At 52.2% G+C, this 130,081-nt stretch overlaps 4 protein-coding genes and 1 long non-coding RNA gene across 11 annotated transcripts; 4 read left to right on the forward strand and 1 right to left on the reverse strand.

The window, feature by feature from the left end:
* The first annotated feature begins 11,411 nt into the window (after window positions 1–11,411).
* Window positions 11,412–27,689, forward strand: LOC115383682 (sodium/hydrogen exchanger 2-like). Its single transcript, XM_030085848.1, has 13 exons — window positions 11,412–11,859; window positions 13,475–13,800; window positions 21,682–21,819; window positions 23,554–23,804; window positions 24,267–24,484; window positions 24,562–24,761; window positions 25,348–25,437; window positions 25,529–25,599; window positions 25,701–25,868; window positions 26,656–26,761; window positions 26,857–26,973; window positions 27,050–27,143; window positions 27,210–27,689. The coding sequence occupies exons 1-13, from the start codon at window positions 11,598–11,600 to the stop codon at window positions 27,530–27,532; spliced, it is 2,364 nt and encodes a 787-aa protein (XP_029941708.1). The 5' UTR covers window positions 11,412–11,597; the 3' UTR covers window positions 27,533–27,689.
* On the reverse strand, window positions 17,947–20,214 carry LOC115383735 (uncharacterized). The gene is made up of 3 exons (XR_003930729.1): window positions 19,867–20,214; window positions 18,461–18,539; window positions 17,947–18,073 (listed from the first exon to the last, which is right to left on the reverse strand). It is a non-coding gene; the product is annotated as an uncharacterized LOC115383735 (long non-coding RNA).
* Window positions 27,690–55,848: 28,159 nt separating the features above from the next.
* On the forward strand, window positions 55,849–58,483 carry LOC115383970 (four and a half LIM domains protein 2-like). The gene is made up of 5 exons (XM_030086205.1): window positions 55,849–56,004; window positions 56,079–56,253; window positions 56,356–56,525; window positions 56,878–57,064; window positions 58,207–58,483. Exons 1-5 carry the CDS (start codon window positions 55,849–55,851, stop codon window positions 58,356–58,358), a joined length of 840 nt encoding a protein of 279 aa, XP_029942065.1. The 3' UTR covers window positions 58,359–58,483.
* A 3,404-nt stretch (window positions 58,484–61,887) lies between these two features.
* On the forward strand, window positions 61,888–75,945 carry LOC115383980 (uncharacterized protein C7orf57-like). Of its 7 annotated transcripts, none has more exons than XR_003930780.1 (8): window positions 61,888–61,959; window positions 65,947–66,004; window positions 66,122–66,187; window positions 66,254–66,424; window positions 67,505–67,592; window positions 67,959–68,277; window positions 68,499–68,563; window positions 68,646–68,721. XR_003930780.1 is itself a non-coding variant. In XM_030086221.1 (8 exons), the coding sequence occupies exons 1-8, from the start codon at window positions 65,941–65,943 to the stop codon at window positions 74,265–74,267; spliced, it is 759 nt and encodes a 252-aa protein (XP_029942081.1). In that variant the 5' UTR covers window positions 65,807–65,940; the 3' UTR covers window positions 74,268–75,945. The 7 variants fall into 7 exon arrangements, 1 of the variants encoding a protein (XP_029942081.1); XR_003930779.1 differs by having other exon boundaries at window positions 61,901–61,959; window positions 66,104–66,187; XR_003930782.1 differs by lacking the exon at window positions 61,888–61,959 and having other exon boundaries at window positions 65,791–66,004; window positions 66,104–66,187; window positions 67,959–68,085; window positions 68,192–68,277.
* Window positions 75,946–78,533: 2,588 nt separating this feature from the next.
* On the forward strand, window positions 78,534–114,124 carry LOC115383982 (plakophilin-4-like). Its single transcript, XM_030086222.1, has 21 exons — window positions 78,534–78,641; window positions 84,759–84,871; window positions 86,022–86,056; window positions 86,117–86,230; window positions 86,507–86,658; window positions 88,605–88,995; window positions 90,087–90,257; window positions 90,491–90,686; window positions 92,249–92,381; window positions 92,480–92,693; window positions 96,189–96,372; window positions 101,355–101,472; window positions 102,698–102,895; window positions 103,452–103,625; window positions 105,253–105,403; window positions 106,115–106,307; window positions 106,381–106,465; window positions 111,805–111,919; window positions 112,442–112,581; window positions 112,792–112,857; window positions 113,019–114,124. Exons 1-21 carry the CDS (start codon window positions 78,534–78,536, stop codon window positions 113,295–113,297), a joined length of 3,330 nt encoding a protein of 1,109 aa, XP_029942082.1. The 3' UTR covers window positions 113,298–114,124.
* Window positions 114,125–130,081: the final 15,957 nt, after the last annotated feature.

Consider the following 130,081-nt stretch of genomic DNA (forward strand, 5'->3'; position numbering starts at 1 on the left):
AACTCCACGAAGTTTGGATTCATTCTTTAAATTTTAATTTACAGAGAAATGCAAAAACGACCTGAAGAAAATGTGTCATTATTAGGAGAAACTGAAGAATTCCTGTAACACTGGGAGGTAAAACTCGTGATATTTCTGTCCTGCTCTTGGCTTGAGGCCAGTTTCAGGACTGATTTCAGGCTGGTTTCAGGCTGGACTTTAAACTAGTCTCAGTCTTGGTTTCAGGTGGATTCACAGTCCGATCAGTGGAGATTCACACACAAATCTCAGAATTCGTCTCTCTGAAGTGAAAATCAGAGAGAAAGTGGTTCAGTGACTGGAGCTCAAAAGAACAGACATATTTGGTGGCGGCCAGGTGTCTTTAACAGTGTTTATTGTGGAGGACAACAAGAAAACACTGTGAAACACTTTTTCTCAGGAGTTTCATGCTTGGCTGTCATTGGGATTCCCTCTGCTGACAGTGCAGAGACTGACCTCCCCTCAGGCCTCTGAACGAATCCAAGTCGTCGTCACTGAGGAGGAGGGGCAGAAGAGTCACTTTAATGGATCACTTATTTTTAATGATCTGTCGGCTGTGGAATCTACCTCCAGGGTTCAAAACCGCTTCACTGAGAAAAACAGACATCATAACAGTGAAGGGAAAATAATTCACATATTTTCATAGAGCATAAAAACTAGAAATATATTTAAGTCCTTTTCAGAAAGCTCTGTCACTCGGAAACCTGAAAAATGCATCATAAGATCCAGTTTGTGTTTTTTTAGGTGCAAGAAAAACTGTTTATGAGACTTGATGAGCAGCATGAGCCTCATTTTAAAGGTCTGACATGCTCTGTGGCTCCAGACCAACTTCATCTGGCAGAAAGTCACTTCCATGTCCCGGACAGGAGTGAAGAGTGAAGACACAAAGTGTCCACGTCAGACTCCGAGAAAACAGTTCAGCCCTGTTACAACCTGAGGGAAAGCTTCCTGACCGACCAGAGTCTCTCCTGTCCTGTCCTCTCCACGCTGCTCTCATTCAACATGTGGTTCAGGGTCCTCCTTCAGGGTCCTCCGTCCGTCCTCACTGTCCATGTCTGAGTCCACTGCCGTCTCTCGGCTCCCTGGACAAGCTGCCAGCCTCCGTCTGTCCTCCAACCCTGAGAACAGAGAGAATACGACCAGCATCTGGCCGAAACAGCAGATCCACAAAACATCCAACTGACTCCAAGTTCCACGTTTCAGTCTCCGACCACACCGAGTCCTGAACCCAGTCCTGAACCCAGTCCTGAACCCAGTCCTGAACCCAGCCCTGAACCCAGTCCTGAACCCAGTCCTGACCCAGAACACCCTCCAAGACCAACCAGAGGAAACCAGACCAGCAGAGAACTCTGATCTTCCAGAACATTCCTCACTGCTTCTTCAGTCCTACAGAGAGACATCTGGACCTGGTCTGGTCTGCAGGACTCACAGCTCCACCCAGTCCAGACAGCCTCCACCCGGTCCAGACAGCCTCCACCCAGTCCAGTCAGCCTCCACCTGGTCCAGTCAGCCTCCAGCCAGTCCAGACAGCCTCCACCCAGTCCAGTCAGCCTCCACCCGGTCCAGACAGCCTCCACCCAGTCCAGTCCAGACAGCCTCCACCCAGTCCAGACAGCCTCCACCCGGTCCAGACAGCCTCCACCCAGTCCAGACAGCCTCCACCCGGTCCAGACAGCCTCCACCAGGTCCAGACAGCCTCCAGCCAGTCCAGACAGCCTCCACCCGGTCCAGACAGCCTCCAGCCAGTCCAGACAGCCTCCACCCGGTCCAGACAGCCTCCACCCGGTCCAGACAGCCTCCACCCGGTCCAGACAGCCTCCACCCGGTCCAGACAGCCTCCACCCGGTCCAGACAGCTTCACTCAGAACGTTGGAAACTTCTGTTCATAATGTTTCTCTGCATCGTATCAAGCAGTTTTATTTCTTTTGTCAATGAATAAATGAAAGAATGAATGAGGCAACTGAATATCACCTTCTGATTCCTGCTCATCCTTTCACCACAAACTCCACCATGTGACTCCAGACCGGACGCCACCTCCGTCAGAGACTCCGGCTGGACGTCCAGGTTTTCAGCTCCGTCGCCTGCTGGAGCCTCTGCTCAGTGTTTCATGACCGTCTGACCAATCAGTGAGCTGGAGGCTGCTGACCTTTCACCTCCACCACCAGCTCCCCCTACTGTCCACCGCCTGCCACAACACACTGCACCAACAGCTCCCACAGTTCTGATCAACTTGACGCTGAAAACTCCCGAGCACATCCAGCAGCTTCCACTCTGGCTGCACCGTTGATGAAAAGTCACCAGACTGAAGAGTCGAGCAGAGAAAAGGCTCAAACTGTACGAGGAGATGTTTTTCACACTGAAGAGGGAAAACTGTCCCGTCTGACGCCGCTGATCAGAACATCCTGATGGTTCTGTTGGTTTTCCTCTGGAGAAATGACTCTGCTGTGTTTGATACTACAGAAATCAAACTACAATATGTCGACAGTAATCTGATTACCAGCCCGGCAGAGAAGACCACAGCCGAGCCAGAGCGACCTTCCTGGGCAGAGCGGGGAGCCAGAAGACCGATCAGGAACCAGAACCCACAAGGACACCATGCTATCAACACAGCCAGCCAGAGAGGAGGATGAGGAGCTTCCTGGGCTGAAGCAGCTGCAGCAAACATGTCGTCAGTAAACACACTGAAATCCTCCGTCCTCTCCACCAAAGCATCACAACCGCAGGAAGCAGAAAGGACTCGTCACTGGAGTGGACTGAGGAGCCAGAAAACGCCTTCAGGACGGGCCAAAGCAGACGGTGAAGTCTTCCTCCTCAGAGGGTTCGTCAGTGCTGTCCTCCACCAGGAGGGGGTCCACAGTGCAGAGTGAGACACAATGGACGTCAGACATCCAAGCTGGTGAGGGGGCCGAGCGCCATTTCTAATTCTATTGAAGGAAAACAAACTGAGGGACATGAAAGCGACATTCACACCAACCAACCAGTCACAGGTTTGATTCAAGTCCAGGATTTTCACTCACTGCTGAAGACAGAAGCTGCAAAACTTCCTCCATCAGACCAACACTCACTTGGAGCCAATCAGCAACACGGCCTGCTGATGAACCACGGCGACCCAGAATATCAAACACACACTTTGACCACAGAAGAAACCACCTGACTTGAGCCCACATGACTGCTGGACCGTCGCTACTGGCTGCTGAACGCCAGCCAACAAAACGCTTCAAGACTTGGATCCACTCAGGATTACCCATCACCAGAGAGGATTTAGGCAGCGCTCTGAATACATTTAAAACCAGAGAGCAGGAAGTGACGCTCAGCAGCAGACTGGAGGACGACTCTGGAAGAGAACTTCCCTCAAACTCCTCTGAATTTAACTGGACACTGTAGAAAACATCAGCATGACCCTGAGGCCAGAATGACGGGATTATTTAGATCATTGATGAAGGAATTTGCTGCAATTATTGCTTAAAATTCATATTATTTTGAATATTTTTAGGGTGTTTTGGATTTTAAATCATTTCAATTCCTTTGGGTTTTGGTTTGAGAGTCAGACAAACTTACAGAGGTGATGTATTTGTTCACTGAACTGAGAAAAGAAAACAGATGAAGTGAATCCACTAATATGGAAGAACTGGAAAAATACAGCGAATGGAGCATTGATTGATGAATTCCAAGCATTTAGATTCAACTGCTGAAGAAACAGCTGAAACATAAGTAGACCTTGATCCCTAACAAGATAAAATAAAGCAGTGAAAACCTCCAAAGAGCAGCAGCACGACCAGAGGAAGACGGCTGGACCAGGACCAGAGCAGCACTCAGATCAGCTTCTCCGTCTCCACATTCGGCCCAAACAGAGAAACCAGCAGCTCTCATTAGGACATATGGACGAGGACAAGGACAGACGCTTCTACTGAGATTTAATGTGTTTCAGGTTCCACTCATTTTGGAGCGATGTAGAAAAACAGAGGAACGTCCACGTCTCCGGGGAACAATGTCAGATTTACAGATGTGATTAGAAATGCTTCCTGGCCGGCTGTCGCAGCTCATACGACCAGAGCAGACTGCAGAAACAGGGACTGTCCAGACTGCCTGACTGAAAAACCATCCGACAAGATCTGCAACAAAACTCCCCAAATTCAGAGCAACGGTTTCAGTTAAATAAAGTTAGTTCTTTATTTTCATGACTTCAATGCAACACTGCAGCAGAAGGAGCCAATGAGAGCACAGAGGGCAGCAGACTCCACATCTGGACTTGACAGAGAAGAACAGATCCATGGAGAAAATGAAGCACAATGTGACGACGATGAGATGGAATCAACCAGAGCTCAGTTTAAAATAACACCAGAAGACCAGGCTGAAGAGATCAGGTAGAGACTCTGACAGCGATTCAACAACACAGTTCAGCAGACAAAAACCCTGAATGTCACTGCTGAAGCTCAGATGTACCTTGGCGAACCAAACAGAAACATTCTGCAGAGCCCTCTGGATCACTGGAACAGACAACAGAAGACCGATCCCAGTTTGTTCACACTTGCTACAGAAACCCTCTGGACCCCGGCCTCATCTGTTCCTTGTGAAAGGGTCTTTTCAAAAGCTGCAGAAATACTGTCCAAAAAAAGAAACCGCCTGAGTCCCAGCACAGTGGAGAAATTGATTTTTTTGAATAGAAATGAATAAAATGTCCCTACTTTGTTTTTCATGTTGCCACTAGTAACACAAGCACATAAAGTTTTATTTATCAAGCCCGTTTTATAATTAACAAAATACTGAAGCACTTTACTGAAAACCAGAACCTGACCCCGATCAAGCAGTCAGCTCCACATGTCAAATCTCTCCTCAGCTTGTTTCCACTTCATTACAGTATTTTACTTGTTTATTGGCAGGATCATTGAAACACAAGATGCCGAGATTTGTCGATCAAGGAGGGGGTGGCTGAGACGAGGAGGGCGTGCCATCTGGTGGCCAAAGTATGTCATTGCAACTGAATGTGTGCAGTAAAACACACATTTTTTTCTTTTTGAAAAATTAATTGGGGGGATGTACGGAGAGAGGGTGTGGGCCGTATGCTGCCCGCGGGCCGCCAGTTGCCCATCCCTGGTTTAGATTCTGTGTGTGTGTGTCTTTCATGCAATGTAGCAACTGTATAAAGTTGACTTGAGCACCACGGACAGCGACATGACTACTGTATGTCATTGTTTGTGTGTGTGTGTGTGTGTGTGTGTGTGTGTGTGTGTCTGTGTGTGTGTGTGTGTGTGTCTGTTTCACGCAATGTGTCAAAAAGACCTCGTCATTTTATTAAAAGACTTTTCATGAGCATTTCACCACAGTCGGCAGCACTATGACTAATCTATGTATTTGTGTTTGAGAGTGAAAAGAGTGTCTGGACCGTCTCCTGTCTCCACTCCTCCTCCTCTTCCACCTGCTGCTCTGGAGGAAAGAAAAGAAACGATCAGAACATTTTGACCATCAGGATGTTTTTGTCTTCACTGATGATTTGTTTGTTGCTTTATTTCCACTTCGACTGATCAAGATGTCAAAGCGGTGGTACAGATTACTGTTGTTTCTCATCAAATAGTTTGTTTACCATTTACATATTTTTCTGACATTCAAACAGAAGTTGGATTTGAAAGGTGAAGAATAACTTTGCCACTGAAAACATTGATCTCAGTGAATAAATCCATCTGGAAATGTGGACTGAAACGTTTCAGTTCAAAATTCCTTCAAAAGAGAAGAAAGAAATCTGGATCAGGGTCAATAAGTGCAGTGACACAACTCTGCCACAAGATGGAGACAGAGTCCACTGTCTTTCAGTCAGAGAGGCTTAAAAACAGGATTAAAACACTTTTTTTTCCAAAGTTTAACTCCACCTACAGACACACAAAACGCTCCCAAGTGGTTCTGGAACAAAGATCTATGTGAAGAATGATGAGGTTGAGGTCAGAATCCTGTGAAATTTAAGATTTTTTTCATTGTTGGTTTTGGATGCTCACATTATTTGACTTTGCACACAGAAACCAGATGATTTCACAAAGTCCTGCTTGAAGTGTGGAACCTCCCAGCTGGTAGAAAACCAGAGTGAGCGTTCCGGACTGGCTGGGTGAGCCGGGTCTGGTGCTGTGCCGGACTGCAGCTTCTCCTGGAGGCTTCCCTCTCAGGGGCCAAGAAACGTCTCTCAACCTGATTCCAAGTTCCTTCTTTGGTCTCGCTCAGAGAAATAACTCCACTCCACCAGAGATTTGAAATGTTCACCAGATTTTTATTCACTCAAAGGATTACAGGTTATAATTCAAAACTGATTAAAAAAAAGTAAAATACCAAAAAATGAAGAAATCAAAGAGAACTGATTTTGCGTTGGTTCTGTTACGTCTCAAATTTCAGGCATGTATTATTTTAATATGGTCACTTTAGGTGAGCAGTTTTTAGATTCTGCTGCTCATAATAATCTGTTTTTAGTCTAAATTTGGTATCTGGGTAACATCAACCTCGGAGGTCACCTCTCTCCAGATTTCAGGTCAGGGTTCCATCTTTTCTCTGATAATTCAGAAAAGGAAAACTGACAGCGTATCATCCAAAGAGCTCTGAGTGAGAGTGAGAGCGCCACCCACTGGGAAACAGGGTCTACTTATACAGTGACATGGACCTGTCCTCTGATGCTGCTTCGTTACCAAGGAAACCAGCTGCAGCCTCAGTTCTAAAAAAAAAAAAAATTATCATAATAATAATAAGGAAGAGAGGAGAAAAACAAGACATGCAGGCAGTGAGATCCACACGAGTTCTTCAGGCCCAGATGGAACCACTCAGGACCAAATACAAACCGGTCCGGTTCCATACGGTTCCACACCTGCTGCAAACCACATCCTGCCTCACCTCGGTGCAGAACAAGCTGATCAGTTGGATTACAGTCACAAAAATATCTCCTCAGTTAAACACAGTCAGCCTGAGGGAGCAGATGATAATATATGATGAAATGAGCATCCATGATACGACTGAAATCGTATCAATGAAAAAGGAGTAAAAAGGAGATAAAAAAGGAGATCCACCGTGGTCCAGAATACGACTAAACAAGGCTCTTTTTCCACCAGGGTCCACAAAAGGAAAAGGAACCTTGTTCCACTGTCTGTGGGAACCTGATGAGATTCATCATTGCTGTAAGAAGCTCATATAAACCATCTGGTCTTCACAGCAGGAAGGTTCAGAGGACCGACTTCATCCCTCCACTGCACTCCGCTCAGCGTCCGCCCGGTCTGCCGGTCTGCCCCCTGCTGGCCTGCAGAGACATGACGACACACAGGAGTGAGGAGAGTCTGGCTCCACCCAGAGCTCCAGAGCATCAGCAGAGAGGAGAACAGTACCTTAAAGTACAGCCACAGCGCCCCCTGCAGCAGCAGCAGAGAGGAGAACAGTACCTTAAAGTACAGCCACAGCGCCCCCTGCAGCATCAGCAGAGAGGAGAACAGTACCTTAAAGTACAGCCACAGCGCCCCCTGCAGCAGCAGCAGAGAGGTGAACAGTACCTTACAGTACAGCCACAGCGCCCCCTGCAGCATCAGCAGAGAGGTGAACAGTACCTTACAGTACAGCCACAGCGCCCCCTGCAGCATCAGCAGAGAGGTGAACAGTACCTTACAGTACAGCCACAGCGCCCCCTGCAGCAGCAGCAGAGAGGAGAACAGTACCTTCCAGTGCCTTACCCTCACGACGGCACATTGACATTTAACATATGTAAAAATAAAGACAATACAGGTTAAATTCAATTACACAAAAGTGAAAAATATTCAGTTTTCTGTGCATAAAATAGTTGCATCAAGTAAAATAAGTAAAAAAGTAAAAAGTGAAATAGCAGCAATTTTCAAAAGTGCAAAATGTGAGTGAAGTGTTTAATCTTGTATTAGAGCGTCAAAGACACTCGTGCAGCCGCTGCCGGGTGTTCCCACCAGGGGAGCACCCGGCAGCTGCATACCCAAGTGGTGCAGATGTACATGTGGCGGTGTTATTACACCGATCCTCTGACCATCTGATGGCTGTCAGCTGCTACCCACCAGGTATCACCTGATGGCCGAACACCCGTCCGGTGCTCCAGTGTGCCCAGGACTGCTGCTCCTAGAGCCAGTCTGTGACGGCCCTCCAAAGACGGTGAAAGTCCGCCGTGTTGCTGAGATGGTTTGGCAGCCCATTCCGCTCTGATGGCTTTATGGGAAAAGGCCGCCTGGGCAGAAGCAGACTTTGTTTTAGGAACATTACAGTCAGCCCTCGAAACAGAGCTCAGCGCTCTGCGGTTAGCCGAGGCCGTGGAGAGGGGGTGGGGCGGCGTCATGCAGGGTTTTATGCACCAGGCGGACGTCAGAGTATCTGATCAGATTGTCAAAGCTCAGGATTTTGTTCTTGTCTAATATATTGCAGTGGTGGTAGCGCCAAGATTTTCTGTGGAGAATTTTCGGTGCCTGATTCTGCAATGATGTGATCGGGTTCTGCTGCTCTGGCTTGAGACCAGGACGACACGCAGCTCAGGACATGAGAAATGATCACTGCACTGAAACACGGCTTGCTGCTTCCAACCATAGTGAGCTCCTCATCTGGCGAAAGTTAGCAACATATTTTAAAACCTGACAGAGCTTTTTAACGTGCTTCTTAAACGGTAATGCGGGGTCCAAAGTAACTCCAGACACTTTACTTCATCAACATGTTTGATCAAATGATTGTCCTCATAAATACTTGGGAGAGCGCTGAGATTTTGTGTGTTAGCGTGTGTGTGTGTGTGTGTGTGTGTGTGTGTGTGTTGTATCCTAATTGATGGTGCGGTTTTTATTCTTATGTTTTTATTACTGTTTTTACTGTTCAGCACTTCACAGTGCTTCACAAAGTCTGATTTGATTTGATTTTCACTGGGACTGCAGCTGCAGTACTGGTACTGGTAGTGGTACTGCAGCTTTCTACTGGTACTGCAGCTTTCTACTGGTACTGCAGCTTTCTACTGGTACTGGTACTGCAGCTTCCTACTGGTACTGGTACTGCAGCTTCCTACTGGTACTGCAGCTTCCTACTGGTACTGCAGCTTTCTACTGGTACTGGTACTGCAGCTTCCTACTGGTACTGGTACTGCAGCTTCCTACTGGTACTGGTACTGCAGCTTTCTACTGGTACTGGTACTGCAGCTTCCTACTGGTACTGGTACTGCAGCTTTCTACTGGTACTAGTACTGCAGCTTCCTACTGGTACTGGTACTGCAGCTTCCTACTGGTACTGGTACTGCAGCTTTCTACTGGTACTGGTACTGCAGCTTCCTACTGGTACTGGTACTGCAGCTTCCTACTGGTACTGCAGCTTCCTACTGGTACTGCAGCTTTCTACTGGTACTGGTACTGCAGCTTCCTACTGGTACTGCAGCTTTCTACTGGTACTGGTACTGCAGCTTTCTACTGGTACTGGTACTGGTACTGCAGCTTTCTACTGATACTGCAGCTTTCTCCTGGTACTGGTACTGCAGCTTCCTACTGGTACTGCAGCTTTCTACTGATACTGCAGCTTTCTCCTGGTACTGGTACTGCAGCTTCCTACTGGTACTGCAGCTTTCTACTGGTACTGGTACTGCAGCTTCCTACTGGTACTGCAGCTTTCTACTGGTACTGGTACTGGTACTGCAGCTTTCTACTGATACTGCAGCTTTCTCCTGGTACTGGTACTGCAGCTTCCTACTGGTACTGCAGCTTTCTACTGGTACTGGTACTGCAGCTTCCTACTGGTACTGCAGCTTTCTACTGGTACTGGTAGGCCTGTCACGATAGTCAATAAATCAATTAATGGCACGATAAGAAAAAATGAGGTCGGTAAGTTTGCCAGGGGCAATAAATTTACATTTTCCAAAGACACTAGAAACGTCTCGTACTGACTCCTGTCGGCTCTGCAGCGTGATGACGAGTGATGCACCGAAAATTCGGCCACCTAAATTTTTCGGCCGAAAATGGCTTCAAAGTGTATTTTCAGCTTTCGGCCGAAAGAAAAAAAGTCACCGAAACAACACGTCTGAAAATACTTGGTGATGACGTGGCGGCAATGCTAAAGCAAACCTTTTAATGCCTCATGTCTGCTGTATTAATGCCCCAAATCAGGTTTGAAAATTTAACTTTTTACAGTGCACATTTGCGCAGCGTCACCTCTCACACTCCGCACACTCATTTCCCTGATAAACACACACACACACACACACGCCAACACACACAATAGTTGTATTATTAACCGTCAATAATAATCAAGAACATATTAAAATGAGTAAAATAAGTCTCCCCGGCTGCACCAGGATGGACCCCCCCCCCCCCCACGGTCCGTCCTCACCCTGCTCATGTGATTCTGGGACTGCAGGCTCCACAGGACAAAGGGATTTATTCAGAAAATATGTTTGTTCTAAAATAAATTTGTGGAAACAAGGAACACCTGGTTTGCTGTGCTTTGATGGAGGAAATAATATTTGACCTGAACCTAACTGGCCCCTCTGGAGACGCTGCAGCTCCTGCTGTCCTGCCGACCCCCCCTCACTGACCTCCTAGCTAAAGCTTCTTCCACCTGATATCTCTTCATTATGCCTCTTTTCATGGTCTTTCTTTTGGATCTGGTTGATATTTTCGGCCGTCTGTCTGACTGTCTGCTGTCAGAGCTGCTCCCTGTTCAGATGCTGCATATGAACCAAAACAAATCAATAGCAGGAAAAGAAGCCCTGCCAAGTGCGTCTTTCTGGCCTTTGGAGGTACAAGTGCTTTGTAACATCATGTGTCTCATTGTTAGGATCTTATTAGCTTCAGAAAAACAGTTTCCTCATTTTTCATTTCGGCTTCAGCCAAGAATTTTCATTTCGTGTGTCCCTGATTGTTACAATAATTAAAAAATTGCAAAAAAAAAAAACAAACAAAAACAAAAACAAAAAATGGCAATATCGTTTATCGCAGTAAATTAAAAAACTAAAATAAAATAAAAATAAAAATAAAAACTGCAGCTTTCTTCTGGTACTGGTACTGCAGCTTTCTCCTGGTACTGGTAGTGTAGTGGTACTGCAGCTTTCTACTGATACTGCAGCTTTCTACTGGTACTGCAGCTTTCTCCTGGTACTGGTAGCGATACTGCAGCTTTCTACTGGTACTGCAGCTTTCTACTGGTACTGCAGCTTTCTCCTGGTACTGGTAGCGATACTGCAGCTTTCTACTGGTACTGCAGCTTTCTCCTGGTACTGGTAGCGATACTGCAGCTTTCTACTGGTACTGCAGCTTTCTCCTGATACTGGTCGCGATACTGCAGCTCGTCTGACTTCTCTCTAAACCTGTCCTTCAGCTTTGCTCTGACTCACCCTGCAGTCAGTCTCACTGAGCTCCACCCAGAGCTCCACCCAGAGCTCCACCCAGCAGGTTCAGCAGCTCTTCACCTGGACTTCCTCAGACTCCACTCCCGTCTTGACTTTCCTCTCAAACTAAGACTTCTGACTGCTCTCGCTGTGGACGAGTCAGTCCAAGCAAACATCCAGCTTCTGGACCTGAACTGGATTTCTTTCTGAAGTTAGACCAACGATCTGATCTTTTCAGGTGTGTGTGAAGGTGGAAATGCGGATGTGTGTTTTCTGGCAGAATGGAGGCTCCCGGATGCTTTTCCTCCTCCTCCTCTGCTGCTCTGGAGGAAACGGTGAGCGGCAGGAGCCCAGACCTTCAGCGGCGCCTCAGCCTTTCCACGAGGGAATCCATGAACCTCAGGCGTACCCCGAAGAGGACCGGGCCCCTCTGCCCGTCTTCACCATGGACTACCCCAGAATCCAGGTCCCGTTTGAGTTCACACTCTGGGTGCTGCTGGCCTCGTTCGCCAAAATGGGTGAGACTGGCTGAGAAGGACCGCAGATCCTCCAGGACAGGGTCCTCCAGCCTGTTTTCTCTTCTCTGCACAAACTCACAAACTGGATGGACTGGACTGGACTGGACTGGGACAGGGACTGGACTGGGACTGGACTGGACTGGGACTGGACTGGGACTGAACTGGGACTGGGACAGGGACTGGACTGGGACTGGACTGGGACTGGGACAGGGACTGGACTGGGACTGGACTGGACTGGGACTGAACTGGGACTGGACTGGACTGGACTGGACTGGGACTGGACTGGACTGGGACTGGGACTGGACTGGGACTGGACTGCGACTGGACTGGACTGGGACTGGACTGGGACTGGACTGGGACTGGGACAGGGACTGGACTGGGACTGGACTGGACTGGGACTGAACTGGGACTGGACTGGGACTGGACTGGACTGGACTGGACTGGACTGGGACTGGACTGGACTGGGACTGGGACTGGACTGGGACTGGACTGCGACTGGACTGGACTGGGACTGGACTGGGACTGGACTGGGACTGGGACAGGGACTGGACTGGGACTGGACTGGACTGGGACTGAACTGGGACTGGACTGGACTGGGACTGGACTGGGATTGGACTGGGACTGGGACAGGGACTGGACTGGGACTGAACTGGGACTGGGACTGGGACTGGACTGGACTGGGACTGGACTGGGATTGGACTGGGACTGGGACAGGGACTGGACTGGGACTGAACTGGGACTGGGACTGGGACTGGACTGGACTGGGACTGGACTGGGATTGGACTGGGACTGGGACAGGGACTGGACTGGGACTGAACTGGGACTGGGACTGGGACTGGACTGGACTGGACTGGGACTGGACTGGGATTGGACTGGGACTGGGACAGGGACTGGACTGGGACTGAACTGGGACTGGGACTGGACTGGACTGGGACTGGACTGGGATTGGACTGGGACTGGGACAGGGACTGGACTGGGACTGAACTGGGACTGGGACTGGGACTGGACTGGACTGGGACTGGACTGGGATTGGACTGGGACTGGGACAGGGACTGGACTGGGACTGAACTGGGACTGGGACTGGGACTGGACTGGGACTGGGACTGGACTGGGACTGAACTGGGACTAGGACTGGGACTGGACTGGACTGGACTGGGACTGAACTGGGACTGGGACAGGGACTGGACTGGGACTGGGACTGGACTGGGACTGAACTGGGACTGAACTGGGACTAGGACTGGGACTGGACTGGACTGGACTGGGACTGGGACTGGACTGGGACTGAACTGGGACTAGGACTGGGACTGGACTGGACTGGACTGGGACTGGGACTGGACTGGGACTGAACTGGGACTAGGACTGGGACTGGACTGGACTGGACTGGGACTGAACTGGGACTGGGACTGGGACTGGGACTGGACTGGGACAGGGACTGTAGTGGACTGGGTCCTCCTGTCCGTCCCGTCGGTGGTCTTCACTCGTCACTGATGGTTTCTGCTCTGAATGTCTTCAATCGTCTTCAGACTGAAAGTAACCAGAAGCTGAAGCCTCAGTGTCTGTAACAGTCATGTCCCCGTCCCCCCGTCCCCCTGTCCCCGGCCCTCTGTCCCTCCAGGCTTCCACGTCTACCATAAGATCACCATCTGGATCCCGGAGTCCTGCCTCCTCATCGCCGTCGGGCTCGTCGTGGGCGCCATCATGCACTCGGTGAAGGAGACGCCCCCCGCCGTGCTGGACTCGGACGTCTTCTTCCTCTACATGCTGCCCCCCATCGTCCTGGACAACGGCTACTTCATGCCCACGCGGCCGTTCTTCGAGAACGTGGGCACGGTGCTGTGGTACGCCGTGGTGGGAACCCTGTGGAACAGCGTGGGAATCGGACTCTCGCTCTTCGCCGTGTGCCAGTTTGAGGTGTTTGGAGTTCAGGACATCAACCTGCAGGTGAGGGGGGCTCGGGGGGGCTGAGCTGGGTTCACCTGAGGCTGCAAAGTCTTTACTTTGATCTTCTGTCAATCTGAGGAGGTGGGGAAGTTTTAGTTAATATTTACTCTTCAGCTGAATTTAAAAAAATGTTGAAGATGTTCCAGTAACATGAAAACAATAATGAAACTAAGTTTCACGACTCAAACTTGAGACAGAATTAATTTTGTGACTCGTTCAACTTCACTCTCCGGCCCTCATCCATCAACCCAACGCTCAGCAGAAAACTCAACGTTTCCACATCGGATCGGCATTCATCAAACTGGACATGAGCGGATGGTACGACCAAACCTCGCGACAGGTCCGACATCCTGTTCAGTGTGGATTTGCAGCTCAGCAGAACCTCAGACGTTAGCCTGGTGAACCAGCCCACCTGCTCCTCATCCACACTGGGATCTTGGAGCTGGGAGGGTCTGGGGACAAGGCGACAGAAAGACGATGCGGCAGAGCCAATCAGCGTTGCCGCTTTTTGTTTTCACATTTTTTGGGTGAATTCCGGCGGCTAAACCGAAACGACGCCATCACTGCGCGTAGCGGAGATTACAGAGATAAACTTTAACCGTCGTCTGAAAGCTGCAATCAGTAAAGTTACAGCCGAAATACCAAGAATTACAACAATCAAGCAAGAGTCTGCGCCTGGCGAGGTTCTGACAGGAAAAGACGTTTTCACGTGTCGAGAAGCTAGCGCTAAAGCTAACACTGAGAGAAGCTGGAGCTAAAGAGCTAAAGCTAACCCTGAGAGAAGCTGGAGCTAAAGAGCTAAAGCTAACCCTGAGAGAAGCTACAGCTAAAGAGCTAAAGCTAACCCTGAGAGAAGCTGGAGCTAAAGAGCTAAAGCTAGCCCTGAGAGAAGCTACAGCTAAAGAGCTAAAGCTAACCCTGAGAGAAGCTAGAGCTAAAGAGCTAAAGCTAGCCCTGAGAGAAGCTACAGCTAAAGAGCTAAAGCTAACCCCGAGAGAAGCTAGAGCTAAAGAGCTAAAGCTAACCCTGAGAGAAGCTACAGCTTAACCCTGAGAGAAGCTAATGCATTTTGATGACGTCTGTTTTGAAGCTGATTGGCTGAAGTGTGCTGTCAGTCACAGGAGTAACCGACGCCCCCTGCCGGAGTTTGTATTGCCTTGTCCCCCCTCAGGCTCAGTCCCAGGTCCGGCTCAGTCCCAGGTCAGGCTGTCCCAGGTCTGGTTCAGTCCCAGGTCCGGTTCAGTCCCAGGCGTTGCTCAGTCCCAGGTCCAGCTCAGTCCCAGGTCCGGTTCAGTCCCAGGCGTTGCTCAGTCCCAGGTCCAGCTCAGTCCCAGGTCTGGTTCAGTCTCAGGTGTTGCTCAGTCCCAGGTCCAGCTCAGTCCCAGGTCTGGTTCAGTCCCAGGTCCAGCTCAGTCTCAGGTCCGGCTCAGTCCCAGGTCTGGTTCAGTCCCAGGTCCGGCTCAGTCCCAGGTGTTGCTCAGTCCCAGGTCTGGTTCAGTCCCAGGTCCGGTTCAGTCCCAGGCGTTGCTCAGTCCCAGGTCCAGCTCAGTCCCAGGTCCGGTTCAGTCCCAGGCGTTGCTCAGTCCCAGGTCCAGCTCAGTCCCAGGTCTGGTTCAGTCTCAGGTGTTGCTCAGTCCCAGGTCCAGCTCAGTCCCAGGTCTGGTTCAGTCCCAGGTCCAGCTCAGTCTCAGGTCCGGCTCAGTCCCAGGTCTGGTTCAGTCCCAGGTCCGGCTCAGTCCCAGGTGTTGCTCAGTCCCAGGTCCAGCTCAGTCCCAGGTCCGGTTCAGTCCCAGGCGTTGCTCAGTCCCAGGTCCGGTTCAGTCCCAGGTGAGGCTCAGTGCCAGGTCCAGCTCAGTGCCAGGTCCAGCTCAGTCCCAGGTCTGGTTCAGTCCCAGGCGTTGCTCAGTCCCAGGTCTGGTTCAGTCCCAGGTCTGGCTCAGTCCCAGGTGTTTCTCAGTCATAGGTCTGGTTCAGTCCCAGGTGTTGCTCAGTCCCAGGTCAGGCTCAGTCCCAGGTCTGGTTCAGTCCCAGGTCCAGCTCAGTCCCAGGTCCGGTTCAGTCCCAGGCGTTGCTCAGTCCCAGGTCTGGTTCAGTCTCAGGTCTGGCTCAGTCCCAGGTGAGGCTCAGTGCCAGGTCCGGCTCAGTCCCAGGTCCAGCTCAGTCCCAGGTCTGGTTCAGTCCCAGGTGTTGCTCAGTCCTAGTTGAGGCTCAGTGCCAGGTCTGGTTCAGTCTCAGGTCTGGTTCAGTCCCAGGTCTGGCTCAGTCCCAGGTGTTGCTCAGTCCTAGTTGAGGCTCAGTGCCAGGTCTGGTTCAGTCTCAGGTCTGGTTCAGTCCCAGGTCTGGCTCAGTCCCAGGCGTTGCTCAGTCCTAGTTGAGGCTCAGTGCCAGGTCCGGCTCAGTGCCAGGTCCGGCTCAGTCCCAGGTCCGGCTCAGTGCCAGGTCCGGCTCAGTGCCAGGTCCGGCTCTAGACATCATCAAACCCTGACCTGCAACATGTCTTATTTCCATGTATTTGTAATAATCAGTACTCTCGGGGTAAAGTAATGGACCTGGGATCTATTCAGACCTCAGCCGGTGTTCAGGACTTTCCAGAATCTGACGTGGATCTTGTCGCACGGTGAGATCAGAGCACAAATCTGCTCTGGTTCCACGCCAGCCTGATCAACGAGGCCCTGGTGTTTTCAGAACGAGAACAATGACGCTGACTGAAACAGTCGTCACAGTAAAAGGTCCACGTCCAAACAAGGACATTTATAATCAGATTACTTTAATAAAATGACCGATACAGTACTTCTACGAGGGAGAACCGGAAAATAACCGAACACTGGTCATAACTTTTCATTTGATTTTAACAATGATTCAAAGCTGTCTCCTTCACAGTAATCCCCGCTGGTCTGAATCCACCGCTGCATCCGTGTTTTCCAGCTTCCACACTGTATTAAAAAAAAAATTGGTTGAATTGATTATTCATAGGGTGAAGCGTTTCACGAAATGTTTTGAGTTGACTCAGTTACTATTTAAAAACATTGACTGAACGAAAAACTCTTTGTTGGCTATTAATTCAGCCAGTTGCTTAATAATCGTTGACAGAACGAATGACTGTTGGCTTATTAATTGAGCCAATTGAAACAAATGAGTTGACACCATGTCATATTCCACATCATGTGCTCACTCAACTAGGACTTATTAGTCATTACAACTATAAAGTAATAATTGAGTGAATAACATAATAATGACTGCATGAATTAATATTTAAATGATATATACTCAACATAAAATATAGCCTATTTAAAGACTAATAAAGACAAATTTACTTTAAATTTTTATTTTTCTGTGTACAAAACAAAACATTTAAATTAAAAAAAATTACACAACATTTGAAAAGAGTGCAAAACAGAGCAAATCCAATAGCTGACAGTATAAGCTGTAAAGGAAAGTCTGGGGTTCAAGGCTCGTAAGGAGGTAGCAATGGCGCAGCTTCCAGGCCTCCCGGAGGCCCCACAATCTCCAGGATACCCATTGGCACGGGGCTTGAGGCTTCGTACACACCGTCTGGCTATAGAAAAGCTCGGTTTTCTCCCCCAGGTAATACTGCAGCCCTTTGACAGTCACCACCCTCCGATGTTTAACGATCTCTGTGGTCTGGATACACAGGACAAGTCAAGTCACATGCATATTGTTCATACATGTACATTATACAGCATATTTCATACAAGACGTGTAAACTCAAAGTGCTTAAACATGAAAACAAAGTAAACAGTTCTAAATTAAAACAAAAAACAACAATGTAATGCTGTCACTGTACAATTTTTTACAATGTCGACTCTTTCAGTCATAGTGTGGGAATGGAGTGGGCAGGCAGCTCATTTCACATCTAGAATCTAAAGGCTGATTCATTGTAACTGCATACATACATCTACTGTATGTACAGTGTACTGAAAACAGCTTCTACTGAAAATAGAAGACTGACAAGCTCACGATGTGACATTGTGAGCTTGTCGATCAGCTATTCTCAGCAGAAGCTTTACCCACAATAACAGAAAACACTATTTTCAATCGTGAGGGACTCCGGACACCCAGTAGGGTTTAAGTGGTGAAGACACATTTGTCTGTTCCATCTTACCTGCTCGTCTCGGTACTCCAACAGACTCCTTAGTGTCACTTGAGTGGGGTGGTGAGCTACGGTGCGGTGTGCTCTGGTGTGCTCATCCAAGGAGGGGAAGAACGTTTCCATCAATTCTTTTCCTGTTACTCTTCTGAATTCTGCATGTACCTGCAAAACGATTAGATAATGAAGAGACAACTTGTGAATGTACAACCTGTAGACAGATCATAGCAAAAACCACAGATGTAGCATCACGTCACTTGCTCAGGACAGATCAGAGTGACCATCTTCAATACCAGGCTTAAAGGGCCATTCCACCTTTGAGGCATCAGACCCTTTATTTATTGTTAGGGTATAAGAAACATGGCCCTGGTGTTGTTTTTGTGTTTATTCTGTGTTTCTAGAAATATTAGTCTAACTTCCTCTTGACAAAATCATTACATCTGATTTCTCTTCCCACCTACAGTTAGTTCCACCCCTCTCCAGTGCATATGGTTGTCTCAGTTGTGTGACATTTTATGTGGAAGGAACAAAGTAAAACATACACAAACTTACCTGACCCAACAGGAATAGGGCTGGCCATCTCTGGCTGATTGTGGAGACATGCACATCTTCAGCAACGACCTCCTTTCGTCTGAGGGAGAAGATACATAACTATAGATATGTGACAGATATTTACAGGGTAGTGCAAGTCGATGAGAAGAAACTGTGTCAAGCAGAAGAAACTGCCCTGAGTAGAGAGATGCCAAAATAAAAAGTTAAGATGGAAGCCAAAGAACGGCACAGCCAATTTATTTCATGATGTGTAGTGGGCTTGTAGATCTGTTGTTTTCACTAGTTTGGGTCCTGGCAAATATCATAATTCCCCTTTGGGTCACAGGCAAAAAGGTTTGGGAGCCACTGCTTTAGGAAGACTGTGAAATGACCCTTACAAGTTAGGAAAAAGTGTTTTCCTTAAAGGTATAATGGAGGATTTTCTCAATAAAGTCGAAGCCAAACGTCTGTTACTCGCTTATTGAAAAACGCGCATGCGCCAGACCGTCCTACCTGCTCTGCTGCTCCGACGAGCGCGCTTGACGGCGTGACGCAAGCATTTCTTCAGCGTGATTGACATGTCAGAGGACCAATAGTTGACGCTCGCATCACGCCATTCATTGGCTAAAACATTGTCCATTATACCATTATATATTCAAACAACTTTAATGGGACTGAGGTCCATTTAGTTCAATTTGTACTTTGTCAGAGTTAAGGGAACCCAGTGGTTTGAGAATGACAGGATTACAGCTACTTCCAGAGCAAGTATTGATATAAATACAAATGCTAGAAAAGCTGACCTTATTAAAGCCTTCAAAGCTAGCTTTCCCGCCGAGACGTTTGCTTCCAGACTGATGGTTTGCTTGCTAGGCTGTTTACCAGGCAAAACCATATTATAAATCTATGCTAGAGCGAGCTGGCCAACGAGCTGACGGCGTTCGTCCGCCAACAGCTGTCGCACAGAGGCGCTGCTATGCCCACGCCGGGGCGAGTGTCAGCTAGCCGGCTAACGGGCGAACGTGCCGCTCGCGGGACAGGAGCTAGGCGTCAGCTAGCAGGCGGACGTGCCGCTCGCGGGACCGGAGCAAGCGTCAGCTAGCAGGCTTACGGGCGGACGTGCCGCTCGCGGGACCGGAGCTAGCTTTAGCTAAACCCTGCCCCGCGGGTTTGGCTAACGTGCGGACGTGCTGCTCGTGGGGCCTCGGGCGCTGTTAGACGGCTAATGCTGTTAGCTGGCTAAACATTGACCTTATGAATTAGAGGGGTAATATGTAAGTTAGCTGCCCGGCTACCCAAGCTAACTGGCTAGCTAGCAAGCAAAAAATGTTACAGTCCCCCAAGAACAGATTCCACAGAAAAACAAATTTCTTTTGACTCTGGTTTCAGAGATTGACAATGTTAATAAGCAAACGCACAGTGTTGCTTACCTGTCACTCCTCGTCCCTCCGTGAGGCCGTGTCGACAAACTTTGTGGCTTTGCCGTACTTCCTTTGCTCGAAGTTCATTACCGCAAATGACGCCGCCCACATTTGTTCAGTCAACAAATGCAAAACTTGTCCAATCCATTCACTCAATTACTGTATGTTAGTTGAGTCAATATCAGCCATTGTTGGCGTTCACCCAACAACAATTTATCACCTGACTCAATATTTTTTATGAATAATTGTACAAACATTTATTAACTGGCTTTCCCAATAACAACACTTGAGCCAATGGTCTATTTCAACTTGCCTTAGCAATCTTCTAATTGAGTCAATGTTTTGGTAATTGGGTTTTTTACGGTGCAAAGAAGTTTGAAAACTCGTGCGTATTGATCCCGTTCAGTGCGTTGTCGATTTTTGTTTAACCTCCTCGACGTCCTCAAATCTCTGCCCCTTCAGCTCGTTCTTCATTCTTGAGAAGAGAAAAAAGTCACCCGGTGTGAAGTCTGGCGAATAGGACGGATGAGGCAGCAGGTCGTCCCGTTTTTCTCCAGGACCTGCATTACAGGACCCGGTGCGCCGGCGGGTTATCGTGGTGCAGCCTCCACTCGCCATCCCGCCGAAGCTCCGGAGCTTCTGCCTCCCTGCTCCTCGGAGCCCCTCAGGACCTGGTGTAGTGGTCCTGGTGAACAGACTGCCAGGCGGCTCAGACTCGCTGTGGACGACCCCTTTCACGTCCAAACAGCAGATCAGCATGGCTTTTACCGCCGACCGGGACTTTTTCCGGCCGAGGGGAGTCCGGGTGTCGCCGCTGGCTCGACCGCTGCTTCGTCTCGGGATCGTAGGCGTGACGCCAGGTCTCATCCGCCGTGAGGACTCTGCCCAGCAGCAGGATCCTCTTCAGAGTGCTGGAGGATTTCCCGGCACACATCCACGCCGGCCGCCTCCTGCTCTGGAGCGAGGACGCCCGGAACCATCTTCGCCGCGACTCGCCGCAAGCCCAAAACCTGGGACAGGATCTCCTGACAGGAACTCCACGGAACCCCCGTCAAGGTGGACACCTCCCCGACCGTCAGCCAGGACCACGGCTTTCGCCTCGAGGATCTGTTCCTGCGTGCATGAGGATGCGGGTCGTCCGGAGCGGGCTGGTCTTCAGTGGACACTTGGCCCCTTTCAAAGCGTCCATCCCATTCAGAAACCTGCGTCCTCCCAGGACACCGTCTCCATACGCCTCCTGGACCATGCTGAGTGTTTCTGACGCTGTTTTCCCAGCAGAGAACAGAATCGGATGCTTGCGCGCTGATCGGATTTAGTGATGTTCCGCCATTTTGTGCTTTTCCGAAGGGGGTCCTGCTGTGCCGACGTCGGCGCTGTGTGTGTTTCCCTGTGTGACTTTGTGAGACGATACTTTGCAGAGATCTGCACAAGAACCTGCTGTAGCGAGATCCAACAACCAAAACTCTGGAATCACTGTTTTAATTTTATAAACACAGTCCGGTTTCTTTTCGGTGCCCCTCGTACCCTATCCTACAGTCCCCTGAGCCGTCCATTCTACAGTTGATCATGAAGAAGAAATGATTTAACATCAGTGAAATGTTGACGTCCAGTCCGAGTTTGAATCCCCTCCCCTGCTCAGCGGCCTTCCTTCACTTCAATTTACCTTCCGGTTCTTCCCGCCTGTCGACTTTCTGGATCTTTCCTGAACTTCTTCTGATTTTTCAATCCAGACATCAGCGGCTCAGATTACTGGAGGAGCAGACAGACAACAACCGTCTCTGTCCTCCTGGATGAAGACTGAAGGACTGTCCTGTGTCCCTTCAGGAGAACCTGCTCTTCGCGTCCATCATCTCGGCCGTGGACCCCGTGGCGGCTCTCAACGTCTTCGAGGACATCGGAGTCAACGAGCAGCTCTACATCGTCATATTTGGAGAAGGACTCTTCAACGACGCCGTCACCGTGGTGAGAGCCGGTCCCGCTGGTCCAGGGCCGTCCCAGCCCTGGACTGCTGTCCACAGGGGGGACAACTTATAAAAACTGTCCAAACCCTGGACAGCTGTCCACAGGGAGGACCACTTACAAAAACTGTCCAAACCCTGGACAGCTGTCCACAGGGAGGACCACTTACAAAAACTGTCCAAACCCTGGACCGCTGTCCACAGGGAGGACCACTTACAAAACCAACCAGCAGAATTCTGTTTTACTTCCTTGGTAAAATCACGTCAGTCTTGTGTTCCTCGTAATGAGAACCCTGCAGAACCAGGCTCAGAGGAGGAGAACCCTGCAGAACCAGGCTCAGAGGAGGAGAACCCTGCAGAACCAGGCTCAGAGCAGGAGAACCCTGCAGAACCAGGCTCAGAGGAGGAGAACCCTGCAGAACCAGGCTCAGAGGAGGAGAACCCTGCAGAACCAGGCTGAGAGGAGGAGAACCCTGCAGAACCAGGCTCAGAGCAGGAGAACCCTGCAGAACCAGGCTCAGAGGAGGAGAACCCTGCAGAACCAGGCTCAGAGGAGGAGAACCCTGCAGAACCAGGCTGAGAGGAGGAGAACCCTGCAGAACCAGGCTCAGAGGAGGAGAACCCTGCAGAACCAGGCTCAGAGGAGGAGAACCCTGCAGAACCAGGCTGAGAGGAGGAGAACCCTGCAGAACCAGGCTCAGAGCAGGAGAACCCTGCAGAACCAGGCTCAGAGGAGGAGAACCCTGCAGAACCAGGCTCAGAGGAGGAGAACCCTGCAGAACCAGGCTGAGAGGAGGAGAACCCTGCAGAACCAGGCTCAGAGCAGGAGAACCCTGCAGAACCAGGCTCAGAGGAGGAGAACCCTGCAGAACCAGGCTCAGAGGAGGAGAACCCTGCAGAACCAAGCTGAGAGGAGGAGAACCCTGCAGAACCAGGCTCAGAGGAGGAGAACCCTGCAGAACCAGGCTCAGAGGAGGAGAACCCTGCAGAACCAGGCTCAGAGGAGGAGAACCCTGCAGAACCAGGCTTCAGCTTTCAGCTCTTCCAGTTGGGATGAAGGGATGAAAGAGAGACGAGGAGGACAGACTGATTCTCTGAATCAGCTCAGCCAGATGCAGGATCAGTACAGGAGGCCTCAGACCAAGAACCTCAGGGATCCTGAGGGGTGAGAGAGAGAGAGAGACAGAGAGAGAGAGAGAGAGAGAGAGAGAGAGAGACAGGGACAGGGAGAGAGAGAGAGAGAGAGAGAGAGAGACAGACAGAGAGAGAGAGAGAGAGAGAGAGAGAGAGAGAGGGGTCCCGGCCGGTCCAGTTGGTCCTGCAGCAGCTCCAGCTGAAGCTTTAGAGACCTGGAGGCTCTGAAGACGGAGACGGAGACGGAGACGGAGACGGAGTCCTCCTCCCTCCCTGGCTCCACATGGCAGGAAGCTCCGCCTCCTGTTCTGCTGGAGAACCCGACACAAACATCAACAATGCAAACTAGCATTTGTAGGATGAGTGCTGGAGTCCAGCAGGGTCGTCTGACACAGCTGCTGCCTCTTGGAGCTGTTCAGAGTGAAAGCCTTCAGAACCTTTCAGTTTCACCGTTTTGCTCTGAAAGTCCTGTTTTTTGTGAAAGAAAGTAAAAACAAGCAGAAAAGTCTTCAGGATGAAACTCCTGTAAATCCAGCTGAAGAGGCTGCAGTGAAGTTGAACGTTGTCCAGTCGTGGATGTTCTGTGTTGCTGTTCTGCCTCCAGGTTCTTTACACCATGCTCAGCTTCCTGGCCGACTTGCCCGCGGTGGAATCGTCGGACGTCTTCCTGGGCGTGGCCCGGTTCTTTGTGGTGGGAGTGGGCGGGATCCTGTTCGGCGCCCTGTTTGGATTCGTGGCCGCCTTCACGACTCGTTTTACCCACAACACCCGCGCCATCGAGCCGCTCTTCGTCTTCATGTTCAGCTACCTGGCCTACCTGGTGGCCGAGCTCTTCGCCATCTCCAGCGTCTTGGCGTAAGCGGCGTCTGTCTGAGAGTTCCGAACAGAAACAGGAAGTATGGAAAGAGAACCTTTCAGAAAACACTCTAAAGTAAAAGTTACTCCAGAGGACAGTAGATAAGAGGTCGTCTCCAAACCCAGCCAGAGTTCATACTGCAGACACCGCTTTACCCTTTAACCCTACTTTACCCTTTAACTCAAACCCTTTAACTCTACTTTACCCTTTAACTCTACTTTACCCTTTAACCCTACTTTACCCTTTAACTCAAACCCTTTAACCCTACTTTACCCTTTAACCCTACTCTACCCTTTAACTCAAACCCTCTACCCTGCTTTAGTTTATCTGCTTGACCAGCAGGTGCCTGAATGTTTGCCACGTGTCTGAACTCGCTTCTCCAGCGTTTCCAGCTGCTCTGCAGGACTTCATGGTTCCAGTCCTCAGTTCCACCTTCAACATGTGTTCCTTTCTGCTTGCAGCATCATCACCTGCGCCATCACCATGAAGTACTACGTGGAGGAGAACGTGTCCCAGAGGTCCTGCACCACCATCCGCCACGTGGTCAAGATGCTGGCCACCATCTCTGAAACCCTCATCTTCTTCTTCCTGGGGGTCGTCACCATCACGACGGAGCACGAGTGGAACTGGGCCTACATCCTCTTCACGCTGCTGTTTGCCTTCGTGTGGAGGGGAATCGGTGAGAGCCCAGGTCCAGGTCTGGGTCCGCCCAGCTGTTTCCGGATGGATGTTCAGCTCGCGTCTCCTCTCCGGCAGGCGTCTTGGTGCTGACCCAGATCGTCAATCCCTTTCGCACCATCACCTTCAACTTCAAGGACCAGCTGGGCCTGGCTTACGGGGGCCTGCGGGGGGCCGTGTGCTTCGCTCTGGTCTTCACTCTGCCGGACAGCATCAACAGGAAGGACCTGTTTGTCTCGGCCTCCATCGCCATCATCATCTTCACGGTCTTCATACAGGTGAGCGGACCGGAACTCCTGAGACGGACCATGTTTACCGGGAGCCAGTGGCCACATGACGCTTTCCAACACCGAGTCTCTGATTAGTGAGTCTTAACTTAGTTCCAGATCAAGCGAGTCCAGTGGTTCCTCCTGGACCACTTCACGGATCTGAGAGCTAATCCAGGTACAGGAGAGCTGAGCCGAGCCAGATCCTCAGAGCTGATTTTTAGAGCCAGACGTCCTTTATGAGTCGAGTTCAGCAGAGCCAAGAGCGTTTTCCAGGTCTGGATGGGGTCCAGGTCTGGGTCCGGGTCCGTGAGCCGGTCTTCAGATTGGAAGTGCAGAAGAGACAAGAAGCAGGAGTCAGACTGACTGTAGTGAGGCCTGAGTCCAGATCTGATGAGTCCAGATCTGATGAGTCCAGATCTGATGAACTGACCAGACATAGTCAAGACTGGACAAAGGCTCAAAATCACCCTGGAGTTTCTCACTTGAGGGACCAATCAGGCTTCATGGGACCACGTGACTGAAGGTAGCACCAGCTGGTTTCGTTTCTGTCAGATGAAGTGAGATAATCTGGATCTGAAACGCTTGGTCTCCTCAGGGCATCAGCATCCGTCCCATCGTGGAGTACGTCAACATCCGGAGGACCAACAAAGACCTGAACACCATCAATGAGGAGATCCACACCCGGGTGAGAGCAGAGCCAGCTGGGTTTCCAAGACCTGAAACCTGAGACCTGAGGCCTGGTGTGTCTGTGTGTGTGTGTGTGTGTGTGTGTGCAGACCATGGAGCATGTGGTCAGTGGAATCGAGGACCTGTGTGGACAGTGGAGTCACTACTACTGGAAAGACAAGTCAGGCTTTCTTCCGTCTGTCCCCGTCCCGGGCCGAGGGTTCAGGGTTTTGATCAGCTGGAATCTTGAACTCTTCTTGATCTTTAACTGTGTTTCTGCAGGTTCAAGAAGTTTAATGACCGCATTTTGAGACGCATCCTGCTGCGAGACAACAGAGCCGAGTCCAGCATCGTGTCCCTGTACAAGAAGCTGGAGCTGCAGGACGCCATGGAGCTGCTGGACACGCCGCTGGGGGACCTGAGTGCAGCGCCGTCCATCGTCTCTCTGCAGTGAGTGGCGCCGGTCTTCTGTCCAAACGTGCCTCCATGACGTCGTCCTCGTCGAGACGTCCAGACTGAGCGTGTCCACAAGAAGGACTGCCGAGTTAAATCTCCCAGCCGTCGATCTGTGGCTCCCCGCCTCACTGAGAACCTTTCCCACTAAATCCAGCTGGATGTGGTGTTTTATGTTGGTTATTGTCAGTATTTGATACGGTTATACTGCTAATAAAGCTTCATCATTTCAGTAGATTTCTAGCATTTCTCTCAAGAACATTGAACACCGTGATGTTGAATCAGTCTTCATTAGCAGTAAAACGGCTGGGAGATTTATATTAATACGTCAATATTTTATACCGTTTTACTGCTAATGAAGACTGATTAAACAAATATTATCACAATAACGTTCTTGAAAGAAATGCTAGAAATCTACTGATATCATTAAGAAGCTTGACACTGCGTTGGTCTAGTGCTGCTCCGTGACGTTAAGCTAGCGTTAGCGCCGTGCCATCGGAGGACGTAATGGAGGCACATTTGGACGGGCGGGAACATTTGGACAGAACACCGGGACACGAGACGAGGGGAGCTCAACCAACAGGGACGAACGCCTGGTTTAATGTAGCGATAAGTTAATGATCAGCTGGACAAACAGCGAGGAAGACCAAGGAACTCCGAGTGAAACGTGATTCCAGCTGCTCCTGATCGGTGCTGGACGAGGAACGGTGAATGTTCCATCTCATTCATTCATCTCTGGACTGAGCCTGAACGCCACGTCTCTTCTGTCTCACTCGTTCATCAGCGACGAGCGGAAGGACGCCTCCCGGCCCAAGAAGACGTTTCTGGCTGCAGATGTGAAGAAAATGCACGACATCCTGTCGAAGAACATGTACAGGATCCGACAGAAGGTACCAGCCGTCCCACATCAGGGATCACAAGCCTCGGCTGGGTTCCAGACCGATCGGTCCTTCCTCACCAAAATCTATTCATCACTGTCTGCCAGACCGCGGCCTACACCAACAAGTACAACCTGCCCGACAACAGCCGGGCTCGGGAGATCCTGATGCGCCGCCACGCCAGCGTCAGGCGGAGCCTTCGAGCCGGGAGCTTCCGGGAGTCGGTGGGTTCTCGTCAGCAGAACATCCTTGGTTCTGGTTCTTCTCTCTCTCTTAAGGCACGTGGATCTCCTCTTTCAGCCGACACACAGCATCCCCAGACCTCTCAGGTACTACTCCCTGCAGCCCGGAAGCCACCTGGAGTCTGCGTTGACCCTCAGAAGACGAAGTCACGGTGAGTTTGCTCGGTTCTCAGCGCAGAACATGAGAACCGGCGTTGAACCGTCTGGTCTCGTTTCAGCCGGCAGTGATGTGGACCGTCTGTCAGCTCATCTCCAGGCCTCCGGTGTGTCTCCTCGCTCGTCCTCCCGCTCTCTGGTCCCCATGAGGACGCTGGAAGTCATTAAAGAGCAGGGCGGAGCCGACCTGAGGGCGCCCGGCGGTCTCCAATCAGCTCCTGGTCCTGGATCCAGTAGACCAGGCTCACATCAGGAGGATGAGAGCCTGGTCCATCATCCAGGAGGAGAAGGAAGCCGGGTACCAGACAGGAGGGACCCAGGAGAAGACGAGGGAAGTCCTCTGCTCAGACTCTGGTCTCAGAGGTCTTCAGGTTCCAGAAGATGAGGACCAAGACTCTGAAACCCCTCAAAGGGACTATATGAGCACCCTGAGCTGGAAGAGTAACTGATGGTGTTAAAACCAGAAATGTTTAACCACTTGTTCCATGGAACATGGAATCTCAAGAGGTATTCCGTTCTGAGGCGGGTCTGAGGTGGGTCTGAGGTGGGTCTGAGGTGAGTCTGAGGTGAGTCTGAGGCGGGTCTGAGGTGGGTCTGAGGTGGGTCTGAGGTGAGTCTGAGGCGGGTCTGAGGTGGGTCTGAGGTGGGTCTGAGGTGGGTCTGAGGTGAGTCTGAGGCGGGTCTGAGGTGGGTCTGAGGCGGGTCTGAGGCGGGTCTGAGGCGGGTCTGAAGTGGGTCTGAAGTGGGTCTGAGGCTCCTGTGTGAACAGCAAGCAGAGGCAGCAGGAGGAGGAATGTTCGGCCGCTTTTATTTTGAACAATAAAGTGTGAAAATGAGTCTTGAGCTGGTCTCTGGAATGACTGTGATGGGAGGGGGGACAGGGGCACGGCTGGAGGTGGGATGCACAAGATCCTCACCAAGACCAGGATGAGCCTGAACCAGGACCTGAGCCTGAACCACCACCAGGACCAGATGTCCCTCCAAGTCCTTTCAGTCCATAAGCACCAGCATCAGGACTAGACCTCCTTCCAGGTCCTTCTAGTCAACCTGCACCAGGACCAGGACCAGGAATGACTGATCAGTGGAAGATTCATTCAGGAGACGACCCCAGCAGGTTCACTGTCCCCCCAGCAGGGTCTCTGTCCCTCAGCAGGGTCTCTGTCCCCCAGCAGGGTCTCTGTCCCCCCAGCAGGGTCTCTGTCCCCCCAGCAGGGTCTCTGTCCCCCCCAGCAGGGTCGCTGTCCCTCCAGCAGGGTCTCTGTCCCCCCAGCAGGGTCGCTGTGCCCCCCAGCAGGGTCTCTGTCCCCTCAGCAGGGTCTCTGTCCCCTCAGCAGGGTCTCTGTCCCCCCAGCAGGGTCTCTGTCCCCTCAGCAGGGTCTCTGTCCCCCCCAGCAGGGTCGCTGTCCCCCCAGCAGGGTCGCTGTCCCCCCAGCAGGGTCTCTGTCCCCCCCAGCAGGGTCGCTGTCCCCCCAGCAGGGTCGCTGTCCCCCCCAGCAGGGTCTCTGTCCCCCCCAGCAGGTTCACTGTCCCCCCCAGCAGGGTCTCTGTCCCCCCAGCAGGGTCGCTGTCCCCCCCAGCAGGGTCGCTGTCCCCCCAGCAGGGTCTCTGTCCCCCCAGCAGGGTCTCTGTCCCCCCAGCAGGGTCACTGTCCCCCCAGCAGGGTCTCTGTCCCCCCAGCAGGGTCTCTGTCCCCCCAGCAGGGTCTCTGTCCCCCCAGCAGGGTCTCTGTCCCCCAGCAGGGTCTCTGTCCCTCAGCAGGGTCTCTGTCCCCCCCAGCAGGGTCGCTGTCCCCCCAGCAGGGTCTCTGTCCCCCCAGCAGGGTCTCTGTCCCCCCCAGCAGGGTCTCTGTCCCCCCAGCAGGGTCGCTGTCCCCCCAGCAGGGTCTCTGTCCCCCCAGCAGGGTCGCTGTCCCCCCAGCAGGGTCTCTGTCCCCCCACTGCTGTGTTTCCAGATGTTGACGTCCCACTGAGACTAGTGGTGCATCAGATCATCATTGATCCGTTCGGTTCGTCCTCGGGTCGGCACATACGTGACCCGCGGATCGATTTCTAAAAACACAGCCTGTGGCGAGCGGAGGAAGGAGGAGCTTGAACGCCCCGCGACCCTTAAATCCCTGCATTTTGGTTTCCTGTCAAATATCACAACGAAGGAAAGAGGTCAGCGGGTCAAACCACGCCGGCGTGTGTCGGCGCCGTGGCAGAAAACAGCCGTGAAGTGGAAACACATCCAGCAGGTCGCACGTTTGAAGCGACACGGCAGCATTTAGCAGTCCGACCGGATAAAGCTGTACGCTATCGGTGTGTTCAGGTCAGGCTCTTTCATTCTCCTTGTTTCAAGGAAGATGTTTTCTTATGTTCACCTTTGAGTTTTATTTAATTAATGGTCTTTTGAACCAGCCTTTTTATGTCGCTGTTGCACTTTAAATTGATCTTCAGTTCATTATTATATTTTAAATGAAGGAGATATTCGTATAAATTGCACTTTAAGTTGTTTTTCAATTATAATTATGTTAAAAGAAGCTGTATGCCTGGTGCACTACTTTTAAATTTAATCACTTAAGTTTCTAATAAACAGACAAAACAGATTTTTAAAAATGTTTTTTTGCTTTTTGCGGATCTGAAAAATGATCCGACCCATGAGTTAAGTGATCCGTTGCACCACCTCTGAGACTGCAGTCGGTGTTTCCAGATGTTAAGATAAGATAAGATAATCCTGTATTGATCCCCAGAGGGGAAATTCAGGTATTGCAGCAGCACAGGGCAAAGAGCAACAAGGGTACTGACATGCATTAGGTTAAAAAAATAAGATAAAATAATAAAATAAATAAAAAATGACACATATATATCAGGACACAGCGAGGGTGACGTATAATAAACAAAACAAAATGAGAGACAATGACCATCCAGAGGGAAAAGTGACACTCAGTACCAGGGGGGTCAGGGCAGTGCTGGACTGTGGCCTCCACTGCTGTTTAACAGTCTGATGGCGGCGGGCACAACGGAGCGCCTGAAGCGCTCAGCTCTGCCTCTGGGGGGGAGGATGCGCTGGCTGGACGAGCTGCTCGTGTCCCACAGCTCGTCCTGCAGACGGTGGGAGGGGTGGTCCATGATCTCTCTGATTTTGTCCCTAATCCTCCTCCCTGCCACGGGCTCCAGAGGGTCCAGTTGAAGGCCCACAACAGAACAGGCCTTCTTCACCAGTTGTTCAGCCTGTTGACCTCACCGGTCTCGATGCCCCCCACCAGCACACCCCAGCAAAGAAGAGTGCGCCGGCCCCCACAGACTGGTAGAAGGTCTTCAGGAGCCTGACGCCAAACCACCCGAGTCTCCTCAGGAAGAACAGCCTGCCCCGTCCCTTCCTGAAGAGGCCATCTGTGTTGTGGGACCAGTCCAGTTTATTGTTAATGTGGACCCCAAGGTATCGATAGGAGTCCACCCTCCCCACTTCCTCCCCCTGGATGAAGACGGGGACAGGAGACCTCCTGCTCCTGCTGTAGTCCACAACCACCTCCTTGGTTTTGCTGATGTTGAGCTTCAGGCTGTGGTTGTCACACCATGTGACAAAGCTCTCGGTCAGCCCTCTGTACCCCCCCTCGTCATCATCAGTAATGCATCCAGCAACGGAGGAGTCATCGGAAAACTTCTGGAGGCGACAGGAACCAGAGTTGAACCGGAAATCTGAGGTGAAGAGGATGAAGAGGAAGGGTGCCAGAACGGTTCCCTGGGGTACTCCTGCGCTGCTTCTCACCCCCTCAGAGATGCAGCCGTCCACCCTGACACACTGCGGCCGGTCTGTGAGGTCGTCCAGGATCCAGGCTGTGGTGTCGGGGTGCAGTCGCATCTCCAGCAGCTTCTCCCCCTGGAGGCAGGGTTGATGGTACTGAAGGCACTGGAAAAGTCAAAGAACATGACCCTCACGATGGCCCCGGCTCCTCCAGATGTGACAGGGCCCTGTGGGAGAGAAAGATGACAGCATCTTCCACGCCGATGTGCTGCTGGTATGCAAACTGCAGGGGGTCAGAGACAGCAGAGAGCAGCTCCCTCTGTACCGGGCTGGACGAGAGCGTGAGGCAGGGAGAGAGGGAGGGGGAGGTTGCTGGGTGAGTTCAGTGAGTTCAGTGTCCAAGGTGAGGGGTGGGAGGGGGTGAACTGTCTCTTGGAGCAGCTTGACAGCTGAGAGAGGGGGGTGGGGTGGAGTGCAAAGACCCAGATCCACTCTGAGCTCACAGAGGTGTGGTTGGTATCAAATCTACTGAAGAACAGATCCAGCTCAGAAGCAAACTCTGGTTTGTTAACGCCTGTCATCTGCTTCATGCCACTCCACAGCTCTCTGGAGTTCTCCTCCCCATCTTGGCTTCGATCTTCTCCCTGTAGATGCTCTTGGCCTCTCTCAGTTTCCGTTTGAGCTCGTTCTGAACAGGCCTCAGTCCATCCCAGGCCTTAGCCGTGAAGACCCTCTTCTTCCTGTTAAGGAGGCCTTTCATGTCCTCATCGTTCTCTGAGAATTCAGAGAGCGATGGGCGGTTCTGCTGAGCACTGTGTTCAACTTGATGCCGTTCAAATTGTTTTAACAGCAGACGGAGCTTCCTCTGCTCCGTGGAGCGCCAGCTCTGCAGGAAACAGGTGTTTCAGGTGAAATGGTTTCCCTGTTAACTGGTGACCCACTTCCTCTGGTGTCCGTCACTGCTGCCGACGGCAGATGTGGAAAAACCTCGATGAAGGTCTGTAAGCTGACCCGGTGAACGATGTTCTACCTGCACTTATAATGAAGTTTTGAGCGTCTTTCATTCTGATGAGTGAGATTCTGACGTCTGCCGTCACCAGTCAGTTCATCCAAACAGGACGGGATCGGCAGGAACTCAGCAGACCAAGGTTACAGCTGATATCTGAAAATCATCTGAATTAGTGTGTGACAGTTGATGGCAGAAGGGTTTCAGCTGGAAGCGCTGTGTCGTCGTGGTTTGAATGAAACCGGAAGAGCCAGACCCGGCCCGGTGTTTGAGCAGCGGACTGGCCGTCCTGCGTTTCCTGACTGTGGCCATCACTGACAGTTCCTTCCACCAAAATCACTCTGCACGAAACATTTACCCGCCGAATTCAAGTAAGAAAAACCTACTTTATGAGGGGCTACACCCTCGGGGGGAGGGGTCTCCCCCCCGAACATCACCGAGGGCACCAGGTTGTTTCCACGGGCGCCCCCGACACCAGAGAGTGCAGTTTTGGAGGAGGCAGAAGCCTCACTCTGTCCTCCATCCACCGAGACCGGCCCGTCCCAGTGCCAGGACTACAGAGGACTCTGGAGGGACAGGTTCAGGAGGAAGCATTTCCTCCTCTGGCAGCCTCCACCCCACACAGGACACCAAACAGAGACTTCCCATGCTCCTCCTCTCACCCTTCAGATCCTGGTGCAATCAGGAGTTCTTTGCTGCACCACAGAAGAATTCCTACACAGACAAGCGATTCTCTGGAAGTCCAGCTCCAGCCTAAAATCAGCTGATTTCTTCCTGTTCGAGGGACATGTTGCCGTTTAAAACACTGTTCATACTGTTCTTCAGGATCTCTTCTCGTTTGTGGTTGTTTGTGAAATTTCTAAAAATGGAAATAGAATCTTGATATGAACCCAAAACAAAGAACGTGATTGAGGACGTGGTCATAAAACTCTGACATCCGTTCAGCTCATCCTCCAGAAGAACGAGCCGAAGCGTTGGGCCTGCCTGCTTCCTCCTCCTTGTTGGACGTGCTGCTGGACCTCCAGCTCAGACCCAGGCTGCTGGAGGCGAAACCCTCCCCGAGTTCCTCCACCAGATCTCAGGTGGAGCAGGAGGTGCAGGATCCACCGCAGGCTGGCGAGCTGGTCCTCATTAATGAGGCGCCTGCAACCGTCGGAACATCGCTAAACGGGGAATGAGCAAGAGGTGAAGAGGTGCCGGTGCAGAATCCAATATGGCGGCATTACGGGGGCGACATCTTGAAATGGGGCATTTACGTGTTTCTACACCTGCTTCTGCTCTGTCTCTGCGCTTTGATCTGCCCCAAGAAGCATCTTTAGTGTCTAAAAGCAGCGACAGCACGGAGCTCAGAGGAGGACCACGTTCAGCAGAGCCCTGAGCTGCTTCATGTGGTCTTCAGGTCAGCTCCAGAACAGAGCAGAGAGCTTCATGGGGGTTTCATGGCTGAGCAGCTGCATCAAGCCTCACTCTGAAGATGTGGACCTGCTCTCTGCTGGAGACCAACAACCGGAGACAGAGACCACCCCCCCCCCCCCCCCCCCCCCCCCCCCCCCGCCAGGCTGAGCGTCGCTGGTTTATTTATGGTAAAAGTGTTTTTTCATGCACCAAAACAGCGACACCACAGACGGTCTCTGGAGCTTTTAATGGCGTCTGGTGATACGGCTGCAATGGCGACACCTTCTGGTCGATACCTGAACACACAGGGGGTCAGAGGTCACGTGTATTTTCATCAGAAAGCCGCAGCTCGCTGTTAGCATGGATGTTAGCATGGATGCTGGCACGTCGTCAGAGCAGCCTTCTGCGAGCCGCGATGGGAAACATGGAACCAGCGGACTTGATCCAGAACGGCTGGTGTTCTGTCCTCAGAACGAGTCCCGGTCCAGACGGTGGAGCTGCTTCTGTTTAATGAACAACCTGCTTCATCAGTCTGGAGGATCCAGCAGCACGTCAGCGATGAACCAACACCTGAAGCGACGTCGCCCAGGTGCGCTGCTGGAGGATGAGAGACAGCAAAAAGCTGGAGGATCGTAAGTCCGTCTAACTAACTAACTAACATGTTAACGTGCATCGTTAAGTTCATTTCTAGAAGCAGCGCATATTATTTTCATGTTTTTACCTTGTAAGTATCATAAAACCAGGACACACGCAGGCTCCAGTACACGTCAGACGGTACTTCTGACAGAGACACATTATAATTCATTTCCACAGATGACATGGACACTGAAACTGGAGCCATACAGTCAGAATGGTCTCATCATTGTTGTTATACAGTGTTGTACAGCATGGGTTTATTTATTGTTGGCATGTTTTTAATCACGTAAACATTCAATAAATCAATAAATTCTCTGTTTTCTCTCACTCCTTTGGAGTTGCCACCTTCTCTACCATCTCATTGTACACTGTATAACAACGATAAGACCATTCTGACTGTAATACACAGTGTACAATGAGATTGTAGAGAAGGAGTTAAACTCCTATAAATAATATAACAATAATCTGGATAGCTCCAGTGTTTCTCCACTGATCACTGATGAAGAGGCTACAGTCCAGTGAGGCTGGATCAATTAGAAATAACTGAATGAGATGTTTTTATTTTTCAGCACATCAACGAATCTGTTGATTATTTCAGACATGAAGTGTGTAAACTCGGAGTGATGAGGAGAGCGACACAGGGCGACCCCTGCTGGTCATTTTTTTAACAACTTTCATTCAGTCGGGAGTCGAAAAAATGCAGTTTAGCGTCTGACGGTGAGAACCAAAGAGCAGCAAAGCACAGAGTGAGCTTCTTCGTGTGACACTAATACAACTTTTATGAGTTCTTTACAGTCCTGACAGGAGGCGGAGCAGCAGGCAGACATCTGCCGCTGTGTTAGGAGCCCCGCCCCCCTGTCAAACAGGAAATAATGAGTGCAAAGTCTGTTTTGTCAGTCAGGACGGGAAAACGAGTGGAATTCTCTTTTTCCTTTTGGCCCAAAAACGAAAAAGCGAGAAAATGGCCCGTTTATTGGAATCTGATGATGTTAATTTACCAGAAAATCAAAGTGACAAAAGGCACCTCGTCCCTCCAGGATGGTGACATTGTTTTCTCCACCAGCACACCTCACAGAGCAGTGTTCGATGGGCTGTTATTATACAATACAGCCATTGTAACGAGAAGCTTGGACGCTGCTGTGTGTATTGAATGATATTTTATTCCAACAGTGGTTAAAAAATAAAAGAAATCACATTTATTCCAGCCCTGGAGGGAGGAAGTGGATAAAACCCGTTGAAAGAGTGTCCGCCCGTATGCGACGCTCCTCAGAAACAGCGAACGCACCCGTATACAAACAGGGATCATCTGATTGGTCAGAGCGAGCCGGCTTTCTATTGGCTGACAGCGCTGACAACCTGATAATGAGCCCCTCAATGGAATTCGCTTTGTGAAGCACCTGGGACAGGTCGGCGGGCCTGGTCTGGGTCCTCCCGCTGCCCGCTGTCTGTCCTTGTGTTTCCTCCTCCTGGTGTGTTGGACTCCTGCTCCAGGGTCCTGCTCCAGGGTCCTGCTCCAGGGTCCTGCTCCAGGGTCCTGCTCCAGGGTCCTGCTCCAGGGTCCTGTTCCAGGGTCCTGTTCCAGGGTCCTGCTCCAGGGTCCTGCTCCAGGGTCCTGCTCCAGGGTCCTGTTCCAGGGTCCTGCTCCAGGGTCCTGTTCCAGGGTCCTGCTCCAGGGTCCTGTTCCAGGGTCCTGCTCCAGGGTCCTGTTCCAGGGTCCTGCTCCAGGGTCCTGTTCCAGGGTCCTGCTCCAGGGTCCTGCTCCAGGGTCCTGCTCCAGGGTCCTGCTCCAGGGTCCTGCTCCAGGGTCCTGCTCCAGGGTCCTGCTCCAGGGTCCTGTTCCAGGGTCCTGCTCCAGGGTCCTGCTCCAGGGTCCTGCTCCAGGGTCCTGCTCCAGGGTCCTGTTCCAGGGTCCTGCTCCAGGGTCCTGTTCCAGGGTCCTGCTCCAGGGTCCTGTTCCAGGGTCCTGTTCCAGGGTCCTGCTCCAGGGTCCTGCTCCAGGGTCCTGTTCCAGGGTCCTGCTCCAGGGTCCTGTTCCTGGCTCGTGCTGCACTGTGGGGCTCCTGGGGGACGGGGGCGCACACTGCCACCAGCTGCTCGCCCTCCAGAGGAAAGTTCTCGTCCCCCTAGATGTCATCCCTGCACCCCGTTCTCCCCCTGTTCTGGGGTAGGGGGGTTGTAAGATAGGTTTAAATGTGCACACTTTAGTGCAGACTTTTTTTTTTATTTATGTAGAGAGGCCTGCCCCGGGGTTCCCGGCTCGCTGGACATTTCACAGTGGACAGAGGAAACAGCTGAACAGACTCACACTGTCTTTTCATCCCCAACAGGACTGCAGCTGTGAGGACTGGAGGTCCTACAGGCCCAGATATGTAGGCTACAACGTAACATCTGCATTTTTAAAAGAGCCCAAAAACATTGTCCTGCTGTTCTGAAGTGCTAATGAAGACATGACATCTGTCCCCCTGGTCCTCCTCCCAGCTGGTCTCTGTGGACGTGGCAGACAGTCCCACTGCTGAGCCTCTCCTGGGACATCCTGGAGCAGAGCCTGAGGCGCCTCTCTGCTTCTCTGGACGACACTGGACCACCAGCTAGAGCAGACATGGGCAAACTACGGCCCGCGGGCCACATACGGCCCGTTAGGCTTTTCAATCCGGCCTGCTGAACTCGTCCAAATTATAGTAAAAACTTCATTCATTTCCCCTTTCCTGCAATGCCCACGTTTCCCCAATAGATGGCGCGCTCAAAAAACATTGACTAGTGTTGGAGTGGCGCGCTCTTTGTTTCACCTTGTCACCCGTCGAGCCCTTCTGGAAACATGAGCGAAGAGAAGGACAGCGGACAGCGGCTGCCGAGTGTTGAACAGCAGCACTGTTCACTCTGAAATCAGGAGTTTTTCTGCTGTTCTGGAAGAATCCACAGGGACAGTTTGGAGCAGCGTCTCACAGGGACAGTTTGGAGCAGCGTCTCACAGGGACAGTTTGGAGGAGCGTCTCACAGGGACCGTTTGGAGCAGCGTCTTTGAGCGTTTGGACAGCGGCGTTTGGACAGCGGCGTTTGGACAGCGGCGTTTGGACAGCGGCGCTCAGCAGCTTCACCAACACGCCGCACATCGGGCTGAGTTTCAGTCTCTGGCTCCTGCTCCAGGTGGACGTTGAATCCAGCCCGTCTGGCTGCTCCACGTCTTCAGTTTGCTGTTCTTCAGCTTGAAAATATGTCTTGAATGTTGAAAGTGATTCCATTTACTTTTTCCCAGTAAATGTTGATTTCTTGAACTTTGTGCTTTGAAACGTATTAAAACAGACAGAATCTCCAGGTTTTAGGAATCACAGAGCGAATTCTATTTCAGTCTTTTACATTTCTCCTCCCAGTATTGTGCATCACAGAGTAGAAACGCCGTGTCGTTCACGTTCCTGGAGACAAAGTCCTGAACTGATCAGGGCTGCTCTGTATGTTTGAAAGTGTCTTCTGAAGAAGGACTGAAGCTTCAACCTGATAAACAGAAGAGCATCAGGGCTGGAAATGGAACTGATCGTCCTCACCAGCTGTTCTCACATCTCTCCAAAACGTAACGAACCACAGCTGTAGAAAAGACACATTTCTAATTCAAAGTTCTGTAGAAGACAGAAACGATTCTCATCAGTCGCTGTACTCAAACTGTTTTGATGCGGAGCTTCAGGACATCCGGCCCGAACGCTCCAACGCTCCTGGCCCCGCCCCTCCGTCAAATGTTAGAACTCATTGTGGCCACGAGTCAAAAAGTTTGCCCACCACTGAGCTAGAGCCAGACCAGGGTCTGACCAGGGTCTCCTCTGGGACCTCCAGCACCAGGGTCTGACCAGGGTCTCCTCTGGGACCTCCAGCAAGAACCAGGGTCTGACCAGGGTCTCCTCTGGGACCTCCAGCACCAGGGTCTGACCAGGGTCTCCTCTGGGACCTCCAGCACCAGGGTCTGACCAGGGTCTCCTCTGGGACCTCCAGCACCAGGGTCTGACCAGGGTCTCCTCTGGGACCTCCAACAAGAACCAGGGTCTCCTGATTATTTGAGTTGATCTCTGCTCCTGGACAAATAAAATAATGAAAACCCTCCTGAGACTGATGGTTCTCTGTCTGACACACCCTGGATGTTCAGTAGTGTTTGTTCTTGTGTCGATGGTTCAGTTAGTGTTTTAAAATATTTCTTTAATGGTCCTGGAGCATCTTTACCAGAGCAGAGACATGTCAGTGTGTAGATCTGGTTCATTAGCTTGATCAGCCTGAAGTTATCTGAGGGTCTGATGGAGACTCTGTGGATTAACAGACTGTCTCCTCTGATGCTGCTTTTCTTTCTGACATGTTGATTTGTGATCAGATCTTTCCTCAGATCTTATTACTGAGAGAAGGAAGCAGAGTGACTGGCCGTACGCAGGTTGTACAGGAGGCAGTGAACGCAGCACAGCAGAGTCAAACCTTCCATGAAACATCAGAGAGCAGAAGAGTAAGAGGTCACGTCAGAGTTTTGCTCCAATCATTAAAGCTAATAATGATCGTAATAAATGTTTCCAGCCTAAAGACAACAAGGCTTCATGTTGTTCTGCTGCTGATTCACCAGGTTTTTGTGGCAAAGTTGAGAAAGAGTCATCAGACTGATCACTGTGGTGTTTCTGCTGCGGCTGCCTGACTGTGTTTTTGTCATTTTTCCATTTACTCCTGGAGTTGCTTCGTGTTAAAATGTTCTACTTGAGTGGGGATGGATGGTGAGCTGGAAGTCAGGATTCTTCCAGTCAGATATAACATGTTCTGGTAACAGCCTGTGGTCTGATGTAGCTCCAGCTGTCCTCCAGTGAGCCGAGGTTCATTCTTTTATTCTGGAAATGCTTTAACCTCCTTCCTATTAGTGATGAACAGAGTCCAGTGGTTTGTTTCTGTGTTCTCTCTGAGCTGTAAATCCAGCTGACAGGGAGCTGATGTATCTGACATGGAGCTGATTTCACCATGAAGTCAACATAGTTGGGTTTGTTTCTCAGATCAAAGTTTCAGGACAGAGGATTTTATTCTAAACCTGCCAAATGTCTACAATAGGAAATAATTCTCAGCATCTTTAGGCAGCCGTCCCAAAAGTAAAATCAGTTCTAGTCATCATCTCAAGCAGTGCTCAAAAAGCAGTGGTGACTGGTCACGAGGGGCAGGTGGAGCACAGCGCCACCAGGAGGCGCCATCAAGGACTGCAGGCAAACTTATAAATTATTTAAGATGATCTGAAATATCTGCTGCTTCAAAGACACCGAGCGTTTTTTTGACAAGTGGGGCTCAGACTGCAGCGTCTCCACACTGAGAGCTGATTGGCTGCCGCCGATGTAGGCGGGTCCTGATTAGTGACTGACGGGGAGCGTGACAGTTTTGCACTGCTAAAGCTAAAGCTAAAGCTAAAGCTAGCGGTCAGAAATCAGAATGAATGAAAGTCATTGAAAAGTTTATCCAGAAGAACCGCGGCGGCCTTTCTTTTAAAGCGAGTCCTCAGCTTTGGTGAGTGGACGCATATGTTGTCAGTCTTTTATATGTGTGCGCACACACACACGCTCACACACACACACACGCGCGCACACAGCTCCAAAGTCACTTTTTGCCAGTAGCTAGTTGCCCCCCCCCCCCCCCCCCCCCCCCCCACTTTTCAAAACAAACTGACGCCCTTGAAAATAAGGATGTGTAGGTCGCGGAAAGAGGAGACGGACGAGGGAGTGGAGTTGAGTGAGGTTCATGAGCAGCACGGGAGCGACAGCTGTCAGTACAGAAGACCTCGTTACGAGCTCACTTCCGCCTATTAACCCTCACCGTCAGCATGCCACACCACCCCACGCCGCCAAGCCCCGCCCCTTCTCATGTGAGGAATTCTCTCAGTAGACACCACGAAGCATTTATTGAACTGTATTGTATTTGTGTTCGTTCTTTAAAGGGCAACTTCGGTTTTTTGACGTCTCGGCGGCCGGCACGGAGCGGAGATCCGGAGCGCTCCCGCCAGCCTCCGTGGGGCAAGCCGCGGCGCGGCGGCTCCGGATCTCCGCTCCGGCCGCGGAGCGCGAGGGCACCCGCCGCACAACCACGGAGGCGGAGAGGAGCTCCACGACGCTCCCATCCAGCTAACGGTGGCTAAGCTAGCACGGTGTCAGAGCAGATCCCGTCAGAGCAGATCCCGTCAGAGCAGATCCCGTCAGAGCAGATCCCGTCAGAGCAGATCCCGTCAGAGCAGAGCGACTCGGAGTGCCTCTCTGCTGGGGAGAGGAGCTCCAGCTAACGGTGGCTAAGTTAGCGAAAACTGTCAGCTGACCCACCTGAAGACGGTGGACGAGCTGACTTTATGACAACGCTGGCGATGGATGAAGAAATACAGCCGAAACGAGCGATTCTGCAGAGACGACGTCCCGCTGAAGCCCCCCTGCCGTGGCCCCGCTAAGTGCGGCTAAAACGGTTGGATCTAAATAACTTCTGGACTCCGAGCTGCACCACGTCTGTCTGAGTGAGTTTATGAGCATGACACACCTAGAAATAAGGTCCAGGTGTCAACAAACCGAAGTTGCCCTTTAAAATTGTAGTTCTAAATTGGAAGATTATTGTGATCTTGAAATTTTAAAATAAAATTATGTTTTGTTATTTTTCGTTGCTTAAAATATGCGTCACACTCAGAAGCCACCAAAACGCTGTGCATGGATCAAGAGTTCTTTCAACCCCAGGTAGGCCAGGTATGGAGAAATGTAAGAAAAGAAAAATATCTGAAGAAAACAGAACATTTAACGATGCCTGGGCAAATTCATTCACATTTCCGTCTGATGAGAGACGCCTACCGGTATGCCTGATTTGTGGAGAGAGACTGGCTAACAATAAAAGGTCAAATGTCACAAGACATTTCCAAAATAAACACACAGCCTCTAATGAAAAATATCCGGAGGGAGAAGAGAGAACCAAAGCTGTTTCAGAACTGATGCGGAATGCTGATCTGTGGAAAATCAACTCAAGAAGTGGATGAAGTCTGCAAATTTAACTACATGCGCAAGTTTTGTGGCCACTGATGAAACAGTCAGGCGTGGAAAGCCTTTCACCGACGGAGAATATATGAACGAGCCACTCATTAAAGCTGCTGTCCGGAGTTTCCCTTCGTTTCCAACGTATGAATCATTTTTCAGCAGAGCTTCAGTGTGTCAGTCTGGTTCTACTACAATATAATATCAGCATAAAGCAACATAAAACTGTATTTATGAGCCCCGCCTTCGTCTCATAGACCCCCATGTTATCCGAAAAAGCGCCGGTCAGCGTCAGCCAATAGGCTTCGAGCTTCCGCCTTGTCCTGCTGTCAGTCAGCTGGAGCAGCCAGAGAGCACGTCGCTCGCCCAGCAGAGGAGAGTTAGCTCTGCAGCAGATATATCCACTGTCTGCTGAACATCCAGGAAACAGCTCCACCTGGAGGATGCTGCAGGACTGGAGGCTCTCATTTTCACCCCACAGATAATAGCGTGCACAATTAAAGGGGCGTGGCTTGGTCGCAGAGGGAGGGCGGAGCCTGGAGAAGTTGGATTAAAAAAAAACCTCTCTTTCAAAACTCCGGACACGAGCTTTAAGATTTCAGAACAGCTGTTCGCGGACTTTAAAAACAAGAGTGAAATTGCGCAGAAAATCAAAGAGATGCGTCTCTCTGCAGAGAGCGTCGAAGGAAGAGCCCTGAAAATGGCAGAAAATATCACAAGACAACAGATTAAAGACATCAGTTCCGCTCCAGCATACTCAATCGCCTGTGATGAGTCCGAAGACAAAGGTGACACTGAACAAACAGCGCTGTTCTGCCGATACGTGACCTCTGCTGGACCACAGCAAGAAATGCTTGAGCTGATCCCACGAAAATGCCAGACACGGGGCGAGGACGTCTGTGAGGCTGTGCTGGATTGTTTAAGAGCCAAAGAAACAAAACAACCCAGCTCGCGTCAGCGTCTGCTGATGGAGCACCGGGTGTGACTGGAGCGCGGCGAGGCTTCGTGGCCTTGCTGCAGAAGTCACTGGATAGAAAGCTGCTGACGTTTCACTGCATCCTGCACCAGGAGGCGCTGTGTGCGCAAACGGTTCCTCCAGAATGCACAGAGGTCACGAATGTTGTCATTCAGATTATCAATAAAATAATGGCAAAAGGATTAAATCACCGTCGGTTCCGTCAGTTCCTGGATGCGGTGGAGAGCACTTCCTCCGACCTCCTGCGGCTGTCCAGAGGAGAGGCGCTGAAACGCTTTGCTGCGTGTCTCGGAGAGGTGAAAACGTTCCTGAGCAGCAAAGGGCTCAGCTTCCCTGAGCTGGAAGAGCCAGAGCGGCTGGAAAAGCTGCACTTCATGGTGGACATGACAGCGAAGCTCAACACGCTGAATGCGGCTCGTCGGGGGAGAGGAGGCACAGCGCCACCTGCTGGAGGAGCTGTTCGCGTTTGAGCCAGAGACGTCCAGAGAGGCACACTGTCTCACTTCCCTGCTTTAAGGAGTTCAAAAAAGCTCACAAAAGAAGGTGATAAATTCAGAGTATTTGCACTCTGCATTCACCACAATGCAGGCATCGATTGTCAAACCATTCTGCGATTTCAGAGAGGAAAAAAACAGCTTGTCCTTCCCCGTCACTCCCCTCACCACCGATCCATCCCTGTTAAATGTGACTGCATTTGCCGGTGTAAGTCATCCTGATCTGGAGCTCCAGCTGGCTGACAAAGATATGTGGGTGTCCAAATCCCAGCGCTTGACAGAGGATCTTGGAGGTGTTGCCCATCAGAAGGCCGCTCTTGTTCAGAATCACAAATGGAGTGAGACTGAGAACCTTCCAAGACCGGACAAACTAGTGTTTGAAGCATGGAATCCATCCCCGACACCTACGGAAATATGAAGAAATATGCATTTGGAGTCCCGTCGATCTTCGGATCCACGTTCGTGTGCGAGCAGCTGTTCTCCACCGTGAACTATGTTAGAAACAAACGGCGCTCGCACCTCACAGAGGACAGCTGACGGTCCTGCATTAAGATGAAAGTGTCTTCATGCAGCCCCGATCTGCAGACGCTGTGCGCAGAAGTCCCATTAACCAGGTAAAAGAAATATTCATGCACATATTTTGAACATTTTTTTTTTTTTTTATTGTTCAGTGACATTTATTGTTCAGCTTTTTCCCCAATTTGTTTGTTTTTTTTAAAATTCAGGTCACGGCTCCGCCAAGCCCGAAAGCCCAAAGGCGATAAAGGATGATGGCTCACGGCATTTTTTGTTTGATACATGGATAATTTAATCTAAGTTCATTTGAAACAGACTTTCAACTTGATGTATTTGTTATTTTTTTAAGAGTTCAAAATGTTAGAAATGTGTTCATTGCATAAATAAATTACACGTTCTTCGTCCATTTCATGAGCAACACACCATAGTTGTTTATACAAAGCGTAAAGTAAAAAGAAAAAACAGTATGAGCAGCGTTGTCTTCATTTTAGGAATCGAAACAGATTTGCGGCTCCCAGTGTTTTCTTTCCCGTGGAAACCAAGTCCAAATGGCTCTCTGGGTTTTCAAGGTTGCCGACCCCTGGGTTAGACTAATGGCTGTCTGGATCAGGTCTCTCCTGATGCTGTGGTGTAATTTGATACCTGGATCCTCAGTTTGCACATCCCGGGTCACTGCCAGCTGTGTTCTCCAGCAAAGGCCTGCAGGATGCTCTCTGTCGTATCGTTATGCAGGTGCAGCAGCTGCTGGTCTGGAGTGTTCATACCAATCGAAGGATCTTCTCCATCTCTTCCTTCTCTCCACTCTTTTGTTAATTCCTTCACTCTCTGTCTCTCTATTCCAGTCTTTCTGTCCCTGTCAGGTTCAGCAAGATCATGTATCAGTACTTAAAATAAGCATAAAGTAGGACACCACCTCATCAAGAGGAGCGTTTCTACCTATAAGCTCCTCTTGGAAGAGAAACTCTGTCTGGAAGCTTCCAGCAGCCAGACCTCACTCTGCAGCTTTCATGCTGGACAGAACAGGTTTAATACAAAAAGGTTAAAGGTTTTGGGTGACCATGTTAGCATAATCAGTAGCACACAATGCTTCAGCGTACATGTGACTGACGACCGCCATTTCAGTGAATCTGTGGTCTCATCTTGGCTTTGCTTTGTGCAACCAATTCAGCCTGAACCCTCCGGTTCTGGATCACATGAGCCTGGATCAGTCATCCTGGATCAATGAATCCTTCTTTTGTGCCACAGACCCCAGAAAAGGTAGAAATACTCAGAGCACGTTCATCGCTTCTCTTGTTTCGGCCTCATGCTTGCTGTGTTCATCTTTGTCTTGGTGTTGGTCAGGATACTCACGCCATGGTGCTGATGAGATGCAGCGACGCCTCAGTTCAGTCAGATCGCTGTAAACAAACGTGAAGAAGAAAGATGTGATCAGCCGTGTTAGAACCAACCAATCACAGCTCAGAGCTGCACACCTGTTAGAGGGCTGTTCTACAATCTAAATGTTCTCGGTTTCTGCCTGAAGCCTGGTAACCCTTTCCTGAAAGCCCCCCGTGTCAGAGCCATTGCAATATGTTCAGTTGTATCATCTAGGTAGTGGATGATGTTATAGATTAAATGATTATTTAAGTGCGGAGGCAATGTTTTATGTTAATCTGGTGTAACCAGCTTGATCCTGCACAGGTTGCTGCTGTCTGGCAGGCCGGCAGAGGGCGGGCTGAACGCTGGTTTGTAGAGGTTCTGGAATGGGGGAGGATGGGGGAGGATGGGGGAGGTCGTCAGTCGAAAACGTTTTTGACCGTGCAACACGAGCGTGGACAGGCTGCGAGATTCTGGTAGTGGGCCAGAAACATTTTTGATTTTTGTAAAGCCCATGTTGCTCATTTTTGATCTGAATAAATCTTCTGTCAAGCTCATCTCATCTGGATTTTTGGAAGCACGCGTCTGAAAACACGACCCGCCCTCTATGTGGCTTTAAACAAGATTTTGAAAAACGCTGGAGAAAGGCCACAACACCCTGTATAACACACTGCAGTACATATAGCACTGTATAACTATAGTTATAGACACTCATAAATGATCACAATGCTTTATAACATCAGGGCCTAACCCTGACCCTGACCCTGACCCTGACCCTGACCCTGACCCTGACCCTGTGCTGTACAGCGGGTTATAAAGCATTATGATCATTTCAGACTGTTTATAACTACTTGTGATGTGTTCTGCCGGGTGCTTCAGGTAAAGTGTTACCGAAGCCCTGTTCACATGGGATTGGTGTCACCTCAGGACCAGTGGTGAGTTGTGATCATGGAGGATTTCTGTGATCTTAGTCATGTGCAAATGCACCACATTGGTCATTTTTAAAATGAAAATTCCAGCAGAAGTTTCCTCCCATATTCCACCAAACACCAACATCCTGTGACAATACGAGTCCCGTTCCAATCTGCACCTCAGTGACTGAGGGTGATTAAGGTGATTAAATAATTGAGGCATTTTTAAGGTGCAAATGCAGAGAAGGCTCACACACACCAGGAGATCGTTCACAAAAGCTGCACAACGAGACCAAGAAGAAGAGGGAGGTTTCAGAGTGTTTTGAGGTCGATGACATGCTGAACAGCATGTGGTAAGAAAGACTTTAAACTCATTTCACTCACATGTCCTGACAGCTGGCTCTCCTGACAAAAATGCTCACTGATCTCCAGTCACGTTACTGCTTTGACATGCGCATGCAATTCTACTGCCGCACATGCACACATCATACTCAGGCTGCAAAAGTCAGTAAATTTTAACTTTAAATTTAAACTTTGCGTATCCTGAGTGAATGCACTGCGAGAAACAGATGTTGGGAGTGAATCACAGATTACCAGAGAACCAGCGCTAACACTAATCCCATGTGAATAGTTCATAAGCCAACCTCGGTAATGGACAGACACATATTAGAGCTGAGGTTCAGGGCCAATCCCAATTCTACCCCTTACCCCTACCCCTTACCCCTACCCCTTACCCCTACCCCTATGATATGCTCGTTCACGAGGCTTAAGGGCTATCCCAATTCTCCTTTTTGAATAGGGGTAGGGGAAAGGGGAAGGGCTATTTCACCCCTTTCAGCGAAGTCTGCATTGATGCTCCCTATTCTCTATAGAGGTAGGCGGAGTTTCACATTGGCCAGAAAAAAAAACAACATGGCGCCCAGCGAGGAGTCGCACACATGTAAGAATGCTTTCTGTATACTATTTAAAAAGCTATAAAAAGTGTATTTGCTTCACTGAATTTATAGATAAACTAGCGTGACAGTGTCCCAGTCATGGATTAACGTTTTAGCGCTGCGCAGCACCGTTTCCAATCGTGAATTTGTAACTTCTTTAGAGCACTAATCACTGAATTAACGTCATCCTTTATCATGTTTTTAACGTAATATGTTAGACACAGGGACCCCGATGAAACCCGACTGCTGATTCAGTTTAGAGCCGGGTTCCTCAATTAGCGGACCGCGGTCCACGACCGGACTGCGGCACACCTCGCTGCGGCCCCAGGGCAAATGTATGGAAAAGAAAAAAAATCTTTCTTTAAACGCTCCATGTTCCGTGTGAGCACCGTTCTGCACCGCGCCGCTCTGCGCGTGGTGTAATCCAGCGCACTCCGTCGCACCGCACTGCTCGGCAGTCCTCGGTATCGCCCCCCCCCCCCCCCCCCCCCCCCCCCCTCCCACAGGGCGCTGAAGTCCGGACCCATGCTTGTATATAAAAAGCAAATGTGGACCTTCAAGACTTGTATTTGAGGACCCCTGGTTTAGAGGTTAAAAAGGAAGAAAAGTTTTTGAAATCAAAATACAGCGCCAAAACACATTGGGAGTAAATTATATTATTCGTCTAAGCTATAATATGTCAGTAATAAAACGTGTTTATATAAACATATATGTATTACTTTAGGAAATTCATAAAAGAAAATGGCTTGGAAGGGGAAGTTACAGCCCAGCAAGCTTCAAAAAAGTGGGAGAACCTCAAAAAGAAATATAAGGTAAATAATAATACCATTATTAAAAAATAAAAGTAATTTCTAATGTAATTTCTATCATTTCTAATATCCATAATTTTTTGTTGTTATAGGAGTGCGGCGGGGCTTAAAGGGCCGAGGGGGATCCCAGTTCATAGTGCTGCAAAGAGCCCCAGCCCTCAGCCCTGTTCTAAAAGGGGTAGGAGAGTGATAGGGGGAGGGCCAAGGGCTGAGGGGGAGGGGGAAGGGGTAGAATTGGGATTGGCCCTCAATGTCTGCATCAGCTGCTGGTGAGTCAAAGATAGGATCACATGTTCAATTCTGCTCATGAAAACTTTCATTCAGTCTTAGATTGACTGCAGAATATGAACCATCCAGACCTCTGAGGTCCTCAGGAAGAGGTTTACTAAGAGATTCAGACCTCAGAGGTCCTCAGGAAGAGGTTTACTAAGAGATCCAGACCTCAGAGGTCCTCAGGAAGAGGTTTACTAAGAGATCCAGACCTCTGAGGTCCTCAGGAAGAGGTTTACTAAGAGATCCAGACCCCTGAGGTCCTCAGGAAGAGGTTTACTAAGAGATCCGGACCTCAGAGGTCCTCAGGAAGAGGTTTACTAAGAGATCCAGACCCCTGAGGTCCTCAGGAAGAGGTTTACTAAGAGATCCGGACCTCAGAGGTCCTCAGGAAGAGGTTTACTAAGAGATCCGGACCTCAGAGGTCCTCAGGAAGAGGTTTACTAAGAGATCCAGACCCCTGAGGTCCTCAGGAAGAGGTTTACTAAGAGATCCGGACCTCAGAGGTCCTCAGGAAGAGGTTTACTAAGAGATCCGGACCTCAGAGGTCCTCAGGAAGAGGTTTACTAAGAGATCCAGACCCCTGAGGTCTTCAGGAAGAGGCTTTAGGTTTCAGTGATCATATTCTGAAGACCCAAAAAGACGACACCCGACTCAGCCTCTTGCAGATACTGAAAAAACCAACAATACTGAAGGAAGACGGAGGTCCTTAAAAATCCATGCAGTCATTCAAAATCAGGGACATGGGCACTGGCCTTCTTTAATCCAAACGCCGACAAGAGATACATCTGAAACGGGATTATTTTGGCTCAGATGCCGCCAGCCTGGCACCTGCTCTGCCTCCAGCAGTGTCCCGCCCACAGCACCATCTGATTGGTCACAGTCAGAGCCAGCAGGGCGAGCAGCCAATCAGCAGTAAAAGCTGCACACACAGTGCCGGGAGAGCCATAGACATGTGTGAGTAGATCCATAGACATGTGTGAGTAGATCCATAGACATGTGTGAGTAGATCCATAGATATGTGTGAGTAGATCCATAGACATGTGTGAGTAGATCCATAGATATATGTGAGTAGATCCATAGACATGTGTGAGTAGATCCATAGATATGTGTGAGTAGATCCATAGATATATGTGAGTAGATCCATAGACATGTGTGAGTAGATCCATAGATATATGTGAGTAGATCCATAGACATGTGTGAGTAGATCCATAGACATGTGTGAGTAGATCCATAGACATGTGTGAGTAGATCCATAGATATGTGTGAGTAGATCCATAGACATGTGTGAGTAGATCCATAGACATGTGTGAGTAGATCCATAGACATGTGTGAGTAGATCCATAGATATGTGTGAGTAGATCCATAGACATGTGTGAGTAGATCCATAGATATATGTGAGTAGATCCATAGACATGTGTGAGTAGATCCATAGATATGTGTGAGTAGATCCATAGATATGTGTGAGTAGATCCATAGACATGTGTGAGTAGATCCATAGATATGTGTGAGTAGATCCATAGACATGTGTGAGTAGATCCATAGATATGTGTGAGTAGATCCATAGATATATGTGAGTAGATCCATAGACATGTGTGAGTAGATCCATAGATATGTGTGAGTAGATCCATAGACATGTGTGAGTAGATCCATAGATATGTGTGAGTAGATCCATAGATATGTGTGAGTAGATCCATAGACATGTGTGAGTAGATCCATAGATATATGTGAGTAGATCCATAGACATGTGTGAGTAGATCCATAGATATGTGTGAGTAGATCCATAGACATGTGTGAGTAGATCCATAGATATGTGTGAGTAGATCCATAGATATGTGTGAGTAGATCCATAGACATGTGTGAGTAGATCCATAGATATATGTGAGTAGATCCATAGACATGTGTGAGTAGATCCATAGATATGTGTGAGTAGATCCATAGATATATGTGAGTAGATCCATAGACATGTGTGAGTAGATCCATAGATATGTGTGAGTAGATCCATAGACATGTGTGAGTAGATCCATAGATATGTGTGAGTAGATCCATAGATATGTGTGAGTAGATCCATAGATATATGTGAGTAGATCCATAGATATGTGTGAGTAGATCCATAGACATGTGTGAGTAGATCCATAGATATATGTGAGTAGATCCATAGACATGTGTGAGTAGATCCATAGACATGTGTGAGTAGATCCATAGATATGTGTGAGTAGATCCATAGACATGTGTGAGTAGATCCATAGATATGTGTGAGTAGATCCATAGACATGTGTGAGTAGATCCATAGATATGTGTGAGTAGATCCATAGACATGTGTGAGTAGATCCATAGATATGTGTGAGTAGATCCATAGATATATGTGCAGAGATCAGAGGAGAGAAGAAGCTTTGTCAGTGAAAAACCTTCTGGAGAGAAGACCAGTGTCTCCTGACTGGCAGAGTAATCATGTAAACACGGACACAACACCATAAAACACCGCAAATCACAACAAGCATTAAGAAAAAAAGTTAGCACAACAGTGACAGAACATGGTGGAACAAATTAAACTGAGCGACTGTCCACTCAGTGAAGAGAAAACCCAAATGCTAATTACTTCAATACTACCAGGCAGATATGTCCCTCACTCAGAAAAAGATGATCATGAAAACCTGAAAATTCTGCTGTTAGCCAACAAAACACAAACAGGAAGTAGCAACGGAAGCCTGAGAGGTTTGTATTATGCCAACATGCCTCCTTGGCAACAGATCATCAGTATCAGCCCTGAAAAAAACATCAGTCTATCTCTGTTGAAATGTTCATTTTATGTTTGAAGTGAAAATTTTCTGTCATGGAAACACAAATAAAACCTCACAACATGCTCCAGTTAAAATGAAACGAGAGGTCGGCCATTGCTAAAAATATAGTTTTCTTGTGCAGAAACGCTCTGAGCTGAGATCAGCCGTGGCAGCCAGCTGTGTGTCTGTCTCACGGGCCCAGTGCAGCTCCTCATCACAAATACTGTAGCAGCTGCAGAACACTGTAGACGCTTCGCAGACGCACAAAGGATTATGGGATATTACTTCCTGAGACTTTGGGCCGTATTTTCACGGCGCAACGCAGAGATCGCAAACCGGCGGTGGCGCAGTCATATTTTCGTGAATGGGTTTCTGACCGGTCCGCTGCGCTTGCGCCGAGATGGGCGTGGCCGCGCACCAGGGGGAGGGGTCGACAGAATCAGCTGGGCGCAGTGATCATCTTGTGCAGAAGGTGTGAGCAGGCAGGGGAGGGAAGATCTGATGGTAATTCATCTGAGAAAACCTCACAGACAGGTTTCCAGCTACTGTCAGTGATCAGTGGATCCAGACACTTTCCTGTCAGTGATCAGTGGATCCAGACACTTTCCTGTCAGTGATCAGTGGATCCAGACACTTTCCTGTCAGTGATCAGTGGATCCAGACACCAGGTGGATCTGTGTTTCACAGCAGACACACTGAAAGGTGATGAAGGATGATCACCTGGACGGACAGAGAGAACGAGGACCAGAAGAAACAGAATAAAGTCAAAGCTTCCTGAAGATCACGGCGGGTAAAATAAATCAAATGTATCGTCTAGTGGACGTCCTGAGGAGGAGAATCAGACCTGAATCGGACCTGAATCGGACCTGAATCGGACCTGAATCGGACCTGAATCAGGCCTGAATCAGGCCTGAATCGGACCTGAATCAGACCTGAATCGGACCTGAATCGGACCTGAATCGGACCTGAATCAGGCCTGAATCAGGCCTGAATCGGACCTGAATCAGACCTGAATCGGACCTGAATCGGACCTGAATCGGACCTGAATCAGGCCTGAATCGGACCTGAATCGGACCTGAATCGGACCTGAATCAGGCCTGAATCAGGCCTGAATCGGACCTGAATCAGACCTGAATCAGGCCTGAATCGGACCTGAATCGGACCTGAATCAGACCTGAATCGGACCTGAATCGGACCTGAATCAGACCTGAATCGGACCTGAATCGGACCTGAATCGGACCTGAATCGGACCTGAAGGCCCGGGGACAGCTCTACCCAGACCCTGTCATTACAGCTGTGAGCACTGCCGAGAGACGAGACGAAGAGACTGTCCGTCCACCTGGACCTCTGCCGAGAGACAAGAGACGAGACGAAGAGACTGTCCGTCCACCTGGACCTCTGCTGCCGAACGTCCAGAAGCTTCTGCTCAGCCTCCAGTGAAGGACACTAATGAGGACATAGTGAGGACGAGTCCAGAAAGACCAAATGAAGAGACGAGAGTTCCAGGAGACAGTCCTTCAAGCACCAGGACAAGAGTGAGACCGTCTCCAGGTAGAGGACGAAGCCAGACACCCAGAGACTAAAGGGAGGAGGACATGAAGCAGGAAGTTGCAGAGCAGTTTTTGATTTGATTTGATTTGATTTGATTGGTTGTTGAGAATATATCCCCACCAGATGAATCCAGTGTGACCTTTGACCCTGTGCGATCTGCTCTGTTTTCTGTTCTGCTGGCTCCTTCTCCTGACGGAGCTCATTAAAACCTAATAAATCTGACCTCAATTAAACTCCTGACTGGGTTAATTCTGAAGACGTCGCTGCATTCTTCTCTTGTTTTTCTCTTTGGATGTTTGCTCAATGGCTCTGGCAGCCCTGCGGCGCTGGAGCCTGCCTCCATGTGACTCCGTCTCTCCATTAGATTATCCTAATATTGTTGGTCAGGGGGACACTGGCCTCTTTGTGAGCTGTTTACCTGTCCAGCAGCAGCAGAGCCCGACCCTTGACCTTCGACCCTCATTGGAGTCACACATGTCCAGATTACTTCTAACTGAAGATGGACGAGGACACGGACCAAGAGACGCCGGACACCGTCCTGAGATCCACGAAACCGGGGTCGGCAACTGGATTTGGCATCGGGCCGTTTTTTTTTTCTTTGGTACTTGAATCGTGGGCCAGGGGAGCGAGGCTCGCGCAAATCCATCCACGGACAGGGGGGGGTGGCTAGCGGTAGCGGCAGTTAGCCGGCTAGCGGTAGCGGTGGCTAGCGGTGGTAGCAGCGGCTACCAGCGGCTAGCAGCGGCTAGCGGTGGCTAGCGGTAGCGGCGGCTAGCGGTGGTAGCAGTGGCTAGCGGTGGCTAGCAGTAGCGGTGGCTAGTGGTAGCAGTGGCTAGCGGTGGCTAGCGGTAGTGGTGGCTAGCGGTGGTAGCAGCGGCTAGCGGTGGCTAGCGGTAGCGGTGGCTAGCGGTGGCTAGCGGTAGCGGTGGCTAGCGGTAGCAGCGGCTAGCAGCAGCTAGCAGCGGCCAGTGGCGGCTAGCGGCGGCTAGTGGTGGCTAGCGGTAGCTGCGGTTGCTAGCGGTAGCAGCGGCTAGCAGTGGTAGCAGCCGCTAGCGGTGGCTAGCGGTGGCTAGTTGTGGCTAGTGGTAGCGGCAGTGGCTAGCAGTAGCGGTGGCTAGCAGTAGCGGCGGCTAGCGGTAGCAGCGGTGGCTAGCGGCAGTGGCTAGCGGTGGCTAGCGGTAGCGGCGGCTAGCGGTAGCAGCTACTAATTTCAAAGTAAAAGTATCTTATTTCAAAAAGAAAAATCTGCCAATAGAACAAGTGAAGTTTTTCTTGATTTCAGAGTTTTCTCTTAAATCGAGCTCTTCTATTTTGACGAAATACAATATTTAAGTAAATTTATCTTTAATCAAGTAAAATGAGACATTTTCACCCTAATCCAGTTTAAAAACTTGCTCAGATGTGGATTTTTTGCAGTGCGTTCAGCCTCCAGCAGCAGCGGAGCCTGACCCTTGACCCTCGACCCTCATTGGAGTCACACACGTCCAGATTACTGCTAACTGAAGATGGCCGAGGACAGACGAAGACAGACGTCACACCGTCCTGCAGCGGGACGGCGTCTCCTGCGGCCACACCGGGCCGCTTAACGGCGTTACGGCACCGGATTACACAATCCCACTCTGATCTAAAGAACATGAGGAACATGCGCTCTCAGGGTCACCTGATGTTCTGACAGCGCCGTCTCCGCTAATCTAATCACTTCGATCTTTCTCCTGAGCGTCTCTTTATCTGGAATCCTGCGGAGAGTTCAGAGTAAAGGCTGCAGCGCCGCGGCCAACACAGATCGCTCTGTCTTTAGCAGCGTTTCACAATAGATTCATTTCCGGTCAGCTGATTCTCCAGAATCCTCATGAGACGGACACAGGGAGCGCCGAAGTCTCGGCGTTTTCATCGTACCTGCAGCCGCTCAGGCGACAGGACGGAACCAGGTGTTCCGTTTGGAAATGAACCGAACCGATCCGAGTCGGGACGATTCAGTGAAAAGCAGAAACAAGCCGAAGACGAGCGATCTGATGACCCCTGAACCCAGCAGGAGCCGGAGCTGAAGCCCAGACCCTCAGATTCAATGTTCCTTCCATGAAACGTCTCAGGCTGGAAACGGGTCTGTTCATGAGGCGCTTGGTAATCGAGCTCATGATGAGGGTAATGAGATTACAGACTGTCACTCCACGCTCTGCAGCCGAGGCTCTGGACGGGCCGCCCACCCTGGTCACACCACCCGCCTCCACCCCCGGGCCGGGCCCGATGCTCCGCCTTTATAAGGGACGGACGGCGAGCGCTCAGCAGAACGCTGCTCCGCAGAACCTCTGCAGAACCCTCCGGCTCCGACAGCTCGCCGCTGCCGCCACGCTCAGTAAGTCTTCACCTCACTTCTGGTGAGGCTTCAGCTTCCTGCCTAGAGCTGACGCTTTTGGTTCTGAAGCGGCCAGCTGAGCCGTTCCCACTGCATGCTGGGAGATCGTTTCACCTCAGAGAGGAAAGAGGAAGAGAACGCTGCTGTGTTGAGCTCAGCCTCCGTCCAGACAGAAACCTTCAGGCTGAAGGAACGAGGCAGCAGGGTGGAGCACACAGGAGGCTGAGGAAGTGGCCAATAGAGAGAGAGCCAGGAGGAAGGGGTGGAGGTGAAGGGGTGGAGGTGAAGGGGTGGAGGTGAAGGGGTGGAGGTGTGAAGGGGTGGAGGTGAAGGGGTGGAGGTGAAGGGGTGAACTGTTTCCTCTTCACCTGCTCATAAGACATCAGGATTTCCAGGATAAAGTTTCTCAGCCGCTGAGTTTTTCCTGAGTCCTGCGGAGACTCAGCCGCTAGCTTGTTACGTATTTACAGATGAGGACTGAGAGGAAACAACTGTACAGGTGAGGACTGAGAGGAAACAACTGTACAGGTGAGGACTGAGAGGAAACAACTGTACAGGTGAGGACTGAGAGGAAACAACAGCTTCATGGTTTTTCTGACCACGTTGGTTTTTTGATAAAAGGACTGAAAAGAGTTTTAGTTGAAGAAACGCTTCCTCCTGAGGGTTCTGGTCTCAGCTGAGACGTTCTCACTCCTTCTACTGAAAGATGATCTGAGACGTAAACAGAATCGTCTCCCCGGAGACGATCATCCCTCTTTCAGCTGACGGGGTTATAGGGTCAGGGTCAGGATTAGGGTCCCTGAAGGCGCTCTGGAGCTCCCAGCGGTGTGAAGAGGTTCCAGACGGCGTCGCTCTGCCTCAGAGGTTCCAGACGGCGTCGCTCTGCCTCAGGGGTTCCAGACGGCGTCGCTCTGCCTCAGAGGTTCCAGACGGCGTCGCTCTGCCTCAGAGGTTCCAGACGGCGTCGCTCTGCCTCAGGGGTTCCAGACGGCGTCGCTCTGCCTCAGAGGTTCCAGACGGCGTCGCTCTGCCTCAGAGGTTCCAGACGGCGTCGCTCTGCCTCAGGGGTTCCAGACGGTGTCGCTCTGCCTCAGAGGTTCCAGACGGCGTCGCTCTGCCTCAGAGGTTCCAGACGGCGTCGCTCTGCCTCAGAGGTTCCAGACGGCGTCGCTCTGCCTCAGGGGTTCCAGACGGCGTCGCTCTGCCTCAGAGGTTCCAGACGGCGTCGCTCTGCCTCAGAGGTTCCAGACGGTGTCGCTCTGCCTCAGAGGTTCCAGACGGCGTCGCTCTGCCTCAGAGGTTCCAGACGGCGTCGCTCTGCCTCAGAGGTTCCAGACGGCGTCGCTCTGCCTCAGAGGTTCCAGACGGCGTCGCTCTGCCTCAGAGGTTCCAGACGGCGTCGCTCTGCCTCAGAGGTTCCAGACGGCGTCGCTCTGCCTCAGAGATTCCAGACGGCGTCGCTCTGCCTCAGAGGTTCCAGACGGCGTCGCTCTGCCTCAGAGGTTCCAGACGGCGTCGCTCTGCCTCGTCGCTCTGCCTCAGAGGTTCCAGACGGCGTCGCTCTGCCTCAGGGGTTCCAGACGGCGTCGCTCTGTCTCAGAGGTTCCAGACGGCGTCGCTCTGTCTCAGACAGCTGCTCTTCTCTGTTAAACGAGGCTCTGGCGCTGAAAGGACTCTGTTCTTCCATCAGAGTCTCTGGTCTCTGGTCTCTGGTCTCTGGTCCTCCATGGACTCATTAGTCAGAGGAAGTCCAGACAGCCGTGTCCTTTGTTTGGCATTCACTGAGATTCCTTCAGATCAGCTAAACTCGATTTAAAAGTCACATCATGTGAGTTAATGAAGAGGAGTTTACTTCCCAACATTCCTCCAGCTAATCTGATGAACGCAGGACTCCATTAAGGTTCTGACGCAGAGCAGGGACGGAGGTTCTGGACGGTCCAGTGACCGGATCCGGTGTGGCTCCAGTCCGTTCCAGATCAGAGGAGAGTCCGGGTCGCCATGAAGGAGCAGTACGACTGCAGCCACTGCGCCGAGTCGCTGTTCGGCCAGAAGTACATCCTGAAGGAGGACGAGCCCTACTGCGTCCTCTGCTACGAGGCGCTCTTCTCGCACAGCTGCCAGGAGTGCCAGAAGCTGATTGGCTGCACCAGCAAGGTGAGACCCTCCTGGTTGAGTCCGGGTACTTCCTGTAACGAGGTGACTGACGCCGTCCGTCTGTCCCCCCGCAGGACTTATCGTACAAGGACCGCCACTGGCACAGCGAGTGCTTCCTGTGCGGGAAGTGCTCTCGCTCGCTGGTGGAGCGGCCGTTCGCCGCCCGGGACGACCTCCTGCTGTGCACCGAGTGCTACAGCAGCGAGTACTCCGCCAAGTGCCACGCCTGCCTGAAGACCATCATGCCAGGTGAGGACGCTCCGGCGGCCCGTCCGGTCCGCTGCCGGATCGGGAAACGTCTTTCATCTGAACTCCACCCGCTGAACGGCGTTCACCTTCTCCGCCCGCCAGGCTCCAAGAAGATGGAGCACAAGGGCAGCAGCTGGCACGAGAACTGCTTCACCTGCAACCGCTGCCAGCAGCCAATCGGCACGCGCAGCTTCGTCCTGAAGGACGGCAGCAACTACTGCCTGCCCTGCTACGAGAAGCAGTTCGCCCTGCAGTGTGTGCACTGCAAGAAGGTACGGGGGCGGGGCTTCCGGGGGCGGGGGCGGGGCTTCCAGGGGCGGGGCTGCCGGGGCGGGGGCGGGGCTTCCAGGGGCGGGGCTGCCGGGGTGGGGGCGGGGATTCCGGGGGAGGGGCTTCCGGGGGAGGGGGAGGGGCTTCCAGGGGCGGGGCTGCCGGGGCGGGGGCGGGGGCAGTCGGCCGTTCTGAAACCAGCGACGACGGAGCCGCCATGACGCGACGAGGCTCACTGCTGGGAAACCCCTGGTCCGGCAGGCGGGGCTTCTGGACCCCGGGCGTCTGGTCCCAGTCGGTCCTCAGGAGGGGCCGCCGTCTCCTCGGGGACTCACCCGGTGTCTGTCCCCGCAGCCCATCACCACCGGGGGGGTGAACTACCGGGACCAGCCCTGGCACAAGGAGTGCTTCGTCTGCATCAGCTGCAAGCAGCAGCTGGCCGGTCAGCGCTTCACCTCCAGGGACGACTTCGCCTACTGCCTGGACTGCTTCTGCAACCTGTTCGCCAAGAAGTGCGCCTCCTGCACCACCCCCATCAGCGGTAAGGCTCCGCCCATCAGCTATGACTCCACCCCCATCAGCAGTATGACTCCACCCCCATCAGCGGTAAGGCTCTGCCCATCAGCTATGACTCCACCCCCATCAGCAGTATGACTCCACCCCCATCAGCGGTAAGGCTCCGCCCATCAGCTATGACTCCACCCCCATCAGCGGTAAGGCTCCGCCCATCAGCTATGACTCCACCCCCATCAGCAGTATGACTCCGCCCCGTCAGCTATGACTCCACCCCATCAGCAGTATGACTCCACCCCCATCAGCGGTAAAGCTCCGCCCATCAGCTATGACTCCACCCCCATCAGCAGTATGACTCCGCCCCATCAGCGGTACAGTGCAGTCTTCCCAGACCCCTGGTGGTCTCTCCAGATCCCTGCTGGTCTCCAGACCTCTGGTGGTCTCAGACCCCTGGTGGTCTCCCCAGACCTCTGGTGGTCTCTCCAGATCCCTGCTGGTCTCCAGAGCCCTGGTGTCTCTCCAGACCCCTGGTGGTCTCAGACCTCTGGTGGTCTCCAGATCCCTGCTGGTCTCCAGACCTCTGGTGGTCTCCAGACCTCTGGTGGTCTCCAGACCTCTGGTGGTCTCTCCAGACCTCTGGTGGTCTCCAGACCTCTGGTGGTCTCTCCAGACCTCTGGTGGTCTCCAGATCCCTGCTGGTCTCCAGACCTCTGGTGGTCTCAGACCCCTGGTGGTCTCCAGATCCCTGCTGGTCTCCAGACCTCTGGTGGTCTCAGACCCCTGGTGGTCTCAGACCCCTGGTGGTCTCAGACCTCTGGTGGTCTCCAGACCTCTGGTGGTCTCCAGATCCCTGCTGGTCTCCAGACCTCTGGTGGTCTCAGACCCCTGGTGGTCTCAGACCTCTGGTGGTCTCCAGACCTCTGGTGGTCTCAGACCCCTGGTGGTCTCCAGACCCGTGGTGGTCTCAGACCTCTGGTGGTCTCAGACCCCTGGTGGTCTCAGACCCCTGGTGGTCTCAGACCTCTGGTGGTCTCTCCAGATCCCTGCTGGTCTCCAGACCTCTGGTGGTCTCAGACCTCTGGTGGTCTCCAGACCCCTGGAGGTCTCAGACCCCTGGTGGTGTCTCCAGACCTCATGCCCCCCTCTCTGTGGTTCTGGTTCTGGTTCCAGGTCTGGGGGGCAGTAAGTACATCTCCTTCGAGCAGCGCCAGTGGCACAACGACTGCTTCAACTGCAAGCGCTGCTGCGTGTCGCTGGTGGGCCGCGGCTTCCTGACCTGCCGGGACGACATCCTCTGCCCCGACTGCGGGAAGGACTTCTGAGCTTCACCTTTGACCCCGGGCCGCGCCGACCTCCCGCCAGGAACCGGCTGCTCCGAGTCTCCTCCCGGCTCCGACTTCCTGTGGCGTCAGAAGAGCTTCCTGTTCCTCAGGGACGTCTTCAGAGGCCTTCAGACCACGCCCCTCCTAGACCACGCCCCTCCCAGACCACGCCCCCTAAGCCTCCCTGCAGCGGTGTGCTTCCGCCCGTCGCCCTGCTATTAACTCGCTTCGTTCACCGTCTTCCATCATCTGCAGGAGAGTGGAGAGAAAGGAAGTCGGCCTGCTCTGCAGCGCTCCACTAACCTGCTCCAGTGTCTGTAACTCATGAATAAACGGCTTTTTATCACAACGGAGATCCGAATTCTGACTGTAAACCACTTTCCTGATTTTCTACTTCTTCAAGAAAAAATACGGTGAAAGAAAAACATTTGAAAATGACAGAAACGCTGGAGGTATTCCCACATCAAACCAGACTTTATTTAACACACACACACACACACACACACACACACACACACACACACACACTCTCCCACAGTGAGAATCTGCACCACAGCTTCAGAAAGACGGAGGCGAAGTGTGTTTCTGTTCAGCCTCGGGTTTTAATTTGATCATAAGTCCACACGGCTCTTTTTCAATATGATATAAACCAGGGACGGGCAACTGGCGGCCCGCGGGCCGCATACGGCCCGCACCCTCACTCCGTACGGCCCTTAATTTTTTGAAAATAATAATGCGTCTTTTGCTGCACCGATTCAGCTGTAATGACAGACTTTGGCCACCAGATGGCACCGTGACTGGAGACGCCCTTCTGTCCAGCGGCGTTCTCCAGCAGTGAGGAAGAGGGAAGAAGAAAACCAGACGGGAAAACCGTCAAACCGAATCGGGAGGCGGAATGTCTGTTTACAGAACGTAAAGGCAGAGCTCTGTGCTCGGTCTGCATGAAAGGCTTTACTGCTTAATTCCACTGCGTGCGTCTCTGCTCCGCTCAGCTCCGGACCGCTGCGCTCCGGACCGCTCCGTCTGTTCAAAACCCACAGCGTGCGCTTTGCTCCGCTGTGTCTCTATTCCGCCCGGCCGGAGAAGCAGAGCAGCGCATGAGCTATTTCACATCGACCTCCAAAAGCTGAGCAGTCTGGGCCACACTGGCATCTTTCTCTGTACATCCGGGTAGAAAGGATGACTGGGGTCATATAAAATTTTATGATTCTCCACTTCTAAAATCAGCGTCTCTTCATGCTGGTTGTTGTGCTTCAACACGCTGAATTTCGTGCAACAGGATGTTGACATTCGGGCCTTTCAGAATAAAATGCATACACGGTCCTGAACAGGCTATGTATTTTGTAGAAAACACGAAATTTATGGACAATAGCCTGCAAATGGGCCATATATGCAGCTGTGTAAACATTCAGAAACATTCGACTATAGCTTGATTACAGGCAGAACAGAAGTTTGTCAAATAAAATTTGATAGTGTGCTTTAATTTTTGTTTGCCCGCTTTTTAAAGTGTATATTTTAATCAGCATGGTATGTCTATTCGTGATATATCCGACAATTAATGTGACGAAAAAAAAAAGTCTTTTAACAGTTTAAAGTTTTTAATAAAGACAAAATGATTTTATTTTGTATAAAACCGGAGGTTGTTGGAGTTCTCTTTCCTGTTTGGTGCATCTGAACTGTGGAAATTTATGCGTACGGAGACCTGACGGACCGGACCGGAGAGAAAAATAGACCTCGGCTCTATTTTGGACTGACGGAGCGGAGCGGAGCGCACCGGAGCAGAACGGAGGCTATGAAATCAGCTACAGTCATTAAAATAGCAACGTATTTGCTGCGGCGGTCGGACTGGAGCTGAGCTGAGCGCAGACGGAGCGGACCGGAGGATGTGGAATTTAGGGTTTACTGTAAGTCTGCACGGAACAAATTCTCCTGCCAGGCGCCTCAGACGGGTGGATTTGTATTTTTCGTGTATTCATGGAGAATGTTAAAATGTGGAAAAAAGTGTACTTTGATTCAATTATTGATTGATTTAATTATTATTATTATTATTATTATTATTATTATTATTGTTATATTACATTCTAAATTCTATTATTATGTTATTTATTATTATTATTAAAATTCTTCTTCTTATTATTATTATTGATTAATTGATTATTATTTAATTCAATTCTCTCCGAAACAAGGAAACATAAATAATGCCAAATGCACCAGCTGTCAGGATACCCCCGCTGCCCCCCCACCCCCCGCTGCCCCCCCCGCTGCCCTCGCTGCCCCCCCCCCCCGCTGCCCCCCGCTGCCCTCGCTGCCCCCCACTGCTCCCCGCTGCCCCCCCGCTACCCTCGCTGCCCCCTCGCTGCCCCCCCCCCCGCTGAAACCCGCTGCCCTCGCTCCCCCCTCGCTGCCCCCCCACTGCCCTCGCTGCCCCCCCCCCGCTGCCCCCCGCTGCCCTCGCTGCCCCCCGCTGCCCCCCGCTACCCTCGCTGCCCCCCCCGCTGCTCCCCGCTGCCCCCCCGCTACCCTCGCTGCCCCCCCCGCTGCTCCCCGCTGCCCTCGCTGCCCCCCCCGCTGCTCCCCGCTGCCCCCCCGCTGCCCTCGCTGCCCCCCCCCCCCCCGCTGAACCCCGCTGCCCTCGCTCCCCCCTCGCTGCCCCCCCACTGCCCTCGCTGCCCCCCCCCCCCGCTGCCCCCCGCTGCCCTCGCTGCCCCCCGCTGCCCCCCGCTACCCTCGCTGCCCCCCCCGCTGCTCCCCGCTGCCCCCCGCTACCCTCGCTGCCCCCCCCACTGCTCCCCGCTGCCCCCCCGCTACCCTCGCTGCCCCCTCGCTGCCCCCCCCCCCGCTGAAACCCGCTGCCCTCGCTCCCCCCCTCGCTGCCCCCCCACTGCCCTCGCTGCCCCCCCCCCGCTGCCCCCCGCTGCCCTCGCTGCCCCCCGCTGCCCCCCGCTACCCTCGCTGCCCCCCCCCGCTGCTCCCCGCTGCCCCCCCGCTACCCTCGCTGCCCCCCCCGCTGCTCCCCGCTGCCCTCGCTGCCCCCCCCGCTGCTCCCCCCTGCCCCCCCGCTGCCCTCGCTGCCCCCCCCCCCCCCCGCTGAAACCCGCTGCCCTCGCTCCCCCCTCGCTGCCCCCCCACTGCCCTCGCTGCCCCCCCCCCCCCGCTGCCCCCCGCTGCCCTCGCTGCCCCCCGCTGCCCCCCGCTACCCTCGCTGCCCCCCCCGCTGCTCCCCGCTGCCCCCCCGCTACCCTCGCTGCCCCCCCCGCTGCTCCCCGCTGCCCCCGCTACCCTCGCTGCCCCCCCCCGCTGCTCCCCGCTGCCCCCCGCTGGGGTACTTTGGTCGTTCTGCCCTCTCAGCCTGGACAGAACACCCACTCCGCTTCATTTCTGGAAAACTTAAAGCCCAGACTGTGACTCAAGATGAGCAGCGTGACAGGCGTCTGTGGAGATACACGATCTTTGCTCGGCGTACCGGAAGTGGGCAGCTGGTGCCACCGGAAGTGCCCGAGCCTACCTGAACCAGCTAGAAGCTAACATCGTTTAGCCGCATCGTCGCTCTCTACAAATCTCAGCAAGTCCAGGACAGAACCCCGCCGCCGCGTCCCGGAACGTAAGAACCGCGTCTCACGTGCTGGTCTCAGGTCTGCTGCTGCCCGCGCGAAGCTTCACTCCGCCGCGGTGTGACGGCTTTCAGCGGATGATGGGCAGATGGCTAGCGAGGCGGCTAGCTCGGCGGCTAGCGCCGTTAGCGCGGCTTTGTTAGCCCGTTAGCCTCCCCGCCGGTGAAAACACCGCGGAACAAACGGTTAAAATGATTCATGACGACCGGGACGGTTAGAAACAGACCATCAGAGGAGATTTTACAGATGTGACAGCAAGAGGTAAAAAAACAGAAACAAGAAGCTTTAACAGACTGAAATAAGCGTATATTAAATAAAAAAATAAATAAGAATAATCATAATATATATACCAATGTATATATTGTTGTTACTATATATTATTATTATTATTATTGTCATATAAATTATTATTATATATAATATACTATATTCTAATATATGTATTTTAGTATATTGTAATTATAGTGTCAATATTGGCCCTATATTTTTACTCCAAAGAAAGGCAGTTAGAAAGTTAGTCACGCTGATTTTTATGCACCATCCAATCCCATTTTTGTGGCGTTAAAAACATTAAAAATATATATGACATTATCGATCTCAGTACCTTCACTGCAAAAACTCCAAATCTCAACAAGTTTTTTAAACTTTTTTTGAGTGAAAATGTCTAATTTTACTTGATGTAAGACAAATGAACTTAAATATTCTATTTCATCCAGATGAAAAGGTTTGATTTCAGAGAAAATTCTCCTGAAATCAAGAACATTTTCAGTTGTTCTATTGGCAGATTTTTTTTTTTTAACAATTTCATAGTAAAAGTATCTTAATTTAAGAAAAACAAACCTGCCAACAGAACAAGTGAAAGTGTTCTTGATTTCAGAGAATTTTCTCTGAAATCAAGCCTCTTTATCTTGATGAAATACAATATTTAAGTGAATTTAATTATTATTACTTTTTTTATTATTATTACTATTATTATCTTAAGTACAATGAGACATTTTCACTCACAACAAGTTTAAAAAACTTGCTGAGATTTGGAGTTTTTGCAGTGTTAGCTGTCATGTACAAAGCATTTTAGAATAATCTTCTAAACTGTATTCAAAATATGTTGGAACATAGAAAGAGTTGTTATAATCTTAGGGGTTCTTGCATTTAAAAAAACCCAAAATAGGGTAAGAACAAATAAAAAATGCAAATGTGTCTCAGTAACTGGAGTTACTGGATAAAAACAGGCAAGACCTTGAAAGTATTTAAAAAGCAGCTGAAAAGATCAACTCTTGAAAAATATCAATCCCAGGGAAAATAAAGTAACCGAAATGACTGAAGGCACTCCTCTGGTCCTGTGAGCGACATCGATGAAGATCAGCCTGGTTTTTCTTCTCCCGTTTCTTTGGGGTTTTTTTCTTGTTTTTTGTTTTTTTCTTTTCTTCCTTTTCGCCTACAAAATATGGAAAATATAGTTTTGGTTGAAAAGGTTTCGAAAAACTCAGTTTTGACTTCAGCCGAAACCCTTCGGTCACCTGATGATGATGATGATGGTGATGATGGTGGTGATGATGATGGTGATGATGGTGGTGATGATGATGGTGGTGGTGATGATGATGATGATGGTGATGATGATGGTGATGATGATGATGGTGATGATGGTGATGATGGTGATGATGGTGGTGATGATGATGGTGATGATGATGATGGTGATGATGGTGGTGATGATGATGGTGGTGGTGATGATGATGATGATGGTGATGATGATGGTGATGATGATGATGGTGATGATGGTGGTGATGGTGATGATGATGATGGTGATGATGGTGATGATGATGATGGTGATGATTAGGGATGTGCGATACCACTTTTTTTCAGACCGATACCAAGTACGAGTACTTCATCTTCAGTACTCACCGATACCGATACTTGCATACCGATACTTTATATATATAAAATTTAAAATAATGCAATGACAGATTATTTTTGAAAATGAATTTTATTTCTAATAAAAAGGCAGCCCAGCCACTACGTTTAAGTCCAAAATAATAGTCTGAAAAATAAAACAAACAACACTGAGTTTACACTTATTTAAATGAAATTAAGTGCAAGATAAAACAGTTTTCTCTGAGTTTTACACTTCATATAAACTAAGGTTTTTGAATGTACTAATTTTAATGATTTTTTAATGAACTAAAGTCAAAGATAGAACAACCCCCGGGTTTAAAGAGTTGCTCGTGTTATTTGTGCTGCTCTCGGATCTCTGCTCTTCAGTTTCTCGGTCTTCTGCAGAGTTTGCCGTCGAGTTGCTGCCGGAGTTTTCTTTTTTTCCAGCACAACAGCGTCAGACTCTTGTCCACAAGCTTCGCCCTGAGGTGTTTAAACAATGAACAACATCGCGCACCTCCTTTAGCAATTTTAGCATTGCAGAGTTAGCATTCTGCAAAGCTCGACTCGTTTTTACTTATATAAAAGAATTTCCACACCGGCGGAGTTTTGGTGAGACGAGCAGCCGTTCTGAACTCATCCTGTTGTCTCTGCTCTGGATGAGACTCATGGAGAATCAACCCGCTGCAGTGTAGCCCTGCGCCTGTCAGCGACTCCCAGAGAGGAGCTTCTTCCTCCTTCATGTTTGTCGGCAGCTTGCATCCCATTCGGTTGCACTACCGCCAACTGCTGGTGAGGAGGGCTTACTACGTGTGGGGTTTTCTTGCCGTGAGTATCGGCGGCTGGCATCGGTAGCCTTCACGAGTACCCGATACCTTGAAATAAGGCCAGTATCGGCCCGATACCGATACCTGGTATCGGTACTCGCACATCCCTAGTGATGATGATGGTGATGATGATGATGATGATGGTGATGATGATGGTGATGATGATGATGGTGATGATGATGGTGATGATGATGATGGTGGTGGTGGTGATGATGATGATGATGTGATGATGATGATGATGATGGTGATGATGATGGTGATGATGATGATGATGATGGTGATGATGATGATGGTGATGATGGTGGTGATGGTGATGATGATGATGGTGATGATGGTGATGATGATGATGGTGATGATGATGGTGATGATGATGATGATGATGGTGATGATGATGATGGTGATGATGATGGTGATGATGATGATGATGATGATGATGATGATGATGATGGTGATGATGATGGTGATGATGATGATGGTGATGATGGTGGTGATGGTGATGATGATGATGGTGATGATGGTGATGATGATGATGATGATGATGATGGTGATGATGATGGTGATGATGATGATGGTGATGATGGTGGTGATGGTGATGATGATGATGGTGATGATGGTGATGATGATGATGGTGATGATGATGGTGATGATGATGATGATGATGGTGATGATGATGGTGATGATGATGATGGTGATGATGGTGGTGATGGTGATGATGGTGGTGGTGGTGATGTTGATGGTGATGATGGTGATGATGGTGGTGATGATGGTGATGATGATGGTGATGATGGTGGTGATGGTGATGATGATGATGGTGATGATGATGGTGATGATGATGATGGTGATGATGATGATGGTGATGATGGTGGTGATGATGATGGTGGTGGTGGTGATGGTGATGATGGTGGTGATGATGATGGTGATGATGATGATGATGGTGATGATGATGATGGTGATGATGATGATGATGATGATGGTGATGATGGTGATGATGATGATGGTGATGATGGTGGTGATGGTGATGATGATGATGGTGATGATGGTGATGATGATGATGGTGATGATGATGATGGTGATGATGGTGGTGATGATGATGATGATGATGATGTGATGATGATGATGATGATGGTGATGATGATGATGGTGATGATGGTGATGATGATGATGATGATGATGATCAAAACAAATTTAGATTAAAAAAAGAACAGGATAGACTGGAATGAGCAGCTTTTATTTTGTAAAGACTGGAGAGCTCTTATTGTGAAAACCTCCCCCTGGATGCAGTCTGTGCCGAGAACGCCGATGTTCTCCAGATGTTCTCCAGATGTTCTCCAGATGTTCTGTGAGTCCTGGCCGGTCTGCAGAGGCCGTCCCGTCCTCGTCCTCGTCCCGTCCTCGTCCTCGTCCTCGTCCCGTCCAGCTGTGTGTCAGGACCTCATAGCGTGTCTTCTGTCCTCAGACTGTCTCATGTCTTCAGCGGAAATGAGTGCTGCTGTCCCCAACCACCGGAGGACCAAGCCCGGAGGTAAGACCGTCTGCTGGTCCACCGGGACCCCGGGAGCCACAGCTTTGACCACTGCGCTGCTTTCAGGCATCAAACCGGGCGCCGCCGGCCAGGGCGTGACCGGCCCCACGTCCCAGATCCCCGGCCTGTCCCAGACCGCCTCGGACAGCGTCCCCGAGAGGACCAGCGGCCGGCGGGTCGGCATCTTCGAGACGGACTCGGACTACGTCAAGCTGGCCAAGGGGGGGGGACACAAAGGTAGAGGACACTGTCCAACAGGGGACACAAAGGTAGAGGACACTGTCCAGGGGGGGACACAAAGGTAGAGGACACTGTCCAACAGGGGACACAAAGGTAGAGGACACTGTCCAACAGGGGACACAAAGGTAGAGGACACTGTCCAGGGGGGGACACAAAGGTAGAGGACACTGTTCAGGGGGGGACACAAAGGTAGAGGACACTGTCCAACAGGGGACACAAAGGTAGAGGACACTGTCCAACGGGGGACACTGTCCAGGGGGGACACAAAGGTAGAGGACACTGTCCAGGGGGGGACACAAAGGTAGAGGACACTGTCCAGGGGGGGACACAAAGGTAGAGGACACTGTCCAACAGGGGACACAAAGGTAGAGGACACTGTCCAGGGGGGGACACAAAGGTAGAGGACACTGTCCAACAGGGGACACAAAGGTAGAGGACACTGTCCAACGGGGGACACTGTCCAGGGGGGACACAAAGGTAGAGGACACTGTCCAAAAGGGGGCACAAAGGTAGAGGACACTCTGTCCTCTCTGGGGAGTCGAGGTGCTGCAGGGGTGCTGATTTTGCTCCAGTTGGTAAATGTGCTGTCCCCCCCGCTGTCCCCCCTCTACTGTCCCCCCTTTACTGTCCCCCCCTGCTGTCCCCCCCGTGCTTTCTCCCCCCCGTGCTGTCCCCCCGTGCTGTCCCCCCCGCTGTCCCCCCTCTACTGTCCCCTCTTTACTGTCCCCCCCGTGCTGTCCCCCCTTTACTGTCCCCCCCTGCTGTCCCCCCCTGCTGTCCCCCCGTGCTTTCTCCCCCCCTGTGCTGTCCCCCCCCGTGCTGTCCCCCCCCCGTGCTGTCCCCCCGTGCTGTCCCCCCCCGTGCTGTCCCCCCGTGCTGTCCCCCCCCCGTGCTGTCCCCCCCGTGCTGTCCCCCCCCGTGCTGTCCCCCCCGTGCTGTCCCCCCGGTGCTGTCCCCCCCGTGCTGTCCCCCCCGTGCTGTCCCCCCGGTGCTGTCCCCCCCGTGCTGTCCCCCCCGTGCTGTCCCCCCCGGTGCTGTCCCTCCCGTGCTGTCCCCCCCCGTGCTGTCCCCCTGCAGGACTCCTGAGCCATGATGTGGACGACGTGGACGACGTCCCTAAAAGAGCCTACCAGCCCAGCAACTGGTTTGGAGACGAATCCAGGAGGTAAGAGTCCTCTGGACCACCGTCCCCCCCGGTCCCCCTCCTGGTCCCCCCTCATGCCCCCCGCTCCCGGTCCTGGTCCTGTGGTCTTGCTGGTCCTGGTCCACATCCTGGACAGCCTGCTGGGTTTAGTCTCTGTGAAGGACACCGTCAGGACAGCAGGACAGGGGGGACAGACAGCTGAAGACATGAACCGTCCTCTGAGCAGTCCGGCCCTGGTCCCACCTGTCCCCTGGTCCCACCCGTCTGTCCCCTGGTCCCACCCGTCTGTCCCCTGGTCCCACCTGTCCCCTGGTCTCACCCATCTGTCCCCTGGTCCCACCTGTCTGTCCCCTGGTCCCACCTGTCTCCCTGGTTCTGTCCTCGCAGTGGGAGCAAGGCGGCGTCCCCGGACGGCCTGAAGACGGGCCGGCGTCCCCTGACGGCCCCGTTTGGCACCGATAACGGCTCCCCCTGGGACAGGGACACCGAGAGACACTCTCCCGATAAGGACAAGGTGACGGGACGGGCCCGGCGTCCCCCGGCGTCCCCCAGCATCGCCACATGTCCTCATTCTTTGTTTTTATTTCCAGTTTTTCCTCCACGTCCCTCTCTGTCCTCAGTTTGCCTCGTCCCCACGCCATCGTCCCCGTCCGTCCCGCCGTCTTTCATTTGAGTTTCTCTGGAGATTTTCACAATAAGAGCTCAGGTAAGACGCGTCCCCCGGCTGGACGTCTTCAGGACCCGCCGGCCTCGTCCGTCCGGGCGGAGGACGTCTTCTAGATCAGGAGCCGTCATTTTGTCTCCCTTTGTCCGTCCCTCATGTCTCCCTTTGAGTTGTCCCTCCAGTGTCCTCGCTGTCCCGTGTCCATTGGCGTCCTCTAGTGTCCTCGCTGGACAGAGCTGTGATCCCACTCTGTCTCGTTGCAGATGTCCCCCGACAGTCCGTCCCCGCAGATGGAGAATCTGTCCCTCGCCGGCAAATACAAGCGAACGTAAGACGGCACCGCCGCTGTCCTCTGTCCTCTGAGCCGAGGCCCGGGGGACGTGTCCCCTAACGTCTCCGTGTCCCCGCAGATCCTATGATAAGAAGGCTCCGCCCGTCAGCATGTCCAAGCTGCTGAGCCACGGCTACATGGAGGACAAGAAGACGTCTCCCAACGAGGACGACACGTCCAGTACGAGCCTCCGTCCGTCCACACGGCGCGTCCAGAGCTAAAGAGCTAAAGCTAGCCCTGAGAGAAGCTACAGCTAAAGAGCTAAAGCTAGCCCTGAGAGAAGCTACAGCTAAAGAGCTAAAGCTAGCCGTCAGAGAAGCTACAGCTAAAGAGCTAAAGCTAGCCCTGAGAGAAGCTACAGCTAAAGAGCTAAAGCTAACCCTGAGAGAAGCTACAGCTGAAGAGCTAAAGCTAGCCCTGAGAGAAGCTATAGCTAAAGAGCTAAAGCTAGCCCTGAGAGAAGCTACAGCTAAAGAGCTAAAGCTAGCCCTGAGAGAAGCTACAGCTAAAGAGCTAAAGCTAGCCCTGAGAGAAGCTACAGCTAAAGAGCTAAAGCTAACCCTGAGAGAAGCTACAGCTAAAGAGCTAAAGCTAGCCCTGAGAGAAGCTACAGCTAAAGAGCTAAAGCTAACCCTGAGAGAAGCTACAGCTAAAGAGCTAAAGCTAGCCCTGAGAGAAGCTATAGCTAAAGAGCTAAAGCTAGCCCTGAGAGAAGCTACAGCTAAAGAGCTAAAGCTAGCCCTCAGAGAAGCTACAGCTAAAGAGCTAAAGCTAACCCTGAGAGAAGCTAGAGCTAAAGCTAACCCTGAGAGAAGCTAGGGCTAAAGAGCTAAAGCTAGCCCTCAGAGAAGCTACAACTAAAGAGCTAAAGCTAACCCTGAGAGAAGCTACAGCTAAAGAGCTAAAGCTAGCCCTGAGAGAAGCTACAGCTAAAGAGCTAAAGCTAACCCTGAGAGAAGCTACAGCTAAAGAGCTAAAGCTAGCCCTTAGAGAAGCTACAGCTAAAGAGCTAAAGCTAGCCCTTAGAGAAGCTACAGCTAAAGAGCTAAAGCTAGCCCTGAGAGAAGCTACAGCTAAAGAGCTAAAGCTAGCCCTTAGAGAAGCTACAGCTAAAGAGCTAAAGCTAGCCCTCAGAGAAGCTACAGCTAAAGAGCTAAAGCTAACCCTGAGAGAAGCTAGAGCTAAAGAGCTAAAGCTAGCCCTGAGAGAAGCTACAGCTAAAGAGCTAAAGCTAACCCTGAGAGAAGCTACAGCTGAAGAGCTAAAGCTAGCCCTGAGAGAAGCTAGAGCTAAAGAGCTAAAACTAACCCTTAGAGAAGCTACAGCTAAAGAGCTAAAGCTAACCCTGAGAGAAGCTACAGCTAAAGAGCTAAAGCTAGCCCTGAGAGAAGCTACAGCTAAAGAGCTAAAGCTAGCCCTGAGAGAAGCTACAGCTAAAGAGCTAAAGCTAGCCCTGAGAGAAGCTACAGCTAAAGAGTTAAAGCTAGCCCTGAGAGAAGCTACAGCTAAAGAGCTAAAGCTAGCCCTGAGAGAAGCTACAGCTAAAGAGCTAAAGCTAGCCCTGAGAGAAGCTACAGCTAAAGAGCTAAAGCTAACCCTGAGAGAAGCTACAGCTGAAGAGCTAAAGCTCGCCCTGAGAGAAGCTACAGCTAAAGAGCTAAAGCTAACCCTTAGAGAAGCTACAGCTAAAGAGCTAAAGCTAGCCCTTAGAGAAGCTACAGCTAAAGAGCTAAAGCTAGCCCTCAGAGAAGCTACAGCTAAAGAGCTAAAGCTAGCCCTTAGAGAAGCTACAGCTAAAGAGCTAAAGCTCGCCCTGAGAGAAGCTAGAGCTAAAGAGCTAAAGCTAGCCCTTAGAGAAGCTACAGCTAAAGAGCTAAAGCTAGCCCTCAGAGAAGCTACAGCTAAAGAGCTAAAGCTAGCCCTTAGAGAAGCTACAGCTAAAGAGCTAAAGCTAGCCCTTAGAGAAGCTACAGCTAAAGAGCTAAAGCTAGCCCTGAGAGAAGCTACAGCTAAAGAGCTAAAGCTAGCCCTCAGAGAAGCTACAGCTAAAGAGCTAAAGCTAACCCTGAGAGAAGCTAGAGCTAAAGAGCTAAAGCTAGCCCTGAGAGAAGCTACAGCTAAAGAGCTAAAGCTAACCCTGAGAGAAGCTACAGCTGAAGAGCTAAAGCTAGCCCTGAGAGAAGCTAGAGCTAAAGAGCTAAAACTAACCCTTAGAGAAGCTACAGCTAAAGAGCTAAAGCTAACCCTGAGAGAAGCTACAGCTAAAGAGCTAAAGCTAGCCCTGAGAGAAGCTACAGCTAAAGAGCTAAAGCTAGCCGTCAGAGAAGCTACAGCTAAAGAGCTAAAGCTAGCCCTGAGAGAAGCTACAGCTAAAGAGCTAAAGCTAACCCTGAGAGAAGCTACAGCTGAAGAGCTAAAGCTAGCCCTGAGAGAAGCTATAGCTAAAGAGCTAAAGCTAGCCCTGAGAGAAGCTACAGCTAAAGAGCTAAAGCTAGCCCTGAGAGAAGCTACAGCTAAAGAGCTAAAGCTAACCCTGAGAGAAGCTACAGCTGAAGAGCTAAAGCTAGCCCTGAGAGAAGCTATAGCTAAAGAGCTAAAGCTAGCCCTGAGAGAAGCTACAGCTAAAGAGCTAAAGCTAGCCCTGAGAGAAGCTACAGCTAAAGAGCTAAAGCTAGCCCTTAGAGAAGCTACAGCTAAAGAGCTAAAGCTAGCCCTCAGAGAAGCTACAGCTAAAGAGCTAAAGCTAGCCCTTAGAGAAGCTACAGCTAAAGAGCTAAAGCTCGCCCTGAGAGAAGCTAGAGCTAAAGAGCTAAAGCTAGCCCTTAGAGAAGCTACAGCTAAAGAGCTAAAGCTAGCCCTCAGAGAAGCTACAGCTAAAGAGCTAAAGCTAGCCCTTAGAGAAGCTACAGCTAAAGAGCTAAAGCTAGCCCTTAGAGAAGCTACAGCTAAAGAGCTAAAGCTAGCCCTGAGAGAAGCTACAGCTAAAGAGCTAAAGCTAGCCCTCAGAGAAGCTACAGCTAAAGAGCTAAAGCTAACCCTGAGAGAAGCTAGAGCTAAAGAGCTAAAGCTAGCCCTGAGAGAAGCTACAGCTAAAGAGCTAAAGCTAACCCTGAGAGAAGCTACAGCTGAAGAGCTAAAGCTAGCCCTGAGAGAAGCTAGAGCTAAAGAGCTAAAACTAACCCTTAGAGAAGCTACAGCTAAAGAGCTAAAGCTAACCCTGAGAGAAGCTACAGCTAAAGAGCTAAAGCTAGCCCTGAGAGAAGCTACAGCTAAAGAGCTAAAGCTAGCCGTCAGAGAAGCTACAGCTAAAGAGCTAAAGCTAGCCCTGAGAGAAGCTACAGCTAAAGAGCTAAAGCTAACCCTGAGAGAAGCTACAGCTGAAGAGCTAAAGCTAGCCCTGAGAGAAGCTATAGCTAAAGAGCTAAAGCTAGCCCTGAGAGAAGCTACAGCTAAAGAGCTAAAGCTAGCCCTGAGAGAAGCTACAGCTAAAGAGCTAAAGCTAACCCTGAGAGAAGCTACAGCTGAAGAGCTAAAGCTAGCCCTGAGAGAAGCTATAGCTAAAGAGCTAAAGCTAGCCCTGAGAGAAGCTACAGCTAAAGAGCTAAAGCTAGCCCTGAGAGAAGCTACAGCTAAAGAGCTAAAGCTAGCCCTGAGAGAAGCTACAGCTAAAGAGCTAAAGCTAACCCTGAGAGAAGCTAGAGCTAAAGAGCTAAAGCTAGCCCTGAGAGAAGCTATAGCTAAAGAGCTAAAGCTAGCCCTGAGAGAAGCTACAGCTAAAGAGCTAAAGCTAGCCCTCAGAGAAGCTACAGCTAAAGAGCTAAAGCTAACCCTGAGAGAAGCTAGAGCTAAAGCTAACCCTGAGAGAAGCTAGGGCTAAAGAGCTAAAGCTAGCCCTCAGAGAAGCTACAACTAAAGAGCTAAAGCTAACCCTGAGAGAAGCTACAGCTAAAGAGCTAAAGCTAGCCCTGAGAGAAGCTACAGCTAAAGAGCTAAAGCTAACCCTGAGAGAAGCTACAGCTAAAGAGCTAAAGCTAGCCCTTAGAGAAGCTACAGCTAAAGAGCTAAAGCTAGCCCTTAGAGAAGCTACAGCTAAAGAGCTAAAGCTAGCCCTGAGAGAAGCTACAGCTAAAGAGCTAAAGCTAGCCCTTAGAGAAGCTACAGCTAAAGAGCTAAAGCTAGCCCTCAGAGAAGCTACAGCTAAAGAGCTAAAGCTAACCCTGAGAGAAGCTAGAGCTAAAGAGCTAAAGCTAGCCCTGAGAGAAGCTACAGCTAAAGAGCTAAAGCTAACCCTGAGAGAAGCTACAGCTGAAGAGCTAAAGCTAGCCCTGAGAGAAGCTAGAGCTAAAGAGCTAAAACTAACCCTTAGAGAAGCTACAGCTAAAGAGCTAAAGCTAACCCTGAGAGAAGCTACAGCTGAAGAGCTAAAGCTAGCCCTGAGAGAAGCTAGAGCTAAAGAGCTAAAACTAACCCTTAGAGAAGCTACAGCTAAAGAGCTAAAGCTAACCCTGAGAGAAGCTACAGCTAAAGAGCTAAAGCTAGCCCTGAGAGAAGCTACAGCTAAAGAGCTAAAGCTAGCCCTGAGAGAAGCTACAGCTAAAGAGCTAAAGCTAGCCCTGAGAGAAGCTACAGCTAAAGAGTTAAAGCTAGCCCTGAGAGAAGCTACAGCTAAAGAGCTAAAGCTAGCCCTGAGAGAAGCTACAGCTAAAGAGCTAAAGCTAGCCCTGAGAGAAGCTACAGCTAAAGAGCTAAAGCTAACCCTGAGAGAAGCTACAGCTGAAGAGCTAAAGCTCGCCCTGAGAGAAGCTAGAGCTAAAGAGCTAAAGCTAACCCTTAGAGAAGCTACAGCTAAAGAGCTAAAGCTAGCCCTTAGAGAAGCTACAGCTGAAGAGCTAAAGCTAGCCCTCAGAGAAGCTACAGCTAAAGAGCTAAAGCTAGCCCTTAGAGAAGCTACAGCTAAAGAGCTAAAGCTCGCCCTGAGAGACGCTAGAGCTAAAGAGCTAAAGCTAGCCCTTAGAGAAGCTACAGCTAAAGAGCTAAAGCTAGCCCTCAGAGAAGCTACAGCTAAAGAGCTAAAGCTAGCCCTTAGAGAAGCTACAGCTAAAGAGCTAAAGCTCGCCCTTAGAGAAGCTACAGCTAAAGAGCTAAAGCTAGCCCTGAGAGAAGCTCGAGCTAAAGAGCTACAGCTAACCCTGAGAGAAGCTAATTATGATGACGTGTTTGTTCTGAAGAGCTGATTGGCTGAAGTTCCTGTCAGTCACAGTCCACAGGCTGAGAGGCGGGTTTTCAGTGAACCAGAGCGTTTTCTCTTCCGGTTTCAGAATTAGACCCAGAAAGTCTTTTATTTCACACAAAATGACTTTTCCTCAGCGCCAGAAATAAACTGTTACCATGGTAACGCCTTACCAGGCGTTGGACCAGCTGAAACAGCTGAACACCCGTCTGTTCCACTTTACGTTCCTGGTTCTGAAGCCGAGGTGAAGAGTCCTCCAGAGCGTGAACCTCAGTCCTGCTCTCAGTTCCTCGTTCTGCTCGTTCTGTTGTCCCATCGCCATGACAATCATATTCCAAGATGGCCGCCCGGAGCCGGAGTGGAGTCCAGTACAGCGGAATAACTGTGTCCTCCCTGTGTCTCCGTCCTTCAGGCGTCACCTCGGAACAGACCAGCACCGTGGCCACGGAGGACGTGGACGACCTGGAGTAGTGGACGGGGGACGGGGGGACAGGGGACGGGGGACGGCCCACCTCCGCCCGCTCATGGATTCACCATGTCCGTTGTTCGTCCACTGACTGTTGGGTTCCGTACTCATGTTTCTGCGGCGGTACCGTCTGTTTGTTTTAAGTTCTAGAGCAGTGATCCGTAGACCTGTCTGTGACCTTTGACCTCTGTTTCTGAGTTGTGAGCGGGGCTGGAGACCACCCGGCCCGGTCCGGCCCTCGGTCCTGATCCGAGCCGTCCTGGCTGCCGCTGGCTGTCCTCCCTGGTTTAGTGAAGACCCGGTCCAGGAGGCTCTGTAGTGGTCCTGCTGCAGAACGGGGGGCCAGGGATGTGGGTCTGGGTTTGGAACCAGGACTCCTGGAGCTTTGGTTCTGGGTTCCTGGATCTTTGGTTCTGGGTTCTGGAGCTTTGGTTCTGGACTCCTGGATCTTTGGTCCAGGGACCAGGACCCCTCCCTCCTGGGGGGCCCTGAAGCCCTGGTCTGAAGGTCTTGTCCCTGGTCCCTTGTCCCTGGTCTTTCTGTGGAGCAGAGGAACCTGCAGCAGCTTCTCGTTCTGGTTCTTGAGTCCCTCCTGGACCAGGGAACCAGGGAACCAGGAACCAGGATCAGTCCCTCCCTCCTCTGCTGGTCCAGCAGGGCCGCATCAGGCTGGAGCTTCAATATGATTGGTTCTTAGAAACGCTTCCTTCCTTCCTGTCAGACTGGTAGTTTCAGCCCCGCCCCTCAGGGTTCTGGTCCAGATCCTGCGGGACCGGTAGTCCTCGTCAGTCCAGCAGGTCCATCAGTCCCAGCGGCGTCTCTCTAACTCCACACCAGCTTCCTGCTTCCTGTCTGCGGCGCTGAGAGCAGTCAGTCGGTTTGGTTTTCTACTCCTGCTAAACACCAACCTCTTCCTGTTTCCTGTCCGTCGGTGTTTTCACACCACTCAACAGGAAGTGGAACTTCTGCACGGTTCTCACTCCGCTCGTGTCCCTCGTCTCGCTTTGTTTCCGCAAATGACGTGGCTTTAGCCTAACGGCTAACGTGGCTTTAGCCGAACGGCTAACGTGGCTTTAGCCGTACGGCTAACGTGGCTTTAGCCTTATGGCTAACGTGGCTTTAGCCTTATGGCTAACGTGGCTTTAGCCTAACAGCTAACGTGGCTTTAGCCTTATGGCTAACGTGGCTTTAGCCTTATGGCTAACGTGGCTTTAGCCTAACAGCTAACGTGGCTTCAGCCGTACGGCTAACGTGGCTTTAGCCGTACGACTAACGTGGCTTCAGCCGTACGACTAACGTGGCTTTAGCCGTACGGCTAACGTGGCTTTAGCCGTACGGCTAACGTGGCTTCAGCCGTACGGCTAACGTGGCTTCAGCCGTACGGCTAACGTGGCTTTAGCCGAACGGCTAACGTGGCTTTAGCCGTACGGCTAACGTGGCTTTAGCCGAACGGCTAACGTGACTTTAGCCGATCGGCTGACATACCAGAGGAGGGTGAAGACGGCAGCTGCCAGAACCTCAGTCCAGTGCCCGGCGCGGTGCAGGACATCCGGCGCCAGGCGGCGGCGTGGGACCCGTCCTCCGGCGCCAGGCGGCGGCGGCGGCGGTGCGGGACTGGTCATGTTGCTCGCTGCTCTCAGACTCCGTGGTTCTAATGGTTCTAATAAACGGCATGTGCATGTACCGGTGTGTGTCTCCTTTCTTTGGAAATGGGCTGGTCTCTGTGCCCAGGTCCCAGGTCTCTGTGCCCAGGTCCCTGTACCCGGGTCTCTGTTCCCGGGTCTCAATGTCCGGGTCTCTGTGCCCGGGTCCCAGGTCCTGGGTCTCTGTGCCCGGGTCCCAGGTCCTGGGTCTCTGTTCCCGGGTCTCTGTGCCCGGGTCCCAGGTCCTGGGTCTCTGTTCCCGGGTCTCTGTGCCTGGGTCCCAGGTCCTGGGTCTCTGTGCCCGGGTCCCTGGGGTCCTGGTTGCTCCACCCGGCTCCCCCCTCACAGCTTCATGGTGTCAGTTCCAGACGTCTCGGGACCGTTGAGTCCCTTGCAGGTTTTCGGGGGGTTCGGGGAACCAGGAAAACCTGCAGGAACCCACACAGCCACAGGGAGAACCCAGCCAGGTCCTGAACCGGGACCCGTGACTCCCTGTAGGGCCTCAGCAGAGCGTCACATGACCGTTAAAGCTACAGTCATCTTTGATGCATTCTGGGAAATGAGTCAACTGGAGGACGGGTCCTCAACCAGACTATCAGGAACTAGTCCAGACTCAGTGGGTGAAGACGTCCCCATGTCTCGGTGGACTGGTCCGTCCTGGTCCTGCATGTCTCAGTGGTCCCTCCCTCCAACACCTGAAGGAACGAAGGACCAGAACTCTCAACGAGGACAGCATGAGGGACCAGGACCTGGACCAGGAGAGGACAGGTCTGGAGGAACCCTGTTCAGTGAGGACCGGGTCTGGAGAAATCCTGGTTGGATCTTGGTCTGGAATGTAAAGGGGGATCTCGAGTCCTGGAGGTGGGGAGGTTTTCAGGGTGGGGGGCCGATCAGGGTCTGGGTTCTGGGGTCAGGGTGGGGGGCCGGTCAGGGTCCGGGTTGTGGGGGGTCAGGATAAGGGGCCACTCAGGGTCTGGGTTCTGGAGTCAGGGTGGGGGGCAGGTCAGGGTCTGGGTTCTGGAGTCAGGGTGGGGGGCCGGTCAGGGTCCGGGTTGTGGGGGGTCAGGATGGGGTGCCACTCAGGGTTCTGGAGTCAGGGTGGGGGGCAGGTCAGGGTCTGGGTTCTGGGGTCAGGGTGGGGGCAGGTCAGGGTCTGGGTTCTGGGGTCAGGGTGGGGGGCAGGTCAGGGTCTGGGTTCTGGAGTCAGGGTGGGGGGCCGGTCAGGGTCCGGGTTGTGGGGGGTCAGGATGGGGTGCCACTCAGGGTTCTGGAGTCAGGGTGGGGGGCAGGTCAGGGTCTGGGTTCTGGGGTCAGGGTGGGGGTCTGGGGTCTGTCTCGGGTCCTCGTTTCTTTTGCAGCTGCTGCAGAACCAGACCTGCTCCCGCGTCTCTGGCGGCGGATCGATTCCCGGATCGATTCTCGGATCGGAAACCGATCTCCCGCCGCATGGTGACGTCACGCCGCTGATCGCGAGCCGCGCTGGGCGGGCTGGTGGTGGAGGCTCTGCTGGACGCTGCTGGACGCTGCTGGACGCTGCTGGACGCTGCTGGACGCTGACCGGCGCACCGACACCGGTCCCGGGAGACCAGAGGGAGGACCGCCGCCGTGCTCGAGGAGCGTGACGACGCGCACGAGACGGAGCTGCTGACGTCCGCGCGGCGCGCGGGAGATGTAGCAGCTCGTCGGTCTGCGGCGGAGGATGGAGGCGTAGCGGAGCAGCGGCGGCCTGCTTCACAACATCTGGCCGGTGAGTCGCTCCGACGGCCGGGCCGCGGGGCCGGGGGGCCGGGGGGGCGGACCGGGGACGGGGACGGGAGACGGGGACGGGGACGGGGCGCGCGGGCTCGGTGTCCCGGTCTCCGCTGTCCCGGTCTCAGGTCCGGAGAGTCGCCGTGACCTCGTCCTTGGCCGCCGATCGCGGCTGGATGATGGAGGGAGGAGGGTGGAGGAGAGACCGGTGCTGTGCTCCGTACCTGCTAATGCCTGCTCCACCCTCCGCCCTCCAGCCTCCAGCCTCCATCCTGCAAGTGCACCCTCACGCTCCAGCCTCCATCCTCCACCCTCCATCCTCCAGCCTCCATCCTCCACCCTCCATCCTCCAGCCTCCATCCTCCACCCTCCAGCCTCCAGCCTCCATCCTCCAGCCTCCACCCTCACGCTCCAGCCTCCATCCTCCACCCTCCATCCTCCAGCCTCCATCCTCCACCCTCCATCCTCCAGCCTCCATCCTCCAGCCTCCACCCTCACGCTCCACCCTCCATCCTCCAGCCTCCATCCTCCAGCCTCCACCCTCACGCTCCAGCCTCCATCCTCCACCCTCCATCCTCCAGCCTCCATCCTCCACCCTCCAGCCTCCAGCCTCCATCCTCCACCCTCCAGCCTCCAGCCTCCATCCTCCAGCCTCCACCCTCACGCTCCAGCCTCCATCCTCCACCCTCCAGCCTCCATCCTCAGCCTCCATCCTGCAAGTGCACCCTCACCCTCCACCCTACCCCCTTCCAGGTGGAGCCTGGCTGTGGGGCCCTGGAGGAAGAGGGTGGAGGAGGGGGTCAGACGTCCTGACCGGCTCCTTGTCCTCCTGCAGGGTCAGAGGTCGCCTGGGCTCTGGACTGAAGACAGGTGGAGGTGATGGAGGACGGGGACAGCGAGGGGGACGGGCCCGGGGTGGTCCGGGAGAGACAGACCGGCACCACCTGCACCACCACCTCCACCCTGCTGGCCTCTGTCAAAGAGCAGGTAGGAAGGTCTGGTTCTGTCTGGTTCTGGTGGTCCTGGTCCTCGAGCAGGGTCTTTACCTGGAGGAGGGTTCTCTTCTCTTCCAGGACCCTGGTTCTTTTATTTATTTTTTTATTTTTTAGGGTTAGAACCATTAGAACCGTCATTAGAACCAGGACCCTGGTTCTAATGACGGAGCTGTGATCAGGACGGCCAGAGGGGGCGCTGCCGAGCTTCTGACTGGAAACTCAGCCCAGATTTAGATGAATTCATTCATTCTGCCACACAGTCCAGCTCAGGGAGGAAGATGCTCTATAATCTGGTGTTAGAGGAGGAAGATGCTCTATAGTCTGCTAGAGGAGGAAGATGCTTTATAATCTGATGTTAGAGGAGGAGGATGCTCTGTGGTCTGCCAGAGGAGGAAGTTGCTCTATAATCTGATGTTAGAGGAGGAAGATGCTCTATAATCTGATGTTAGAGGAGGAGGATGCTCTGTGGTCTGCCAGAGGAGGAAGTTGCTCTATAATCTGGTGTTAGAGGAGGAAGATGCTCTATAGTCTGCTAGAGGAGGAAGATGCTCTATAATCTGATGTTAGAGGAGGAGGATGCTCTGTGGTCTGCCAGAGGAGGAAGTTGCTCTATAATCTGATGTTAGAGGAGGAGGATGCTCTATAATCTGATGTTAGAGGAGGAAGATGCTCTATAGTCTGGTGTTAGAGGAGGAAGATGCTCTATAATCTGATGTTAGAGGAGGAAGATGCTCTATAATCTGATGTTAGAGGAGGAAGATGCTCTATAGTCTGCTAGAGGAGGAAGATGCTCTATAATCTGATGTTAGAGGAGGAAGATGCTCTATAATCTGGTGTTAGAGGAGGAAGATGCTCTATAATCTGGTGTTAGAGGAGGAAGATGCTCTATAGTCTGCTAGAGGAGGAAGATGCTCTATAATCTGATGTTAGAGGAGGAAGATGCTCTATAATCTGGTGTTAGAGGAGGAAGATGCTCTATAATCTGATGTTAGAGGAGGAAGATGCTCTATAGTCTGCTAGAGGAGGAAGATGCTCTATAATCTGATGTTAGAGGAGGAAGATGCTCTATAATCTGGTGTTAGAGGAGGAAGATGCTCTATAATCTGGTGTTAGAGGAGGAAGATGCTCTATAATCTGGTGTTAGAGGAGGAAGATGCTCTATAGTCTGCTAGAGGAGGAAGATGCTCTATAATCTGCTAGAGGAGGAAGATGCTCTATAATCTGCTAGAGGAGGAAGATGCTCTATAATCTGCTAGAGGAGGAAGATGCTCTTTAATCTGCTAGAGGAGGAAGATGCTCTATAATCTGGTGTTAGAGGAGGAAGATGCTCTATAATCTGGTGTTAGAGGAGGAAGATGCTCTATAGTCTGCTAGAGGAGGAAGATGCTCTATAATCTGATGTTAGAGGAGGAAGATGCTCTATAATCTGGTGTTAGAGGAGGAAGATGCTCTTTAATCTGCTAGAGGAGGAAGATGCTCTATACTCTGGTGTTAGAGGAGGAAGATGCTCTATAGTCTGCTAGAGGAGGAAGATGCTCTATAATCTGGTGTTAGAGGAGGAAGATGCTCTATAATCTGGTGTTAGAGGAGGAAGATGCTCGATAATCTGATGTTAGAGGTTTTGACATGTGACCCGGGTCCTGGTGGGAACTGGTGGGTTCTGGTGGGTGCTGGTTCCTTCTGGCGGGTCCTGGCAGGTCCTGCTGGGTTCTGGCGGGTCCTGCTGGGTTCTGGTGGGTCCTGCTGGGTTCTGGTGGGTCCTGCTGGCCACTCTGGATGCCTCAGTTAGGGGATCTGCTGTTTGAAGGCTCCTCATGTCCAGGAACTCTGTCCTTCTGGTCCGAGCTCTGTGTGGAGCAGCAGATCTGGATCCGAGGAAACCCGGGCCCAGTGGGTGTCAGGGTTCCTTAACCCCGGGTTCTACCATGTGGAACCGGCTCCCAGTTCTGCTCCTTCTCTCTTGTCAATATAATTTCACTGTATTGCTACATGTGAGTGATGGTTCCTCCTGGAGCCTCTGGACCCTGTTTAGATATGACTGTATGTAGAGACAAGAACCTGTCTGTCCCCTCACCCCAACCGGGACAGCAGGAAGACCACCTCTCAGCCTGGTTCTGCAGGGTTCTCCTCCTCTGAGCCTGGTTCTGCAGGGTTCTCCTCCTCTGAGCCTGGTTCTGCAGGGTTCTCCTCCTCTGAGCCTGGTTCTGCAGGGTTCTCCACCTCTGAGCCTGGTTCTGCAGGGTTCTCCTCTGAGCCTGGTTCTGCAGGGTTCTCCTCTGAGCCTGGTTCTGCAGGGTTCTCCTCTGAGTCTGGTTCTGCAGGGTTCTCCTCTGAGCCTGGTTCTGCAGGGTTCTTGCTCATGTGGATCTCCCGGGTTTCTCTGTAACGGGGTCTAGAAGCGACCGTGTTGTAATTGGCTCTTCATAAATAAAGCTGAATTGAACTGAATGATCAGGATTCAGTCAGAGGTCAGGAGGGCAGGAGGTCAGAGGTCAGGAGGTCAGAGGTCAGGGGGAGGCTGCTGGGCTGCTTCTCCTCTGCTGTCATTCAGACCTGGAACAGAAGGAGGTGGACCGGAGCCGGGAAACTCCAGAGCAGCAACCGGGAACTCAGAACCGGCCCAGGGTCTGGAGGCGGTCCCCGTCTGTCCCTTCCTCTGCAGACATGGAGGGACCGATGAGACGCGAGGACGGCAGCAACCTGAGAGCTCTGCTGTGATCGAGTCCCGTGATTAAGTCCCCCATCAGCTGATCCTGGTCTCGGTCTCTACGGCGTCAGGCCGTTCAGACCGTCTGATTCACAACACAGTTAAACTGCTCATATTCAGCTCTGTGAGCAGCTCTATATGGTTCATCAGGCTGTGAGCAGCTCTATATGGTTCATCAGGCTGTGAGCAGCTCTATATGGTTCATCAGGCTGTGAGCAGCTCTATATGGTTCATCGGGCTGTGAGCAGCTCTATATGGTTCATTGGGCTGTGAGCAGCTCTATATGGTTCATTGGGCTGTGAGCAGCTCTATATGGTTCATCGGGCTGTGAGCAGCTCTATATGGTTCATTGGGCTGTGAGCAGCTCTATATGGTTCATTGGGCTGTGAGCAGCTCTATATGGTTCATCAGGCTGTGAGCAGCTCTATATGGTTCATCGGGCTGTGAGCAGCTCTATATGGTTCATTGGGCTGTGAGCAGCTCTATATGGTTCATTGGGCTGTGAGCAGCTCTATATGGTTCATCGGGCTGTGAGCAGCTCTATATGGTTCATTGGGCTGTGAGCAGCTCTATATGGTTCATTGGGCTGTGAGCAGCTCTATATGGTTCATCAGGCTGTGAGCAGCTCTATATGGTTCATCAGGCTGTGAGCAGCTCTATATGGTTCATTGGGCTGTGAGCAGCTCTATATGGTTCATTGGGCTGTGAGCAGCTCTATATGGTTCATCAGGCTGTGAGCAGCTCTATATGGTTCATCAGGCTGTGAGCAGCTCTATATGGTTCATTGGGCTGTGAGCAGCTCTATATGGTTCATCAGGCTGTGAGCAGCTCTATATGGTTCATCAGGCTGTGAGCAGCTCTATATGGTTCATTGGGCTGTGAGCAGCTCTATATGGTTCATCAGGCTGTGAGCAGCTCTATATGGTTCATCGGGCTGTGAGCAGCTCTATATGGTTCATCGGGCTGTGAGCAGCTCTATATGGTTCATCGGGCTGTGAGCAGCTCTATATGGTTCATCGGGCTGTGAGCAGCTCTATATGGTTCATCAGGCTGTGAGCAGCTCTATATGGTTCATCAGGCTGTGAGCAGCTCTATATGGTTCATCAGGCTGTGAGCAGCTCTATATGGTTCATTGGGCTGTGAGCAGCTCTATATGGTTCATCGGGCTGTGAGCAGCTCTATATGGTTCATCGGGCTGTGAGCAGCTCTATATGGTTCATTGGGCTGTGAGCAGCTCTATATGGTTCATCAGGCTGTGAGCAGCTCTATATGGTTCATCGGGCTGTGAGCAGCTCTATATGGTTCATCGGGCTGTGAGCAGCTCTATATGGTTCATCGGGCTGTGAGCAGCTCTATATGGTTCATCGGGCTGTGAGCAGCTCTATATGGTTCATCGGGCTGTGAGCAGCTCTATATGGTTCATTGGGCTGTGAGCAGCTCTATATGGTTCATCAGGCTGTGAGCAGCTCTATATGGTTCATCGGGCTGTGAGCAGCTCTATATGGTTCATTGGGCTGTGAGCAGCTCTATATGGTTCATCAGGCTGTGAGCAGCTCTATATGGTTCATTGGGCTGTGAGCAGCTCTATATGGTTCATTGGGCTGTGAGCAGCTCTATATGGTTCATTGGGCTGTGAGCAGCTCTATATGGTTCATCGGGCTGTGAGCAGCTCTATATGGTTCATCAGGCTGTGAGCAGCTCTATATGGTTCATTGGGCTGTGAGCAGCTCTATATGGTTCATCAGGCTGTGAGCAGCTCTATATGGTTCATCGGGCTGTGAGCAGCTCTATATGGTTCATCGGGCTGTGAGCAGCTCTATATGGTTCATTGGGCTGTGAGCAGCTCTATATGGTTCATTGGGCTGTGAGCAGCTCTATATGGTTCATCGGGCTGTGAGCAGCTCTATATGGTTCATCGGGCTGTGAGCAGCTCTATATGGTTCATTGGGCTGTGAGCAGCTCTATATGGTTTATTGGGCTGTCAGCAGCTCTATATGGTTCATCGGGCTGTCAGCAGCTCTATATCTGGTTTAACCCTGACCTGACGGCGCTCTGGGTGGAGCAGCTGCTGTCTCCTGTCCCCCTGTCCCCCTGTCCCCCTGTCCTCCGTCCTCCTGCTGTGATCGTTGGTGTGAAGACTGACTGCTGTGTCAAACTGTCTCTGACAGTCGGATTCCCTCCTGTGTCTCCTGGGACACTCAGTCCAGCCTCTCAGGAGACACGTCCTCTTAGAGGAGACATGTCCTCTCAGAGGAGACGCATCCTCTCAGAGGAGACATGTCCTTCCAGAGGAGACGCGTCCTCTCAGAGGACAGCAGCAGCAGCTGGTGCCGGCTGGCTCGGAGGCGATGTCGCCGTGTTTTCCCCGCAGGCGGCTCTGAAACAAGGAGGCTGTGTTCTCCCGTCCCGTCCCGTCCCGTCCCGTCCCGTCCTGTCCCGCCCCGTCCCTCTGACTCAGGTGTGACGAGACAGAAGATCCAGATGACGCCTGTCAGGGTCTGAGTTCCCAGCGTCGGTCAGCGGTTCTGACGGCCGCAGAACCTTTTTCAGTTCAGCACCGAGTCTGAACAGCAGCGTCGTGATTGGACGGTCCGCTGAATGACCGGACGGTCAGCTGATCCACCGGAGACGTCCACGCTCCAGGTCACATGACCACCCTGACCCACATCCAGCTCCGCTTCTGTGGAGATAAAGAGCCGCCGGAGGGTGGAACGCCTGCTGCTGTCAACACAACACACACACCAGCAACGCAACACACACCAGCAACACAACACACACCAGCAACACAACACACACCAGCAACGCAACACACACCAGCAACGCAACACACACCAGCAACACAACACACACCAGCAACACAACACACACCAGCAACACAACACAACACACACCAGCAACGCAACAGAAAACACACCAGAACCCCTCAGGTCCCACGGTTCCAGGAACCTTCTCAACCGGCAGAACCACAGCGCTGGTTCCTGAGCGGAGGGTTCTCAGAGTTCTCAGAGTTCTCAGAGTTCTCTCAGCGGAGGGTTCTCAGAGTTCTCTGCTCAGGAACACGGTGGTTTGACCTGTGAAGGAGAACCTTCAGGTCCGTGCCACACTTGGTGTGACGGTTTCATGGTTCTCTGAGGAGAACCCGGGTGTGACGGTTCTCTGTGAGGAGAACCCGGGTGTGACGGTTCTCTGAGGAGAACCCGGGTGTGACGGTTCTCTGTGAGGAGAACCCGGGTGTGACGGTTCTCTGTGAGGAGAACCCGGGTGTGACGGTTCTCTGAGGAGAACCCGGGTGTGACGGTTCTCTGAGGAGAACCCGGGTGTGACGGTTCTCTGAGGAGAACCCGGGTGTGACGGTTCTCTGAGGAGAACCCGGGTGTGACGGTTCCCCGGTTCTCCCCCCAGGAGCTGCAGTTCGAGCGGCTGACCCGGGAGCTGGAGGAGGAGCGGCAGATGGTGGCCAGCCAGCTGGAGAGGTGCATGCTGGGAGCCGAGTCGCCGGGCGCCGACAGCAGCAGGTAGAGTCTCCGCTTTTATTTTGAAAGGTTCAGTCTGAGGTCCAGAGGTCAGCTCCTGGTGGAGGATGAGGGTCTCAGGTGACCCTCAGGTGACCCCCTAGTGATCCTCAGGTGACCCCCAGACCCTCAGAGGACCCCCAGGTGACCCTCAGGTGACCCCCAGGTGACCCCCAGACCCTCAGGTGACCCCCAGGTGACCCTCAGGTGACCCCCAGGTGACCCCCAAGTGATCCTCAGGTGACCCCCAGACCCTCAGATGACCCCCAGGTGACCCTCAGGTGACCCCCAAGTGATCCTCAGGTGACCCCCAAGTGATCCTCTGGTGACCCCCAGACCCTCAGATGACCCCCAGGTGACCCTCAGGTGACCCCCAGGTGACCCCCAAGTGATCCTAAGGTGACCCCCAGACCCTCAGAGGACCCCCAAGTGATCCTCAGGTGACCCCCAGACCCTCAGGTGACCCCCAGGTGACCCTCAGATGACCCCCAGGTGACCCCCAGATGACCCCCAGGTGACCCTCAGGTGACCCCAGCAGGAGCGGAGCTCTGGTTCTTCAGGCTGGTATCTAGAACCCAGCGGTTCTGTGAGCCAGTCCTCTGAGGGGGGTTCTGGGAGCCGGTCCTCTGAGGGGGGTCCTGGGAGCCGGTCCTCTGAGGGGGGTTCTGGGAGCCGGTCCTCTGAGGGGGGTTCTGGGAGCCGGTCCTCTGAGGGGGGTCCTGGGAGCCGGTCCTCTGCGGGGGGTGCTGGGAGCCGGTCCTCTGAGGGGGGTCCTGGGAGCCGGTCCTCTGAGGGGGGTTCTGGGAGCCGGTCCTCTGAGGGGGGTCCTGGGAGCCGGTCCTCTGAACAGGGTTCTGGGAGCCGGTCCTCTGAGGGGGGTTCTGGGAGCCGGTCCTCTGAGGGGGGTTCTGGGAGCCGGTCCTCTGAGGGGGGTTCTGGGAGCCGGTCCTCTGAACAGGGTTCTGGGAGCCGGTCCTCTGAGGGGGGTTCTGGGAGCCGGTCGTCTGAACAGGGTTCTGGGAGCCGGTCCTCTGAACAGGGCTCTGGGAGCCGGTCCTCTGAACAGGGTTCTGGGAGCCGGTCCTCTGAGGGGACAGTCCGGTCCCGTCCCGCTGCCGGTCTGACCCTGTCCCTGTCCTCTCTGGTCCTGCAGCTCGTCGGAGAAGTCCTTTGCGTGGCGGTCTGCAGGTGAGACGCCTCGTCTCTCATCACTTCCTGTTCCGCAGCTGACCCGGGTCTGTCCCACAGGGGAGTCTCAGAGCGGAGCCGTGGACGCGTCCTCATGTCCCGGACGCCCCCTGGAGGCGGAGGACGGCCTGTTCCTGTCCGAGCCAGACCGAGCGTCTCTGCATGACAGTGAGGGTCTGTTAGGACCAGGACACGCGTCTCTTTCACAATAAGACACCGTGCTGTCCCTCCGGTAGTCCCGAGGTCTGCAGGCCATCAGGACCCGTGTCCCCCAGATCCAGGTCTCACGTCCTCCCCCTCTTCCTCGTTCCGAGTCCGGACGGGATGGAGACGGGGAGACGTTCTGGACATCAGAGGGACAACATGAGACCAGAATGAAGCTTTTAGTGTTTCCACTTCCTGTTCCTGTGCCTGAAGCGACCTCTGACCCCGGCTGACCTCTGTCCCCAGGCTCCGGAGGTCACTCGGCCCACATGACCTCCTTCTCCGACAGCGGCTACCAGGACAGCCTCGGTTACCATGGCAACCACAACGTGGTGCGCTCCGAGCCGCGGGCCTCGTCGTCCCGGAGTCCCCGAGCCGAGGGACAGGCGTCCGGACAGGTAGTCCTCACCTGGGACCCGGGTCTACTGGGTTCTACTGGGTTCTACTGGGTTCTACTGGGTTCTACTGGGTTCTACTGGGCTCTACTGGGGTTTACTGGGTTCTACTGGGCTCTACTGGGTTCTACTGGGCTCTACTGGGCTCTACTGGGTTCTACTGGGCTCTACTGGGCTCTACTGGGTTCTACTGGGCTCTACTGGGCTCTACTGGGCTCTACTGGGTTCTACTGGGCTCTACTGGGGTTTACTGGGCTCTACTGGGTTCTACTGGGTTCTACTGGGGTTTACTGGGTTCTACTGGGCTCTACTGGGCTCTACTGGGTTCTACTGGGTTCTACTGGGCTCTACTGGGCTCTACTGGGTTCTACTGGGTTCTACTGGGTTCTACTGGGCTCTACTGGGCTCTACTGGGCTCTACTGGGTTTACTGGGTTCTACTGGGGTCTACTGGGTTCTACTGGGTTCTACTGGGTTCTACTGGGCTCTACTGGGTTCTACTGGGCTCTACTGGGGTTTACTGGGTTCTACTGGGGTCTCCTGGGTTCTACTGGGTTCTACTGGGCTCTACTGGGCTCTACTGGGTTCTACTGGGTTCTACTGGGCTCTACTGGGTTCTACTGGGTTCTACTGGGTTCTACTGGGCTCTACTGGGCTCTACTGGGTTCTACTGGGTTCTACTGGGCTCTACTGGGTTCTACTGGGTTCTACTGGGCTCTACTGGGGTTTACTGGGTTCTACTGGGGTCTACTGGGTTCTACTGGGCTCTACTGGGTTCTGTTAGGCTCCACTGGGGTTTACTGGGGTTTACTGGGGTTCTACTGGGGTGTACTGACTTTAGCAGCTCAGACTGGGCCTGGGACTCAGACTGGGACTAGGACTGGGACTGGGACTGGGCCTGGGACTCAGACTGGGACTGGGACTGGCCTGGGACTGGGACTGGCCTGGGACTGGGCCTGGGACTGGACTGGGACTGGGACTGGCCTGGGACTGGGCCTGGGCCTGGGCCTGGGACTCAGACTGGGACTAGGACTGGGACTGGGACTGGGCCTGGGACTGGGACTCAGACTGGGACTGGGACTGGCCTGGGACTGGGACTGGCCTGGGACTTGGACTGGCCTGGGACTGGGACTGGCCTGGGACTGGGCCTGGGACTGGGCCTGGGACTGGGCCTGAGACTGGGACTGGGACTGGGCCTGAGACTGGGACTGGCCTGGGACTGGGACTGGCCTGGGACTGGGCCTGGGACTGGGCCTGGGACTGGGCCTGGGACTGGGCCTGGGACTGGGCCTGGGACTCAGACTGGGACTGGGACTGGGCCTGGGACTGGGACTCAGACTGGGACTGGGACTGGCCTGGGACTGGGACTGGGTCTGGGACTGGGACTGGCCTGGGACTGGGACTGGCCTGGGACTGGGCCTGGGACTGGGCCTGAGACTCAGACTGGGACTGGGACTGGGCCTGGGACTGGGACTCAGACTGGGACTGGGACTGGCCTGGGACTGGGACTGGGTCTGGGACTGGGACTGGCCTGGGACTGGGACTGGGCCTGGGACTGGGCCTGGGACTGGGCCTGGGACTAGGACTGGGACTGGGACTGGGCCTGGGACTGGGACTCAGACTGGGACTGGGACTGGCCTGGGACTGGGACTGGCCTGGGACTGGGCCTGGGACTGGGACTGGCCTGGGACTGGGCCTGGGACTGGGCCTGAGACTGGGACTGGGCCTGAGACTGGGACTGGGACTGGGACTGGCCTGGGACTGGGACTGGCCTGGGACTGGGCCTGGGACTGGGACTGGCCTGGGACTGGGCCTGGGACTGGCCTGGGACTGGGACTGGCCTGGGACTGGGACTGGCCTGGGACTGGGCCTGGGACTGGGCCTGGGACTGGGCCTGAGACTGGGACTGGGACTGGGACTCAGACCGGGTGTCCTGTGCTGTGTCCTCAGGCGTCGGGCCGGGTCCTCCGCAGGATGGCGTCCCTCCCGTCCAGGAGCCAGTCCCCGGGCTGCGGCGCCGTCTCGCCGTCCCGGATGTCCCTGCGGACGTCTCAAGGCAGCACGTACGACTCGCCCGTCCTGTCGGAGCCCCGCCCCCTGGCGGCCGTGTTCCCCGGCACCACCATGCCGCCGTCCTGCCCGTCCCCCGCCTCCCCGGGCTCCGCCCCGTCCCCGACGGGGGGCGGGGCCCCGACCGGCTCGCCGCCGCGGGCGGAGATGACGGCCGTGCCGCAGCACCTGGGCTCCACGCTGCCCCGCCAGAGCCGGCCGCTGGCGTACGGCGCCGACCCGTACGGACTGTTCCAGAGGAGCGCCCTGCCCCGCCCCGACAGCCTCATAGGTCAGTGAGCGCCGGGCCGTTACCGTGGTTACTGCCCCGCCCCGACAGCCTCATAGGTCAGTGAGCGCCGGGCCGTTACCGTGGTTACTGCCCCGCCCCGACAGCCTCATAGGTCAGTGAGCGCCGTTACCGTGGTTACTGCCCCGCCCCGACAGCCTCATAGGTCAGTCTGTTAGTCGACAGCTGATGATGGATGGATGACGGGTGGATGGTGGATGGATGATGGATGGATGTAAGGTGGATGATGGCTGACGGGTGGATGGTGGACAGACGGAGCTGTCCACTCTCTCTCTGGACGTCCCCCCTCCACTGTGAATGATGGTGGAGGATGGTGGATGGATGGATGACGGGTGGATGGTGGATGGATGATGGATGGATGTAAGGTGGATGGTGGATGACGGGTGGATGGTGGACAGACGGAGCTGTCCACTCTCTCTCTGGACGTCCCCCCTCCACTGCAGCTGCAGCCGGTGAATGTGGAGAATCCTGAATGAACATTCTGCTAAACACTAATGTGAAAAGGATCACTTCCTGTCTGACCTCCTCCACTTCCTGCCGCTTGGTGTCGTGTCTCTGCTGAGGACGGACTGATGGAGCGGTGGTGATGCTGCCTCCGCCCCAAGCCCCGCCCACTGACCCACTTAGGGCTGTTTCCTCCACAGAGCCTGTGGAGCATCAGCTGCTGCTGATCAGCTGATGGAGCCGGAGCTCCGCCCCCTTTAACCCGCTGGCTGATCTGAGAGCGTGTGTGTGTGTGTGTGTGTGTGTGTGTGTGTGTGTGTGTGTGTGTGTGTGTGTGTGTGTGTGTGTGTGTGTGTGGCCTAATGTGAGTCCTGGGCTCAGACCCCAGAGATCCAGCAGATCCAGATTAATCCAGATGACAGGAGATCCGCTGGTGATCAGCTGATCACTGGAGTTGAGCACGTAGATCATTAAAAAACGACCATCAGGGAGGAACCGGTCGCTTCCGGGTCCTGACAGAACTCCAGAGCTGGGTCTGGTTCTCCAGCAGGCTCAGGGACGTCTCAGAGAGGGACGTGTTGGACGTGTTGGACAGGACGGCGGTCTCAGCTCGGCTGGTGTCCCCGCAGGTCTCCACAGCTCCTACGGGGGTCACGGGGGTCAGGTGGATCCCGAGCTGAGGGCGGCGCTGTCTCCGGACTGTCACATGACCCCGCTGTTCGACCAGCGCTCCTTCCACAGCCCGCTGTTCCACAGCCCCGCCCACGAGGCCCAGGCCGCCCTCTACAGGACCGCCGCAGGTACTGCACCCTCCACACCCCAGTCCCTCTGGGACCACCGCAGCTAGCCAGGACCAGGTCCAGGACCAGGTCCAGGACCAGGTCCAGGACCAGGTCCAGGACCAGGTGCAGGATCAGGTCCAGGACCAGGTCCAGGACCAGGTCCAGGACCAGGACCAGAACCAGGTCCAGGACCAGGTCCAGGTCCAGGTCCAGGTTAGCAGCACCCTGTGTGACTGTTGATGCTCCCTGAGGTCTGGGGACCCTCCCGCGGACCACAAGCCATTGCGGCACCCTGCCGTACCAAAGCAGCAGCTACGGGCTGAACCCGGCCGGGTACCTGGACTCCTTCAGGGCGGCCGCAGAACCCGGGTTCCCCCACCGCCACTCGGGACTGGAGCGAGCCGTCACCCCGACCCCGTCCATCGAGAGCCTCCACAAGGACCCCAGGTGGGCCGCCGACCAGCCAGGACCCGCAGCAGGGTCCTGGAACTGCAGCCAGATGGGAAGTAGGCTAGTATAGAACATCTTCCTCCTCTTATCCAGACTATAGAGCATCTTCCTCCTCTAATCCAGATTATAGAGCATCTTCCTCCTCGAATCCAGATTATAGAGCATCTTCCTCCTCTAATCCAGACTATAGAGCATCTTCCTCCTCTAATCCAGATTATAGAGCATCTTCCTCCTCGAATCCAGATTATAGAGCATCTTCCTCCTCTAATCCAGACTATAGAGCATCTTCCTCCTCGAATCCAGATTATAGAGCATCTTCCTCCTCTAACACCAGATTATAGAGCATCTTCCTCCTCTAACACCAGATTATAGAGCATCTTCCTCCTCTAGGAGATTATAGAGCATCTTCCTCCTCGAATCCAGATTATAGAGCATCTTTGTCCTCTAACACCAGATTATAGAGCATCTTCCTCCTCTAACACCAGATTATAGAGCATCTTCCTCCTCTAACACCAGATTATAGAGCATCTTCCTCCTCTAGCAGATTATAGAGCATCTTCCTCCTCGAATCCAGATTATAGAGCATCTTTGTCCTCTAACACCAGATTATAGAGCATCTTCCTCCTCTAACACCAGATTATAGAGCATCTTCCTCCTCTAACACCAGATTATAGAGCATCTTCCTCCTCTAACACCAGATTATAGAGCATCTTTCTCCTCTAGCAGATTATAGAGCATCTTCCTCCTCTAACACCAGATTATAGAGCATCTTTCTCCTCTAGCAGATTATAGAGCATCTTCCTCCTCTAACACCAGATTATAGAGCATCTTTCTCCTCTAGCAGATTATAGAGCATCTTCCTCCTCGAATCCAGATTATAGAGCATCTTTGTCCTCTAACACCAGATTATAGAGCATCTTCCTCCTCTAACACCAGATTATAGAGCATCTTCCTCCTCTAACACCAGATTATAGAGCATCTTCCTCCTCTAACACCAGATTATAGAGCATCTTCCTCCTCTAGCAGATTATAGAGCATCTTCCTCCTCGAATCCAGATTATAGAGCATCTTTGTCCTCTAACACCAGATTATAGAGCATCTTCCTCCTCTAATCCAGATTATAGAGCATCTTCCTCCTCTAACAGATTATAGAGCATCTTCCTCCTCTAACACCAGATTATAGAGCGTCTTCCTCCTCTCACATCCAGATTATGGAGCATCTTCCTCCTCTAACACCAGACTATAGAGCATCTTCCTCCTCTAACACCAGATTATAGAGACTATAGAGCATCTTCCTCCTCGAACATCAGATTATAGAGCATCTTCCTCCTCTAACACCAGATTATATAGACTATAGAGCATCTTCCTCCTCTAACATCAGATTATAGAGCATCTTCCTCCTCTAACAGATTATAGAGCATCTTCCTCCTCTAACATCAGATTATAGAGCATCTTCCTCCTCTGACAGATTATAGAGCATCTTCCTCTTCTAATCCAGATTACAGAGCATCTTCCTCCTCTGACACCAGATTACAGAGCATCTTCCGTCTCGTCCTCAGGGAGTTCGCCTGGCGTGACCCCGAGCTTCCGGAGGTCATCCACATGCTGCAGCATCACTTCCCGTCCGTCCAGGCCAACGCCGCCGCCTACCTGCAGCACCTGTGCTACGGAGACAACAGGGTGAAGGTGGAGGTGAGGGGGCGGAGCCTCTGCCGCCATGTTGACGGATCAGAGTGACGTCACTGAAGACGTCAGAGCCTCCGCCGGTCTGAGCGGTTCCTGGTCTGCAGGTGTGTCACCTGGGCGGAATCCAGCACCTGGTGGACCTGCTGGACCATAAGGTGTCGGAGGTCCAGAAGAGTGCCTGCGGGGCGCTGAGGAACCTGGTCTACGGCAAAGCCACCGACAACAACAAGGTGGCGCTGCGGAACTGCGGCGGCGTGCCGGCTCTGCTGCGCCTCCTCCGCAAGACCACCGACAACGAGGTCCGGGAGCTGGTCACCGGTAAGCCCCACCCACCCCGCCACGGCGCCAAGCCCCACTTCCTGTCGCCCATGACTCCACATCCCCCTGTGACTGCGGCGGAGTCCTACCGCAGGGACAGGAAGTCGTTTCAGGACAGAAGCAGCTCTGGCGGCGCCGCCGGGTCTGTGTCTGCGTGGGAGGCTGGCTGCTCGGCCGGCGCCGCCGTCTGGCTGGCTGTGTGTGTGTGTGTGTGTGTGGGAGGTGAGAGCGGCGGCGGATTAAACACTCGGTAAGCGGCGCTGACTCAGCGGATCTTGGGACAGATGCTCCAGCAGCGGGTTTGGAAACAGGAAGCTGCTGGCGGGATCGGAGCCGGTTCCACGGCGCCGCCAGACGCCGGTTCCACGGCGCCGCCAGACGCCGGTTTAACGGCACCGCCAGACGCCGGTTCCACGGCGCTGCCAGACGCCGGTTCCACGGCGCCGCCAGACGCCGTCCGGTTCTTCAGCCGGGACTCTAGAAACAGCTGAGCTTGGGCAGAAGGTTCTTCCTCTGATGGCCGTCTGGCTTCATGCTTCCTGTTTGAGTTTCAGACGGTGGTGGATGTCAGGAGATCGGTCTGAACAGCAGGATCCTGGATTAGATTCTGAGGGTTCTTGATCTGTCATGTTTATTTTTGGGATCTGTAGAAAAGCGAGGATTTGATTGGTCCGTGGTTCTGCCTGAACTGCTGTCGGGTTTCTGTAAATTATTATCAGCAGTTTGTGTTTCGCTGGGCTCATGATGAACCTTCAGAGGATGGATCTGGTTCTCTGACGAGCCCAGCGCCTGGTGTGAACTGCCCGCAAGAATCCCAAACACACATTCCTGGAATAATCCCAAACACACATTCCTGGAATAATCCCAAACACACGTTCCCGGAATAATCCCAAACATACGTTCCCGGAATAATCCCAAACACACATTCCTGGAATAATCCCAAACACATTCCTGGAATAATCCCAAACACACGTTCCTGGAATAATCCCAAACACACATTTCTGTAATAATCGCAAACACATTCCCGTAATAATCCCAAAAACACATTCCTGGAATAATCCCAAACACACATTCCCATAATAATCCCAAACACACATTCCTGGAATAATCCCAAACATACGTTCCCGGAATAATCCCAAACACACATTCCTGTAATAATCCCAAACACACATTCCTGGAATAATCCCAAACACATTCCTGGAATAATCCCAAACACATTCCTGGAATAATCCCAAACACACGTTCCCGGAATAATCCCAAACACACATTCCTGTAATAATCCCAAACACACATTCCTGGAATAATCCCAAACACACATTTCTGTAATAATCGCAAACACATTCCCGTAATAATCCCAAAAACACATTCCTGTAATAATCCCAAACACACATTCCCGTAATAATCCCAAAAACACATTCCTGGAATAATCCCAAACACACATTCCCGTAATAATCCCAAACACACATTCCTGTAATAATCCCAAACACACATTCCCATAATAATCCCAAACACACATTCTTGGAATAATCCCAAACACACGTTCCCGGAATAATCCCAAACACACATTCCTGTAATAATCCCAAACACACATTCCTGGAATAATCCCAAACACACATTTCTGTAATAATCGCAAACACATTCCCGTAATAATCCCAAAAACACATTCCTGTAATAATCCCAAACACACATTCCCATAATAATCCCAAAACACATTCCTGGAATAATCCCAAACACACATTCCCATAATAATCCCAAACACACATTCCCTCCAGTCAGGTGATTCTGACCATTAACCTGACTCCACATCTGGAGATGGGTCCCCGGGCGCTCCCTGCAGCTGCCCACTGCTCCATATGGAATGCTTCAGTGGCATCGATGGATGGGTTAAATGCAGAGAACAAAATTTCGTTGTACATTCACTGTATAATGACCAATAAAGTACCTTACCTTACCTTACCTTACCTTACATTCCTTTAATAATCCCAAACACATGTTCCTGTAATAATCCCAAACACACATTCCCGTAATAATCCCAAACACACATTCCCGTAATAATCCTAAACACACATTCCCGTAATAATCCCAAACACACATTCCTGTAATAACCCCAAACACATTCCTGTAATAATCCTAAACACACATTCCCGTAATAATCCCAAACACACATTCCAGTAATAATCCCAAACACACATTAACGTAATAATCCTAAACACACATTCCCGTAATAATCCCAAACACATTCATGTAATAATCCCAAACACACATTCCTGGAATAATCCCAAACACACATTCCTGGAATAATCCCAAACACACATCCAGAAAGACGGGATTCAGAGAGGAAGATCAGAATAGTGGGTCACCGTCAGACTCATTCCGTCTCCGATGGTCCTTCAGCGCCGTGGAGACATCGGCTGATCAGCCAATCAGAGAGCGACGAGTCTCAGTCATGACGGAACAGCAGGAACCCGAGGGGAACGTGGAGGAACCAGCAGCATGGTGGAGGGGGGTCAACCCCAAACCAGACCTTCTGGGACGTGGTCTCCCTGTGTCTCCAGACCTTCTGGGACGTGGTCTCCCTGTGTCTCCAGACCTTCTGGGACGTGGTCTCCCTGTGTCTCCAGACCTTCTGGGACGTGGTCTCCCTGGTGTCTCCAGACCTTCTGGGACATGGTCTCCCTGGTGTCTCTAGACCTTCTGGGACATGGTCTCCCTGTGTCTCCAGACCTTCTGGGACGTGGTCTCCCTGTGTCTCCAGACCTTCTGGGACGTGGTCTCCCTGTGTCTCCAGACCTTCTGGGACGTGGTCTCCCTGTGTCTCCAGACCTTCTGGGACATGGTCTCCCTGGTGTCTCTAGACCTTCTGGGACATGGTCTCCCTGTGTCTCCAGACCTTCTGGGACGTGATCTCCCTGGTGTCTCCAGACCTTCTGGGACGTGGTCTCCCTGGTGTCTCCAGACCTTCTGGGACGTGGTCTCCCTGTGTCTCCAGACCTTCTGGGACGTGGTCTCCCTGGTGTCTCCAGACCTTCTGGGACGTGGTCTCCCTGTGTCTCCAGACCTTCTGGGACGTGGTCTCCCTGGTGTCTCCAGACCTTCTGGGACATGGTCTCCCTTTGTCTCCAGACCTTCTGGGACGTGGTCTCCCTGGTGTCTCCAGACCTTCTGGGACGTTGTCTCCCTGTGTCTCCAGACCTTCTGGGACGTGGTTTCCCTGGTGTCTCCAGACCTTCTGGGACGTGGTCTCCCTGGTGTCCCCAGACCTTCTGGGACGTGGTCTCCCTGTGTCTCCAGACCTTCTGGGACGTGGTCTCCCTGTGTCTCCAGACCTTCTGGGACATGGTCTCCCTTGTCTCCAGACCTTCTGGGCCGTGATCTCCCTGGTGTCTCCAGGCCTTCTGGGCTGTGATCTCCCTGGTGTCTCCAGACCTTCTGGGACGTGGTCTCCCTGGTGTCTCCAGACCTTCTGGGACGTGGTCTCCCTGTCTGTCCCCCCAGGCGTCCTCTGGAACCTGTCGTCCTGCGACGCCGTCAAGATGACCATCGTCCGGGACGCTCTGAGCACGCTCACCAGCGCCGTGGTCGTCCCGCACTCGGGCTGGAGCAGCGGGGCGCGCCGGGACCAGAACCAGGTCAAGTTCCAGTCCTCACTGCTGCTGCGCAACACCACGGGCTGCCTGAGGTGAGGCTCCCTGACCCCTGACCCCTGACCCTGTCTGACCCTGACCCTCCTAACCCTGACCCTCCTGACCCTGACCCCTGACCCTCCTGACCCTGACCCTCCTGACCCTGACCCCTGACCCTGACCCTGACCCTGACCCTCTTAACCCTGACCCCTGACCCTGACTCTCCTAACCCTGTCTGACCCTGACCCTCCTGACCCTGACCCCTGACCCTGACCCCTGACCCTGACCCTGACCCTCTTAACCCTGACCCCTGACCCTGACTCTCCTAACCCTGTCTAACCCTGACCCTCCTAACCCTGACCCCTGACCCTGACTCTCCTAACCCTGTCTGACCCTGACCCTCCTAACCCTGACCCCTGACCTTGACTCTCCTAACCCTGTCTGACCCTGACCCTCCTGACCCTGACCCCTGACCCTGACCCTCCTAACCCTGACCCCTGACCCTGACTCTCCTAACCCTGTCTGACCCTGACCCTCCTGACCCTCCTGACCCTGACCCCTGACCCTGACCCTGACCCTCCTAACCCTGAGCCTGACTGTCCTAACCCAGTCTGACCCTGACCCTCCTGACCCTGACCCTCCTGACACTGACCCTGACCCCTGACCCTGACCCTCCTGACCCTGACCCTCCTGACCCTGACCCTGAGCCTACCTGAAGCGAACCCTTCTCCGGAGGGCAGACTCCCCTCAGACCACCATCCTGGTCCTGGACCTGGTCCTGGTCCTGGTCCTGGTCCTGGTCCTGGACCTGGTCCTGGTCCTGGTCCTGGTCCTGGTCTCGACCTGGACCTGGTCCTGGTCCTGGTCCTGGTCCTGGACCTGGTCCTGGTCCTGGTCCTGGTCCTGGTCCTGGTCCTGGTCCTGGACCTGGTCCTGGTCCTGGTCCTGGTCCTGGTCCTGGTCCTGGTCCTGGCTGTGGCTGTGTGTCGTGGTCTCCATGGTGACGGGTGCGGCTCTCGCCTCCTGCTCTGAGAAGCAGACGTAACCCAGCAGCTGTTTCTCTTTCTGCTGTTTTCAAAACGCGGATTGATTCCCAGAATAAACCGGTTTCACCTGTCAAACGTCAGAAAAGGAGAAAACTGGAAAAACAGGAAGTTCCTCTTCTCCCACAGAGAATCCCGCCACATCAGAAGTACGGAGGTTTGCTGGTAAAATACGTTAACAAGAGTATCGCAGCTTCACAAAAGTTTTTCTGCTATTTAAGGGAGTAAACTGAAAAATTCAACTTTACCACGCTAAAAAAAATCATTTGAAATTAAATACAAATTAGTAGTTAAAAGTATTGGTTTAAAAAAAAAAGGAAAAAGAGGAAAAAAGGAAAAAAGAGAAAAAAGAGAAAAAAGAAAAAAAGAAGAAAAAAGAAAAAAAGGAAAACAAATAAAGTATTGTAATTTCACCATTTTTTTCAGTTATTTACGGAAATAAACTGAAGTGAAACTTCGGCCTCCGTCCGCCGCCGTCGACCAGGCTGGACCCAGACTCCACAACTCATTACAGTTACATGTAATCCTTAAAGTTACACAGTAACTGAGGTGAAAGGCTGCGGTCCTCGTCCCTGAGGGGTCGTCGTCCCTGAGGGGTCCTCGTCCCTGAGGGGTCGTCGTCCCTGAGGGGTCGTCGTCCCTGAGGGGTCGTCGTCCCTGAGGGGTCCTCGTCCCTGAGGGGTCGTCGTCCCTGAGGGGTCCTCGTCCCTGAGGGGTCGTCGTCCCTGAGGGGTCCTCGTCCCTGAGGGGTCGTCGTCCCTGAGGGGTCGTCGTCCCTGAGGGGTCGTCGTCCCTGAGGGGTCCTCGTCCCTGAGGGGTCGTCGTCCCTGAGGGGTCGTCGTCCCTGAGGGGTCCTCGTCCCTGAGGGGTCCTCGTCCCTGAGGGGTCCTCGTCCCTGAGGGGTCCTCTTCAGGCCTGTCTCGTCGCCCCGAGGTGTTTTTTATCTGGAAGACGAGTCACGTTCCGCCGGTTCCTTGGTTCAGAACGTTAAAGAACCTCAAGTTAACGGTGGAGTGGACGCTGTCCTCTGACCTGTCCTCCGACCTGTCCCCCACGCTGCAGGACAGCCGTCTGTCCTCCAACATGTCCCCCACGCTGCAGGACAGCCACTGGTCCTCCAACATGTCCCCCACGCTGCAGGACAGCCATCTGTCCTCTGACCTGTCCCCCACGCTGCAGGACAGCCGTCTGTCCTCCGACCTGTCCCCCACGCTGCAGGACAGCCGTCTGTCCTCCGACCTGTCCCCCACGCTGCAGGACAGCCGTCTGTCCTCTGACCTGTCCCCCATGCTGCAGGACAGCCATCTGTCCTCTGACCTGTCCCCCACGCTGCAGGACAGCCGTCTGTCCTCCGACCTGTCCCCCACGCTGCAGGACAGCCGTCTGTCCTCCGACCTGTCCCCCACGCTGCAGGACAGCCGTCTGTCCTCTGACCTGTCCCCCACGCTGCAGGACAGCCGTCTGTCCTCCGACCTGTCCCCCATGCTGCAGGACAGCCGTCTGTCCTCTGACCTGTCCCCCACGCTGCAGGACAGCCGTCTGTCCTCCGACCTGTCCCCCACGCTGCAGGACAGCCGTCTGTCCTCTGACCTGTCCCCCATGCTGCAGGACAGCCGTCTGTCCTCTGACCTGTCCCCCATGCTGCAGGACAGCCGTCTGTCCTCTGACCTGTCCCCCACGCTGCAGGACAGCCTGCGTCTCCGGCAGGCGCAGCAGAGCGGGCAGGACGGTCCAATAACACGTTTGTCTTCGTCTTTTCCGTCCGTCCTGCCGTCAGTTGACTCTCAGTCTGCTTCAAGTTACAAACTGTACTTTAGTTACAGAAGAAACTTTTTTAGAGAAAGTAATCCTCGGTCCTTCTGGAGCCGCAGCTGCTGGACCAGGGGGTCCGGCTGGAGGCAGGAGGGGCCGCCTGGCTCCAGGTCTCATTCCAGGGTACCCCGAAGACCTGAAGACCTGAAGACCTGAAGACCTGAAGGCCCGAAGACCCGAAGGCCTGAAGACCCGAAGACCCGAAGACCTGAAGACCCGAAGACCCGAAGTCCTGAAGGCCCGAAGGCCCGAAGGCCCGAAGACCCGAAGACCTGAAGACCCGAAGTCCTGAAGACCCGAAGACCTGAAGACCCGAAGACCTGAAGGCCCGAAGGCCCGAAGACCCGAAGACCCGAAGACCTGAAGACCTGAAGACCTGAAGACCTGAAGACCCGAAGACCCGAAGGCCTGAAGACCCGAAGACCCGAAGACCTGAAGACCCGAAGACCTGAAGACCCGAAGGCCTGAAGACCTGAAGACCTGAAGGCCTGAAGACCTGAAGACCTGAAGACCCTGAAGGCCTGAAGACCTGAAGACCTGAAGACCTGAAGGCCTGAAGACCTGAAGACCTGAAGACCCTGAAGGCCTGAAGACCTGAAGACCCGAAGACCTGAAGGCCTGAAGGCCTGAGTGCCGTCTGCTGCTGCTGGAATGAGACCTGGAGCCAGGCGGCCCCTCCTGCCTCCAGCTGGACCCCCCTGCTGTAGTCCAGGCTGAAGAGGGCTCCAGGGGTCCTCAGGTGTGTCGGTTCCTGTTGGTTCTGAAGCTCAGAACTCTGGGTGAGGGTTTAGGTTCAGCCACAAGGGACCAGCAGCGAGGACGGTCTGGACCTGGACAGTCTGGACCTGGACGGTCTGGACCTGGGACGGTCTGGACCTGGACAGTCTGGACCTGGGATGGTCTGGACCTGGGATGGTCTCCAACATGGCTTCTGGTCTGAGGCTGCTGTCACACCTGCAGCATCTGGTCCGCTGGAAGCGGACTAGAGTCCCCGACTCCTGCAGGTCCAGTTCGTACGCGCTGGTGTGAAAGCAGACCAGTTAGTTTTGGTCCGGGACAAAGAACCGCACCGAGACCTCCTGGAGGAGGCGGTCCCGGTGCGGTCTCGGTGCGGTCCCGGTGCGGTCCCGGTGCGGTCTCGGTGCGGTCCCGGTGCGGTCCCGGTGCGGTCCCGGTGCGGTCTCGGTGCGGTCCCGGTGCGGTCTCGGTGCGGTCCCGGTGCGGTCTCGGTGCGGTCCCGGTGCGGTCCCGGTGCGGTCTCGGTGCGGTCCCGGTGCGGTCCCGGTGCGGTCCCGGTGCGGTCTCGGTGCGGTCCCGGTGCGGTCTCGGTGCGGTCCCGGTGCGGTCTCGGTGCGGTCCCGGTGCGGTCTCGGTGCGGTCCCGGTGCGGTCTCGGTGCGGTCTCGGTGCGGTCTCGGTGCGGTCCCGGTGCGGTCTCGGTGCGGTCCCGGTGCGGTCTCGGTGCGGTCCCGGTGCGGTCCCGGTGCGGTCCCGGTGCGGTCCCGGTGCGGTCCCGGTGCGGTCTCGGTGCGGTCTCGGTGCGGTCTCGGTGCGGTCCCGGTGCGGTCCCGGTGCGGTCCCGGTGTGGTCCCGGTGCGGTCCCGGTGCGGTCCCGGTGCGGTCTCGGTGCGGTCCGCTGCTGGTGTGAACGTGGACCGGCCTCGGTCCTGTCCGCTCTGTTGTGCAGAAGGCTTTTTGGTCGGTGGAGGCTTCCGTAGCGAGCCGCGCGGCGCATCACGTCACACATGCCGGCCAATCAGGGCTCACTTCCGCCACCCAAAACACACTATTGTGTGAACAGCGCCACCAAGGGGCAGGAGGGTCACAGTGGAGAGGTCATCTGGACAAACAGGTGGTGTGAATGAACTGAACCAGTGGACAGCTGCAGCGTTTCTGAATGATTTATGTCCAAACCGAACCGCTCTGGGACGAGTAGCTGTGAAAGCACCCTGAATCCCAGAGTCCAGCTGGACCTGTGTGGACCTGTGTGGACCTGTGTGGACCTGTGTGGACCTGTGTGGACCTGTGTGGACCTGTCTGGACCTGTGTGGACCTGTGTGGACCTGTGTGGACCTGTCTGGACCTGTCTGGACCTGTGTGGACCTGTCTGGACCTGTGTGGACCTGTGTGGACCTGTGTGGACCTGTGTGGACCTGTGTGGACCTGTCTGTCTCTGTCCTCCAGGAACCTGAGCTCGGCCGGGGAGGAGGCCCGGAGCCAGCTGCGCTGCTGCGAGGGACTGGTGGACGCTCTGCTGCACGTCCTCAAGGCCTGCGTCCACACGGCCGACTACGACAGCAAGGTGCTGAGACACTGTCCCTGTTGTCCCTGTTGTCTCTGTCTGTCTCTGTCTGTCTCTGTCTCTGTTGTTTCTGTCTCTGTCTGTCTCTGTCTCTGTTGTCTCTCTCTGTCTCTGTCTCTGTTGTCTCTGTCTGTCTCTCTCTGTCTGTCTGTCTCTGTCTCTGTCTGTCTGTTGTCTCTGTCTGTCTCTCTCTGTCTGTCTGTCTCTGTCTCTGTCTGTCTGTTGTCTCTGTCTGTCTCTGTTGTCTCTGTCTGTCTCTCTCTGTCTCTCTCTGTCTGTCTCTGTCTGTCTCTGCCTGTCTCTGTTGTCTCTGTCTGTCTCTGTTGTCTCTGTCTGTCTCTCTCTGTCTCTCTCTGTCTGTCTCTGTCTGTCTCTGCCTGTCTCTGTTGTCTCTGTCTGTCTCTGTCTCTGTGGACAGTCGTCCTGGCCTCATGTCTCTCACCCTCATCACCATCACCTTCATCATCATCACCTTCATCATCATCACCTTCATCACCATCACCTTCATCATCATCACCTTCATCATCATCACCTTCATCATCATCACCTTCATCATCATCACCTTCATCATCATCACCTTCATCATCATCACCTTCATCATCATCACCTTCATCATCATCACCTTCATCATCATCACCTTCATCACCATCACCTTCATCATCATCACCTTCATCACCATCACCTTCATCACCATCACCTTCATCACCATCACCTTCATCACCATCACCTTCATCATCATCACCTTCATCATCATCACCTTCATCACCATCACCTTCATCATCATCACCTTCATCACCATCACCTTCATCATCATCACCTTCATCATCATCACCTTCATCACCATCACCTTCATCATCATCACCTTCATCACCATCACCTTCATCATCGTCACCTTCATCACCATCACTTTCATCATCATCATTATTAACATCACCACCATCGTCATCTTCGTCATCACCATCATCACCATCGTCACCATCATCATCATCACCACCATCGTCATCTTCGTCATCACCATCATCACCATCGTCATCATCATCATCATCACCACCATCGTCATCTTCGTCATCACCATCATCACCATCGTCATGACAGGTCAACATGGAGGCCATCAGAAACTGAAGCTGAATATATGTACTGACAGTGAGGTCAAAGGTCAAAGTGAAGGTGAGGCCCTCTGAAGGCCGGCGTTCCCCCCGTGGGTTCTGTGCTCTGGTTCTGTCAGATCGTGGAGAACAGCGTCTGCACCCTGAGGAACCTGTCCTACCGGCTGGAGGTGGAGATGCCGTCCTCCCGTCTCCTCGGCAACCAGGAGCTGGACTCCCTGCTGGGCTTCTCCTCCCCGGCCAAGGAGCTGGACTACCTGTGCTGGGGGGGCAAGAGGAGGCGGGGCCGCAAGAGGGGGGGCTGGCCCGACGGCAAGGTGAGGGGGCGGGGCCGCAAGAGGGGGGGCTGGCCCGACGGCAAGGTGAGGGGGCGGGGCCGCAAGAGGGGGGGCTGGCCCGACGGCAAGGTGAGGGGGCGGGGCCGCAAGAGGGGGGGCTGGCCCGACGGCAAGGTGAGGGGGCGGGGCCGCAAGAGGGAGGGCTGGCCCGACGGCAAGGTGAGGGGGCGGGGCCGCAAGAGGGGGGGCTGGCCCGACGGCAAGGTGAGGGGGCGGGGCCGCAAGAGGGGGGGCTGGCCCGACGGCAAGGTGAGGGGGCGGGGCCGCAAGAGGAGGGGCTGGCCCGACGGCAAGGTGAGGGGGGGGGGCCGCAAGAGGGGGGGCTGGCCCGACGGCAAGGTGAGGGGGCGGGGCCGCAAGAGGGGGGGGCTGGCCCGACAGCAAGGTGAGGGGGCGGGGCCGCAAGAGGGGGGGGCTGGCCCGACAGCAAGGTGAGGGGGGGGTCCTGAACGGTGCAGACAGCATTCCAGTCCTGTTTGGAAGATCGAAACGAAACTTTTGGTGAAACTGTGTGTGTGTGTGTGTGTGTGTGCAGTGGGACGGGGCGGGGCTCCTGCCAGGCTCCTCCCAGTCCCTGCGGGGGGCGGAGCTGCTCTGGCACCCCCTGGTGGTGAAGCCCTACCTCAACCTGCTGGCAGAGAGCTCCAACCCGGCGACGCTGGAGGGGGCCGCCGGGTCTCTGCAGAACCTGTCCGCCGGGAACTGGAAGGTCTGGTTCTCCTCATGTTCTCCTCATGTTCTCCTCGTGTTCTCCTCATGTTCTCCACATGTTCTCCACATGTTCTCCTCATGTTCTCCTCGTGTTCTCCACATGTTCTCCACATGTTCTCCACATGTTCTCCTCATGTTCTCCTCGTGTTCTCCACATGTTCTCCTCATGTTCTCCACATGTTCTCCACATGTTCTCCTCATGTTCTCCTCGTGTTCTCCACATGTTCTCCTCATGTTCTCCACATGTTCTCCACATGTTCTCCTCATGTTCTCCTCATGTTCTCCTCATGTTCTCCTCATGTTCTCCTCATGTTCTCCACATGTTCTCCACATGTTCTCCTCATGTTCTCCTCGTGTTCTCCTCGTGTTCTCCACATGTTCTCCTCATGTTCTCCACATGTTCTCCACATGTTCTCCTCATGTTCTCCTCATGTTCTCCTCATGTTCTCCACATGTTCTCCTCATGTTCTCCACATGTTCTCCACATGTTCTCCTCATGTTCTCCTCGTGTTCTCCTCGTGTTCTCCACATGTTCTCCTCATGTTCTCCACATGTTCTCCTCATGTTCTCCTCATGTTCTCCTCATGTTCTCCTCATGTTCTCCTCATGTTCTCCACATGTTCTCCACATGTTCTCCTCATGTTCTCCACATGTTCTCCACATGTTCTCCACATGTTCTCCTCATGTTCTCCTCATGTTCTCCTCGTGTTCTCCTCATGTTCTCCACATGTTCTCCACATGTTCTCCTCATGTTCTCCTCGTGTTCTCCACATGTTCTCCACATGTTCTCCACATGTTCTCCTCATGTTCTCCTCGTGTTCTCCACATGTTCTCCTCATGTTCTCCACATGTTCTCCACATGTTCTCCTCATGTTCTCCTCGTGTTCTCCACATGTTCTCCTCATGTTCTCCACATGTTCTCCACATGTTCTCCTCATGTTCTCCTCATGTTCTCCTCATGTTCTCCTCATGTTCTCCTCATGTTCTCCACATGTTCTCCTCATGTTCTCCACATGTTCTCCTCATGTTCTCCTCGTGTTCTCCACATGTTCTCCTCATGTTCTCCACATGTTCTCCACATGTTCTCCTCATGTTCTCCTCATGTTCTCCTCATGTTCTCCTCATGTTCTCCACATGTTCTCCACATGTTCTCCTCATGTTCTCCTCATGTTCTCCTCGTGTTCTCCACATGTTCTCCTCATGTTCTCCACATGTTCTCCACATGTTCTCCTCATGTTCTCCTCATGTTCTCCTCATGTTCTCCACATGTTCTCCTCATGTTCTCCACATGTTCTCCACATGTTCTCCTCGTGTTCTCCTCGTGTTCTCCACATGTTCTCCTCATGTTCTCCACATGTTCTCCACATGTTCTCCACATGTTCTCCTCATGTTCTCCTCGTGTTCTCCTCGTGTTCTCCTCATGTTCTCCTCGTGTTCTCCTCATGTTCTCCTCATGTTCTCCTCATGTTCTCCACATGTTCTCCACATGTTCTCCACATGTTCTCCTCATGTTCTCCACTGACCAGTTCAGCATGTTTCACATGTAACACAACTGGATGAATTTCAACCAGCAAACTGTGTGTGTGTGTGTGTGTGTGTGTGTGTGTGTGTGTGTGTGTGTGCAGTTCTCCTCCTACATCCGGGCGGCGGTCCGGAAGGAGAAGGGTCTTCCGATCCTGGTGGAGCTGCTGAGGATGGATAACGACCGGGTGGTTTGTTCCGTCGCCACGGCGCTGAGGAACATGGCGCTGGACGGCCGCAACAAGGAGCTGATCGGTACCGTGACCCACGTTCCCCTGACGTTCCCCCGACGTTCCCCCGACGTTCCCCCTGACGTTCCCCCGACGTTCCCCCGACGTTCCCCCGACGTTCCCCCTGACGTTCCCCCGACGTTCCCCCCGACGTTCCCCCCGACGTTCCCCCGACGTTCCCCCGACGTTCCCCGACGTTCCCCCTGACGTTCCCCCGACGTTCCCCCGACGTTCCCCCGACGTTCCCCCTGACGTTCCCCCTGACGTTCCCCCTGACGTTCCCCCGACGTTCCCCCTGACGTTCCCCCTGACGTTCCCCCTGACGTTCCCCCGACGTTCCCCCTGACGTTCCCCCTGACGTTCCCCCTGACGTTCCCCCGACGTTCCCCCTGACGTTCCCCCGACGTTCCCCCTGACGTTTGTTCCATTGTTTGTTTCAGTCATTCATTGCAGAAGCCTGTGCATCAGGCCTGATGGCAGTGTGGCGCCCTCTGCTGGCGATAACCTGCAGCTGCAGTGTCACTGTGTTGAACTGGTCCCTGCAGCAGACAGACAGCAGTGTGGCGCCCTCTGCTGGCGATAACCTGCAGCTGCAGTGTCACTGTGTTGAACTGGTCCCTGCAGCAGACAGACAGCAGTGTGGCGCCCTCTGCTGGCGATAACCTGCTGCTGCAGTGTCACTGTGTTGAACCGGTCCCTGCAGCAGACAGACCAGCTGTCCGTCCGTCCTCCTCAGGGAAGTACGCCATGCGGGACCTGGTGAACCGGCTGCCGGGCGCCGCCCCCTCCGTGCTGTCGGACGACACCGTGGCGTCCGTCTGCTGCACGCTGCACGAGGTCACCGGCCGCAACGTGGAGAACGCCAAGGCCCTGGCCGACAGCGGCGGGATCGAGAAGCTGGTGGACATCAGCAGGGGGCGGGGCAAAGGGTAGGAGGCGCCGCCGCGCCCGGGCCGTCCCCGGGGGGCGGAGCCTCTTCAGCGCCCTGTCCTGCCGTCACAGGTACTCCGTGAAGGTGGTGAAAGCTGCGGCTCAGGTGCTGAACACGCTGTGGCAGTACCGGGAGCTGAGGGGCCTGTACAAGCAGGTGAGACCATAATATGAGGAAACAGGCTTTAAAATGAAGAAACAGGCTGTGATATGAGGAAACAGGCTGTGATATGAGGAAACAGGCTGTGATATGAAGAAACAGACTTTAATATGAAGAAACAGGCTGTGATATGAGGAAACAGACTTTAATATGAAGAAACAGACTTTAATATGAAGAAACAGGCTTTAATATGAAGAAACAGGCTGTGATATGAAGAAACAGACTTTAATATGAAGAAACAGGCTGTGATATGAGGAAACAGACTTTAATATGAAGAAACAGGCTGTGATATGAGGAAACAGACTTTAATATGAAGAAACAGACTTTAATATGAAGAAACAGGCTGTGATATGAGGAAACAGACTTTAATATGAAGAAACAGACTTTAATATGAAGAAACAGGCTTTAATATGAAGAAACAGGCTGTGATATGAAGAAACAGACTTTAATATGAAGAAACAGACTTTAATATGAAGAAACAGGCTTTAATATGAAGAAACAGGCTGTGATATGAGGAAACAGACTTTAATATGAAGAAACAGACTTTAATATGAAGAAACAGGCTGTGATATGAGGAAACAGACTTTAATATGAAGAAACAGGCTGTGATATGAGGAAACAGACTTTCATATGAAGAAACAGACTTTAATATGAAGAAACAGACTTTAATATGAAGAAACAGACTTTAATATGAGGAAACAGACTTTAATATGAGGAAACAGACTTTAATATGAAGAAACAGGCTGTGATATGAAGAAACAGACTTTAATATGAAGAAACAGGCTGTGATATGAAGAAACAGACTTTAATATGAAGAAACAGGCGGTGATATGAAGAAACAGACTTTAATATGAAGAAACAGACTTTAATATGAAGAAACAGACTTTAATATGAGGAAACAGGCTGTGATATGAGGAAACAGACTTTAATATGAAGAAACAGACTTTAATATGAAGAAACAGACTTTAATATGAAGAAACAGACTTTAATATGAGGAAACAGACTTTAATATGAAGAAACAGGCTGTGATATGAGGAAACAGACTTTAATATGAAGAAACAGACTTTAATATGAAGAAACAGGCTTTAATATGAAGAAACAGGCTGTGATATGAAGAAACAGACTGTAATATGAAGAAACAGACTTTAATATGAAGAAACAGGCTTTAATATGAAGAAACAGGCTGTGATATGAGGAAACAGACTTTAATATGAAGAAACAGACTTTAATATGAAGAAACAGGCTGTGATATGAGGAAACAGACTTTCATATGAAGAAACAGACTTTAATATGAAGAAACAGACTTTAATATGAAGAAACAGACTTTAATATGAGGAAACAGACTTTAATATGAGGAAACAGACTTTAATATGAAGAAACAGGCTGTGATATGAAGAAACAGACTTTAATATGAAGAAACAGGCTGTGATATGAGGAAACAGACTTTAATATGAAGAAACAGACTTTAATATGAAGAAACAGACTTTAATATGAAGAAACAGACTTTAATATGAGGAAACAGACTTTAATATGAGGAAACAGACTTTAATATGAAGAAACAGGCTGTGATATGAAGAAACAGACTTTAATATGAGAAACAGGCTGTGATATGAAGAAACAGACTTTAATATGAAGAAACAGGCGGTGATATGAAGAAACAGACTTTAATATGAAGAAACAGACTTTAATATGAAGAAACAGACTTTAATATGAAGAAACAGACTTTAATATGAGGAAACAGACTTTAATATGAGGAAACAGACTTTAATATGAAGAAACAGGCTGTGATATGAGGAAACAGACTTTAATATGAAGAAACAGACTTTAATATGAAGAAACAGGCTGTGATATGAGGAAACAGACTTTAATATGAAGAAACAGACTTTAATATGAAGAAACAGGCTTTAATATGAAGAAACAGGCTGTGATATGAGGAAACAGACTTTAATATGAAGAACAGACTTTAATATGAAGAAACAGGCTGTGATATGAGGAAACAGACTTTAATATGAAGAAACAGACTTTAATATGAAGAAACAGGCTTTAATATGAAGAAACAGGCTGTGATATGAAGAAACAGACTTTAATATGAAGAAACAGACTTTAATATGAAGAAACAGGCTTTAATATGAAGAAACAGGCTGTGATATGAGGAAACAGACTTTAATATGAAGAAACAGACTTTAATATGAAGAAACAGGCTGTGATATGAGGAAACAGACTTTCATATGAAGAAACAGACTTTAATATGAAGAAACAGACTTTAATATGAAGAAACAGACTTAATATGAGGAAACAGACTTTAATATGAGGAAACAGACTTTAATATGAAGAAACAGGCTGTGATATGAAGAAACAGACTTTAATATGAAGAAACAGGCTGTGATATGAGGAAACAGACTTTCATATGAAGAAACAGACTTTAATATGAAGAAACAGACTTTAATATGAAGAAACAGACTTTAATATGAGGAAACAGACTTTAATATGAGGAAACAGACTTTAATATGAAGAAACAGGCTGTGATATGAAGAAACAGACTTTAATATGAAGAAACAGGCTGTGATATGAAGAAACAGACTTTAATATGAAGAAACAGGCGGTGATATGAAGAAACAGACTTTAATATGAAGAAACAGACTTTAATATGAAGAAACAGACTTTAATATGAGGAAACAGACTTTAATATGAGGAAACAGACTTTAATATGAAGAAACAGGCTGTGATATGAAGAAACAGACGTTAATATGAAGAAACAGACTTTAATATGAGGAAACAGACTTTAATATGAAGAAACAGGCTGTGATATGAAGAAACAGACTTTAATATGAAGAAACAGGCTGTGATATGAAGAAACAGACTTTAATATGAAGAAACAGACTTTAATATGAGGAAACAGACTTTAATATGAGGAAACAGACTTTAATATGAAGAAACAGGCTGTGATATGAAGAAACAGACTTTAATATGAAGAAACAGACTTTAATATGAGGAAACAGACTTTAATATGAAGAAACAGGCTGTGATATGAAGAAACAGACTTAATATGAAGAAACAGCTGTGATATGAAGAAACAGACTTTAATATGAAGAAACAGGCGGTGATATGAAGAAACAGACTTTAATATGAAGAAACAGACTTTAATATGAGGAAACAGACTTTAATATGAAGAAACAGGCTGTGATATGAAGAAACAGACTTTAATATGAAGAAACAGGCTGTGATATGAAGAAACAGACTTTAATATGAAGAAACAGGCGGTGATATGAAGAAACAGACTTTAATATGAAGAAACAGACTTTAATATGAAGAAACAGACTTTAATATGAAGAAACAGACTTTAATATGAGGAAACAGACTTTAATATGAGGAAACAGACTTTAATATGAAGAAACAGGCTGTGATATGAGGAAACAGACTTTAATATGAAGAAACAGACTTTAATATGAAGAAACAGGCTGTGATATGAGGAAACAGACTTTAATATGAAGAAACAGACTTTAATATGAAGAAACAGGCTTTAATATGAAGAAACAGGCTGTGATATGAGGAAACAGACTTTAATATGAAGAAACAGACTTTAATATGAAGAAACAGGCTGTGATATGAGGAAACAGACTTTAATATGAAGAAACAGACTTTAATATGAAGAAACAGGCTTTAATATGAAGAAACAGGCTGTGATATGAAGAAACAGACTTTAATATGAAGAAACAGACTTTAATATGAGAAACAGGCTTTAATATGAAGAAACAGGCTGTGATATGAGGAAACAGACTTTAATATGAAGAAACAGACTTTAATATGAAGAAACAGGCTGTGATATGAGGAAACAGACTTTAATATGAAGAAACAGACTTTAATATGAAGAAACAGACTTTAATATGAAGAAACAGACTTTAATATGAGGAAACAGACTTTAATATGAGGAAACAGACTTTAATATGAAGAAACAGGCTGTGATATGAAGAAACAGACTTTAATATGAAGAAACAGGCTGTGATATGAGGAAACAGACTTTAATATGAGGAAACAGACTTTAATATGAAGAAACAGACTTAATATGAGGAAACAGACTTTAATATGAGGAAACAGACTTTAATATGAGGAAACAGACTTTAATATGAAGAAACAGGCTGTGATATGAAGAAACAGACTTTAATATGAAGAAACAGGCTGTGATATGAAGAAACAGACTTTAATATGAAGAAACAGGCTGTGATATGAAGAAACAGACTTTAATATGAAGAAACAGACTTTAATATGAAGAAACAGACTTTAATATGAGGAAACAGACTTTAATATGAGGAAACAGACTTTAATATGAAGAAACAGGCTGTGATATGAAGAAACAGACTTTAATATGAAGAAACAGACTTTAATATGAGGAAACAGACTTTAATATGAGGAAACAGACTTTAATATGAAGAAACAGGCTGTGATATGAAGAAACAGACTTTAATATGAAGAAACAGACTTTAATATGAAGAAACAGGCTTTAATATGAAGAAACAGGCTGTGATATGAGGAAACAGACTTTAATATGAAGAAACAGACTTTAATATGAAGAAACAGGCTGTGATATGAGGAAACAGACTTTCATATGAAGAAACAGACTTTAATATGAAGAAACAGACTTTAATATGAAGAAACAGACTTTAATATGAGGAAACAGACTTTAATATGAGGAAACAGACTTTAATATGAAGAAACAGGCTGTGATATGAAGAAACAGACTTTAATATGAAGAAACAGGCTGTGATATGAGGAAACAGACTTTCATATGAAGAAACAGACTTTAATATGAAGAAACAGACTTTAATATGAAGAAACAGACTTTAATATGAGGAAACAGACTTTAATATGAGGAAACAGACTTTAATATGAAGAAACAGGCTGTGATATGAAGAAACAGACTTTAATATGAAGAAACAGGCTGTGATATGAAGAAACAGACTTTAATATGAAGAAACAGGCTGTGATATGAAGAAACAGACTTTAATATGAAGAAACAGACTTTAATATGAAGAAACAGACTTTAATATGAGGAAACAGACTTTAATATGAGGAAACAGACTTTAATATGAAGAAACAGGCTGTGATATGAAGAAACAGACTTTAATATGAAGAAACAGACTTTAATATGAGGAAACAGACTTTAATATGAGGAAACAGACTTTAATATGAAGAAACAGGCTGTGATATGAAGAAACAGACTTTAATATGAAGAAACAGACTTTAATATGAGGAAACAGACTTTAATATGAAGAAACAGGCTGTTTCTCTTCACAGATTTCCCAGCAGTCTCTGTTTCAGATGAAAGTTTGTTTTTTCAGGACGGATGGAACTACACCCACTTCGTCCCCGTCTCCACCCTGGACAGAGACCGGTACCGGTCCCAGCCCACCCTGCCCACCAGCCCGCTGCAGATGTCCCCCGTCATCCAGTCAGGTACTGGACCAGGACCGGACCAGGACTGGTCCAGGGTCAGTCCAGGGTCAGTCCAGGGTCGGTTCAGGGTCAGTCCAGGGTCGGTTCAGGGTCGGTCCAGGGTCGGTTCAGGGTCGGTCCAGGGTTGTCCTTAGGATGAGTCCAGGGGTCAGGGGTCAGGTTCGGGGTCTCTGTCTCACCGGGTCTGTCCCCAGGCGGCAGGGTCAGGGGCCAGAGGTCAGGGTCGGGGTCGGGGTCTGTGTCTCACCAGGTCTGTCCCCAGGCGGCAGGGTCAGGGGTCAGGGGTCAGGGTCTCTGTCTCACCAGGTCTGTCCCCAGGCAGCAGGGTCAGGGGTCAGAGGTCAGAGTCGGGGTCGGGGTCTCTGTCTCACCGGGTCTGTCCCCAGGCGGCAGGGTCAGGGGTCAGAGGTCAGGGTCGGGGTCGGGGTCTCTGTCTCACCGGGTCTGTCCCCAGGCGGCAGGGTCAGGGGTCAGAGGTCAGGGTCGGGGTCGGGGTCTCTGTCTCACCGGGTCTGTCCCCAGGCGGCAGCGCCACCTCGTCTCCGGCCATGCTGGGCATCAGGAGGCTGAGCTCCAGCCACCAGAGGGCGACGTCCTCAATGCAGCTGGACTGTTACTACGGAGACGACCGCGTCCTGCAGCGCCAGAGGACAGGTCCTGCTGCTCATGTTCCACATGCTCCGGTTCTGCCCGGGTCCTCTCGGTGTCCTCTCCATGTGTCCTCATGGTGTCCTCTCCATGTGTCCTCATGGTGTCCTCTCCATGTGTCCTCATGGTGTCCTCTCCTTGTGTCCTCATGGTGTCCTCTCCATGTGTCCTCATGGTGTCCTCTCCATGTGTCCTCATGGTGTCCTCTCCATGTGTCCTCAGAGAGGAGAAGTCCGTACTTCATCGGGACGTATTCGTCCCAGTCAGGAGAGGATCTGAGACGGTCCCAGGTAAGACAGAGGACGGACTGGAGACAGATGGCTGTCTTCACCAGGACCCGGGTCCTGATGCTCACGTCACCCTGTGGTCCCTGTCCCCGTCCCTGTCCCTGTCCCCGTCCCCGTCCCCGTCCCCGTCCCCGTCCCCGTCCCCGTCCCCGTCCCCGTCCCAGCACCCGGAGCCGTTCTACGACGAGCCGGACCAGAAGAACTACAACAGCTACAGAATGTACCTGTCGTCCCCCCGAGGCTTCGGCGGGGACGGACCGGAGGACGGACCGGAGGACGGACCGGAGGACGGACTGGAGGACGGGCCGCTCGGCGTCTCGCCGTCCTCCGGCCCGGCGCTGCGCCTCAAGGCCAGCACCAACTACGTGGACTTCTACTCCACCGCCAGGCGGCCTTCCAGCCGGGCCGGCAAGTTCAGCGGCTCGCCCGACTCCTGGGTGTAGACCCGCCGGGACCCGCCGGGACCCGCCGGGACCGGACCCGCCGGGCCGGGACCCGCCGGGACCGGACCCGCCGGGACGTGCACGTGCTGCGTGGCGGGGTGGAGGATGCATGTGAATGTGTGTGTGTGTGCACATCTGTGTTGAACTGTACTGAAAGACCAGACTGAGACCAAACACAGCAGGTTCCAGGTTCCTGGTTCCTGGTTCCTGGTTCCAGGTTCCTGGTTCCAGGTTCCGGGTTCCAGGTGGGTCTGCTGCGCCTCTGTTTGAGTCAAAAGGTGCTGAGATGAAGAAAACCAGCTGTGTTTGTTTCCAGACTCTGTTCACGTCCGCTGGCTCTGTGTGGAGCTGTCGCTCTAGAACCAGATATCTCAGACAGGAAGTGAGGATCCTGTCGCTCTAGAACCAGATATCTCAGACAGGAAGTGAGGATCCTGTCGCTCTAGAACCAGATATCTCAGACAGGAAGTGAGGATCCTGTCGCTCTGGAACCAGATATCTCAGACAGGAAGTGAGGATCCTGTCGCTCTAGAACCAGATATCTCAGACAGGAAGTGAGGATCCTGAGGATGGGAGCACGCCTTCACCATGTTCCAGTGAGAACCTGCCGGTCTGAGAAGGGAACTTTTAAAGACTCTGCCTGACCTCCAGGCGGTTCCGTCGGTGGCGGTTCCGTTCCGTCGGTGGCGGTTCTACAGTGTACCATGAAGTGTGTGAAATCTGTGAAAACAGTGTGAGGATCTGTTTGTACAGACGGTTCCGTCCCGTTACATCGTTGTTCTCGATATGTGGAACCTTCTCTGTGATGTTGTGAAGATTCTCTATGATTTGTTTGATTTCCTCGTGACCAGAGTTTCCTCCCATCTGTCTGTTCTGACCAGTGTTCTAGAGGGAACCCTCAGTGTGTACGGATTAAAGGTTCTATCGTGAGCGCCCTCTGTTGGTTCTCTGTCAGTTCTTCATGTGTTCTCAGTGTCTAGAGATCCCTGATCCGCTCAGATCTCAGGAGCTATGTGGGGCCGGGTCGGGTCAGGACCTGGATGGGAGACCACGGGGGAACCCGGGGAACCCCAGGAGACCTGGCCCCGCCCACTCCTCCTCCACAGGCCTGTGGAGCTGGGAGGGTCTGGGGACGAGGCAGGGACACGGCCCAGCCAATCAGCGTTCACGCTTTCTGTTCTCAAAGTTTTATTGGCGAATTCCGGCGGCTAAACAGGAAGTGACGCCATCGCTGCACAGCTTCTTCCACAACAGACAGAGCAGAGATGAACATTAGCCATCGTCTGAAAGCTGCAGTCAGTAAAGTTAGCACTAAAGCTAGCCCTTAGCGAAGCTACAGCTAAAGAGCTAAAGCTAGCCCAGGGCCGTTTCTTCCTATAGGCCAACGAGGCGAATGCCTAGGGCCCCCAAGCCACCAGGGGGCCCCAAAGCTGCATGTTCAACCTCTTCTGAGGAAAATTAAAATGTCCTTTTTTTATCTGTAGCCAGCTCTTGTGTTTATTACACCTCTAATATGCTTAAAAATAAACGTTGGATATAAATAAAAAAAACTGCAATGATTTGTGGCATTATTAGTCTGTTGGACCACTGTCACACAGCAAGTGACGTCACGTAGCGCCCGCCGACAGGTACGATGGGAATGATTGACAGCTCCCCGTCATTAGCGAGTGGATTAACAAAACAAACCATAATGGTATCAAAAAGAAAGCCCAGCGGCGCGGAAAAACGGAAAAAAAGAAGACTGAGGAAGAAAAACGTTCAAAGGATAAAGGTAAGTCAATTGCTGGTGATGTGGGCTGGAGAGGTGGAGGTGAAACTTGTTTTTTTTTTTTTTTTTTTTTTCTTTTTGCAAGTTTGTTTATTTGTTGCACTATCTAGTGTTGGATAAATGTTAGCTTGCTGTCTGCTATTATCTGTTCGTCACAAACTCAGCTTTAAGCTTTGTCTCATGAAAGCTGGCCTGTCTTGCCGGGAATGATTGGCTGACTCCGGACCGTAGAGCCGTTCATTCAGATTATAAGGAGGGAGGCATGTCGTTGTAGTAGTCTGCTCTGTGTGGAAGTTGTCTCTCACATATTTTACACTTTATTTTATGATTAGTTAGAATTAATTTACTAAATTTAGAGTGTATTGTATAGGACTCTAATTAAAACTGTGCCACTTTTTTGTTTTTAATTTAAAGAACTCTTTTAAAGGTCTGTTTTTTAATCGATCAATCAATCAACATTTATTTAATAGAGCCCTTTACAACACATACAGTGACCAAAGTGCGCTCCAAAATAATTAAAGTATATGAATAAAAATAAGTACATAATTTAAAACCAATAAAACAATATCAAACCAATAAAAACAAATACAAGTAATGTGTTCAATGAGTGTGATCTATAAATACTAGGCATGGTGTTTTCTTCTTATTTTAGACTGTTATGGCAGTGGTTCATTTGTCTTAGTTTTATTAATTTAGTACACTTGGTAAACTAATGCAGAAAACTCTTAAAAGTGGTAACTTTGTAACTGGGTACAAACTTTAAAGGGACGCTGTACATCACAATGTTTAGTTTAAAGACAGATAATTTTAATTTTCTGTATTACTGCAACAACGCTGTAATAATAAAATAGAATATGTACTCAGGATCTATTTTTTGCTTGATAACCCCATGAGCTTTGTCGTTGCAGGAGCAATTCTAAAATATTTTGGCGCTCCAGACATCGAGCCTGAGAGATCGTCTGAACATCCTGACCAGGAAGCCCCAGGGCCATCAAGTGCCTCCAAACCTCCTTCTGTCCAGAAACTCCAGAACAATCACTTACTTCAGAACCTCTTTCTTCCCAGGAAGCATCAGCTGCACATTTACATGGTCAGCTGTCTGTTTTTGATCCAGCTGACCTGCCAGTGGCCATCAGTTTTCTCTGATTCATTCAGAACTGATATAGTAGAGGGCCATTTCAGATCAGTTCTGTTTTTACGTTTCCCAGAAAAGAAGATGGCAGAAAGCCAGGAAGCAGACATTTTGAACGCAATACACTGTGACTGTTACTGTGAATAGTGTGTTATTAGCTGTTGTGCGGAGTGTGAGACTGTCGTGTTAAGTATTATTTTAAGCGGTGGTTTGTTTTGATTGTTGAACTTTAAAATACATGTTGATTTGCTATGTTTTATTATTTAAAGTAAATGTTTTTTTCTTTTATAAATTCTCAATCTGTTTTATTTATTGACATATAGAGGATGATTTTCCTTGTATTATAGTCTTATCGGTTTAACTTGTCTGAGTGGCTCAACTATTAAGACGTTTGATTTTAACTGTAGCCCAGGCTTAGTGGACCATCTAAAGGGTTAGGAATCTCTTCATTACAGTCTGAAAAAATAGGGGCCCCCAAACAACATCTTGCCTAGGGCCCCCATGAAGCTTGAAACGGCCCTGAGCTAGCCCTTAGAGAAGCTAGAGCTAAAGAGCTAAAGCTAGCCCTTAGAGAAGCTACAGCTAAAGAGCTAAAGCTAGCCCTTAGAGAAGCTACAGCTAAAGAGCTAAAGCTAGCCCTTAGAAAAGCTACAGCTAAAGAGCTAAAGCTAGCCCTTAGAGAAGCTAGAGCCAGAGAGCTAAAGCTAGCCCTTAGAGAAGCTACAGCTAAAGAGCTAAAGCTAGCCCTTAGAGAAGCTACAGCTAAAGAGCTAAAGCTAGCCCTGAGAGAAGCTACAGCTAAAGAGCTAAAGCTAACCCTTAGAGAAGCTACAGATAAAGAGCTATAGCTAGCCCTTAGAGAAGCTACAGCTAAAGAGCTAAAGCTAGCCCTGAGAGAAGCTACAGCTAAAGAGCTAAAGCTAGCCCTTAGAGAAGCTACAGCTAAAGAGCTAAAGCTAGCCCTTAGAGAAGCTAGAGCCAGAGAGCTAAAGCTAGCCCTTAGAGAAGCTACAGCTAAAGAGCTAAAGCTAGCCCTTAGAGAAGCTACAGCGAAAGAGCTAAAGCTAGCCCTGAGAGAAGCTACAGCTAAAGAGCTAAAGCTAGCCCTTAGAGAAGCTAGAGCCAAAGAGCTAAAGCTAGCCCTTAGAGAAGCTAGAGCTAAAGAGCTAAAGCTAGCCCTGAGAGAAGCTATTTATGATGATGTGTTTGTTCTCAAGAGCTGATTGGCTGAAGTTCCTGTCAGTCAGAGGAGTAGCCGACGCCCCCTGCTCCCCCAGAGCCCCCCAGCTCCAAAATCCCACTCCTCTGTGGGCGGGGCACTCCTCAGTGGGCGGGGCACCCATGACCATACCCAGGAGAAGCGCCCCCCCCCCACCCCCCCCCCCCCCCCACACACACACACACACACACACACACACACACACCCTGCTTCATGGTTTCACTGCGTTTTAAAGGGACTCTTTCAGTCAGTCGAATTGTTTCGTGACCCCCCCTCAGTTGAAGGAACATATTTATTATTTCATGCCCCCCCCCAGTTAAAGGAATATATTTATTGTTTCATGACCCCCCCCAGTTGAAGGATCATATTTATTGTTTCATGCCCCCCCCCAGTTAAAGGAATATATTTATTGTTTCATGACCCCCCCCAGTTAAAGGAATATATTTATTGTTTCATGCCCCCCCCCAGTTGAAGGATCATATTTATTGTTTCATGCCCCCCCCCCAGTTAAAGGAATATATTTATTGTTTCATGACCCCCCCCAGTTAAAGGAATATATTTATTGTTTCATGACCCCCCCCAGTTAAAGGAATATATTTATTGTTTCATGCCCCCCCCCCCAGTTAAAGGAATATATTTATTGTTTCATGACCCCCCCCAGTTGAAGGATCATATTTATTGTTTCATGCCCCCCCCCCCAGTTAAAGGAATATATTTATTGTTTCATGACCCCCCCCAGTTAAAGGAATATATTTATTGTTTCATGCCCCCCCCCCAGTTAAAGGAATATATTTATTGTTTCATGCCCCCCCCCAGTTAAAGGAATATATTTATTGTTTCATGCCCCCCCCCCCCAGTTAAAGGAATATATTTATTGTTTCATGCCCCCCCCCCCCAGTTAAAGGAATATATTTATTGTTTCATGACCCCCCCCAGTTGAAGGATCATATTTATTGTTTCATGCCCCCCCCCCCAGTTAAAGGAATATATTTATTGTTTCATGACCCCCCCCAGTTAAAGGAATATATTTATTGTTTCATGCCCCCCCCCCCAGTTAAAGGAATATATTTATTGTTTCATGCCCCCCCCCAGTTAAAGGAATATATTTATTGTTTCATGACCCCCCCCAGTTGAAGGATCATATTTATTGTGTCATGCCCCCCCCCCCCCCCCCCGCTGCTGCTCACCATGCATACATCTGAAAAAACAGCTGTTTGCTTTTCATGCCAGCAGCTGCTCCACCTGTAAAGATTAAAGGTGCATTACGGAGTTTGCACGCTTCATGCAAAACAGCGGCCCCTGCAGGTCTTGGGCAGAACTGCAGCTCAGTGAAACCCTTTCAAATTCTCCAGTAAAAAGTATTTTTAGAGTGGAAAAACTCCTTAATGCACCTTTAAATATTGTCTGTCCACAGTCACTTGGAGAAACGCTTCCCTCTGCGTCTCGCCGCCGTCTCGATGTCTGATTGGTTGATCAGAACGTGATGGACTGAAGGCAGAAGGTGAGAGAGCCTTGTGATTGGCTGATCAGCCTCAGCAGAGGTGAAGAGGAGGTTCTCTAAGATCCGCTGGAGAACCAGAGAGACGGTTCTCTGACGGTTTGGTTTGAAATGTTCTCTAAAAGGGTTAAATGTGAACGTTAAAGAACCAGAATCTAGAACTGAATCAAAGATGGGCAAAATAAAAACATGCCGTTATTTTCTGACAGGCCTAAGGCCGGGACTCTAGCGCCCCCCAGTGGAGAAACAGTATTTCAACGGTCCAGGGCCGGACATGTCCAGCATGCAGGACGGACTCTCCAGTCCACAGTCTGATGCTCCATGACAGCGGGGTTCAAAGTGTGGGGTGCAGCCCCTGTAGGGGACGCCAGGGAGCTTCAGGAAGAGATTCTCATCGTCAGAAATACAGTCTTTTAAAATGAAGCCGACAAATTAAAATGATGAAAGATCCACAAACAGCTCATCCTCACGCCTGACCCAGACATTCATGCATCCATTCACATTCATGCACAATTCATTTATTAGCAATGGATGGAACCAGGGCCAATAACCTCGCCTAACATCAAAAACAACGTTTGAAGCAATGCATGATGGGTATCATCTTCCTAGAGCCATTTTGAGAAGCTCTGCTGTTATACTAGACTGGCTTCTGTCGGGCTCTTCTACTTCCTGTCTCTTCCTGTCAGGCTCTTCTACTTCCTGTCTCTTCCTGTCAGGCTCTTCTACTTCCTGTCTGGTTCTTCTCCTCCACTTTCATTGTTACTTTTTTGTTTGTTTGTTTGTTTTCTTTCTTTTTCTTCATCTTGTGCCGTCTGCAAATCATAGAATCTTCTGTGAAAAATGTGTTTTATTTTGAACTAATGTTTTAATACATTTTATTTTTGTAAAAAAAATATTTCCCTCAATTTCCTGTCGGGTTATTTCTCTTCCTGTGAGGCTCTACTTCCTGTCAGGCTGCACTTCCTGTCACTTCTTGTCAGGCTCTACTTCCTGTCAGGCTGCACTTCCTGTCACTTCCTGTCAGGCTTTACTTCCTGTCAGGCTCTACTTCCTGTCAGGCTGCACTTCCTGTCACTTCCTGTCAGGCTTTACTTCCTGTCAGGCTCTACTTCCTGTCAGGCTGCACTTCCTGTCACTTCCTGTCAGGCTTTACTTCCTGTCAGGCTTTACTTCCTGTCAGGCTGCACTTCCTGTCACTTCTTGTCAGGCTCCACTTCCTGTCAGGCTCTACTTCCTGTCAGGCTGCACTTCCTGTCACTTCCTGTCAGGCTTTACTTCCTGTCAGGCTTTACTTCCTGTCAGGCTGCACTTCCTGTCACTTCTTGTCAGGCTCCACTTCCTGTCAGGCTGCACTTCCTGTCACTTCCTGTCAGGCTTTACTTCCTGTCAGGCTTTACTTCCTGTCAGGCTCTACTTCCTGTCACTTCCTGTCAGGCTCTACTTCCTGTCACTTCCTGTCAGGCTGCACTTCCTGTCACTTCCTGTCAGGCTCTACTTCCTGTCACTTCCTGTCAGGCTCTACTTCCTGTCAGGCTGCACTTCCTGTCACTTCCTGTCAGGCTTTACTTCCTGTCAGGCTTTACTTCCTGTCAGGCTGCACTTCCTGTCACTTCTTGTCAGGCTCTACTTCCTGTCAGGCTGCACTTCCTGTCACTTCCTGTCAGGCTTTACTTCCTGTCAGGCTCTACTTCCTGTCAGGCTGCACTTCCTGTCACTTCCTGTCAGGCTTTACTTCCTGTCAGGCTCTACTTCCTGTCAGGCTGCACTTCCTGTCACTTCCTGTCAGGCTTTACTTCCTGTCAGGCTTTACTTCCTGTCAGGCTGCACTTCCTGTCACTTCTTGTCAGGCTCCACTTCCTGTCAGGCTCTACTTCCTGTCAGGCTGCACTTCCTGTCACTTCCTGTCAGGCTTTACTTCCTGTCAGGCTTTACTTCCTGTCAGGCTGCACTTCCTGTCACTTCTTGTCAGGCTCCACTTCCTGTCAGGCTGCACTTCCTGTCACTTCCTGTCAGGCTTTACTTCCTGTCAGGCTTTACTTCCTGTCAGGCTCTACTTCCTGTCACTTCCTGTCAGGCTCTACTTCCTGTCACTTCCTGTCAGGCTCTACTTCCTGTCAGGCTGCACTTCCTGTCACTTCCTGTCAGGCTTTACTTCCTGTCAGGCTTTACTTCCTGTCAGGCTGCACTTCCTGTCACTTCTTGTCAGGCTCTACTTCCTGTCAGGCTGCACTTCCTGTCACTTCTTGTCAGGCTCTACTTCCTGTCAGGCTGCACTTCCTGTCACTTCCTGTCAGGCTTTACTTCCTGTCAGGCTTTACTTCCTGTCAGGCTGCACTTCCTGTCACTTCTTGTCAGGCTCTACTTCCTGTCAGGCTGCACTTCCTGTCACTTCTTGTCAGGCTCTACTTCCTGTCAGGCTGCACTTCCTGTCACTTCCTGTCAGGCTTTACTTCCTGTCAGGCTTTACTTCCTGTCACTTCCTGTCAGGCTCTACTTCCTGTCAGGCTTTACTTCCTGTCAGGCTCTACTTCCTGTCACTTCCTGTCAGGCTCTACTTCCTGTCAGGCTCTACTTCCTGTCACTTCCTGTCAGGCTCTACTTCCTGTCACTTCCTGCAGTGTGAGCAGTCTGGGGAGAGCCGCCGGCTGGTCCCTGGAGCAGCGGCTGGTCAAACACACCTGAACAGGTAACCTGATGTGTGCGGGAATCTTCCAGAACGCTCCACTCAGCCTCAGGGAGAACGGTTCCCTTGTATCTAGAACAGACATGGGCAAACTACGGCCCGCGGGCCACATGCGGCCCGTTAGGCTTTTCAACCCGGCCCGCCGAACTCGTACAAATTACAGTAAAACCTGGTTCACGTTCCCCTTTCCTGCAGTGCCCACGCTTCCCCACTAGATGGCTCCAAAAACAGTGACCGGTGCTGGAGCGGCGCCGCTCTGTCCCACCGTCTGTCTCCAGAGAAGGACAGCGGACAGCGGCTGCCGAGTGCTGAACAGCAGCACTGTTCACTCTGAAATCAGGAGTTTTTCTGCTGTTCTGGAAGAATCCACAGGGACAGTTTGGAGGAGCGTCTCACAGGGACAGTTTGGAGGAGCGTCTCACAGGGACAGTTTGGAGGAGCGTCTCACAGGGACAGTTTGGAGCAGCGTCTCACAGGGACAGTTTGGAGGAGCGTCTCACAGGGACAGTTTGGAGCAGCGTCTCACAGGGACAGTTTGGAGCAGCGTCTCACAGGGACAGTTTGGAGCAGCGTCTCACAGGGACAGTTTGGAGGAGCGTCTCACAGGGACAGTTTGGAGGAGCGTCTCACAGGGACCGTTTGGAGCAGCGTCTTTGAGCGTTTGGACAGCGGCGCTCAGCAGCTTCACCAACACGCCGCACATGGGGCTGAGTTTCACTCTCTGGCTCCTGCTCCAGGGGGACGTTGAATCCAGCCCGTCTGGCTGCTCCACGTCTTCAGTTTGCTCTTCTTCAGCTTGGAAATATGTCTTGAATGTTGAAAGTGATTCCATTTACTTTTTCCCTGTAAATGTTGATTTCTTTAACTTTGTGCTTTGAAACGTATTAAAACAGACAGAATCTCCAGGTTTTAGGAATCACAGAGCGAATTCTATTTCAGTCTTTTACATTTCTCCTCCCAGTATTGAGCATCACAGAGTAGAAACACCGTGTCGTTCACGTTCCTTGAGACAAAGTCCTGAACTGATCAGGGCTGCTCTGTATGTTTGAAAGTGTCTTCTGAAGAAGGACTGAAGCTTCAACCTGATAAACAGAAGAGCATCAGGGCTGGAAATGGAACTGATCGTCCTCACCAGCTGTTCTCACATCTCTCCAAAACGTAACGAACCACAGCTGTAGAAAAGACACATTTCTAATTCAAAGTTCTGTAGAAGACAGAAACGATTCTCATCAGTCGCTGTACTCAAACTGTTTTGATGCGGAGCTTCAGGACATCCGGCCCGAACGCTCCAACGCTCCTGGCCCCGCCCCCCTGGCAGAGGTCAGAACTCACTGAGGCCCGCGAGTCCAGAGGTCTGCCCCCCCCGGTCTGGACCGGGCTGCTGCTGGTTCAGCTCGTCTCCGGTTCTCACCCAGAGGCCCGGTGGAGGGACGGCGCTCCCGGGGCCTCCCGTTGGTCCACAGGCCGGGGCTTTGCTTGGAGAGAGGCTCTGGTTCTGGTCCTGGTTCTGGTCCTGGTCCAGCCCTGGACCTGGCTATGGTCATGGTGCTGGTCCTGTTTCTGGTCCTGGTCCTGGTTCTGGTTCTGGTCCTGTTTCTGGTCACGGTGCTGGTCTTGTTTCTGGTCCTGGTTCTGGTTCTGGTTCAGGTTCTGGTTCTGGTTCAGGCTCGTCCTGGTCTTGGTGAGGATCTTGTGCCCCCCCATCATGAAGTCAGTCCAGAGACCAGGTCCAGACTCGCTTCACAGACTTCATTGTTCACAGTAAAAGCCGCTGAGCTCATGTGGTCCCTGTGAGGGTTTCAGAGTCTTGGTCTTCATCTTCTGGACCCTGAAGACCTCTGAGACCAGAGTCTGAGTGGAGGACGTCCCTCGTCTTCTCCTGGGTCCCTCCTGTCTGGTCCCCAGCCTCCTGGTCCTCCCCCTGGTCCTCCTGGTCCTCCCCCTGGTCCTCCTGGTCCTCCTGGTCCTCCTCCTGGTCCTCCTGGTCCTCCTCCTGGTCCTCCTGGTCCTCCTGGTCCTCCTCCTGGTCCTCCTGGTCCTCCTGGTCCTCCTCCTGGACGACAGTCCAGGCTCTGGTCCTCCTGATGTGATCCTGGTCTACCAGGACCAGGAGCTGACTGGAGACCGCCGGACACCCTCAGGTCGGCTCCCATTCATGTTGAACTCCTAATCCAGACCCAGTCCCAGACCCAGTCCCGGACCCGGTCCCGGACCCGGTCCCGGACTCGGTCCCGGACTCGGTCCCGGACTCGGTCACGGACCCGGTCCCGGACCCGGTCCCGGACCCGGTCCCGGACTCAGTCACGGACTCGGTCCCGGAGGCTCCTGCCGGGGACCCGGCGAGGACCGCGTGGGACCCGACGGAGGCGTGGACCAGCCTCTCAGCGTCCGGGTGGAGGGGGAGGGGCGGAGTTTGGAGATGTTCTTCAGATGGAGGAAAGAGGCTTTGCAGAGATGAAGAATGTGGGTTTCAGAGGCGAGAGTCCAGCGTGACTCCCAGACGTTCACCTGAGGATGACAGGGTGATGTTATGTCCAGACACGGGGAAGCTGCTGAGGCGGGGGGCGGGGCTTGGCGGTGTACCTATCAGGACGGCTGCTGGTCGTCCGCGGCTTCATCTCCTCCAACCTGCGGCGCCGCGGCAGAGCGAGGAGGCTGAGGACTCCATGTTTTGTACAGCTGTGTGTCGTCGGCGTAGAGGGAGGAGATTTTGTGCTTGTGGATGATCATGTGACCAAGGGGGAGCATGTAGACGGAAAAAAGGGTTGGACCGAGGACCGAACCTTGTGGAACTCCACAGCTGACTGTGCGGGGGAGCGATTTGAAGTTACCAGAGAGACGTATTCTGTCTGCCTGGAAGGTCGGACTGGAACCAGTTGATGGTTCCTGTGGGCCCAGTACCAGTCTGGAGCCGATGGAGGAGGACGGCGTGGTCGATGGTATCAGCAGCAGCTGACAAGCAGGAGGAGGAGGGATGGCGAGCGCCGGTCTGCAGTCATAAGCAGGCCGTTCATGGGACCAGGGAGTCTCTGGACTATGTGCAGATCAGAAACCGGATTGGAATTTCTCATATCGGTCCTGGACGTGAAGATGATTGTGAAGTTTGGATGAGACAGCCTTTTCTAAAACCTTGCTGAGGAATGGTGAGTTTGAAATGGGCCTGGAATGTTCCAGAGTGTCAGGGTTGAGTGAGGGCTCCTCCAGGTGGGGGCCGATGGCTGCAGCTTCAAGTGCTGGAGGGACCGGACCGGATTGGAGGGACCGGTTTCTGATTGCTGTGATTGATGTTAGATTTCAGGAGTTGAGCAGGCAGAGGGTGGAGAGGGCATGTGGTGGTCTTCATGCTGTGTCGTCTTCTGTGAAACATCAGGAAAAGCAGTGAAAGAGTGTGGCGCTACTGGGAGAGTGATTTGAGACGGGGTGAAACCGGCAGTGAGGTTTGACCGAATGGAAGCAGCCTTGTTGGTGAAAAAGTCCATGAACATCCTGCAGTCATCTGTGCTGATGTCGGTGAGTGTGAGGAGCAGGTGTGAGCAGGGAGTGAGCTGTGGAGAGGAACTGGAGTTGTTGGCACTGTTGGAGGTGTTGTTGGAGACATATTGGGACCTGGCTGTGTTAAGAGCTCTGGAACAGGATTCCTGGGGGTCGCGGTGGGCTGGTTTGTGTGCATGCAGACCGCTGGAGGTGAATCCAGGACACGACCAGCAGTTTTCATTTTTCGGAGCTCTGTTGTGGACCAAGGCGCTGACCTGGAAAACGTGACGGTTCTCGTTTTAATTGGTGCGTGGGTCTGGAGGACTGGAGGGCTGAGTTGTAGTGGTCGACCGGTCCGTTCATCGATGAGAACTGTGCAGTTGGTATTTCCTGCGAGTCCTGGGGGAAGAGTGTCGTGTCTATTGCTTTGAGGTTTCTGAACTGGATTCGACGTTTGGTTTGGAGGTGGGAACTCGCTGACAGCAGTTCGGTAGATGTTGCCTGGCGGTCGGACATGCCGGCCAGAGACGATCACTAGATCCGGTGTCTGGCCTTGGGTGTGTGTGGGTGGCGGGACGTGTTGCGTTCAGCGTAGGCAGTCCAGGAGTTCCAGTAGGTCGGCAGCAGGACGACTCGTCGGGCAGGTTGAACTCACCCATAATGAGCATTATGGGAGATTCACAGAGGAGATCTTGATTCGGGTCGTGGTTTTGGAGGAAGATGGTGAGGACAGCTGTTGTTTGTGTTTGTGATCTGCACCTGAACGGAAGACTCTCACATGGAGTCCGATTTGGCAGTGGGGGAGGGGCCACGCGTAGGTCTTTGTGATAGAAGACGGCGAGCCCCCCACGACCAGCCGGCCTGGCCTTTCCCCGATAGGAGTATCGTGGGGGACAGCTTCCCTGAGGACAACAGATGAATCAGGTTTCAGTAAGACTCAGCTTTTGTATCGTCTGTCAAGAATGTGGTCCAGGATCAGTCCGGCTCTGTTTGTGGTGGGGGACTAATGAGCAGCTCTGTTTCATATCTGAGATGGGCTGATGGGAAAGTCCAGGGAGCCGGAAATCCACTCCGCGTTTTCCATATCGCCGGAGTTCTTCAGGGTCCACACTGGTCCACGTGAAGACCCAGCAGGGACCATCCAGGAGGACTGGTCCATACGGGTCCACATGAAGACCCAGCAGGGACCATCCAGGAGGACTGGTCCATACTGGTCCACATGAAGACCCAGCAGGGACCATCCAGGAGGACTGGTCCACACTGGTCCACATGAAGACCCAGCAGGGACCACCCAGGAGGACTGGTCCATACTGGTCCACATGAAGACCCAGCAGGGACCATCCAGGAGGACTGGTCCATACTGGTCCACGTGAAGACCCAGCAGGGACCATCCAGGAGGACTGGTCCACACTGGTCCACATGAAGACCCAGCAGGGACCATCCAGGAGGACTGGTCCATACTGGTCCACATGAAGACCCAGCAGGGACCATCCAGGAGGACTGGTCCACACTGGTCCACATGAAGACCCAGCAGGGACCACCCAGGAGGACTGGTCCATACTGGTCCACATGAAGACCCAGCAGGGACCATCCAGGAGGACTGGTCCATACTGGTCCACATGAAGACCCAGCAGGGACCGGGGACTGGGGTCAGTCCTCACCTTCTGCCGGATCCTGGACATGTTCTTGGACAGGATGTCGTCCATTTTCTTCACATCTGCATCCAGAAACGTCTTCTTCAGCCAGGAGGCGTCCTTCATGTCATCACTGATGAACGAGTGAGACAGAAGAGACGTGGCGTTCAGGGTTCACCGTCCAGAGATGAATGAGTGAGACAGAAGAGACGTGGCGTTCAGGGTTCACCGTCCAGAGATGAAGGAGTGAGATGAACAGCAGTGAATCATGTTTCTCGTCTTCCTCAGCTGATCGTTACTTTAACGCCACATTAAACCGAGCGTCCGTCCCTCTTGTGTGTGTCCCCCTCCGTCTCCCGTCCAGGTGTCGCTCACTGCAGAGACACGATGGACGGTGCTGGTCTGGTCTCCCAGCGGTGTGTCCTGCAGCTCCACGGCGTCCTGCAGCTCCACGGCGTCCTGCAGCTCCACGGCGTCCTGCAGCTCCAGGGACACCATGCTGGACTGGGCTCTGATGTCCCGCAGCAGGACGCGTCTCAGAATGCGTCATTAGACCTCAGGTTATCAAAACCCTGAAGCCTCAGTCCGGGACGGGGACGGACAGAAGCCTGACTCGTCTCTCAGTAGTGACTCCTCCGTCCACACACGTCCTCCAGTCCACTGACCACACACACACACACACACACACGTGTTGGGTTTCCCACTCTTGTGGGGACCTTCCATTGACTCCCATTCATGTTGAACTCCTAACCCAGACCCAGTCCCAGACCCGGTCCCGGACCCGGTCCCGGACTCGGTCCTGGACTCGGTCCCGGACTCGGTCCCGGACTCGGTCACGGACCCGGTCCCGGACCCGGTCCCAGACCCAGACCCGGAGTCGGTCCCGGACTCGGTCATGGACCCGGTCCCAGACCCAGACTCGGTCCCGGACTCGGTCCCGGACTGCGGTGCCGAGTCCCGCCGTGCCCCCGGTCCAGGCCTGCGCGCGGCGTGTCTGGGACGCCCCGCCCACCGCCAAGAGGACGGCGAGGGGCTAGCGTTAGCCCGGCTGCTAGCAGCTTCCCGTGCTTTACGAGGGGGGGCCAGAAGTCCCCGGTCTGTGGTTATTAAAACAAAGAAGAAAGGTTTGAGACTTGTGGCCGTTGTGTCGCTGCAGCGGAGCCTTCAGGATAACGGAGAAAGTTCCACCTCCCAGAGACGCAGGCGGCGCTCAGCCAGGGTTTACTACAGCCCCGCCCCTCCTTCCAAAAATCCCAAAATAGCAGAACCCCATTTTGTTTTCTGCTGGGAAAAACGACAGAAGCACTGACCGTGATCCACACCGCGTACCAAGACGAGGCTCTGGGCAGAACACAGGTCTCTGGGCGCTGTAAGATGGTCAGATGTCCGTCGAAGACCCGCCTCGCTCCGGCCGACGCTCCGCCCCCCGCACAGAGGACGATGTCCGCAGAATCGAAGCCGATCTGCTTTTTGGACGTCAGAGGGACGGTCCACAGCGAGTCTGTGCCGCCGGGGCAAACCGGCAACCAGGACTTTACCTGGAAGTGCTGCGGCGCTCCGGGAGGCGGGCCGGCTGCAGCGGCGGCGCTCCGGGAGGCGGTCCGGCTGCAGCGGCGGCGCTCCGGGAGGCGGGCCGGCTGCAGCGGCGGCGCCCCGGGAGGCGGGCCGGCTGCAGCGGCGGCGCTCCGGGAGGCGGTCCGGCTGCAGCGGCGGCGCTCCGGGAGGCGGGCCGGCTGCAGCGGCGGCGCTCCGGGAGGCGGGCCGGCTGCAGCGGCGGCGCTGTGGGGGAGGGGGGCTGGAGGCTCCATCACGACAAGGCGCCGGCGCACAGGGCTCTGCGGTAAAACAGCTCCTGGTGAGAAACGGCATGGCCCTGCTGTGTCCGAAGTATCCCCTCCATTCAGCCCCGTGACACTTCTGTCTCTTCCCAAGAACGAGAAAGGCACCGAAGGGGCGGAGCTTTGATGATGAGGAAGAGGTGCAGAAAAAATGGAAGAAGCTCTTAGAGCGATCGTTACGCAGGAGTTTACCGACTGCTTGGAGCGGTCACGTGACCAGACAGCCGCTCGCGCTGCGCTCGTAGCTAAGCTACTCGATTCAAACAGAACGTCAAACATGAAGCTCCAGGTCCGTGCTCCACCTCTAGCCTGTCAGCCTCCATCACACCGCTTGTCCTCCAGCGCCCCCTGCTGCTGAGGAGAAGCGGCGCAGCGGCACAAAAAAAAACAACTGTGCAAATCGTCACGCCGCATCGTGATTAAAAAAAGAGGCTTTTGGCCGAGTTGGTAAGCAGCTACAGTCAAGTCGGCACCGACCAACTCGGCCACTTGAGAGACCCCCCCCCCGCCGCCCCCCCCCCCCCCCCCCCCCGCCGCCCCCCCCCCCCCGACTGGACTGTATCCTGGAGGCGGTGCCGAGTTGGCCAGGGCCGACTTGGATTGGCGCCGACCGGACTGTAATCCATCGTCACCGAGGTCGGCGGCCCGAGAACTTCGGGATCACACCACCTCCACTGGGTTTGTCCCCAGCAAAGCGCTGGTTCGCGGCCCCGAAGCGACCGCCTGCGCTCTTTCATGGGACACAGCCCTTTTCGCCGTCTCCCGAGGCCGGGAGGACGCTGGGCCCCTCGGGCCGTGGTACAGCCGCTCACGCTCCGCTACGCTGGGACCGCTTCCTCCCCCCAGGACCAGGACCAGGGCCAGGACCAGGACCAGGACCAGGGCCAGGACCAGGACCAGTACCAGGACCAGGGCCAGGACCAGGACCAGGACCAGGGCCAGGACCAGTAGAGAGCTGCAGGACCAGGACCAGGACCAGTAGAGAGCTGCAGGACCAGGACCAGGACCAGTAGAGAGCTGCAGGACCAGGACCAGGACCAGTAGAGAGCTGCAGGACCAGGACCAGGACCAGAACCAGTACCAGTAGACAGCTGCAGTACCAGTACCAGGACCAGTACCAGGACCAGTAGAGAGCTGCAGTACCAGTACCAGGACCAGGACCAGGACCAGTAGAGAGCTGCAGTACCAGGACCAGGACCAGTACCAGGACCAGTAGACAGCTGCAGTACCAGTACCAGGACCAGGACCAGGACCAGTTGAAATCCTCTTCTCCACAGGAAGTGGATTCCAGTGTTTTGACCTTGTGTGTGTGTGTGTGTGTGTGTGTGTGTAGGATGGGGGGGTAGATACTCACTACTGTTACTATTGTCTGCATCAGATGTATTGTTATTACTTTGTAGGTCTCGTTTATTGATTGATTGATTGATTGATTGATTGGTTTCTTCAGAGCAGATCAGGGCCGTCAGTCTCTTCACTCGGTGCTGAGTTGCGTCCAGAGCAGATGCTGAGTCAGCAGACAGTCGTCCCGGCTCAGGTTC

This window comes from Salarias fasciatus (genome assembly GCF_902148845.1).
Source record: "Salarias fasciatus chromosome 23 unlocalized genomic scaffold, fSalaFa1.1 super_scaffold_20, whole genome shotgun sequence".
Taxonomy (NCBI): Eukaryota; Metazoa; Chordata; class Actinopteri; order Blenniiformes; family Blenniidae; genus Salarias; species Salarias fasciatus.

Excerpts from the sequence above, each read along its gene's own strand:
- LOC115383982 (XM_030086222.1), top strand. The coding sequence starts at position 78,534 with ATGGAGGACGGGGACAGCGAGGGGGACGGGCCCGGGGTGGTCCGGGAG. Across the intron at positions 86,231-86,506 it reads GTCTCTGCATGACAGTGAGG|GCTCCGGAGGTCACTCGGCC; the intron begins GTCTGTTAGGAC and ends CTCTGTCCCCAG. Across the intron at positions 101,473-102,697 it reads CGGCCGACTACGACAGCAAG|ATCGTGGAGAACAGCGTCTG; the intron begins GTGCTGAGACAC and ends TGGTTCTGTCAG.
- LOC115383682 (XM_030085848.1), top strand. The coding sequence starts at position 11,598 with ATGCGGATGTGTGTTTTCTGGCAGAATGGAGGCTCCCGGATGCTTTTC. Across the intron at positions 24,485-24,561 it reads CTTCGTGTGGAGGGGAATCG|GCGTCTTGGTGCTGACCCAG; the intron begins GTGAGAGCCCAG and ends CCTCTCCGGCAG. Across the intron at positions 27,144-27,209 it reads CCTCAGAAGACGAAGTCACG|CCGGCAGTGATGTGGACCGT; the intron begins GTGAGTTTGCTC and ends GTCTCGTTTCAG.
- LOC115383980 (XM_030086221.1), top strand. The coding sequence starts at position 65,941 with ATGCAGTCTGTGCCGAGAACGCCGATGTTCTCCAGATGTTCTCCAGAT. Across the intron at positions 66,005-66,103 it reads AGATGTTCTCCAGATGTTCT|CGTGTCTTCTGTCCTCAGAC; the intron begins GTGAGTCCTGGC and ends AGGACCTCATAG. Across the intron at positions 66,188-66,253 it reads CCGGAGGACCAAGCCCGGAG|GCATCAAACCGGGCGCCGCC; the intron begins GTAAGACCGTCT and ends CGCTGCTTTCAG.
- LOC115383970 (XM_030086205.1), top strand. The coding sequence starts at position 55,849 with ATGAAGGAGCAGTACGACTGCAGCCACTGCGCCGAGTCGCTGTTCGGC. Across the intron at positions 56,005-56,078 it reads TGATTGGCTGCACCAGCAAG|GACTTATCGTACAAGGACCG; the intron begins GTGAGACCCTCC and ends GTCCCCCCGCAG. Across the intron at positions 56,254-56,355 it reads CCTGAAGACCATCATGCCAG|GCTCCAAGAAGATGGAGCAC; the intron begins GTGAGGACGCTC and ends TCCGCCCGCCAG.